Source organism: Nelumbo nucifera, chromosome 1 (assembly GCF_055504915.1).
Source record: "Nelumbo nucifera cultivar China Antique chromosome 1, China Antique-T2T, whole genome shotgun sequence".
In the NCBI taxonomy this organism is placed as follows: domain Eukaryota; kingdom Viridiplantae; phylum Streptophyta; class Magnoliopsida; order Proteales; family Nelumbonaceae; genus Nelumbo; species Nelumbo nucifera.
Window position 1 is genome coordinate 38,470,985 of NC_142649.1, and position 144,179 is coordinate 38,615,163.

Below are 144,179 nucleotides of genomic sequence, written 5' to 3' on the forward strand. Positions count from 1 at the left end.
TAATTAACCCAATTCGAAATGGGTTTTTAGGCCCATTAAGCTTTCAGGATCACTTCCTTTTTAATGCTAGCTAGCTTAGCTCTCTTTGTATGGTGTGGGACCTTATCATTGATCTACACATTAGCCCCATGGGTTCAGCCTAACCTCTATTACAAGGCCTAGCCGAATTCATTGTGACGAGCTATCGAAGCCCTCAAAATTAGTACTAGTCCCACAATAAGATATTTGCAATAAAAGTGGTACTAGGTCGAATCCCACAGGGAGCTAATAGTAATTTCTCAGCCGAATGAATAATATAACTGAGTGGGAAAATAAAATAACTAAAATTAAAAGAACAAGAAAGCAATAGCAAACTCAACAATAAAAAAAGAAATCAGTCTTACAAAATTCTGGTTCAGGGGTTCGGTTTAGCCGATTGGCCATCGATCATAGGTATCCCTGGAAATCTTGCAATTCAAGCATTTAACCTTAGATTTATTAGGATAGCCATAATAAACCTTGTGTTTTCCTAATTCAGTTGACCAAACCCAGCATTCGATCAACACTTATCACCACTCAACTGTGTACGATAGCATTCCATATTAACCGGTGATAGCATTAAGATTTGTGAAAACAGTTAAACCAAAACAACAATAATCGAGATAGCTGCAATTATTGAATCTTGTTCCATCGATTCCTTTTAGGTTAAACCATGTCAATACATTGGTCAAAGGCTGTCACAAGCAATTGACCCAAAAAGATATTAACCTAATTGCTACTTGTACCACTATTCGTGACAATTACGGATCACCGAAATCATGGATAGCAGTAGGAAAATCAACATTAATTCAGTTTGTCAGACTAATTAACATTAACATCCAATAAAAATGTGCACAAGAACCAATGAATACTTGAATTAAAAAGCAAGAAAATAAATTAACTACAGAACCTCACAATGGCACAATCGAACCTCCCCCCTTGAACCAAAAAAAGAAGCTTAGCTACTCATGATCTGCGAAACCTCCATGCTCTACTTCTCCATGGCCGAACTGCTCCCTTGAGTTTCTTGAGTTGCTTGGTGATCTCTTGGATCTTGGAGTGAGTGATGCTAGAGCTGGTTCGCCCCCCTCTTTATATAGCCAAAGGAGAGGGCTGTTTTCCAACTCCTTCTAGGAGATCATCTTATCTTTAGGGAGTCTTGATCTTCTTTAAACTAATCCTATCCTATCTCTTATCTAATGATCTAATCTCAATCTTCTTATCTCTCTAGGATTACATTCAAGACTTTAGATCTGATAAGACTCTCTCTTTGGGGATTACATTCGAGATTTGGACTCTTGACTCTTGAATTCGAGTTGGGCTGCTTTAAAACTTGGGCTGCTTCAAGGTACTTCTGCGAGTTGGGCTTAAGTTGTGAAATGGGCCTGGCTCCAAACTTGCTCTGACTTCAGGATCATTTTCGTACTCGATGCAGGCCGAATCTGTCAAAACCAAAAACATAAAAGTTGTGGGCCTTCCTTTCATCTTTCTAATGCTTCTTGAATTGTCCAATTCAGAGTACGGAATTGAGAGTTAGGCCCAGATTACTGACTGTCGCCGAAATTATGCAAAATCACCCGATTTGCCCTATTTTCTTCCAATTGCCTTCTTTATTGCCCTGAGTCGAAATACAAGAGTAATGAGTTCATTTAAGTGCTAAAGTAATGAAAAAAGATGAAAATTAGGGGACAAAAATAGGGTTCTTTTCAGTCTCATCACATTGCTAAATACAATGGACCCCTGAGTCCATCACTATGAGCTCTTAATGGGCCCAACATTTACACTGAATGGTCATTGGGTCCAACCATCTTATGAAGGCCCAAGGACTGTGGGCAGATGATAGATTAGCCCATCAGGTATAATCCCCAATGGTTTTACACTTAACCTCTCAGCTTATAATGATCTAATACTGCCCGACAAGAGAGGACCTCTCCCTCGGTTGCAAGGTACAGTGTTGCACTCTCTACTCAAATGGATCCTGGGAATTAAAACCTTTTGCAAACATTTTGAGACCATAATATATATGTATATCTCTATATAAATATATTTTGCAAAACCAAATTTCAACGGTTGAAATCAATTGCCAGCAGTTTAGGTTTCCATCAAAGAGAGTGTATCCCCGGTCATTCACTTTATCCAACAAAGGGGCTGATTTTGTCACTATGATCACCCACTCAAATGAATTTCCGGACTGTCCCAACATACACAGGTTTTGACCCCCTCTAAGGATCTCACTGATTGGCACATTAAAGACAGCCCAATCCGACACCTAGTGCAGTATCATAATCGAGTCTAGGGGTCAGGTGTAACATTCCAGTTTTGCCCATCTATCTCTAAGGTCCAAGGCAATACTGGAATTTTGGTCTGGTTCAGAGTTTCAAGAAAACCCACACTGAATGTACCTCAGGTCTCACCCTGGCAGTTAAGACAAGCTACCCCAACCAACTTGGTGGTACATCAGTGTTAGCCTTGGCAGGATAAATCTCCCCAAATCTATCCAACGGCTGTGAAGATTCTAAACTAACACGAGTCTCATATGTGTCCAGTTTAAGGGTATTACACAGAAACACACTATAATAACATGAATCAAATATGTACTTATTTGTTTGTAATAAATGTCATAATGTACATCATTCTGATTGGAGCTAAGGGCATACACTGTCTAATATTTCTAACATTTAGCAACAAAGCCTTATAGTTATTGCATGCAAATATCTTTTGTAAAATCTTTGTTTAGGAGTGTAGAGAAGAGAAAGGGTAGTTTTGTACTTTTACTTTCTTTGTTTGTATATTATACGGATGTATATAAGTGTACAACCTTGTACCACTTTATCTTATTTTTTTTATTTTGTAGACAATCTTGTCCATTTACCTATATCATTTTTCGGTTGGATCAGCATTAGATGAACCCTAACATCCTTAGAGTTGTCTTGCTACTCTCTTACTGGTTTCTCTTTCTTAGGTTAACAAGGTATCAAAGCAGATTATTCTTTGATTTATCTTAAATATATTTTGATTGTTAGGGATTTCTTTACCCCTACAGTTGGTTTTGGACTATTTTTTATCAACTCGAGAACCAGTTTTCTTTGTTCAATGCGACCAACAAGATAAATCTAAGTAAATCTTTCTTGAAAAACTTTAATTCATGATAAAACTTCAAAGGAAGTGTTTCTTGGTCCTATACTTCATATTCTGAAAGTTCTATAAGCTTCGATAGTAGACTTACTTTGTTTTGGACTATGATTTTAGATCTTAGTCTTTTTGTGTTTTGGATATCTTTCTTTGACTGTAAAAAGCTTTATCTCTTCTCTTTCAACCCTTTCAGATTAGTTCCTATGATTATACTACTTGTTTCAGTTGTTTCTTCTGTGTTATGTTCACTATGGGATGTAAGAAGAGTGAAGTCATTTCAGTAAAATTAAATGGAAGCAACTATGCACTTTGGAAGTTTCACTTCCAATATTTTGTTGAAGGGAAAGGAATGCGGGGCTATATTGGTGGATTTAAAGCCATGTTCGATGCTGGTGATGTCAAAGGGTTGTAACAATGGAAAACATAGAATGCATAGGCTGTATCTTGTATCCTTGGGTCTATCACCATGGATGTTGGTATCCCAATGAAGGGACACAAAACTGCACATGAGATGTTTGAATATCTTCAGAAGGTGTATCGACGATCAAACATATATCTAGGAAATATCAAACTGAGGTAGATATACTTTTTTATGCTCAATGAGAGAAATGGATTCAAGAGTTCTATGTTGGTTTTGTGAACTTTGGACTGAATATGATTTGGTTTGGTTCACCTTGGAGATCTATTTACAAATTATTGTGTAAAATCTATGAAGAAACACTTTGATAAGAGGAAATTATGCATTTTTATGCACCTCAGATCTAATTATGAGACATTGCGGTCAAACATACTTAGTAGAGAGTCTATACCTGATCTAGAAATGATCCTCAAAGAGTTATTAAGAGTGGAAACTCTTCTTACTCAGTCCTGTCTTGATCAAAAGAAAAAACATGGAATAGATGTTTTTTTGGCTACCAAACAAAAAAAAAGGAAAAAGTACTTTTTGAAGATGTAGTGCTATGAATTCAAGGAATTTAGGCATGCAACATCTCCTTGCAAGAAGAAATATTTTGTACCTACTATAAACAACAGGGACATATTATTGTGGAATGACAACTGACAACATAAGGCTTATCAGGCTTTAGCCGAACCAACTGATACGTCTTCCTCCTCATTAGCTCACAAAACTGATTCACAAGGCACTTTAATTGAAGATAAGATTCGTGAGCTTATATCTTTGGCTATTTCCTCTACTTTTTTGCTATTGGTCTAATTGATATGTCTGCTCACTTGTGTTCTTCTCCTCATATGTGGATTATTGACTCTAGAGCCTCAAATCACATGATTGTGGCTCCTTTGGCCAATCTCCTAAACCTTACACTTTTGCTTATTACTTTATTATTGTTAAAGGTGAATCTCTTCCTATATGTGGTTGTGATGATTTATTTATACGCACTTCTTAGTCTATTCCTTTACATCTCCCCAAAACCTTTTTTTTGTGCCTAAGCTGACTACTAATATGATTTATGTTGGACAACTTGTTAATGATGGCAATAATGTCCTATTTTCTTGTGATGTTTGTTTTATCTAGGACCAATACATTGGGGAGCTGAAGGGGAAGGGGTGTAGGATTGGGAGGCTATTTTCTCTGGAATTTGAATATTTGTTCTCTTCTAGTTGTTTGCCTATGACTAATTCTTCATTTAAAAATGTTGATAAATCTTGCTTAACCTGTTGCTATAGTAAAAGTCAAGTTTACAATGTTTAGTATCTCATGTTATTTAATGCTTGGGTTACAAATATATTGTGTTATTTAGTGATGATTGCACTAGATATACATGGATTTATTTTCTTCACAAGAAATCATAAGTTTTTCCACATTTAAGAATTTGCATGCCATGGTTACGACCCAACTTAAAAGTGCTACAGGCATCTTAAGGTTTGATTCAGGGGGGAGGGGGGAATGTTATGATGATAAGGATGGTGAGTTTCAAACTTATCTCAAGCAACATGGCATTCAGTCCTAGAGGTCTTGTCTAGGTACACCTCAACAAAATGGGGTATTTGAGCGCAAGAATCGCCATATTGCTAGTATGGTGAGATCTTTGTTATAGGACTCTCATGTTTCCATTACCTTCTGGTGGAGGCGACCTACACTGTTGTATAACTTATTAATATCCTTCCTACCTTTGTTCTTGGAAACTCCTCTCCCTTTCTGTCTTTGTTTCATTGTCCACCTAATATGTCCATGCTTCATGTCTTTGGTTGTGTTTACTTTGTTCATATCCTCCTCATGAACATACAAAGCGATGTGTTGAATCAGTTATGTGTGCATTCAAGTGATATAGTATGGAATACAAGGGATTCCTTTGTTATGATCCCAAGGTCCGTCAATTGTGCATATCTCGTAATGTCATTTTTCTTGAGACTCTTTCCTTCTTTGAGCACATTAGTAAATTACCTACACCATCCTTTTCTATTTTGCATCATTTTGGTTCTACAAATGATCCTCCTCCTCTTAGCCCTCAGCAACTACAAGTCTATTCTAGGAAGCATCCCAATTCACTTAATGCCTAGGCCTCCATCTCCAGCACTAGTGACTGATCATTCCTCTCTACTCATCACTAATGTAAGTCTCTATTCTCATCCTATTACCTTACCTTCATTTGTTCCTTTATGCCGATCTTTGCATATTTCTTGCCCACCAAACCACTATGCTTTCTTCTCTAGCCACAACTCATTTTCTGCTATCTTGTCCTCTATTGACATTCCCAAGTCCTACCACCAAGTTGTAGCAGTTAAGCATTAGAAAGATGCCATGGACTCATAGGTTCAATCCCTATTAGAGAATAATATCCAGGAACTTGTTTGTCCTCCACTAAATGCCTCCATCATTGGTAGTCGTTGGGTCTATTCAATGAAACTAAAATCACATGGTACTCTAGACTGGTATAAAGCCCTCTTGGTTGTTCAAGGTTACAAGCAAGAATATAGGATTGACTGATGAAACTTTTGTTCCATTTGCTAAAATGACAATTGTCTACTTACTTATGAGTTATGACTATTATTGCTCTTAGACAATGGACTATTCATCAAATGGATGTCAAGAATGGCTTCCTCCAAGGGCATTTACAAGAGATAGTTTACATGAAACCACCTCCTAGATATTGTGATAACCCTCACTTGGTGTGTAAGCTAAAGAAATCTCTATATGGTCTTAAACTAGCTCCATGAGCTTGGTTCGACCACTTTCATACAATTGTGTTGGATGTTGGTTTTCAGCAAAGTATATCATATTACTCTTCTTTCTACTTCAAGTGAGCACAAGGATTGACTCTCCTACTGGTATATACTGATGATATCCTTATCACAGGAGATGATGTGGAGGGTATTAATAACTTGAAACTCCTTCTCAGTAATTCTTTCAAGATGAAATATCTTGGGCCAATTACCTATTTTCTAAGCCTTGAAATTCAGCGATGTCCTTAGGGATACTTTGTCAACCAACAAAAATATGCCTTTGATTTAGTTGCAATGGCTTGCCTAATTGATTCTAAACAAGTTGATACGCCTTTAAAGCATGATCTTAAGCTGAGTAAGGATAAGGGTGAGCTCCTTTCAAATGCTACTTTATATCGACAACTTGTGGGTAGTCTTATCTACCTCACAATGACCCAATCGGATATTTCTTATGCAGTTCAACTGGTTAGCAAATTTGTTTCTTCTCCCCACCAACCCATCTTTTTAGAAGTCTTTCGAATCATTCGTTATGTCAGGGGAAGTTGCCCTGACACTCATCATTCTACTACTGGTTGGGGTATCTTCCTTGGGGATTTTCTAATTTATTAGAAATGCAAGAAACAACAAACGTTTTCCAAGTCATCTACTGAAGTGGAGTATCGAGTGATGTCTTTTGTATGTAGTGAAATAGTTTGGTTCAAGGATCTATTCTGTGATATGGATATTGATCTTTCATCCTCCATCCCTCTATTTGCTGATAACATGAGTGCCATCAATATTGCATCCAACCAAGTTTTCCATGAGCGTACTAAAACACATTGAGGTGGATTGTCATTTCATTCGATATCTCCTTGCTAGCCACATCTTTCTTCCACATATCTCATTTGGCTTGCAACTTGTAGATCTCTTCACCAAAACTATAACTAAGTCATGATATAATTTTCTTATGGACAAACTAATGCTTATTTGCTAGCATCAATTCGAGGGGAAGTGTAGAAAAGAGAAAGGGTAGTTTTGTACTTTTCTTTCTTTATTTGTATATTATTAGGCATGTATACAAGTGTACAACCTTGTCTTATTATTTCTTTTGTAAGGACAATCTTATCCATTTACCTTTTAATATAAATATATCTTTTCTAGGTTGGATCGACATTAGATCAACCCTAACAGCCTTAGAGTTGTCTTGTTACACTCTTACTAGTCTCTCTCTCTCTCTCTCATAGGTTAATAAGGAGAGCAGTCTTGACATGTATTTGTCAGATCTTGTAGTCATAGTGTGTAGTTATCGCCAACACTTTCTAATGGACTCAGCATAACCATAGGTAAGAATGTTTTCTCATAATTGATTCCTTCTTCCTATTGAAGATCCATTTGCAATCTATTATTTTTACCCTAGGGGTGGTTCTATAAGAGTCCATACTTCTATAAAGTTTGATTCCTTCTTTCTGATACACTATTCAATTATTGTATAGTAGGGGTGACATTTGTGAGATAATTCTGTTATTCCTCAAGTAGACCCTAAATTCATTACAAGGATATTCATCATCTTGATCTGATTGAAGTTCTTTGATTTATCTCCTTAAATGTTTCTTAATTTTTTGTCTAAATTATTTGATTTTTTTTAAATGTTTCAAATTTGCGTCTCATTAAGCACACATATCCATACTATGAATAATTGTCGATAAAAATTATGAAATAATTGTGTCAATTACATATCCTAATATTCAAGCGACGACATACATCTTTAAGTATCAAGTTAAGTGTGTCTGTACTTTTTTCAGTTTTACCGGTTAAATGTTGTTTTATCATCTTACCTTATAGTTATTGTTAGAGAGTCCTAAAAACCATCCTAATCCAATCTTGTGATTCTTTCTATGTTGAATGGCCAAGCCAGTAATTTCAATTGAATGGTAATTTCATTGATAAATAGAATTAAATAACCATTCATGCACAACTTAAAAACCAAAATTAAATTTCTTCTAAATTGGGATGCATAAAGAAAATATTTAAATACTATAACTCCTTTCCTAAATTCTAAAACTATTGTTCTTATAAAAGCAACTGTAACATTTGTCTTAATCCCCATATAAAGCACCTCATATCACCCAAACTTCTACTTTTTTTAAACCCTTGTAAGGTATTACAAGCATGAATAGAAACCACAGTAAATACATTAAAATGCAGAAATGACTAATATATTGGTGTCTCAATATGGCCTAAGTTCTCAAGAACCTCAATGCCATTGTAATAGTTGTGACCATGAAAATGGAAACTAACCAGAGTATATTTGTTGAATAAAATATACAATAAAAGCTGAAAACCGTAGCTTGTATTGGAAAAATTCCTATTTATTGACGTTGAAAGCTCTTAGAATAACTCTCAAATTCCTGTTGCGATACTGGCATACTGCTAATTCTTTATCTTCATTGTAACTTGTTAATTAAAAGGGTAGCCTAGTGCACAAGGCTTCCTCCAATGCGGGGTCGAGGGAGGGACAGATTACACAGCCTTACCCCTGCACATAGTTGTTGTTTTCAAATATAACTTGTTAATTAGAACTAAAAGCAAATTAAATTGATAAATCCTCTTAACTACAAAGTACAAACTACGTGTATTCTAGCTATGTTCTTTTTCACTCAACATGTATTAATTTCTGTAATGTCATTCACATACTTAATCTATGAGATTGCTTTCTTTAGAAATAAAGTGGTTGAAAACTTGTACATGAAAGTACAGAAGAGATTCATGAGAAGCTTGAAATCATGAGAACCCTGAAAATTTTTATAGAGCATCCCTCATCTATGTTGATGACAATGCTCTTGAAGTCTCTGCAAATGTTGTTATTGTGGCAGCATATTCCAGGAGATCATATCAAGAGGTTAATCAGACCTTCTCTTAGTCCTCCTTATCCTCAGGTCGATATTCTCTACTTTGCTTCTTGGTCAAAGAGCTACTTGAGTCATCAACTTGAGCAACAGTGTGTCTCTGAGGTACATCATCTTCATCCGGTTTCTGAAGTGTTTGGATAAGCATGAGGACAGCAATCACAAAGACAATCAGGTATATGGTTCTAATGCTGATTAGTGAATTGATGTAGCCAACAAGCGAGGGACCTCTGATTCTTTTCTGCACTGTTCTTCCTTCTCTATATCCTTCAAGGAATCGTGTTATTTGGGACCCCTGATCCTCCTCATCCATACTTTCTGAACCTATAACCTTTGCACATAAAATTGAAAGAACATAAAGATACAACTTATTATATCCTCACTCAAAAAGAAACAAATACTGATAACAAGTTGAACACTTGTAAAAAAACAATGTGAAAGAAGAACAACATATTTAAGCAGTAAATATTGAAGATGTTTCTTATCAATGTGTTGCTTTTATTCTTTTTAGTAGTGATCCACATACTGCTTTGAAAAATTGTGTTGTCCAGCCTTTACATTCTTACGTTCTGAGTGCTAATCATGTACAATCACAAGTGACAAGTTCAGATAGGAATGCTTCCAGAAGATGCACAATGTATAATATTACATATCTATAAATGTACAGCCTAACAAATACATGATAATCATATAAATAAATCATTTTTACTTTTAGATATTTAGTTGAAGAGCTTAGCATGCTATCATCTTATGCACGGTATTTGCATTCTGATTGCACAAAATACTAATTGTAGCTTACAAGATTCTGCCAGAAGAAAATTCAAAGCATCAGAATATGGTTTAAAACATGACTCGTTTTAAAATATCAGCCCCATTACAGTAACATTTTTTATTGGTAACCCTCTTAGAGTAAAATTTCAATGCTGAGTGAATGGGTTTGGAATGACTTGTTTTGCATCAGCTAGGAAATTAAATAATAATAAAGATAAGAGTTGAGATTTAAGAGTGTAAAAGATACGAGTATTACTTTTTGAGATACAAGTTATTACTTTACCTCTCTCTCTCTCTCTCTATATATATATATATAGAGAGAGAGAGAGAGAGAGAGAGAATAATGCAGGGAATATATATATATATATATATAGATAGATAGATAGATAGATAGAGAGAGAGAGAATAATGCAGGGAATATATATATATATATATATAGATAGATAGATAGATAGAGAGAGAGAGAATAATGCAGGTAATATATATATATATATAGATAGATAGAGAGAGAGAGAGAATAATGCAGGGAGTAATCCCATTTTTGTTTGTGTAAACATAATAATGATGAAAATGACATATATACCCCTGGTTGGCAGCAATATAAGAAATCAGTATAAGAAGCAGTTTAAAGGGATCACATTACTCTCCATTCTAAAGATATAAACATCTCAATGCTCCCCATCAAGCTGAGCAAAGATATTAAAAGGAAAGAGTGAAAAGAAAAAAAAAAAGAGAAAATGGATGGGAAGGGAAAGGAAGGGAAGGAAAGATAAGGGGAAAGATTTTTATTAAAAGATCCCCCCCCCCTTTCAGCTAGTGAGTGCCATGCATCTTCATTCTTCTTAATATAAAATATTTTATTAAAAATAAAGAAAAATGAGATTCTCCTTCCTCTTCTTCCTCCTCCCCTCATCCCCCTCCTCTTAAGGAGGCATACACCTCTTACATTCTGAACTATGCCCCACACCCTTAGGTAGTGATATGCCTTGCATCATGCCTCTGTGTTTTAAAACATCGATTTGGACTTGACTATACCTTTAGTGAATACATTAGCCAATTGTCCTTTTAAAGCCACAAGTGGAATACACACTTCTCCCAACAATCCTAGTAAAAAGCCACCGTGAAACCATCAAGACCAGGAGCTTTAGATTTATTCATAGAGAATACAACATCCTTTATCTCCTCCAAGTCAAACCTCCTTTCCAACCAAGCTTTATGCTCCTCAAAAAGAGTATGCCACTCCAATCCCATCTAATGGTTTTCTAAATATTGATATGAAATGATCCACAAAGGCTTTGGCTATATCAGCTTGCTGAGTGACTTTGTTACCATTCACTTCCAACTTTGAGATAAAATTTTTCTTTCTCCCACTTGCCATTGCATGAAAGAATTTTATTTTCCTATCCCCCTCCTGAAGCCATTTGTTCCTATATTTATGTCTCCAACTAATCTCTTCTTTGAGCAAAATGTCCTCCAACTGCTTCCTCAATGGCCACCTCTCTACCTCAATTTTGTAGATTTTCTCTTGCTTCTTCTCTTCCAGCCTTCCAAAATATTGGATGCTCCACTCTTTAATCTTTCCTTTTAATTCCTTCAACTTCCAATGGAATTTCATACCAATGGGAGAAGCTTCAAATTTTACAGTTATAATGGATCTTCATCAAGGTTCGGCACTTAGCCCTTATCTATTTGCACCGACTAAACATATTCAGGAAGTTCCATAGTGAATGTTGTTAGGAATTCAGAACTGAATAGTACCTTGTTTCTCCTGGACATTCCTAAGGGGGTTTTCCTAGATCCTACCAAATCTGATATTAGGGTTTGGACTCTGTCAGCTTATGGGGTCTTTTCTTGTGCATCCTACTTCAAAGGTTTAACCCAGTCTTCTATTCCTCTAGGGCAGCCTTTTTTGGTTAAGTTTGATACAAACCTATTCCACCTAGGGTTGGGTGTTTCTGTTGGGAAGCAATCCTAGAAAGAGTCAACACTTGTGATTTACTTTAGAAAAAGAGACCAAATTGTTATTTATCTCCTCACTGGTGTGTTCTCTGCAAGGCTATGGATGAGACTCGCTACCACTTTACTAATTGTATTTGGGACTGGTGTTTCTCTTTGTTTGGGTGCAGGTGGTCTCCCCCTGTTGGATGTATAAAGTTGGCCAAAAAAAAAACAGGAAGGGTAACATGGAGATGTTTAAGGAAGGCTATCTGTTGGACTATATGGGAAGAAACGAACGGGAGAATTTTTTCAGATAGAAAGAAAAGTCTACAAGATCTTTTGGAGGTGACCCTATGTAGAGAGTGGTGCAGTGGCGGAAGTCATTGAAACTGTTTAAAGACTTCACAGCGGCAGATCTGGTCAGAAATTGGAAGGACACCCCCTACCTATTTGGATGACTCCTCCCAGGGGTTTCTTCAAATTAAACTTCGATGGTAGTACTGGAATTCCGGGCCCCACAGGTATTAGGGGTGTTATAAGAAATGAGGAAGGTATGGTAACAGCTCTGTTTTTGGGGCCAATTGGAGTGGGGGATGAAGGGATGGAAAGATCCATCGTATAGACACCCGGATAAAGCGGAATAGAATGGGCGAATTTCAAAAATTTCTTTCCTTCCTACAACTGGGAATCGCATTCCCTATTTTAGAAAACTAATTTTCAAGGATCAATCTTGAAACAAGAACCGAATCAGATCTGAACAAAATAGTAGGAGAAGGAAATACCTGATACGGAGAATTAGTATCCCCCAACGAAGGTGTTCACGCCCAGAAAAGTCACCAAAGACTGCTCCCACTGAAGATGGTGCAGTGTAGGACGGAGCAGAATCAGCAACGTTCTTCACAAGAACTGGATCCTTCGCAAGAACCCACTGGACGGCAGGTGTGTTAGACAGTTGTATGCCCTTAGCTTCAATCAGAAATATGTACATTATGAATTTATGGTAAATGAATAAAGTACACATTTGATTCATGTTCCTGTGGTGTGTTTCTGTGTAATACCCTTAAACTGGACACTTAATGAGACTTGTGTTAGTTCAGAATGTTCACAGCCATTGGGTAAGTCTGGGGAGATTTATCCTGCCAAGGCTGACACAGGTGTGCTACCAACTGTTGGGGTGGCTTGTCTCAGCTACCAGGGTGAGACCCAAAGCACATGCAGTGTAGGATTAATAGAACCTTTGAACCGGACCAAATTTCCAGTATTGCCCCGGACCTTGGAGATAGATGGGCAAAACTGGAAAGTTACACCTAACCCCTAGACTCGATTATGATTCTACACTAGGTGTCGGATTGGGCTATCTTTGATGTACCAATCAGTGAGATCCTTAGCGGGGGTCAAAACCTGGGTATGTTGGGACAGTCTGAGAATTCACCTGAGTGGGTGATCATAATGACAGGATCAGCCCCTTTGTTGGACAAAGGTAATGATCGGGGATGCACTCTCTATGATGAAAACCAAGACTGTCGGTAGCCGATTTCAATTGTTGAGATTTTGTTTTGCAAGATATATTTATATAAAGATATACATATATATGTTATGGTTTCGAAATGATTTGCAAAAGGTTTTAATTCCCGGGATCCATGTAAACAGAGAGTGCAATACTGTTCCTTGCAGTCGAGGGAGAGGTCCTCCCTTGTCGGGCAGTGTTTGATCATTATGGGCTAAGAGGTTAAGTGTAAGATCATTGAAGATAATACCTGATGGGCTAATCTTGCATCTGCCCACAGTCCCTGGGTGTTACAAGGTGGCTTGGTCCAGGGACCACTTAGGGTAAGTGTTGGGCCCATAGAGCCCATAAGATGGGTTTCAGGGGGTGCACTGTCCATAACAGTGTATTCGGCCAGGCCTTGTAACAAAGATTGGGCTGAACCCATGTGGCTGATGTGTAGATCAATGTTTGGGTCCCACGCCATACAAGGAAGCCCAACTGAGCAGCAGTTTGGAAGGCTAAGTGAGTACATAACCTTAAATGGGCCTTAAGCCCATTTCAAACTGTGCTGATTTGATCAGTCAATTAAAAAGGGCCGAATTCTGAGATGGATCAGCTGATAGGATTGGGCCTAGACCCTATCCACTTGGAGAGTCCAAGATCTAAATGAGATTTAGATCTGGAAGCCTCCTAATTGGAGTAGGAGATGGCTGATCTAATCTGTAGATAAGATAAGGGTTATCGCTTATCACTTAAAGGGACTTCTAATCCAGATATGATTTGGATCAGCAACTCCTAATAGGATTAGGAGCTGATCCCTTTAAGATTATGAAAGGAGAAAGAGGCGGCAACTTTTATGGATTGATGTTCAATTCTCTTCAGAGCTGAAATCACAAGAAGAGAGAATTCTGCACCCTGCGAATACTCGCTTGCCGCCTCCTTACTGCCGCCGCCATTACCTTCAGTTCGATCTCCAGTTCTTGGGAGAAATCAAGATCTGATCTTGATACCAATCTTTTGGGAAAAGATTGATTGGAGCTGTACTCACAAGCCATCCGGTTGATTCTTGCGAAGGGTCAAGTTCTTTTGGAAGAACATTGCTGATTCTGCTCCATCCTGCACTGCGCCATCTTCAATGGGAGCAGATTTTGGATCCTTTCTTGGGCGTGAACACTTCCATTGGGAGATACTGTTTCTCCGTATCAGGTACATCCTCCCTCCTACTCCTTTTGGTTCAGATCTGGTTTGGTTCATGGTTCAAGATTGATCCTTGAAAAATATGTTTTCCTAAAATAGGGAATTCGATTCCCTGCAAAGATGGGAGAAATTTTTGAAATTCGCCCAGTCCATTCCGCAAGACTTGGGCGTCCATGCGATGTATATCCCATCCCTTCAGTGGTATTAGAGTCGGGTTCAAATCTTGAATCAATTTAATTCAGATCTGAACCTGCGCAAATGGGCAGAAGGTGTTCTACCCGATTTGCGCAGTTATGGGTTTTGGGAAATTTGTTCCCAAAATTAATGGGCGAATAATTTGAAATTAAATTTATATAAATCTGATTATTATTTAGAACTGTTCTTTATGATTTTCTTAATTTATGGGCTGTTCGTACAAGAGGAGATCGAATTCTTGGTTTGCGCAGGGAACCTGCAAGATCTGCAGTTTCTTGATTTATTCATTACATTTGGTCTGTAAATAATTTTTTTTTATTTTTTAGACTCAATGTATTAGGTATTCGATCTGATGTAATTATAATAGAAATTAGGTTTTCTATTTATTTTATTTTTGGATCGAAGATGGCGGCGCAAGGAAGGAGATTTCGCAGATGGGACATTCGCTACCTGCGATTTGCAGTTTGTGAAACTGCATTCTGTGATCTAACCTCTGTTTTGCGGGATGGATTGTACGAACAGCCCTGGATTAACTGATTCTTGTTTTGTTTTATCAGTTCTTTAATTTCAGATTATTTTCTTGAATTAAATATTCAATTAAAAATCAAACCCTAGACCCAAATTGTTTGGACCGAATCTGGGGTTCGATCAAGGCTGAATATTAGTCCTAATTTTTTTTTGTTTAATGGGGCTAAGGATTGATAATTAATTGGACATTTAATTCAGCCCAACCTGTAAAGCCCAGTTTTAAATTGTTAAAACTGCCAAAAGCCCACTTCAAAGGATAAAGCTATATGGGCCGAACTGGGTAACCCTAAGTCAGCCCATATACCTAGATGATATTAATTGTTAATATTATGGATTAAAATGGGCTTCAAATGGGTTTTCACAGATAATTAATTGATTGGATCAATTCCTCCCTGCATGTGATGTATGGATATGTGATGTGCTACGTTCATGGGCCACAAGCACTTGGGCCATGCAGATTCGATAGTGGCTCTTGCGCACACCATGGCTGAATGCACATCATTTCCATGGTGTCCCTCCTAGTCATTGGATGGCCCCCTCAATGGTGGGCCCCACACCTCCTAAAGAGGTTACATGCAGAACCCTAGCCGATTTAGGCCCACCGAAATCTGGCTTTATGAAAGTCAGTGGGAGCCACTTTGGTTTGACCTAAAATAAACTAGGGCGTAATTCTTGTTCACTCCAGTAAATATGAGTGCACGTGATAGGGAGATTCATATGATGAACTCTCTAAAGGCCTTCCATCATTAGCATGAGGATGGGTCCTTCAGTAATGAGAAAACGCACCAGAAAATGGGCTATCCATTTGCTGATGGGCTTGTCCAAGTGTTTCATAAGATGATAGCGGCGTCATAGACTGATGTGGGAGGGGCTTCACCAGAAAATGGGAACTCTCTCACGGTACCTTGGCGTTCACGAATATGATGGGTGAGCAATCACTAGACAGAAAGGTTTACCTGAAAACGGCTCTGAACCTTGTCTGACAGAGGCCAAAGGGAAAACTCATATGATGAGTGGATATGATCCTTCACAGAAAGGTGGTGGGGTTTTGCAGCTGAAACAGTTGGCTCCATGCACCCTATGTGGTTTCCCACATTTCCAGAGACAAGTCGCTGTCTCCGTCCTTGAGAAAGAGGGAAAACTCAGAGATGAACAAATGGGAATGAAACATAGATTAAAATCCATGTCTGTGATTTGAACATGAATCAAATATGGTTGTGGACTGATATTTGTTGTTTTATCAGAAAATGACAAACGGACAATTTGCAAAGCTTCTTGACGACAACAAGCTTAAGGGCCCAAACTATGCCAACTAGTACCGTAACCTAATGCTGGTTTTAACATCTGAAAAATTGGACAAGGTAGTCAAGTCTCCTGCCCCGGAACGTCCGGGTGAAAGGGCTTCTGAAAACCGTAGGAGAATTCCAAGATTGGGAGGATAAAAACTCCCTAGCCCGCTGCTATGTCGTTGCTTCTTTGGACAGTCTGAAAACAATGTACGAAGAGCAGAACCGTTCTACTCGGCAGAAGGTCTTGAAAATGTTCATGACCGCTCAGATGTCCAAGGGGCAGAAAGTTCACGACCATTGTCTTCGGAAGATGGGATACGTTAACGAGCTGGAAGCCCGTGGATCCGGGCTAGATCTTGGCACTCAAGTGGATGCCATTTTGAACTCCTTGCCCTCTTCCTTCAATGGGTTCATATTAAACTGCAATATGAACAAGCTAAATGTCAGCGTCCAAGAGCTCAGCAATATGTTGCAAAGGGCCGAGGACTTACTTAAGAAGGATGAGCTTGTGGTGATGCTTGTTGAAGCTAACAAAACGGGCAAGAAAAAGAGGAAGGCAAAGAAGCCTCAGAAGAAGACTACCAAGCCCAAGAAGCAGAAGAAGGACAAGACAGCAGATGCATGCCACTTCTGCAAACAAACCGGCCACTGGAAGAGGAACTGTCCTCAGTACCTGGAATCCAAAACAGGTAATTTCGAATCTTGTGTCATAGAAACCAACTTATTGGTGGCTTCTGCATCCTGGTGTATTGACACCGGGGCTTCAACTCATGCGTGTAACTCACTGCAGGGGTTCAAGGTAAGCAGAAGGCTGAATGATGGAGAAGTGATACTCTACTTGGGGACTTCTGCAAGCGTTGCAGCTACGGCAATAGGCACCATAGAATTAAAATTTAGAGAAGGAAATATTGTACTTAAAGATTGTCTTTTTGTGCAAAATCTAAGAAGAAATTTGATTTTTGTCTCAAAATTGTGTGCGGATAGATATTCTGTCTTTTTCAGTAATACGATTACTATTAAAAGAAACAATAAATTCATCGCATATGGGGAACTAGAGAACGGTCTCTATGTTCTACATCCTTCTCTAAAAACTAACATAGCCAAAACTACGTCGGCCGAAATCCCCAAGAAAAGAGCACGTGATAGAGTTAATCCCACGTGCCTGTGGCATTACCGACTTGGCCATATCGGTATTGACCGAATCACAAGACTAGTAAAGGATGGTCCTTTGGATTTTCTAACTGTAGAAGATCTTCCCACTTGTGAGCCTTGCCTTCAGGGTAAGATGACAAAGAGGCCATTTAACGGTAAGCCTGAAAGATGTACAGGCACGCTTGACCTTATACAACACGTGTATTTCATTACATTCACCGATGACTATTCTCAGTATGGTTACGTGTACCTAATGAGACATAAGTCTGAATCCTTTGAAAAGTTCAAAGAGTTCAGACAAGAGATCGAGAAACAGTTAGGGAGAGAAATTAAGTCCCTTCGATTAGATCGAGGCGGCGAATATCTCTCTGACGAATTCAGGGACTACTTAAACGTAAACGGGATAGTATCACAGTTAGCTCCTCCTACTACACCACAACTTAACGGTGTTTCAGAAAGGAGGAATAGGACCCTATTAGATATGGTCCGGTCACTTCTCATCCATTCAGAATTACCCACATCCTTTTGGGGATACACATTAGAGACTACGATATACGTGCTGAACCGGGTTCAACCAAATCAGTTCCTAAGACTCCCTATGAGCTTTGGACCGGAAAGAAACCAAGTGTGCAACACTTGAAGATTTGGGGTTGTCCGGCTCACGTTAAAAGAACGAATCCGGACAAATTGGAATCCAAGACCAACCGTTGCCTATTCGTAGGCTACCCAAAGGGCTCAGTGGGCTACCTATTCTATGATCCAAGTGAGCAGAAGGTGTTCTGCAGTCGGAATGCACAATTCTTGGAAAATGACTACATCCTGGACAATCTTCGTCAGGAAATTGTTCTTGATGAGGAGAGCTCAGATGCAGTGGGAGGTGTCCCACAAGTTCCAGGTAGTGACCAACCTAGAAGATCTACCCGGGTGTCCAGGCCACCGGTCCGTTTTGGTTACGATCAGGATAGTTACCTGGTCGAAACCTTGACTAGTAAAGAGGACCCCGTGACTTATACGGAAGCTATGTTGGACATAGACTCCCTTAAATGGGTAGATGCCATGAGAGCTGAGATGGACTCAATGGAGACAAATGGAGTCTGGACTCTAGTGGATCCGCCCTCCGGGGTAAAAGCAATTAGTTGCAAATGGATCTACAAGAGGAAGAAGGGCCCCGATGGTAGGGTTGAGACCTACAAAGCTCGTCTAGTGGCGAAAGGATACACTCAGAAAGAAGGCATCGATTATGAGGAAACCTTTTCGCCCGTGGCCAAGCTTAAATCCATTAGGATCCTGCTAGCTGTAGCAGCTTACTATGACTATGAGATTTGGCAGATGGATGTCAAAACTGCGTTCCTGAATGGAAATTTTACTGAAGATATCTATATGCAGCAACCGCAAGATTTTATAGCTGCGGGTCAGGAACACATGGTCTGTAAGTTGAATAGATCCATATATGGACTCAAGCAAGCTTCTAGAAGTTGGAACATCCGATTTGACTCTACGGCCAAAAAGTTTGATTTTGAGCAGAATCTGGATGAACCCTGTGTTTACAGGAAGACCAGTGGTGACAAGGTTACGTTTCTGCTTCTGTATGTAGATGACATTCTACTCATTGGGAATGATGTAGGAATGTTAACTACGATAAAAGTATGGCTATCACAGTAATTCTCCATGAAAGACCTTGGAGAAGCCTCCTATATACTGGGTCTTCGACTCTATAGAGATAGATCGAAGCGGATAATAGGATTATCCAAATCTGCTTATATTGACAAAATAGTCCAGAGATACAGCATGGAAAACTCCAAGAAAGGAAATGTTCCTTTCAGGCATGGAGTCAATCTCTCCAAGAAGATGTCTCCAAAGACCTCTGAGGAGATCGAGAGCATGAATGACGTTCCCTATGCCTCAGCCGTAGGGAGCATCATGTATGCCATGCTGTGCACTCGTCTTGACATCGCCCAGGCAGTGAGTGTAGTAAGCAGATTCCAGGCCAACCCAGGGTAGGAGCATTGGACTGGTGTGAAATGCATACTTAAGTACCTTCGAAGGACAAAAGAGTTTTGTCTGGTATTCGATGGTAGTTCACTACAGATCCAAGGGTATACAGATGCGGATTTCCAGTCGGATCCGGATGATAGAAAGTCTACATCTGGATATGTTCTCACGATAGGATCGTGTGCTGTTTGCTAGAAAAGCAACAAACAAGGGTTCACAGCAGACTCCACAACCGAGGCCGAATACATTGCTGCAAGTGAAGCTACCAAGGAAGCCGTGTGGATGAAGAAGTTCGTTCACGAATTGGGAGTAGTTCCGTCCAGCACATCACCCATCCCATTGTTGTCACACAACAATGGAGAGATTGCTCAGGCTAAGGAGCCACGAGCCCACTCGAAGTCGAAGCACATCGAGAGGAAGTACCACATACTCCGGGAGATTGTTGGTAGAGGGGACATCTTGATTCAGAAGGTAGCATCGGCGGAAAATGTAGCAGACCCATTGACTAAGCCACTGACACAGAAAGTGTTCGAGAAACACGTGGAATGTATGGGACTCCGGCTTATACCAGATTGGACCTAAGTGCAAGTGGGAGCTGTTAGACAGTTGTATGCCCTTAGCTTCAATCAGAAATATGTACATTATGAATTTATTGTAAATGAATAAAGTACACATTTGATTCATGTTCCTGTGGTGTGTTTCTGTGTAATACCCTTAAACTGGACACTTAATGAGACTTGTGTTAGTTTAGAATGTTCACAGCCATTGGGTAAGTCTGGGGAGATTTATCCTGCCAAGGCTGACACTGGTGTGCTACCAACTGTTCGGGTGGCTTGTCTCAGCTACCAGGGTGGGACCCGAAGCACATGCAGTGTAGGATTAAAAGAACCTTTGAACCGGACCAGATTTCCAGTATTACCCCGGACCTTGGAGATAGATGGGCAAAACTGGAAAGTTACACCTAACCCCTAGACTCGATTATGATTCTACACTACGTGTCGGATTGGGCTGTCTTTGATGTACCAATCAGTGAGATTCTTAGCGGGGGTCAAAACCTAGGTATGTTGGGACAGTCCAAGAATTCACCTGAGTGGGTGATCATAGTGACAGGATCAGCCCCTTTGTCGAACAAAGGTAATGATCGGGGATGCACTCTCTCTGATGGAAACCAAGACTGCCGGCAACCGATTTCAATTGTTGAGATTTTGTTTTGCAAGATATATTTATATAAAGATATACATATATATGTTATGGTTTTGAAATGATTTGCAAAAGGTTTTAATTCCCGGGATCCATGTAAGCAGAGAGTGCAACACTGTTCCTTGCAGTCGAGGGAGAGGTCCTCCCTTGTCGGGCAGTGTTTGATCATTATGGGCTGAGAGGTTAAGTGTAAGATCATTGAGGATAATACCTGATGGGCTAATCTTGCATCTGCCCACAGTCCCTGAGTGTTACAAGGTGGCTTGGCCCAGGGACCACTTAGGGTAAGTGTTGGGCCCATAAAGCCCATAAGATGGGTTTCAGGGGGTGCACTGTCCATAACAGTGTATTCGGCCAGGCCTTGTAACAAAGATTGGGCTGAACCCATGTGGCTGATGTGTAGATCAATGTTTGGGTCCCACGCCATACAAGGAAGCCCAACTGGGCAGCAGTTTGGAAGGCTAAGTGAGTACATAACCTTAAATGGGCCTTAAGCCCATTTCGAACTGGGTTGATTTGATCAGTCAATTAAAAAGGGGCGAATTCTGAGATGGATCAGCTGATAGGATTGGGCCTAGACCCTATCCACTTAGAGAGTCCAAGATCTAAATGAGATTTCGATCTGGAAGCCTCCTAATTAGATTAGAAGATGGCTGATCTGATCTGCAGATAAGATAAGGGTTATCCCTTATCACTTAAAGGGACTTCTAATCCAGATATGATTTGGATCAACAACTCCTAATAGGATTAGGAGCTGATCCCTTTGAGATTATGAAAGGAGAAAGGGGCGGCAACTTTTATGGATTGATGTTCAATTCTCTTCAGAGCTGAAATCACAAGAAGAGAGAATTCTGCACCCTGCGAATACTCTCTTGCTGCCTCCTTACTGCCGCCGCCATTACCTTCAGTTCGATCTCCAGTTCTTGGGAGAAATCAAGATCTGATCTTGATACCAATCTTTTGGGAAAAGATTGATTGGAGCTGTACTCACAAGCCATCCAGTTGATTCTTGCGAAGGGTCAAGTTCTTTTGGAAGAACATTGTTGATTCTGCTCCATCCTGCACTGCGCCATCTTCAGTGGGAGCAGATTTTGGATCCTTTCTTGGGCATGAACACCTCCATTGGAAGATACTGTTTCTCCGTATCAGGTACATCCTCCCTCCTACTCCTTTTGGTTTAGATCTGGTTTGGTTCATGGTTCAAGATTGATCCTTGAAAAATATGTTTTTCTAAAATAGGGAATTCGATTCCCTACAAAGATGGGAGAAATTTTTGAAATTCCCCCAGTCCATTCCGCAAGACTTAGGCGTCCATGCGATGGATATCCCATCCCTTCAAGGTGAGCACAACTTCTTTTCAATTCTTTCACAAAGAACTGAAATCATGAACCCTTCTTGATGACCCCCACGTGAGTGGAGAAGAACTGCTAAAGGCGGCGGCGGCAGGGAGAAATTGGCACAGTCTCACTGTATGCTGATTTCTCTCTTCTGTGTTGTATCTGTATCTCAGATGGGTGTCTTTTGAGGCTGCCGCCAACCTCCTACTTTTATAATCCTAAAGGGATCAGCTCCTGATCCTATTAGGAGATGTTGATCCCTTTAAGTGATAAGGTAGAGTCCTTATCTAATCTGTAGATCATGATTAGCCCTCCTAAATTGATTAGGAGTTTCCAGATTTGAATCATATTCAAATATGGACTCTTACTGAGTGGATAGGGACTTTCCCTTATCCTTTAAGGCTGGTCCATATCTCAGATTCGCCCCATTCAAGCCAATCTAATTGACTCAGCTTGTATTGGGCTTTTGGCCCATTAAGTGTATGTGCTCACTTAAGCCTTCCAAATTGCTGCCTAGTTGGGCTTTCTCTGTATGGCATGGGACCCAAACGTTGATCTACACATCAGCCACAATTGTTTTGCAAACAATTTTGCAAAACAAAATTTCAACGATTGAAATCAACTGCCGGCAATTTTGGTTTCCATCAAAGAGAGTGCATTTCCCCGATCATTACCTTTGTCCGACAAAGGGGCTGATCCTGTCACTATGATCACTCACTCAGATGGGTTCATGAACCGTCTCAACATACCCAGGTTTAGACCCCCTCTAAGGGTCTCACTGATTGGCATATCAAAGATGACCCAATCCGCCACCTAGTGCGGTACCATAATCGAATCTAGGGGTCAGGTGTAACATTCCAGTTTTGCCCACTAATCACCAAGCTCCAGGGCAATACTGGAATTCTGGTCTGATTCAAGGTCTCAAGCTGATCCCACACTGCATGTACCTTGGGTCTCACCCTGGTGGCAGAGACAGGCCACTCCAACCAACTTGGCGGCACATCAGTGTCAATCTTATCAGGGTAGGTCTCCCCAGACCGACCCACTGGCTGTGAACATTCTAAACCAACACAAGTCTCATAAGTGTCCGGTTTTAAGGGTATTACACAGAAACACACCACATAACATGAATCAAATATGCACTTTATTCATTTACAATAAATGTCATAAGTACATCAAACTGATTGGAGCTAAGGGCATACAAAACTGTCTAACAGGGGATGCTCTCCGGGCTGAGATCTCAGCTGTCCTAGAAGGAGTTCGAAGGGATAAAGAGCTGAATATCACTCAATGATTATAGAGGGAGATTCTAAATTGGTAGTGGCTGACTAAGGATATTGAGGTGAAATTGATCTGGGGAAAAATAAGTGCCAACTCTTTTGTTGATGGGCTAGCCAAACACGGGGTGACTAGGGACTCTATGTTTTGGGCTTACTTGTAATCATGGTTTCTTTTGTTCTTCTGTTTGACTATGGGTGGGGAGTTGAGAGATTTTATCTGGCTCTTTCCATATTTAATTTTTTCTTAATGAAAGTTACGAGTTTTTGATAAAAATAAAGTTGTTTGCAGATGACACTATTTTAATTGATGAAACTAATGAAGGATAAATGCAAAATTAAGCTTATGGACAAATGTCATAGAAACAAGGAGTTTTAATATAAGACTAAAACAGAGTATATGACATGTAAATTTAGTAATAATAGGAGTGTAAATCAGCATACATATAGGATTAGAGACCAAGAGATAACTTAATGTATCCAATTCTGGTACCTTGGTTCAATGATTCATAACAAGGGAGAGATTGGGGATGTTACCTAGAGAATTAGAGCAGGTTGGGAAAAATGGACGGGTGCATCTAAACTTTTGTGTGATAAGAGAATACCAGTTAGATTAAAAGGAAAATTCTCTAAAACAGTTGTAAGGCCAGCTATGTTGTATGGAGTAGAGTGTTGGGCGGCCAAGAAAGGACATGTCCAAAAAGAGTGTGGCAGAAATGCAAATGCTAAGATGGATGAATGGAAAAACCAGAAAGGATAGGATCAGGAATGAAGTTATCCATAGAAACCCAGGAGTAGCTTCAATAAGTGATAAAACGAGAGAGAGTAAGCTAAGATAATTTGGTCACATGCATAAAGACCGCCAACAGTTCCAATTAGAAGTGATTTGTTACAAATGGAAGGGGCTGAAGAGCTAAGGGTAGACCAAAAAGGACATGGGTGGAAGTTGTAAGAAATAATTTAAGCATTAATAATTTAACAGTGGATATAGTTTTAAACAGAACAGAGTGGTGAAACAGGATTCATGAAGCCGACCCCATATAGTTGGGATAAGGGTATTTGTTAAAAGGAGTGAATCAACCTGAATGGATACAAGATTCAGCCTCTTCATCAGTCATTGGATCTCAGTCCAGGATGTCAAACTAGATGGATAATATGTTAGTTTCCATTCTGATTTCCCCTTTAGATGAACTTAACTATCTCAAGTGGGCTAAGGGAGTCAAATTGTTTGTCAGTAGTAGAGGGAAGACTGGTAATTTGAGAGGTGGTGACATAGTGTTGCTGAACCAAGGGAGAAGAGTCCCATCCATAATAAATGGGACCAAGAGAGTTGTATGGTATGACTTGGCTCCATTCAACCACCCAGCCTTTAATCAGGAATAATTTTATGTGGGCTAAAATTGCAAAGGAGGTGCAGGATCAAGCAAAAGCTATGTACTCTAAACAAAGGCATCATACTAGAGTTCATCAGTTACAGGTGGAATTAGCCGCTTGTAAGCAAGGGGACAAAAATTTATCTATTTAGAATTGGATTACTATCAAACTATTGCTTGGAGAGATGTAGAGCATGCAAAAGATTATAGGAAGTTACTATCTCAACAAAGGGTGTAGTTAGTCTCAACCCTATCTATGAACCAATCAGAGTTTAAATACTGTGAAGAAATATTTACCTAATCTAAAGGAAGTATATGCTCTCGTTCACTCAGAGGAATCTAGGAAGAAAGCTATGAGCATTAGTGAGGGGGAGCCAATCGCCTTTATTGCTAAGAGTAATGTTAAGAAAGGTGATCATTCCAAGAAATCGGAGAATTCTGAAGAGATCAATAAGGATAAACTGCAATGTTACTCACTGTGGTAGGGTAGGAGAAGACACACCAAGGAGCACTGTTGGGAATTGGTTGTGAAGCATAACTTACAGCAGAAAAAACAGGGGAACAACAAAGGAGTAGTAGTTCGTCCAATGTTGTGACTAGCATACCAAGTCATGAGTAGCAGATTTCTCAGCTCACTACTATACCCATTTAGAGATCTGGCCCGAAGGATGGCCAAAGGATGAGTAGCAGATCTCTCTTTTTAAACAATTTGGTAGGGCACTCCACCAATTTGAGGGAAACTCTTCTAATCCCTCCACTTCATTTGCAGCTAACTCAGGTAACCAAGCTACTACATTCCTTTCTACCTCTACTATTGGAAACTCCTGGACCGTTGACTCCGGGGCCTCCAACCACAAGACCGGTAAACACAATCTGTTTTCCTCTTAGTTTTTGTCAGGAATGGATAAGGTGAGAATGGAAAATGGGTCCTTCTCTTCCATTACTAGTCAAGGAACTATTTCTCTTCCTTCTAGGCTTGTGTTGATCCACGTTCTACATGTTCCTAAATTACTCATTTATCTCCTCTCCATTAGTAATTTAACCCAATCTTTGAATTGTAAAGTGACCTCTCCTACTTCTTGTCTCTTTCAAGATTTGACTTCAAAGAGGACGATTGGTGAGGGTTGTGTGGTTGATGATCTCTACATCCTAGACAGTGTTACTGAATCAAGGGCTTCTTCCTAAATTACTCATTTATTTCCTCTCTATTAGTAGTTTAACCTAGTCTTCCAATTGTGAAGTGACCTTCTCTCCTACTTTTTGTCTCTTTCAAGATTTGACTTTAGAGAGGACGATTGGTGAGGGTTGTGTTGTTGATAGTTTCTACATCATAGACAATGTAAGATCAAGAGCTTCTTCACCTATTGCCTTTATAAGTCTTGATGATAGTTTTATTAAAATTCAAATTTACTTTGGCATTTTCATTTTGATCATATATTGCTTGAAGCTTTAAAGTGTCTTTTTCCATCTTTGTTTAAGTGTATGCCAATGTCATGATTGCAGTGTCAAACGTGTTAACTAACATTGTAGAACTTTTCTAGTAAGAACTAAGAAATCAAAATTTCCTTTTCAAATTATGCATTCAAATGTGTGGGCTTTGCTAGTGTGTTATCTAATGGTGGTTTTCATTATTTTATAAGATTTACCAATAACTATTCTTGCTACACCTCGATCTATTTGTTACATTCTCGTAAAGGACTGCCTCAGGTGGCTAAAGATTTTGATCATATGGTATATTCATAGCTAAAGTCAACATTTAGATTCTTCAGACAGATAATGCAAAGGAATACTTTGAAAAAGGGATAAACATGGCTAACAACAGCAAGTTACATCATAGTTCATGTTCCCAGACACCACAATAGAATGGTGTAGTAGAATGGAAAAACAAGCACTTTCTTGAAGTTGCACGTGGTCTGATGTTATGCACATGCACATACAAAAGAAGTTATGGAGTTATGCACTTCATCTCCTATTCCCTCAGTCTCCTCTGTTCACCATTCCTCTCCAGATTTTTGGATGCAAATGCTCTATCCATGACTATCTCCTTCCAGAGATAAACTTGATCCAAAATCCATTCTGTGTGTTCCTTAGGGTACCCAACTTCTCAAAAGGGTTACAAGTGTTATGATCTCATTTCCTGTATTATATGTCCTTGAATGTTACCTTCTTTGTGTCTCGCTCCCTTTTTCCATGGAAAGATATGTGGTAGAGAAGAGAGGTAGCTTGTTCAACATAATTTACCATTTCCAACATACCTATGCAAACCTTGTTTGTGATCAGCAGTGCCAAAAGGTCTAGTATGCTCCTACAAGTGTCAAGCCACTCCATCTGAACCAGCAAGATCTCTAGAGGGAAATCACTTGCTACCCAGTTTTCAACTAGGTATTGTTTTTGCTTCTAAACCAATGATATTGATATTCCTATTACTCATCATAAAGGTGTTAGATCTTATACTACTGAACACCCAATCTTACTTTTTACTTCTCTTAATTCTTTGTCTCCCTCTTATCATTCTTTAATCTCATTTGTTTCTGGTGAGACTATTCCTAAAATCCTTGCAGAACCCTTAGCATCCCCTAAGTGGTCTAATGCTATGCAGGAGGAGATAAGTGCCCTATACAAGAATAAGACTTGGGATTCAAGGAATGAAAGAAATGAAAGGGGAGGATGGGTCAGATAGGGGTCAGAAATTTGTGGGAGAATTGGAAGAAGTCATGAGAAATTTAAATACAGCTAAAAGATAAGGGAGTTGGTTGGGGCTTGAAAGGGAGTTGGTTTTGTTTGTTTTGACGATCGGGGTTTCATTGGTTGTTTTATATCGCTTTTGTTTCCTTTTGTAAGGGGTTTAGTTTTTTTAGGGGTTGGTCCGTTTGGGGCATTTTGTCCTGGTCAGGTTTTGTTTTATTTTACTTGGGTTTTCATTGGTCCATTTGGGGCATTTTGGCCTGGTCACTTCAATAAGGTTGTTAAGCAGATGGGGTTCAAACAGTGTCAATCAGACCATACCATGACTATAAAGAGGCAAGATAAGAAGCTTGTCGTCCTCATTGTATATGTTGATGGTGTTGTTACTACAGGTGATTAGGTAGAAGAAATAAGGAGGTTAAAAGAATTTTTGGCAACTCAGCTTGAGGTGAAAGATCGAGGCCCCCAGAAATACTTCCTTGGGTTGAGGTTGCTGGGTCCAGAAGAGTATCTTCATCTCCCAAAGGTAGTATATCTTAGATCTTCTCTAGGATACTAGCAAGCTGGGGTGTAAACCAGCTGATACCCCCATTGATCCAAACCACAAGCTTGGTGGTGGTGAAAGCGAGACAATTCCAGAGATTTGTTGGTTGATTATTGTACCTATCTGTGACTTATCTAGACATTGCTTATGCAGTTGGAGTCCTTAGCCAACATATGCATGCCCCTCGTACATCCCATGCTTCTGTTGCAAAGAGGGTTCTAAGGTACCTAAAGAAGCACCCAGGAAGGGGTATTCTCTTTGCTAATAATGGGCATTTAAGAGTTGAAACATATATTGATGCTGATTGGGCTGGGTCAGTGGAAGATAGGTGGTCAACACCTGGTTATTGAATGGAGGTTGGTTTTAACAGCTGAAACAGAAGTAAAGGATTGGGGAAAATCTTAGACTCAGTGGTGCAGAAGTTCGGTTTGGACGCTGATGTAGTTTTATTGCCATTTACAGAGAGAAAGGTGATACTGGACATTGATGAGCAAGAAATTTCACGACCTTTGAGACCACCGAGGGATTGATCCAAGTTCAGAATTGGCCGCCGCTGTGCAACATGGTGGAGGGCACTCATGGAAGCTTCCTAAACTGGTAGGACTTCCATTCCATCTTTGGAGTGTTTTGAACATTGCCACTCTAGTGAATCTGTTGGCAGGTGTCTCAGAGGAGGTCAACTTTCAAGACCTACATGCTGCAGAGGTTAGAATCTCTGGGGTAAAGCCAGAACTCCTACCCTGTTCAATTGAAATTCTCTCTGACGGTGCCAGGTTTCGTGTCTGGGTGATATCAGAGGTGGAAGTGTGTTGCTGGGAATGACGAACCAAGGTAGACGACGATGTAGACGTGGTGGGCTTGTGTCCACGTGGGGCACAAGTGTTGGATAGACCGGTTGGACAGCTGGGCCAGCCCAAATGGGAAGCTGGAAAGTCGATGGGAGAAAACCAATCGACAAGTAATCTATTTAAAGAAAGAAATTCAAATAATTTTGATTTAAAAGGAGTTGTTAGAGGCGGATTATCTTTTGCTGACGTCTAAGGGAGGCTGTGGTCCATCTTTAAAGGTCACTAGAACTGTTGGTTCTGCCCCAACTGGTCTTAATTTTGAGTCGGGAAAAAGGATTACGTGATAGCTTAAGTCATCACGTGCCTCGGAGTAAGCAGCCTCTGATCATAGACGATAGCTCGTCTATCTTCTTCTTCAAAGAGGGGTACTGACCCTGAGTTGATGCAACTTGTTAGGCCCGTCAATAAGAAAGGAGACTCCCTGGTTTGGAGATTTCATTCAGACTCAGTTTCTGCTAGCACTTTTCGCTCTACGTCAGACCGTCCAAATCCAAGATATTCAAGAGTCCATCTTGAGGAAAGGGAGGAAGAGGATGAGGGCTGGGTGGCCTGTAGCTTGGAGGAAGCTGAAGTGGAGGGTTCAGATGATTCGACCAGTTTAGGAAGTGTAGGGGATGCAAATCCTTCAGATGAGGAAATCGCAGGAACCTTAAACTTGGAGCTGTTATTTCCAAGAGATTTGGGAGGAGAAAAACAAGAAGTTGCGTTGACTCAAATTGACAGAGGAGGGAAGGTTAATACAGTGGAGCACTGCCAGGCATGCGGGACGGAAATGCTTCACCCTTAAAACTACCATAACCGAGAACATCTTCCAAGCAAGATCTTGATATGGAAGTTTCTAAAGCTCATCAGAAGCAGGAAAGGAATACACCTTTGAAAGACAAGCAACCGGGTATGGGAAGGGATCCCTGTGCTCAAGTGATGGGAAAGCTCCCCCACCAAAACCTAGCTAAGAAGGTAGATGACTCCCAAATTCCAAAACAGGATTTGACAACTTCTTGGTCCGTTCTTTCTACTCCCCTTCCCCCTCAGCAAAACCCAGGTAATTGTGTTCATTTATTTTGTGCTACTAATGGTTGATCTGTGTCTTCAGTTCCAGATACAGTTCCCAGCTCAGAGACCGCAACCCATGTGAGAGAAGTTGGAGTAAAAGAGAGTAGTGATGCTAAGGGGGTTCAGAAGTTAGTAGAGGAGACCAATGAGGAGTCAATAAGAAATAAAAGAATTTGGGAAACTTGGGTGTAAACTGAAGGATCCAAATGATATTAAAGTTTTCCTACAAAAAACTAGAGAGGAAGTTAAGGCAAGGAAGAGGAAATTGAGTGAGGTTGAAAGATTAAAAAGGGATATTTAAGGAGATAACGGCTTTGGTGTTCCGGGGGATAGGAGGAAAAATAATAAATAGCCGGAAGCTGGAGTAAGGGGCTAAGTTAATAGGTTTCAATGAGAATAATCGGTTGGAATGATGTTTGGGGAGCGCTAGAAAGAGGGCAGTAATAAAAGAGGCAATTAGAAAATTCAATCCAGATGTGGTAATGATTCAGGAGTCAAAAAGAGCAGACTTTGATATAAGGTGGGCCAGAAGTGTTTGGAAAGATCATAAATAGCCGGAAGCTGGAGTAAGGGGCTAAGTTAATAGGTTTCAATGAGAATAATCGGTTGGAATGATGTTTGGGGAGCGCTAGAAAGAGGGCAGTAATAAAAGAGGCAATTAGAAAATTCAATCCAGATGTGGTAATGATTCAGGAGTCAAAAAGAGCAGACTTTGATATAAGGTGGGCCAGAAGTGTTTGGAAAGACATGGGAATTAGTTGGGCAGTGCACCGTCTTGGGGGTCTGCTGGAGGTCTAGTGACTTTGTGGAAAAGCAATGTGCTAGAAGGAATGGAAGAGCTAATAGGCCAGTTCTCAGTGTCTTTGAAGTTTACGGTCCCTAGGGAGAGGAGGAAGTTGTGGGAAGAGCTGGGTGACGTTGGGGGTTTGTAGGAAGGACCTTGGTGCCTAGGAGGCGGTTTCAATGTAATAAGATTCTCGGAAGAAACAAACAATCCTAGACAGAGGGTGACCACAAGCATGAGGAATTTCAATCGGTTTGTGGATGTTTTTGAACTGAAAGAGATTCCTTGGGCACATAGTAACTTTACTTGGTCCAATCTCCAACCGAATCCCATTTGCTCTAAGCTGGATAGATTCCTATTCTCAGCTGACTGGGAAGAACACTGGGGGAGCTTGACTTTGAGGGCACTCCCAAGGGTGACTTCAGATCACTGGCCTATATTGATTAGTAAAGAACCAAGGGTGTTAAGGATGGTGGTAAAGTGGAAACAGTGGAAGAAGAACAAGGCCAAACCGTTGAAACTTGGATCCCATACCCTTTCGAAAAAGAGAATATCTCTCTGGTAGTCACGAGCTCAGTCTGCAACCAAACTTGCGATGGAGTGGAGGTAGAGAAAGGAATCTGGGCCAATAGATATGTTATTTCTCTTCAGAAAAAGGTGAACGACTGGCAGGGGGTTCAAGAGACAGTGAAGAAAGAGCTTCACATTAAAGCAATGGCTGCGTTACTTCCGTTCTGCGAAAACAGGGCTATACTAGACGTCGAAGATGAGAAGATGTAACTGGCAGCAATTAAAACAGGGGAAGGTTTGGCACTGCTCGAGCAGTGGAATATATCGTGTAACGAAATAGAAATCGACGACCAAAGAGCAAATGTGAAGGTGGCAGGCCTACCATTTAATCTCTGTAAGGGGGAAGTGTTGGAAAAAATCGCAACAGCTCTAGGAGGCAAACTTGAAGGATATAGCTTTGATAACTTGTTCGCCGTGAAGATGAGGATCGCCAGGGTGAAGCCATATTTAATTCCTCGGTAATGCGAGCTTCTGGTGGAAGGTAGAAGGTGGCGCTTGTGGTTTGCAACGGCAGTTGAAGTGGTTGAAGATTAATTAGTTTTATGATGTTTTTCTGAGTAGATGTTTTATGTTAGTTGTTAGGTAGGAGGTGGGGACCACAGTAGTTATGTGAGTCCAAATTTTATTATGTTTTTGAGTGTTATATATGCTGTTTTATGTTTTGCCGCCCTATAAGGGCATAGTTGTCTTTGTACTGTTCTATTATTTTAGTATAAATAATAAGTGAAGGGGGCGGCCAGATCATTGCTCTCTTTTCTTTTCAACTTCTCTTCTTTTCTTCTCCTTCTCTCTTCCAGAAACTACTTTTCTTTTATATTTTTTTAATTCAGTAGATTTCTACTTAGAATCAGAGCATCAGCTAGGGTTTCTTGAAGCATTCTCATGCAGCCCTAGATCAATCGACTGCATGTAGTAAAGGGCTGATCGATCTGCTATAGATTGCCCAGTTCTTGGAGTTTTTGGTGGGATCTAGTCATCAGGAAGGTGATCTACTGTTCGGCATCAAAATAAGGAAGAACTGGAGTATGGGGAATAGTCCCAAAAAAGTAGGACTCTTTGTTTTTTACCTGATCTTGGGCGCCCAGGTATTGTTAGTTTTCTTTTGATTTTCTGAAGAGGGCGATTAGGTTTCTGGAATTTTCTAGGCCTCCAAAAGTGATTGATTCACTTTTCTCTCTGTTGGGAGGCGTGGGGAGGAGAGAGATTTCCCTCCAGCTAGGGTTTTCTTCTTCTGGAAGGGTTGGTTTCTGTGTGTGTGATATTAAATTATTTTTTGAAGGTCTCCAATCTATTTTTTTCTTACTGTTGAACTGTTTGAAGTAAGATGGAGAGGTGGAATACCGAGATTATCTATTGGTACTGTGGGACTGGGTGTTGGAGGTAGTAGTGATATTTTTGGGTTTGGGATCATTATTACAGTAAAACTTGATGGTACAAATTATTTGGAGTGGGCACAATCAGCGAAGATGGCTATTGGTGCCATCTTAGCTATGTAATTCTATGTTACCTCATATTGTAAAAAAATTCCTATGGGCTAATATTGCTAAGGAGATTTGGGATGAAGTGACTGAAACCTACTTTCAGAAGGAAAATGAAGCCAGAGCCTATCAGTTAAGAAATCAGGTGATAAGTATGAAACAGGGAGAACAACCTCTTGCTGTGTCTTTCTCCATGTTGAAAAACCTATGGCAGGAAATAGATCACTTAGAAATTGTGGTATGAAAAAGTGTAAATGATGCAACAACTTATCACAGACTGGTAGAGAGGAATAGGGATTTTGAGTTCTTGGCAGGGCTGAACCCTGAATTTGACATTGCTAGGCAGCAAATTCTTTCTAGGGAGGGTGTGACACTCTCTCAGGCCTATGCCTTTGTCTCTGGAGAGGAGAGTAGGAGGAATGTAATGCTGAGACAACCTGGGATTGACTAGTCGGCTATGGTTGGTACAACAAAACCTAAGCCGAATGGAGACAGGGGGAGTAGTGAGACTAGAAGGGAAGATAAGGACTTGGGGTGTGATTATTGCAAGCCTAAGCATACCAGGGACACTTGTTGGAAGATTCATCCAAATCTTATGCCTACTCGGAAATGAAACAAGAAGGGAAATGCAAATGTAGCCACTACAGGAGACTCTTCAGCCCCTCTCTCCCAAACTGATTGGGAATCCATTGCAATAGCAGCAGTGAGAACAGAATTGGAGAGGTTTGGACAGCTTATGAGTAAGAAAGATTCACCTAGCTCTAGCCTTCCAGATGGACAGCAGAATGCAAGAGCCAACTACACCACTTCCTTTGCACATACAAGTAGTTCATATGCAACTGCAAATCTTGCATCCACTTCAGGTAAGGAGAGAGTCGAGGGACCTCCTTGGATTATAGACTCAGGAGCATCTGTGCATATGACTAATACCCCTACCATTTTCAGTTCCTATCAGTTGTGCTCTGGTAGAGATAGAGTCTCTACAGCAGATGGTTCACATATGCCCATTGTTGGGAAGGGGACAGTTAGAGTGACCAATGATATAACTCTGTCTTCTATTTTACATGTCCCTAGACTTCATACCAACCTATTGTCTGTTAGTTCTTTGACAAAAAATTTGAATTGTTCTGTGACCTTTCTTCCTAGTAATTGTGTTTTGTAGGATCTGGAGTCAAAGAAGATGATTGGGAGTGGTCATGAGGTGAATGGAGTCTACCTTATGGATGAGATTCTGAGACATCAGGGCCATCATGTTGGCAACAACAGTAGTAGTGGGTCAGAGTCAGTGAACCAGATTATGCTTTGGCACAATCACTTCGAACATCTTTCTTTTAGTTCTTCGAAATGTCTTTTCCCAAAGTTGTTTGAGTCTATTCAGTTATCTACTTTGGAGTGTGAGAGTTGTCAGTTAGGAAAGCATTGTAGACAGTCTTTTAAACCAAGTAATAAAAGAAGTACTGCTTTTAATATTGTTCACATTGATGTATGGGGGCCATATCAAATCCCTTCCATGGGAGGATTCCGTTACTTTCTCTTGTTTTTGGATGATTATACACGATATTCTTAGATATATTTGATGAGATCACGTGATGAGGTTCCTAACTTGGTACGACAGTTCCACCAGATGGTTCTCACACAATTTGGAGTGAGAACTAAGGCTTTTAGATCAGATAATGCCAGAGAGTACTTTGAGAAAGACCCGACCATGTATCTCTTAGAACATGGTGTAGTTCATCAGAGCAGTTGTGCATATACACCACAGCAGAGTAGAGTTGCTGAGAGGAAAAACAGACACATTGTGGAAGTGGCAAGGAGTCTTATGGTGTGTGCTTCAGTTCCTGTGTAGTTCTAGGAAGATGCAATTCTTATAGCCGTGCATTTGAATAACCGTGCTCCTTCATGGACTTTGGAGCTTAAGGTGCCATTTAGCCTTCTTTTTCCAGATGGAGAGATATTTCATATACCTCTGAGGGTTTTTGGTTGTGTTTCTTTTGTTCACATTGTTGGACCTCATCGCAAGAAATTGGATCCTAAGGCCAAGAAATGTGTTTTTCTTGGGTATGCTCAGAACCAAAAGGGGTATTGCTGTTATGACCTAGTGTCAAGGAGCAGATTTGTCACTATGGATGTTACCTTCTTTGAATCCACATTCTTCTTCTCGAGTGGTTCTCCTCAGGGGGAGAGTTTTGGGGAGGAGAACTCACAATTTGTTCCTCTTCATGTTTTTGTGGTGCCTCCATCAGTTCAACCAGCATCTACATCAGTTCAGCCAGCACCTACACCTCCAGTTTCACTACCTGAGCCACTACAAGCAGCCTCACAGAAATATCAACGCCGGTAGATGATGGTTGACTCCACACATCCTCAACCCACACCAATCTCTGTCAGTCCTTCTGGAACTCCAGATTCGGCAAATATAGTTCCAGGTATTCCTCTTGAGCCTGAGCTTGTTATGTTTTCTGATAATAATGTTTCTGTCCCTAACACCATTGTTGCAGCTGATCCCACTGACCTTGATCTCCCCATTGCACTTCGCAAGGGGAAGAGAAAGTGTACAACCCACTGCATTTCACACCATCTTTCCTACAATGACTTATCACCCTCCTACCGTGCTTTTCTTTCTTCCCTAGAATCTGTGTCTATACCCAGGAATGTTACTGAGGCTCTCTCCGAACCTGAGTGGAAAACAGCCATGCAAGATGAGATGGATGCTTTGGTCAAAAACCAAACTTGGGAAATAGTTGATCTCCCCCCAGACAAGGAGACAGTCGGATGTCGATGGGTATTCATAGTGAAGTATAAGGCCGATGGCAAGATAAGAGAGGTACAAGGCAAGGTTGGTAGCAAAAGGGTATACTCAGACCTATGGTGTTGATTATCTGAAAACCTTTGCACCAATAGCTAAGATGAGTTCAGTTCGTATTCTTTTATCTCTAGCAGCCACCTATTCATGGCCCTTGTTCTAGCTTGATGTCAAAAATGCTTTTCTCAATGGTAACTTACAGGAGGAGGTATATATGGACATTCCAGCAGGCTTTTATGAAAATGTTGGTAAAGGAAAGGTGTGCAGACTCAGAAAATCTCTGTATGGACTAAAACAGTCACCTAGGGCTTGGTTTGACAGGTTCAGAGGGGCACTCATCCGTTTTGGATACATACAGACACAGTTTGATCACACCCTCTTTGTGAAGAGGAGAGATGCTTTGGTGTCAATTCTGATTGTGTATGTGGATGATATAATGGTGACAAGAAATGATCTGGAGGAGATTGTTGAACTCAAAAAATCATTGTAGAAAGAATTTGAGATCAAAGATCTTGGTGAGCTCAAATACTTCTTAGGGATTGAAGTTGCAAGATCGAAGCATGAGATCTTCATTTCACAGAGAAAGTATGTACTTGACCTACTGCGAGAGACTGGAAAGCTGGGGACCAGACCAGCAGACATTAATTCTATTGATCCAAATCATAGAATTAATGGTGTGGATGGTGTGTGTTGATAGATGTTGTTGTACATAGGTTTAGTACCGCAGGGGTATTTCTGTAATTTTTCCATTCTTTTTGTTGTACGACCAGTATAGTATAAATAACAACTGCTTCACTCGCCTGAAGCATTCTTTTGAGGCATTCAGTCCTCTTGCCTCTCCTCTCTTCTCTTCTTCTCTTTCTCTCTTCCTCCTCTCTTCTCTTGTTCAACATGGTATCAGAGCGGGTTCGTCCAGGCCTGAAAACAAATTAGTTGAGGTCATTCTCCAATGTCGAGTAGGTTGCCTCTTCATCTCCTAGAAGCTGTATCCCTGATGTTCGACTTCAAGAAGAAAGAAGGTGCCGGCCTGACTGTTCAGCTTCCTAGTGCAGAAAAGAGTTTTGGTACAGAGTCTTTTCATCTTCCAGCCCAGATGCTGTTTTCCTTGATTACTCGGCTGTAGAGAGGCTGTCACCTGATGTACGAAGAGGATGTTCTGGTTTGCAGAGAGGCTGGCGTTTAAGAAGGTATTGTCCATCTACTGTTCGGGTGCCCTGGTATTCAATTGAGGTTATTTTTCTGTTGTTTGTCTTCTTGCACCCTTCGATGGACTGATGGTGCCCTAAAAATCCGAATGTGGTGTTCTCCTCTTGTGTGTTACTACTATTTGGCTACATTGTTGATGGACTGAAGTTTTTTTTCTCCCATTGATTGTTCTTGCTATTCGGCTACATTGTTGATCTCAGTGATTATTCGGCTACCCTGAAGTTGGTGTCAGCCGATTAGGTGTGTGGTGAACTATCACCTTGTATCTTTCTTTCTACTAAGGAGTTGTATGAAAACTGTAAAACCATAGGTCATACAAACCTGGTTATGTACTGCAACTGCAGTGTTTGTATGTTTGTTCTTTGGATTCCTACAAAATTGTAGGTCATACAGACTAGTCCAAGTGCTGCAGCAACAGTATTTGTTCTTGGCTCTCTGTGAAACCGTGGGTCAGAAGTACCTAGTTGTATGCTGAAATAGCAAGTGTTTCTTCTTTTGTGGACTGAAAGACATAAGATCCCTTTTCTGTAGCAGCTCTGTGAAGCAGTGTGCCTTGGGTGTTGTGTTCTTAAACCTGAAATCATGAATAGTGAAGATTCAGCCACATTTGGAATCTCCACAATGCTGAATGGAATGAGTGGGGGTGGCGACCTATCCTTCCCTATGGCTGTTGTTCCTCTTGATGGATTAAATTACCTAGAATGGTCAAGAGGGATCAAGTTATACATCACTGCAAGGGGGAAAATAGGCTATATTAATGGAAGAATCAAAGAACCACCCTCTGGGAATGCTGAATATGATAGATGCGATCAGGAGAACAGTATGGTAATGTCTTGGCTCTTGGTTTCCATACAACCACAAATAAGAAAGAACTTCATGTGGGCTGAAACTACAAATGAGATCTGGGAACAAGCAAAATCCACATATTCAGAACTACGACACTATGCCAAGATCTATCAACTGCAGGCAGCATCATCTACTTATCGACAGGGGGAGAGAAGTTTATCAGTATATTACTCTGACTTGACCTCTGTCTGGAAGGAATTGGACCATTACCAGAATGTTGATTGGAAGTGTGATGAGGATGCCAAACTGTACAAGAAACTTGTCTCACAGCAAAGAGTGTTTGCCTTCTTGCATGGTCTAAATCCTATGTATGAGTCCATTAGAGTATAAATTCTCAGTTCTAAGGATCTTCCATCAATTCAGGAAGTCTATGCTCTTGTTCAATTTGAAGAGAGTAGAAGGAACTTGATGAACAACACTGGTGGGGATGCAATTGTGTTGGCAGCAAAAGGGGGTGTCTCTACTTGTGTGGGATCTTCTTCCAGGAGAGGGGATCTCCAGAAAAAAACAGAAGATAAGGAAAAATTGTGGTGCACTAATTGCCAGAAACCCCGACACACTAAAAATACCTATTGGGATCTCCATGGGAAACCAAAATGGGCTCAAGATCTGACTAAGAAGCAAGGCTCAGATGTGAATAAAAGGTCCGGGCAGCAAGATACAAAGAAACACCACATGGCCAACATGGTTACTCGGGAGAATCAGCCCCCCATTCCTACTGTGACTCAAACACATCTCTCTGGATCTGACCCAAGGGAGGATATTATAAACTCCTTCCGTGACCATCTAGAGCTCTATGGTAGAGCAATTCGTCAGATGGATGCTCCTCCCACAACCTCATTTGCATCCACATCAGGTAACCCTGCCACAGCTTTCCATGTTGCTTCTTACAACCTTGACTCTCCATGGATCATTGATTATGGAGCATCAAAACACATGACCGGTATGTCCTCTTACTTTCAAACCTATCACCCTCTTTCTGGAAGAGACAAGGTGAGACTAGCTGATGGATCATACACTTCCATAGCTGGTCAAGGAACTCTCTCTCTTCCTCTTGGTCTTACACTTCTTGATGTTCTTCATGTTCCAAAATTTCCCATGAATTTGTTCTCAGTTAGTAGTGTTATAATTCCTTAAACTATTTCGTAACATTTTTCCCTTCTTATTGTGTGATTCAGGATCTAGCCTCGGGGAGGATGATTGGTAGGGGACGTATGGTTGATGGAATCTACATGCTGGAGAATACGATAGGTCTTCATGTTACAAAGTCTATGAGTCAGTTCAAAAAGAGTAAAGTGTACTTATGGCATTATCGTCTTGGTCATTTGTCTTTTGAGTCCTTGAAAGTTGTATTCCCAGAACTGTGTAAGTCAATGTCTATTTCTGATTTCTCTTGTCAAACGTGTCAGTTAAGCAAGCATTGTAGCTCATTTTCTTCAGAAAAATAGTAAATTTGAGTTTCCTTTTCACATTGTTCATTCTGATGTATGGGGCCCTGTTACTTTACCTTCTGAGAGTGGCTACAAGTACTTCATTACCTTCATTGATGATTATTCTAGATATACTTGGGTATATCCAATGCGAACCCGGGAGGAAGTACCAAAAATTATCCAAGACTTTCAGCGGATGGTCTTCACTCAATTTCAGACTGAGATACAAATTTTTCAGTCAGACAATGCAAAAGAGTTTTTTCATAGTGATCTCACGGAGTTCTTTGCTTCACATGGCTCACTTCATTGTAACTCTTGTGCCCGCACACCACAACAAAATGGTGTGGCTGAACGGAAGAACCGGCACCTCCTTGAAGTGGCTCGGGGTTTACTACTTCATATGAATGTCCCCAAACGATTTTGGTTTGAGGTTGTCCTTTGTTTTGCATACCTCATTAACCGAATGCCCTCTCGTTGGTTAGAGTACAAAGCCCCGCATCAGCTTCTCTTCCCTAAGGTCCCTCTTCTTTCTATCCCTCCTCATGTATTTGGTTGTCGGTGCTTTGTCCAAAATCTGTCTCCCACCCGTGGGAAATTGGATTCTCGTGCTATCCCATGCATATTTCTTGGTTACTCTTTCACTCAAAAGGGATATCGTTGCTTTGATCCTGTTTCTCGAAAATTTTGTCTCCATGGATGTTACATTCTTTGAAGATGAGCCTTTTTTTCCTGTTTCTCCTCAGGGGGAGTGTAGGCATGAGGAGAAACTGGTTCAGCTTCCTTCTCTTCCTAATCCTTCGCCATTGGCTCAGCTTCCTTCTCTTCCCGATCCTCCATCTTTCTGTGTCTTTTCTCGTCGTCGCAAAGGCCAACCAAATTCAAGAGTTGTGGAGAATCCAGAAGTTGTACCTCAAGTGCCATCAAACTCCTCGGGGGAAGATCATACTCACTCAGGTAACTTGACTTCCAATGATGTTCCTGACTCCTCTGTTGCTAATGATCTTGACCTTCCTATTGCTCACAAGAAAGGTGTTAGGTTGTGCACCACTAAACATCCCATTTCCAACTTTGTTTCCTATGAGAACATTTCACCCTCATTTCGTGCCTTCCTTACCTCCATTGACAGTGTCCCTATTCCCAAGAATGTGACAGAAGCTCTTTCAGTACCAGAATGGACAAATGCCATGAAGGATGAAATTAATGCCCTTCATAAAAATGGCATGTGGGAACTTGTTGATCTTCCTAAGGGAAAGGATCCAGTTGGATGTAAATGGGTGTTCACGGTCAAGCATGGGGCTGATGGAACCGTGGAGAGGTATAAAGCTCATTTAGTGGCAAAGGGGTTTACTCAAGTATATGGACTTGATTATGCAAAAACTTTTGCCCCTATTGCCAAGATGAACTCTATTAGAGTTCTTTTCTCTCTTGCTGCTAATCTGAATTGGGATCTACATCAGCTTGACATCAAGAATGCTTTCTTGAATGGTGACCTTGAAGAGGAAGTTTATATGGTTCAACACCTCGGTTTTCTGGCTCAAGGCAATGAACAGAAAGTGTGCAAGTTAAAGAAGTCTTTATATGGGCTGAAGCAATCACCAAGAGCTCGGTTCAGCAGATTCCATGCTGCTGTTCAGCAAAAGGGATACAAGCAATGTCAATCAGATCACACATTGTTTGTGAAAAGGGGAGAAGGTAAAATGGCTGCCTTAATAGTATATGTGGATGACATAATTGTTACTGGTGATTGGAATGATGAAATTCAAAGGTTGAAGGGTTTCCTTGCCACTCAGTTTGAAGTGAAGGATCTAAGACCTGTCAAATACTTCCTTGGAGTTGAAGTTGCTCGATCAAAAAAGGGTATCTTTATCTCCCAAAGGAAATATGTCCTAGATTTGCTTCAGGACACTGGAAAGATGGGGGTTAAGCCAGCTGACTCTCCCATTGACCCCAACCATAAGTTAAGTGACAGCCAGGGTGAACCTCTTAAAGATGTGAAACAATTTCAGAGGCTTGTAGGGAGATTGTTATATCCCTCTATGACCCGTCCAGACATTGCATATGTTGTTGGTGTCCTCAGTCAGTTCATGCATGCACCTAGGTCCACTCATCTTGAAGCAGCAGAGAGGATACTACGATATCTTAAGAAGTTTCCTGGTGCTGGCTTGTTATTAAAAAGGCACGGGCATTTGAGAGTTGAAGTTTATACAGATGCGGATTGGGTTGGATCTCAAAGTGACAGAAAGTCTACTAGTGGTTACTGCACCTTTGTAGGAGGGAACCTCGTTACTTGGAGGAGTAAAAAGCAAACCGTGGTGGCTAGATCCAGTGCTGAAGCTGAATACCGTGCAATGGCCCACGGAGTAGCTGAAGGTATGTTGATAAAGAATCTATTGAGTGAGTTGGGTTTCCCAATGGACAAACCCATAACTCTATTCTGTGATAACAAAGCAGCTATAAGTATTGCTGCTAACCCGGTGCTACATGATAGAACAAAGCACATCGAATTTAACAAGCATTTTATTAGAGAGAAAGTCATCACAGGCAAAGTATGTACTCCCTATGTCAGCTATGAAGACCAACTGGCAGACATCTTTACAAAAGGGCTAAACTATTCTAGACATCATGATCTCTGTGACAAGTTGGGCATGATTGATATCTATGCCCCAACTTGAGGGGGAGTGTTGACAGATGTTGTTGTACACAGGTTTAGTACCGCAGGGGTATTTCTGTAATTTTTCCATTCTTTATGTTGTACGACCAGTATAATATAAATAACAACTGCTTCACTCGCCCGAAGCATTCTTTTGAGGCATTCAGTCCTCTCGTCTCTCCTCTCTTCTCTTCTCTTTCTCTCTTCCTCCTCTCTTCTCTTGTTCAACAGTGTGTTGGTAAAGGATGTGGGGAGATATCAAAGAATGGTGGGTCAACTGTTGTATTTGTGTGACACGACCAGATATTTCTTATGTTGTCAGTGTTGAGTCAGTACATGCATGCACCTTGGGTTCAGCACTGGGAAGCTATTGAGAGAATACTTGCATATCTGAAAAAGCACCCTGGAAGAGGCATCCTTTTCTCAAATCATGAGAATTTGAAGCTAGAATCCTACACAGATGCAGACTAGGCAGGATGCTTAGATGACAGGAGGTCTACATCAGGAGTGTGTACCTTTGTAGGTGAAAACTAGATCTTCTGGAAGAGTAAGAAGCAAGCGATTGTGGCAAGGTCAAGTGTAGAGGTTGAGTATAGATCCATGGCTCATGGTGTCTCAGAACTTCTTTGGGTTAGATCTCTTTTGAGTGAGATTGGGGTGAAAGCAAAGGAACCTATGATGTTATACTATGACAATCAGACTGCAATCAATATTGCCCACAATCCAATTCAGCATGATAGGACAAAACACATTGAAGTTGATACACTTTATAAGAGAAAGGGTATCAACCGGAGAAGTTTGTTTGCCTTATGTCTCTTTAGAGTTGCAGCTGGCTGATGTTCTCAGTAAAGGGGTGGCAAAGAACAAGCTTGAACATGATCTACGCAAGTTGGGAATGTGTGACATTTACTCCCAACTTGAGGGGGAGTGTTGAAGATTAATTAGTTTTATGATGTTTTTCTGAGTAGATGTTTTGTGTTAGTTGTTAGATAGGAGGTGGGGACCACAGTAGTTATGTGAGTCCAAATTTTATTATGTTTTTGAGTGTTATATATGCTATTTTATGTTTTGTCGCCCTATAAGGGCATAGTTGTCTTTGTACTGTTCTATTATTTTAGTATAAATAATAAGTGAAGGGGGCGGCCAGATCATTTCTCTCTTTTCTTTTCAACTTCTCTTCTTCTCTTATTCTCTTCTTCTCCTTCTCTCTTCCTTCTCTCTTCAAGAAACTACTTTTCTTTTACATTTTTTTAATTCAGTAGATTGATATTGAAGTGACACTATGGCAGGGAGGTCGAGAGCTGGAAGAAGATGATGAGCTGGAAAGGTGGTTCCCAGGTGGCATTAGGAGAGTGGAGGAAAGAGAAGAAATGACAAAAGGGGTAGGGGAATAGTCTCTTTCGGCTGACCAAGAAAAGGGGGCAACAAGATTTAGTAATTCTTCAAATAAAATTGAATTAGCCCCAGGAGGAGTGAAGAAAAAAAGTTTCGCAAAAGTGGTTCGGTTTGGACATAGGTCAGATCCGGGTTGTGGACCAATAAGAGTTTTGGTTACACAAGAGGTGGCTAGATCCGACCCGTTGAAGAGGTCAGAGTGGGTTTCTGGCTCATGTGACTCATTAAATAGTCACGTGGGAGGAGGTAAAATGAATGCTACATGGGACAAAAGTTTGGGTCTATCATTACCTTCAACAAAGCAAAACAGGGCTTCTGGTGCGGCTAAGTTTGGTTCATGTTCCTTTATGCAGTGGGTTCCTATACAAAGAGAGGAAGGAATCGACAAGATGAAAGTCCCTTCTGATCGGCCTAACCCAAGGTACACCAGAGCCAGGTCAGAGGAAAAGGAACTAGTGGAAGGAGGTTGGATTGACATTGACGTGTCAGAGGAAGACGATTCTGAAGACGAGGAAGAGTCTATTCCTAGTAGCATTGAGTCACAGGCAGATACAGAGGAAATAGAAGATCTCAACTTTGGTATTCTGTTTGATGGTAAGACAATGGAGCCGGTTTTTTCCACTTCCCATGTTTCGGCATCAACTAGTGATAGTTCGTTTGAGGTCCAAGTTTGCTTGAATGGGTGGCTAGAAAACACTGCTACAAATTTAGAAGATCTATTATCAATTAGAATTTCAAAGCAGGGTAGCGGTAATGAGACTATCAATGATCACCAAAGGTTTAATAAAGGTTTGCCAGGAAGGGATAAGACATAGAGCTCAGGAAGATTTTTGCAGGAGAATTCCTTCCCGGAATTTGGTTCCCAGCAAATCCATCCTATTAAAGCCCATGATCCTCCTCTTCTTGTGATGGGAAAGGAAACATATTTTTTGTTCTCTTCCCCCCCCCAGGTATGGCAGTAAATTTGTTTTTGGGTACTAATGTGGATTCACTATCTCATGCCAATTCTCCAGGTTCCCTGCCTCTCTATTTGCCACCGGCCGTGGATGCAAAAAAGATTAACACTAAAATTGGGGGTGAAACTGTAGTTGTTGAAGAGATGGGAGAAAGAATTTGGGATTTAATTGAACAACATTTGGAAGAAATGACAAGAAAAGAGCTAGAGGAAAATAAACACAAAGAATAAGGAAGATATGAACAGAGGGGAAGTTTTGGTGGATGACAAAAAGGAAGTTGGCAGGATAGAAATTATTGTGGAGAAGTTGGGTTGTAAGGCGAAGAATTCCAATGACCTAAAGACCTACTTAAGAACCAAGAAAACTGAGGTGAAGGTGAGAAAAAGGAAGATGAGTGAGGTGGAGAGGTTAAAGCTTGATGTGGAGGAAGATAGAGAGTTTGGTGAGAGGAAAGGTAGGAGAAGAGGGGAAAAGTAATTCAAGGGGCTGAGGTAAGGGATATAAAATCAAAGTGACTTGATGAAAATGACCAATTGGAATGTTCGAGGTTTAGGGAGCGCGAGGAAGAGAGCCATAATAAAGGAATTGCTGAAGGAGAAGCCCAATGTTGTTTTGTTGCAATAGACTAAGCTTTTGACATTTGATGACAAATAGGCCAAAAGTATATGGAGGTCTAGGGGCATAGGTTGGCCAATGTCACCGTCATGGGGTTCCTCAGGTGGTATGGTGGTACTATGGAAGAAGAACATGTTGCTAGGAAAAGAGGAATTGATGGGGAAGTTTACAGTGTCTCTTAAATTTCAAAATGAAGATGATGGTTTTGAATGGGTGTTAACATGCATTTACGGACCTAATGGGTATAGGGACAGGAATGAAATGTGGGAAGAGCTTGAAGATATACGAGGATTGTGGGATGGACCATAGCGTGTTGGAGTGGACTTCAATGTGATAAGATTTGTTGAGGAGTCTAATAAGATGAGATAAAGGGAAACCACAAGTATGAGGAAGTTTAATGAATTCATAAACAATTGTGAATTGAAGGTGTTGCCCCTTGTGAGTAGTAACTTGGTCTAATATGCAATCAAACCCAATTTGCTCTAAGCTCGATAGGTTCTTATTTACAGTGGATTGGGAAGCCCACTAGGGAGGGTTGGTCTCTATGGCTTTACCTAGGTTAACCTCTGATCACTGACCTATCTCTTTATCCAAGGTTGAGCTAAGAGGAAATGGCCCAACCCCGTTTCGGTTTGAGAACATGTGGCTTAGTCACCAAGGTTTTAAGGAAAAGGTAAAAGACTGGTGGATGGAGATTAATACTAGTGATAAGTGGGAGGGTATGAAATTTCAGCATAAGCTTAAAGAGTTGAAAGCAAGGATCAAGATTTGGAATGCTCAACAATTTGGCAGATTAGAAAAGAAAAAACAAGAGGTAATTGACAATAATGAGACATTGGATAATAAAGAAAATGATGGAATTTTTGGAGAAAGAGAAAAACAAGAGAGAGGGAGGCTAAGAAAGGAATTGGAGGATATTCTTTTTAAAGAAGAGATCTCATGGAGGCAAAAATCTAGGCAAAGTTGGTTAAAGGAAGGGGATAGAATTGAGGATGGTCAAAAAAGATGGTTAGAAAGAAGGTTTGACTTGGAGGAAATAAAGGAAGCAGTTATTTCAATGGATAGATCTAAAGCACCAAGTCCAGATAGCTTTACTATGGCTTTTTACCAAGATTGTTGGGACATTTTGAAGGAGGATATCCAAAAGGTATTTGATGAATTTTTTAATAGAGGAGTAATTAATCCAGGTTTAAATTCTACCTACATCGCTTTGATCCCAAAGAAAGTAGTAGTAATACAACCTAAGGACTTTAGGCCCATTAGTCTTGTTCATAGTCTTTATAAAATCATTGCCAAGATGCTATCAAGAAGAATTAGATCAGTGCTTCCTTCTATTATTTCCTTAAATCAAGGGGCCTTTGTACAGGATAGGCAGATCTTGGACCAAATCCTTATTGCCAATGAGAATGTGGAGGAGCTAAAGAGATTTGGAAAGAAAGGCTTGATTTGCAAGCTCGATTTAGAGAAAGCTTAGGATTTGGTGGATTGGGATTTCTTAGTGGAAGTAATGAGGAATTTTGGCTTTGGAGATAGGTGGTGTAAGTGGATTAAGGGTTGCATTAGTACCTGTCATTACTCACTCTTGGTTAATGGCATAGTGGTTGATCACTTTCCAGCCATCAGAGGCATTCGATAAGGGGACCCTCTTTCTCCATTCTTGTTCACTCTAGTAGCAGAAGTGCTAGGAATTCTTTTTCAGAGAGCAGATTTGAGGGGTTTGGTGAGAGGTTGGAGAGTGGGAAGAGAAAGAATACCTATCACTCATTTGCAATTTGCGGATGATACTATTATAATCTGTGAGGGAGGTGATCTAAGTTGGGTGAGGAATATGAAGGAGGTGATACAAGTATTTGAGAAAATGACAAATCTAAAAGTCAACTTCAATAAGACTTGTGTAGCAGGTATCAACATGGAAGACAAAGTAATTGAATGTGCAACAAAATTGGGGTGTGAGGTATGTCAATGGCCTATGACTTATTTGGGTTTACCTTTGGGAGGCAACCCTAGAGCCTAGAAGCATGAATTTTTTGAACCCGATGGTGGATAGATTCTCAAAAAGGCTTGCCTCCTGGAAAAGGAATTATCTGTCGATGGGTGGAAGAATTACTTTGATCCAATCAACATTAGCAAATATGCCAGTTTATTTCCTTTCGGTCTTTAGGATGCCTGTGGGGATTTGTAGAAGACTAGAAAAGGTAATGAGGGATTTTTTATGGGAACCAGGTGAGGAGTGGAGGGATCATAGGGTCAGATGGGAAATGGTGATTAGAAGTAAGAAGTTAGGGGGTCTAGGAATTGGGAACATTCAGAAGAGGAATACAGCCTTGCTGGGTAAGTGGTTGGTGGACCAAGACAAACTGTGGACAAAAGTGATCAAGAGCATTCACAGGCTTACGACAGATGGTTGGGATGCTGAAATTTTGGCTAGAGCTTCAGAAACAGCACCTTGGAAAGCCATCAATGCCACTCTTCCTTGTTTTCTACCCTTTGTCAGGTACAATTTGTGTTCTAGAAATATGGTAAGGTTCTGGGAGCATGTGTGGGTGGAGGAGACACCACTCAAGGATCAATTCCCTTCCCTATTCTCCCTTTCTAGGTACAAAAACTTAAATACCTCATCTTTAGTTTCTTTCGTTGGCCTAGGACTTCAAATAAATTGGGATTTGGGTTTCAGACGAGGTCTCAGAGATTCAGAGATGGAATTGGTGTGGTCCCTAATTCAGGTACTTCAAAAGGTTTTTCTAGATCCGTCAAAGGGGGATTCCCGAATTTAGACCCTTTCTTCTTCTGGCTCTTTCAGTTGTGCCTCTTTTTTCAATGCCCTGGCCCATTCTTCTGTTACTCCTGCCTATCCCTTCCCTTCAAAAGAAGTGTGGGGAAGACTGGTCCCACCTAGGGTCGGAGCACTTTGTTGGGAAATAGCTTTGGAAAGAATTAATACATGCGATCACCTTCAAAAAAAGAAGCCTCTTTGGTGCTTGTCCCCGCACTAGTGTACCCTTTGTAAAGCTGATGGTGAGTCTGCTCTCATTTACTTATATCCTGCCATTTTATTTTTTCTATTTGGGAGTGGTTTCTCTCTTTATTTGGTTGCAGGTGGACTCCTACATCAAGCATTTGTAGCCTCTTCACCTATGCAGTTGGTAGCCGGATCAAAAAGAGGGGAAAAATCTTGTGGAGATGCACTAAGGCAGCAGTTTGTTGGACAATTTGTGAGGAAAGGAACCAAAGGATATTTGCTGAAAAGGAAAGAAGCAGGGATACAATTATAAAAGTAATCTCTTTGAGGGTAGCACAATGGGTAAAAACAATGAATCTTTTTGAAGATGCTTCAATAGAGACCATCATGAATAATTGGCAGGAAATAGCAATCTCAGCTCCTAGCAAAATTAATGTCCATCCGATGTGGCTCCCCCCGATGGAAGGCTTTATCAAACTCAACTTTGATGAGCAGTGAAGGAAACCCAGGGCCATCAGGGGTTGGTGGTGTATTCAGAACAGAGGCAGGTTCAGTTATAGCTCTTTTTTCAGGACCAACTGGAGTTGGAGATTCTTTGAGAACAGAAATTCAGGCCCTCCTGGAGGGGGTAAAAAGGGCTAAGAAGCTGAATATAAATAATTGAAGGAGATTCACAAGTGGTAATTGGCTGGATAGAGAAGGCAAACGATGGGTTTTAGGCATACATTAATAAAAAAAGGCATTTCAAGTGGCTAACCCAAGGAATGGATGTGTGTATCCGGTGGGTTAAAAGATGTGCTAATTCATTTGTAGATGCTTTGGCCAAACAGGGGGTGGGAAGAAGCCAATTGTTTTGGGCTACTATGTAATTTTATTGTTGTGGGGGGGTGGTAAGAGGGTTTACCTCCCCCCACCTTTGTATTTTAATCTTCTTTATAATTTAGTGAAAGTTTTCTTTTACTAATAAAAAAAATTGGAAAATGTCGGGCCTGCTCCATTCAGATTTGAAAACATGTGGTTGCACCATCCTGGATTTATCAAGAAAGTTAGAGATTGGTAGGTGGAGAGCAATCATGCAATAAATTGGGAGGTATGAGATTCCATAAGAAACTTCAATACTTAAAGAACAAAATTAAGGACTGGAACATTTTGGAGTTTGGCAGGTTAGAAGAAAGAAAGCAAAATGTGATTCATCACTTGGAGGATGTAGACTTGAAGGAATTAAGGGGGTCTTGAAGAGGAGGATAAGGAGCAAAGTTGGAGATTGAGAAAACAGTTAGAGGATTGCTTACACAAGGAGGAAATTAGTTGGAGGCAAAAGTCTAGATGTAAATGGTTGAAGGAGGGAGACAGGAACACTAAGTTCTTTTATGTTGTAGCAAATGGTAGAAGGACGAAAAACTTCATCTCCAAATTAGAAGTTGAGGGATTAACCATATCCCATCAAAATGAGATTGTTGGGGCCTTTGTGGACCACTTTAAATCTATTTTTAGAAGACCCTTGAGTGATAGGGTGTGGATTGAGGGATTGGATTGGCCATGGTTAAGATTAGAGGATATGGAGTGGTTGGAGAGAAGTTATAACTTGGAAGAAGTAAAGGAAGCAGTGTTTCCCATGGATAGATCAAAAGCACCAAGTCTAGATGGTTTCACGATGGCTTTTTATCAAAACTGTTGGGAGATCTTGAAGGAGGACTTGATGTCTGTGTTTGAAGAGTTTCACAGAAGAGGAGTGGTTAACCCGGGCTAAACTCTTCGCTTTGGTTCCCAAGAAGAGAAAAGCTATTCACCCAAGAGACTACAGACCAATTATTGCGAAGGTGTTGTCTCTAAGGATTAGACAAGTGCTCCCTCTTTAATAACTCACAACCAAGGAGCTTTTGTGAGGGGAAGGCAAATAACTGATCAAATTCTTATAGCTAATGAGAGTGTAGAGGATTTTAAGAGATCTGGAAAAAAGGGGTTGGTTTGCAAATTAGATCTTAAAAAAGCCTATGACTTGGTAGACTGGTCCTTTTTGTTGGAGGTGATGGAAAGTTTTGGATTTGGAGATAGATAGTGCAATTGGATGTTAGGATGTGTTAGGATTTGCAACTACTCTATTCTAGTTAATGGGACAATGGTGGATTTTTTTCCAGCTTTGAGAGGTATAAGACAAGGAGACCCCCTCTCTCCTTTCCTGTTTACTTTGATTGTGGAGGTCCTAGGGATTTTGATCTCTAGAGTAGATGCTAGGAACTTAATAAGAGGGTGGAGGGTAGGTAAGGAGGACATACCTCTAACTCACTTGCAATTTGCAGATGATACAATTTTATTCTGTCAAGGAGGGGATCGGAATTGGATTAGGAACTTGAAACTTGTTATACAATTGTTTGGGCAATTGTCAAATCTAAAAGTTAACTTTGAGAAAAGTTGTATAGTGGGAGTCAATATGGAGGAAAGGGAGATACTTGAATATGTAGTCATTATGGAGTGTGCAATGTCTAATTGGCCTCTGAATTACCTTGGTTTGGCTCTTGGGGACAATCCCCAAAAAGGAAGTTTTTGGGATCCGATAGTGGAGAGAGTTGAGAAGAGGCTCACCTCTTGGAAGAAGAATTACCTATCTCTTGGAGGTAGAATCACCCTAATTAGGTCTACGCTTGCTAACTTGCTTGTTTATTACCTGTCAGTTTTTAAGATTCCTTCAGTAGTGGCTAGCAAGTTGGAAAAGCTAATGAGAGATTTCCTGTGGGAATCGGGGGAGGAGAAAAAGGACCATAGGGTTGTGTGGGAGGTAGTGAGTAGAGGTAAGAATTTTGGTGGGTCTTAGCATTGAGAATATTAGGAAGAGGTACTTGGCTCTCTTAAGGAAGTGGTTGTGGAGGTTTCCCATCGAAAAAGAGAAGTTGTGGGCTATGATTGTAATTATTATCCATGGGCTTGCAAATAATGGTTAGGACTCTAAGATTCTGGCTAGAAGTACAAGAGCTCCACCTTGGAAAGCAATTCAAGCTATCATGCCTTTGTTCTATCCTTGGATCGGGTATGATTTACATTCAGGTAACATCATCAAATTTTGAGAGCAGGTTTGGGTTGGAGATTCCCCTTTGAAAAACCAATTTCCAACTTTATTTGCTATTTTTTATTTTAAAAATGAACCTATCTCCACTTTCTTTGACCTCTGGGTTTGGGTGGAACTTGGATTTGAGAAGAACTATTAGGGATACAGAATTTGATAGTATCTTAACTCTCTTGGACATCCTTGATGGGATTTTTCTGGATCCCACACAGCTAGATAGTAGAATTTGGACCCCATCTCCTTCCGGTTCCTTCACCTGTGCCTCCTTTTTTAAGATTCTCACTCAACAAATTGACCTTTCTAGATCGTCTTTCCCTGTTAAGGAAGTCTGGTATCAACCTATCCCTCCTAAGATTGGGAGTTTTTGTTGAGAAGCGTTTCTAGAAAGAATCAACACAGGTGATTTGCTTCAAAGAAAGAGACCCAATGGATGTTTATCTCCTCATTGGTGTGTTCTCTGTAAGGCTGATGATGAGTCCGATTACCACTTATTAATTTCCTGCCAATTTGCAAAAAGTATTTGAGAATGGTTTACTTCTTTGTTTGGGTGCAGGTGGAATCCCCCTCTGAATGTGCAAAGCCTATTTACTTCTTCCTTCAGCTGCTCAACAAAAAGAGGAAAGGTTGTGTGGAGATGTGTTAGGGCTGCTGTATGCTGATCTATTTGGGAGGAGAGAAACTCAAGAATATTTTCTGACAAGGAGAGAAGCCTAGGTAGTGTCATGGAAGTGATCCACATAAGAGCAATACACTGGCTGAAATACTTGGAGCTGTTCACAGACATCTCAGTGGATGATCTTCTACGGAACTAGAAGGAAATTGCAAAGTCAGTCCCATCAAAGATGACTTCAAGTCCATCATGGAATCCTCCCCCTCATGGCTTCATCAAACTGAATTTCGACGGTAGCAGTTTGGGAAACCCAAGGCCTTCTGGCATTGGGGGAGTTCTAAGGAATGAACAAGGGATTGCAATAGCCTTGTTTTCTGGTCCAATTGGTGTGGGCAACTCCCTTAGGGCTGAGGTAATGGCAGTCATGGAAGGGGTAAAAAGAGCAAGGGACCTGAATATCAATAAGCTGGTCATAGAAAGTGATTCTGAGATTGTAGTGGGCTGGTTAAAGGAAGACAAGATTGGGCTTTAGAACTACAACAATGAGAAGAGGAAGTTTAAGTGGTTGACTAAGGACATCGATGTAAAATGTATTTGGGTAAAGAGAAGTGCCAACTCCTTTGCTGACAGTTTAGCTAGGCAAGGGGTGCATAGGGATTCTATTTTCTGGGCTCAATTGTAACTGTTTTTTCTCTTCTAATCCCTAAGGGAGCTAAGATATTTTATCTCCCCTCCATTGTATTTTAATTGCTTATTAATGAAATGCTTCCTGTTATCGATCAGAAAAAAAAAAAAAACACCTGGTTATTGTACCTTTGTGGGAGGCAACTTGGTTATATGGAGTAAAAAACAGTCTATGGTGGCTAGGTCCAGTGCAAAAGCTGAAAACTGTGCTATGGCAAATGGTGTTGCTGAGATGTTGTGGGCTTCCTAGTGACTATTCCAATGACATTGTGCTATGACAACAAGGCAGCCATCAACATTGCTCATAATCCTTTTCTCCATGATAGAAACAAGCATATTGAAGTTGACAAACACTTCATTAGGGAAATGGTTGAGATGGGCAACATTTGTATTCCCTAAATTACTTCTTCAAATCAGCTAGTCAATGTTCTTACAAATAGTGTTGGTGTCCCAATACAAGTTTTCCCTTTGTAACAAATTGGGAATGATTGATATTCATGACCCAACTTGAGGGGGAGTGTTGGTTATGTTGGCTTACTTGTTGCTACTTAGCTTATGCGTTTTATTTGTTTCTTAGGGGCAATAATGTCCTTTCACCTTCTTTTATGTTCACCTTATTTATATCAATGAAAGGGGATGCCGCCCAGTGTTCTACCAGTGTCTTATTCTCATCTTCATCTCTTCTCCCTTTCTTCCTCTCCTCTCAAGCATCCCACACAGAAAACAGTTCTCTTAGATCTAATGTGCATGTTGTGGATCTGAGCTCTCTTGCACTGCTACAATCCCTGTGATAAAAGCATGGCTATCATTCCAGCCAATGTATGTGTGCACAGTCTATGACTACTCCAAATAATTTGTTCTATCTAGTTTTACAATAGCAATTATACCATTCTAGTTCTTCCTAGTATTGCTTCTAGGATCAAGATTCTATTTCAACTCACATCCAAAGGGATCCATCAAACTCAGAGATGTGCAAATACTCTTCTCCAATTATACCATTCTAGTTCTCATCCAAGTCTTTCTTCGAAGCTCTGGTTGCAGGAAACCAAGACAGTGACTTCCCTTTCAAGAAGATCTGGTGCAAGTTTGTTCCCTCAAGAGTGAGTTTCTTTGTTTGGGAGGCTTGTCTGCAGCAAGTAAACACTTGTGAGCTATTGCAGAAGAAAAACCTTGGAAGGCTTTTTATCTCCCCTCACGTCTGTACCCTCTGCCTCCGTGAGGGAGAGACAACTAACCACCTCTTCATACATTGCCAGGTGGCCAGCAACAACTGGAACTTCTTCCTACAGTTAGTTGGCTTTAGTTGGGTGGTTCCTAAGAACCTTCAGGAACTGATTTCACAGTGGCAAGGAAGAGGTCTGAGCAAGAGAGGTAAGACTTACTGGCTGATAGTACTTCATGCTGTTCTTTGGGGAATTTGGGAGGAAAGGAACAATCAGCTGTTCGAAAATAGGACAAAATCTAAGGGTGAGTTGATCAACCATATCACTTATTACTGCAATTTGTGGGCTTCCAGCTCAAAGGAGTTCACAGGAATCAATGTTAATGACCTTAACAGAAATGAGTATAACTTCCTGGTCTCCTCCCCCCCTATCCCACCAACTCCCAGAGTTCCCTCAGTAAGAAGGGAAGGAACTTGGACTCTTAGCTTTTAACGGAAGTGCTTCTGGTAACCCTGGAGCTGCTGGTATAGGGGGAATCCTAAGAGATGAGAACAGACTCACCTGCTGGGTATACAGTGGACCAATTGGGATAGCTGACTCCACAAAGGCAGAAGTGTTAGCAGCTCTCACAGGGATTCTCCTAGTCAGTAAACTGGGTATTCAGAACTTCTCCATTGAAGGTGACTCAGCAAATACTATAAGATGGCTGGAACAGGAGGCTGGACCTTGGAGACTTAGTCACTTCTTAACAGAGGCAAGGGACCTATTGGCTCATACGAATGTTTCTCTATACTGGATCCCAAGGGAGCTAAATGCCATTGCAGATGGTCTATCAAAATTAGGAGTCATTCTGGAGACCTTGTACTGTGGTATCTTTCCTCCTGTATAATTCTCAGGGGTCTGGACCCTGTTTTGTATTTGTACACCCTCTTGTGTACCTCTCTTTCCTTTAATGAAATCAGTTAACTTATTTCAAAAAAAAAAACTATCAACTTGCCTCAAATACGAGATATTTTGGCCATGAACCATTTATACAAACCTCCATAGCTTCATAAATACTATTCACCCTCGATCACTATTCTAAGCTCATAAACTTCACCCACAAAGAAAAGATTTATATGATGTGGTATAGACCGAATATCTCCTCACCACAAGGATTCATGTGGAACTGCAAATGCCACCATGTTCTGTTTCTACCTACCGCAAGCATTTCCAATTGCACAAAACATTTGGGTAAACCAGGCATGAAGGTTTTCTGTAAACAATAATCCATATATAATTATTTCTCTATAATCCTCCAGTCTACCCGGCCATTGGCGCCCATTTCCCTAATCACAGTTCCGGGCATCTCGACAAACAATCTTCTTCCAGCAAAAGGACCTCTTCAGTGAATTCCTTTTTCTTGAATAAACAGGAACAGACCTGGTTAAGCTTTCTTACATCAATGAAGCCAAATCTGCACCACTCGATCTTTGCCCACCTGTATATGTCCAACTCATCTAGTACCAAATTGATAAGCCTGCCCACTAAACATGAATCCAACAACTGTAGCCTCTCTCTCAATTTCCCACAATCCCTCACCACATCCCCAACTGACGCCATGGCTGAATTGCTTCTATTCCTTCCTATCGATGGAGCATAGGAACAATGTTCGACATAGAGCTATGCTTCTCCTTTTAAATATGATTGACCTCCAGTCCTCTCCTTCCATGGGAACAAACATAGAACAAATGGCAATAGTTTCCAGAAAATTCTACCCTTAGCACTGAAACCTTCTAAAGCCCTCAAAATAGGCTTCTACATTTTTGCTTAAAACATTTCCTACATCATGGTTGATCTATTCAGACCAAAACTGTTGAACCAAGAACCACAAAAATAGAAAAGAAAAGAAAAAGAAAGAATCACTCAACATCTTCTACATTTTCTTTTTACATTGGTTGAATTTTTGTCAATACTGGCTTCTAAAGTTCTAGGTACTTTTTTTATGGATAAAAGCTTAAGTATGAAAACAATTCTATGTACATTTTTTCCTAATAACATAACAATAAAATTATCCATCACTATATTCCTAGATTTAAGATGAAAATCACTTTAGCAGCTTCAACTTTATTTATTTATGTTTTGGGGGGTGAGGGGAAGGTAAACTAACACCAGCAAGCATAACAAGTATCAATTAAACAGTGACAAACAGACTAAAACCTGAATAAAGAAACAAAATTAAATCAACTTTCGTTTCTACAGGTTTTTGATATAAATAAATTGATGCATTCATGTCAATTTGCTAACTGAAGTGTAACAGATGCAACTCCCTCAAACCTACAATAAGTAATTTCGAAGTGCCCATGACAACTGAAGAAACACTAAGCTATGAATAAAAACAATAACTTACTGAAGCATATTCTTCATCTCTGTCCCAAACAATCATCTTTGGCAGTTTTGTCTTCTTAGTGACATCAAATGTATCAGTAAAATCTTCCCATTGCTTGAATCCAACATAACCAAATACTAAGTCACGATTCGCAGATGCAGCAGCTTTCAACAACTTAATTAATTTTAATGATTTTTCATCTGTCTCATCCTCTACTATTGTAAGAACAATTTTCCTCTCTTCATCTTTCAAAAGCCTAAGTGTTTCATAGTTTATGGGCATAGACAGAGGCAAGAATTTTTGCTTGATAAAATCCTCCAAAAATTTATCTGCATGTGAAGTAGGCAGCCAAGATTACAACAATATAAGAGGAAGTAACGGATTAAGCAATTACACAAGGACATATAAATGGGGTCAACAGACTCAGCACACAACGAATAGCATGTATAAGTTGAAAAAATATCCACAACAGAATGTGGTGTACATGGTGCAATACCATATGTAAGGACCAAAAGCAAGAGATAATGGCTGGTTGTGCACTACATTTCAGGGTTTTTGTGCACAACTAAAAAATTCCACATGTTGATGGAACATGCTGGATTTGTCTTAACCTTGGATGAGCCACATGCTAGTCAGTTGTTTAGTGAGCTTTCTTAAACAACATAGGGATCTTCTATGAGGCAACACATTTTGTGACTGAAAAGGGGTACCTATATTCATCTCCCCACCCTTTCTGTGGGGAAAAAAATTAGTCTAAAAGACCTGCCATGCGTTCAATATAAACTATAAAGGCTCTTTTATGGAGAACTTTTAAATTTAATAGCTAGAAATACGAATGACCATTATTATTTGGCATGAACTCCAATACAAGATTTGATTTGATACAGGCTGATATGTACAGTCTGATTAACATATGGCTACTCTAATGATGAAATCTAACTAGAGGTACCCCTACTGTTGGATCTGTAGATGAAATCTCGGGTTGGTCAAGCTGTCAGATTTGAAAGATACAATTTCTCTTTCAGCTCAGTGCAAAACAATGAAGGAAGTGATAGTGAATCCGGATGGAGAGATTAGAGATCAACTCAGGCTCCTGGGTTGTAACATGGTTGGTCGTTTCATAATTTCAGATCCAGACATGGAGAAGATTGAAGAGTGGGCCGCTGCTGAATGGCAACCTAGGAAACCTTTTCAGGTCAGAAGACCAAATGCTGGTTTCATTTTGTTCACTTTCAAAAGCAAGGAGGAGGTGAACAATGTCTTAAGGAGAGAACAGAATAAGTTTTGATTCCCTGACCTTAGAATTGGAAGGTGGAATCCTTTAGTTAGAGCAATCAGGAATTTGCATCCTTTAAACACGGTATGGATTACTGTGTTTGCAATCCCTTTGCACCAGTGATTTAAAAGGTGCACCTAGGCATACAGGCAAGGCACAGTTTAGGATATGCACCTCACCTAGGTCCCAGGCGTGCACTTTTTTTTTTTGTGTGCGTGTGTTTAGAAGCTGGGCCCAGGTCTCCGCCCCTGGATCCCCGACCAAGCCCCTTGAGGCAAGCCCAAACAAGTCCATATTGGGGTCTTAATCCCTATAATAAAGAAAGGTTTTATAATTTTAAGTGTCTTATAAAGTTATAAAACCCCATATTTGCTAATGTTGCTCATTCATTTATCCTAATAAATAATATTTTAAAAAAACACTTAAAGTTATAAAACCTTTCTTTTTTATAGGGATTAAGAATTTAAGACCTTAATATGGACTTGTTTGCACTTGCCTTGAGTCAAGAATGCATAATGTTTAACATCACATTAGCTATTTGAAGTAATGCAATTGGGAAAAAATAAAGAGAAAGAGTTTACACGCTTGAGAATATGTTTTATATGTCATACTTGAATTTATTTTAAATATGTTTTACATGTTATGTTTATGTATTTGAGATATTAGGTTTTTTAAAGAATTTATTTTAAAATTTATGTTAACATTTTAATTAATAATGTGTTTAATATTTTACTAATTTGAATTTTTTGATTCTTTTTAGAATTTGTTTGCATTTTTACACCTTGCTTCAAAAAGGTGCATTCATTGCCTTGTTCTTTGTGCCTCAAGCGCAAAATGTTCATTGAGCTTTTTTTGCGCCTTTTACTTCTAAAACACTGCTTTGCACGCGTGGAGTTTTCAAGCCTTTAAGGCTGCGGGAGATGCTTACAGAAGATTCAGATTTGTTGATCCTAGAACAAATTCTTAGAGAATTCTGATTGTTGCTCGTATTTTAGTCGAAGTTGAAGAGATTCACCTTGTTCCTACTTTCCTGTCCCATCGATTTGCTGGCGAAGTCTTCAACTTAAGGCTGGTTGTAGAAGGTTCATACCCAGCAAGATGGATTGAAAATATGAAGATGTGGAGTGAGGAGGCTAAGAAGGTCTATCTACTTTCTGGTGGTTTTGGAGGGAAGACAAACAGTCAGGTCAAAGATGAAGGGTGTGAGGTTGAAGATGAGATATTTTCAGCAGAAAAAATTTTAATAGCTCAGTTGGACTTTTCCTTGGGTCATATCAAGGATAATGATAGTAGAGTCCCAAAAAGAATTAAAAGTGGTGGGCCCCATGGAAATTTACATGGTGAGGCACATACGAAGTTAAGTGGGGATGTTATAAAGAAGGGTCTTCCCTTATTAGAAGGTGGTGGCGAAATGGAAGAGACTATTCTGCTGGGACACATGGAAAAAGAAGAAAAAGGAGAGGGTTGGGGTGTTTAAAGAAAAGGAGGATTCTAGAAATTTAGAAGATGAAGAGGTGTCTCAGGCTGGAAGAAGTGTCGGAGGTTCGAATGTGAATCGTGTTTCGAAAGTCAAGGTCATTAATAGAGTTGGAGTGAACTCTAAGATGCATTGTTTCGAGCTAAGGGTCTTGAACAAGAGAAAGTTCAAGCAGAGTCAAATATTTGGGTGTACGGTTCAATTAAAGAATCCTGGTAAGTAGCTCTCGAATCTAAGAGTTAAGACTATTCATGTGGATCTCAACGAGGGGGATCAATGTGGTAACTACAAGGATAAATTTTATCTAGGGGAACAATGCAGTGGAAGGAAGGAGTATGGCTACAATCAAATCGAGCTCTAATCAAATAGTTTGGGCATGAATTCGACTAGGCTTGATTCGAGTTTGATTCTAGTCGAGCTCAACCAATAAAAAGTTTGGCTCGAAAGCTTGCAAATACATACATACGTACATCTATATAATAGAATATAAAAATAATATTTATATTCTATATAATATAAGAATATACTATATATTATAAAAATATCATATATATATATAATATACATACATATTTATTTTCAAGCTGAACTCAAGCTCATTGAAAATTTAATTAGTTGCAGAAACTAGGGTTTCAAGAGAAAAAGAAAGAAGAGAAGAGAAGAAGAAGAAGAAGAGGAAGAAGAGAGCAATGTGTCAAGAGGTGTGTTTTGTTCACTATTCACACCCTCAAGTTTACTTTATAATTTGAAAAAATAATAATTACAAGAAGGCCCCTATCTGGGCAATATTGAGAGGATAGAAGAACGAAGAAAAAGACCAAAAACACCCCTATCTAACCATTCTCAACACTCCACCTCAAGCTGAGCCTATATGTCAATCATGCCCAACTTGGCAAGGTTCTTAGCAAACTTTGGATGGTGAACACCTTTAGTGAGGCAATCAACTAGTTGGTCTTTTGACCTTACAAAAGGAAGGCAAATCTCTCCACTAGCAATTCTTTCTTTAATAAAGTGGCTATCCACTTCAATATGCTTTGTATGATCATGTTGGACAAGATTGTGAGAAATATTTATAGCTGCTTGATTGTCACAATATAGTCTCATTGGAACATCTGCTTGGATGCCCATCTCAATCAACATGGTCTTCAACCAGAATAGTTCAGACACCATGAGCCATTGCCCTGTACTTTGCCTCAACACTAGAACGAGCAACCACAGATTGTTTCTTACTTTTCCAAGAAACCACATTGCCTCCAACTGGGGCACAATAACCAGATGTAGATCTTCTATCTGTTAGACAGTGTATGCCCTTAGCTCCAATCAGATTGATGTACTGGTACATTTATTATAAATGAATAAAAGTACATAATTGTTTCATGTTATCATTGGCGTGTTTCTGTGTAATTACCTTTTAAACTGGACACTTAAGAGACTCCTGTTAGTTTAGAATATTCTCAATCGTTGTATAAACTTGGGGAGTTTATCCTACCAAGGCTGACACTAATGTGCTACCAAAGAAGTTGGAGCAACTTGTCTCAACTGCCAAGGTGAGACCCAAAGCACATGTAGTGTGTGTTTGTTTGAAGCACTGAACCCGAACCAATTTCCAATTATGCCTTGGACCCTGGAGACTGATGGGCAAAGCTGAAGGTTACACCTAACCCCTAAACTTGATTATGGTACTGTACTGGGTGTCGGATTGGGCTGTCTTTGATATGCCAATCACTGAGATCCTTTGGGGGTCAAAACCTGGGTATGTTGGGGCAGTCTAAGAATTCACTCGAGTGGGTGATCATAGTGATAGGATCAGCCCCTTTGTCGGACAAAGTGAATGATCGGGACTACACTCTCTCTAATGAAAACCAAAATTGTTGACAGTCGATTTCAACCGTGTTTGAGATTTGTTTTGCAAAATATATATATATATATATATATATATATATATATATATTATGTTTCAAGAAAAATGTTTGCAAAAAGATTTTTAATTCCTGAGATCATCTGAGTAAAGAGTGCAACACTACACCTTGCAGTCAAGGGAGACTTTGACAAAGGGAGGTTTGGAAGTTAGGCTAGAGTCAAGGAATAAGGACAGAGGTCGAGTTGGTGAAAGTTGTTTTGCTTTGTCTCAACAAGTTAGAATTGGAACGAGTTTATGATTTTTTGGGGGAGGAGAGGAGTTCACTAGAAGAGCTTTTGAAGTATTTGAAAAGAGCAAAAGAGAAGAAAGAATGAAGAAGAATTTGTTAGGGGAAGGAGTAAAGGTTTGGAACGAGGACGATAACGTGTATGAGGAGACGTTTGAAGTTGAATACTAGCTGTTTTTGCAGTGCCGCAGGGGGGTCTTTGTTTTCAGTTTGTTTTGTTTGTGTCTTTGTTGTCCTCATGTAGTTGGATTGGGTGTTATCTTAGCACCCTTGCTTGGTTGTAATCAGTTTTTCTATTTTCTCAATATAAATCTTTATTGTTTTACTTTTCAAAAAAAAAAAACTTTAGTGAGTGCCTTGAAGGAAAGTTTGGATTATCAATAGGACAATTTATTTATAATTAAAAAAGTTTTTTTCTTTATTTATCTTCAAAAAAAATGTTAGGTCCCATGTATATATACAAAACGTGCCAATTTTGAATGAAGATCATGATAATAATAACAATGTGTCCAAATTTTTCAACTATTTTTTATAATTTTGCGTAAAAAAAAAGAGGGTGGGCCTTGGCACAACGGTTGGGTTGCTCCATTGCATCTTGGGTGACCAAGGTTCACGTCTTGGAAATTGGTTCTCTTTATATGCAGGGTAAGGCTACGTACCCTACATTGACGGGTGCCTCATGCACAGGGCTGCCCCTTCTATGTAGATTGAATCAATCCAAAAGAATGTGGATATTTTAATCGGAAAATAGAAGAAAAGAGAGGATAGCAGAAAATAGAAGAGGAAAGAAGGGAGAAGGAGAAGAGAGTTCGACCAGTCCTCTCTCCTTTCCCCTAATCACTTTTATTAATCTAAAATTTTAACAATCTAATAATTACAAAGATGCCCTTAATAGGGCATCCAACTCATAACATAGCATAAAAGAATGAAAAAAAAAAAAAAGATTCACAAGCCCATATGGATAAGGACCATTGACATAAATATAGCAAATAAAATAAGGTATGAAATAAAAAATGTACTAGGGCCCATTCAGTCTAGTCTCTCTACACTCCCCCTCAAGCTGAGAATAAATATCAATCATGCCCAAACTTGTTTATAAAGTGCAGTACCTTCCCTTTTTTGGAACTCCCTTAGTCAAGACATCAGCTAATTATTCTTCAAAAGCAATAAATGGCAAGCAAGCTTCCCCTGAAGAAACTCTCCCTTATGAAATGTCCATTTACTTTCTGTCATGTTGAACAAGGTTATGAGCAATGTTGATAGTTGTTTGCTTATCACAATATAACATCATCGGCTTCTCATAATCAATGCCCAAGTCTTCCATAAAAGATCTAAGCCACAGTAACTCAAATACTCCATAGACCATTGCCCCATACTCTGCCTCAGCAGAAAATGTTTTACATTTTCAAGCATGTAAGCCAATGAGGAAAAAAGAGATTGTGGGTTTTACATGCTTGAAAATGTTTTTATGTTTGATTTTATTTTGAAATTTTCATTTGAATACACTTTACATGGTATGTTTATGTATTTTGATTTTAGATAATAGGTTTATTAAAACATTTATTTTAAAATTTAAATTTATATCTTTTTATTAATATTAAGTTTAATGTTTTTTATTTTTTTGTATTTTTGTGTCTTGTTCAAAAATGTGTACACCTTGCCTTACACCTTGAGCCTCGGGTGCAAATTGCCCCTTGGTCTTTTTTTGCGCCTTGTGCTTTTAAAACACTACTATCAGCCAATAATTCACCATCAATAGCCAAGAGTTTGTGAATCAAATCTACAAGTGTAGAGGCAAGTTGGGTCCAAGTTTTCCAATCTCAATAAGAAGGTCAATGACATACTTTCACTAGGAAATGAACATACCTTCCTTAAACCAAGCGACTTCTATCCCCAAAAAATACTATAGCTCCCCCAATCTTTAATTTCAAACTCAATGTTGATAAGCTTTTTGAGGTTGTGAATTTCCTGGACATCATTACCAGTAACCACAATATCATCAACATAAACAATAAGGTCACCAAAGAGTCTCACCTCCTGACAAAGAGAGTATGACCAACCTGAATTTGTGTGTATCCAAAAGTGACAAGTGCAACTCGAAACCTTTCAAACCAAGCCCTTGGGGACTATTTGGGTCCATAAAGGGATTTCTTTAATTTGCACACCTTCCCTTGCATCTCTTTCCCATACAAGTTTGGAGGTAAAGACATAAACTTCCTCGTGCAGATCACCATTCAAGAAAGCATTCTTGACATAAAACTGATATAGGTCTCAATCAAAACTAGCTGCCAAGGATAAAAGAACCCGAACTGAGGTCATTTTTGTCACAAGAGCAAAGGTCTCCAAATATCCATACATTTTGAGTGTACCCTTTGGCTACCAAACGAGCCTTATACCTCTCAATAGTACTACTAGAATGGTACTTGATAGTGTATGCCCACTTATAACTAATTGGTTCCTTCCTCTTAAGCAAATCCACAATGTCCAAGGTATTGTTCTTATGCAAAGTATTTATCTCAATCCTCATAGAATCCCTCTATTCTAGTGTAAACAAGGCTTTTGGCACAAATTCAGGGATGGCTTGTGAAGAAAAAAAAAAGCTAAGAAAGAGTAGTAGGAAGGAGAAAGTAGATTGTAAGAAAGGTGTCTGGAAATACAGTGAATTGTACATTTTCATTTACCCTTTCTAATAGCAATAGGTAGGTCCAAGTCTGAAGTAGTGGGGGTATTTATCACTTCAGTGATGAGAGGTGTAAGAGACTCAACTAGAGGTGTGGGAACAACTTGCTCGTAACTGAGTCTGTCGTTGATACCACCTCTGAACAATGGGATGAGAGACAAATGTGGGAAAATGAGTTGGGGAGGAAGGGGAACAAAGATTTATGAAGAAGACTCAACATGAGGAGCAGGAGAGTCAATAGGAAACTCAATGGGGATGGGAAGAGGAATAGCAGGAGATTCATGAACAAGAAGGAATAGGGGTAGGATCAAACAACTCAATGGAATGCTCCCCTTTGGAAGGAAGGTTGTAGAAAGGAATGAATTCTGCAAAAGTGACATCCATAGAGACAAGGTGGGTGCCACTAACTAGGTCATAATAGCAATATCCCTTCTGTGTGGAGGCATATCCCAGAAAAATACATTTACGGGCCTTAGGTTCAAATTTGTACCTTTGCTGGCAAGGAATGTGAACAATCATATACCTAAAGAGGAAGAGGGAAAAGATCCTCATTAGAAAAGAGACTAAAAGGTGACTAAGAATCCAAAAACCCGAGAAGACATATGGTTTATCAAATTGGTAGAAGTAAGAACATCCTCCCAAAATTTTACTAAAATATGGGATGCAAAAAAGAAGACTTCTAGAAACTTCAACCACATGATGATTCTTTCTTTCCACCACTCCATTTCATTAAGGAATGTAAGTATAGGAGATCCAATGAATAACCCTAAAGGTATCAAAGTATGATGAAATGTTCTTTTCAAAATATTCCTAAGCATTGTTAGAGTGGAATATTTTGATACAAATATTCAACTGAGTAAGAATAAATTCACGGAAGTGCTACACAATGATTGAAACTTCATCGCGAGAACACATGAGGTAAATCCAAGTAAATCTAGAGAATAAAGTATTTGTAACCACTCATAACAAATAAATGGTAAGGCCCCCACAGATCAATATGAAAAGGAGAAGTTGATATGTTATTACTTAATAGATGAGAGTTTCTACAATGCTAGCAAGTTCACATGACTCACAATGAAGATTAGACAAAGTTATTCCTTTAAACAAGTCTAGAAACAAATAAATCAAAGCAAAAAAGAAAGATGACCAAAACATAAATGACATAACATGACTCGATGAACAAACTTTGATGAAATGGACTCCAAAGAAACTCCTTGAGGTGGTATTAGACTCTTGTCAGAAATATCTAGCAAGTATATGCCATACACCTTATGACCACTTCGGATTGTCTTCTGAGATTTCAAGTCTTGAAGAACACAATGAGTAGGAAAAAAGGTTATACTGCAATTCATAGACTTTATTAAGATACCAACATACAAAAGATTAGTGTTAAATTTAGGAACATGAAGAACAGAAGACAAAACAAGGGAGTCCAAGGTTCTAATGTCCCCCTTGCCTGAAATTGGAGCAAGGGACCCATCAATAAGGGATATCTTCTCACGACCAAAAAGGAGTTGGTATGAGCAAAATGGGTTAGACATGCTCGTCATATGATCAAAAGTATTAGAATCTATAGTCCAATGGATTCTATAACTACTTGACATAGTGGCATGATTTGCAGAAGCACAAATACTGGAGTGAGAAAAAGCAAATGATGAAATGTTGCTTGAAGGGTTGGAAGCTACAACTGTGGTCTCCAAGTGATTTATAAGTCTTCCATATTTTTCATATTTTGCATTTGCAACTACCACTTACTCCATAGATAATTTCTCATCACTACACCCTTTCTTACCCTTTGGGACAATAGTCATATTTGCATGTCCAATCTTCCCAATCTTATTATTATTGTTATTCCGGAACCTTTCTAGTAGAAGATGTGGATGTAGTTTCCAACTAACACAGCGCTTTTTTCTTCTCACTAATCCCCTTAAACTTCATCCTTGCATGTGCAAAATGTTCTGAAACTGGAGGTGAAGCCTATAGTTGTACTTGTCACCTGTTCTCTTAACTACTGACCATGGTAAATGCCTAAGTAAGAGTCACTTCATCCTTTGCCAAAATATTTTGTCTAGTTATATCACACTCAAGGTTGATGTCAAAATGCAGTGTTCTTCATAGGGTTATTTTAGTTCGCAAAAGAATTTTGGGAACATGTCAAACAGCTATATTTTAGACATGATAATGTAACTAGAATATATCAATTATACCAAGAATATTTTTAGCTACAACAAGGTGATAGGAGTGTGGAGGAGTACTATGCTAGTTTAAAGAGTTTGCCCAATGAGTTGGATTTGTACCAACCCCTTTCGATTGATCTCAAAGTACAACAACAACAGAGAGATCAGTTGGATGTGGCGAGCATTCTTTCTGGGTTGAGGTCTAAAATTGAATTGGTGCTTGCCTAGATTTTAGGTAGCAGTGATATATCCAAGGTATTAGAAGTTTTCTCCAGAATCAAAAGGGTTATGAGTCCACATACAAATAATTCTCCAATATTAGAGAAGTCAGCCCTAGTCGTAACTAGAGGTGGTAGGTGACTCACGTGGTAGAAGCAGCTATCCCAGAGGGGGTAACCGTGACATGAGAGGAGGTTGTGGTGGAAGTAGAAATGGGCATGTTGGAGGTCATGGTGTCGGCATTGGTGATTGAGGAATGGTAAAAAAATGCAGCTATTGTGGATGGCAAGGACATAACATGAACTTCCGTTATGATTTGCATGGCCTCCCATCTACTTAGGCCAATCATGCTACTATAGAAGGAGATAGTAGTGCTACAGGTGATGAGTCTACTGCTTTAGGCACTAGGAGGAGAAGGAAATGGTCTCTATAACCCAAGAAAAAACTTCATTTGTCTTCTTCCCCCGGTAAATACTACAACTCTTGCAAAGTCGAGTACAACATGTCTCGTTTCCTCTTCTAAACCATGGAATATTAATTCTAGGGCTCAGATCACATGATTGGGTCCTCATACCTATTTACATCTCTATCCCCATTCGATTACTTTAGCTGATGGTACTACCTCTCTTGTTTCTAGCATCGATGATGTGACTTTACATTCTAATTTAGCTTTGCCTTCGGTGCTCTATGTTTCTAAATTTCCCTTTACTCTTATGTTTGTTAGTAGGTTAACAAAATCTTTGAATTGCTCCATCTCATTCTTTCCATCCTATTGTATTTTTCAGGATCTCCAGACGAGGAAGACGATTGGTGGAAGGCATGAAGCTGGAGGATTATATTATCTAGGTGGTGGTGGATCACAGACAGTTCTTCATTCTTCCATTACACCGTTGCAGTGGCACTATCGAATGGGTCATCCCTCTCTTCCAATTCTCAAGAATCTTGTTCTAAATGTCATGTATGTTCATGAGTTACAGTGTGAAGTTTGTCAGTTTAGTAAACATCATCATATCTCTTTTGTTCCAAAGGAATTTACTAGTCTCAAGTCTTTCTAAACTTGTTCATTCAAATGTTTGGGGTCCTTGTCCGGTTGAGTCTTACAATAGTTTTAAGTATTTTGTTTCCTTTGTTGATGCTTTTTCAAGGATGACTTGGATTTATTTAATGAAATCTTGTACAGAAATGTTTGATATCTTTCTCTCCTTTTATGCTGAAATCAAGAATCAATTTGGTATCTCCGTTAAATATTTTCATTCCAACATGCAAAAGAATATTTCCAACACCCGTTTCATATGTTCTTTGAATCTCATGGCATTATACATCAATCATCTTGCTCCTCGCTGAGCGGAAGAATAGACATTTACTTGATACTACTTGGGCACTTTTGATTCAAATGTCACTGAGCGGAAGAATATACATCAATCATCTTGCTTCCTCATTAATCGTATGCCATCTTCAATGTTATGTGGTTCTTCTCCTTTCTCTATTGTCTTTCCTTCTCAATCTTCGTTCCCTTTGCCTCCGTGTGTCTTTGGTTGTGTCTGTTTTGTTCATTGCCTGGGTCTAGGTTTGGATAAGTTAGACATTCGTGCTCTTAAATGTTTTTTGGCGAACTTTCGGACCCAAAAAGGGTATAAGTGCTACAGACCTTCTCTTCATCGCTCCTTTGTTCTTCCTAATGTGACCTTCTTTGAGAATGTTCCTTTCTTTTCATCAACAGAGCCTACTTCTCTTGATAACTTATCCCCACCTCCTCTCCCTTACTAGTGGATGAAGTGTTTGAGACTACTCTTGTTGTTCAAGAGTCAACGCGACCACCAATCCATGAAGTGTATGTTCATGGCCCTCACGGTATCGTGTTTCAGCCTACTCTAGCTCCTTCTTCAGCCATCACTAGCTCCTTCATTGACGGATCGGTCTCATTTAGATCTTCCCCTATTGCACTTCGCAAAGGTAAGCATGCTTCTATTGAGCACCCTATATCTCATTATGTTTCATTTGCCATTTATCTCCATCCTATCAAAATTTTGTCTCTTCTATCATCTATGTTTGTTCCTAGATCTCTTCATGATGCTCTCCTCTATCCAGAATGAAAGAGAGCGATCGATGAGGAATTTCATGCTCTTCAATCTAATCATACTTGGAACCTCACTTCTCTTCCTACAAGGAAGAAAGCAATTGGTTGTCGATGGGTTTACATTATTAAGCATTGTGCAGATGGTAGTGTGGAAAGATAAAAAGCACACTTAGTAGCCAAAGGAATACACAAACCTATGGAGTTGATTATATTGATACCTTGTCACTTGTAGCTAAAATGGGTTCAATTTGTATGCTTATTTCTCTGGCTGCAAACTTTGATTGGTTGTTGTTTCAATTGGATATTAAAAATGCATCTCCACAGTGACCTAGAAGAGGTGTATATAGAGAAGCCTCTAGGGTATGTTGCTCAGGGGGAGGAAGTAAAGGTGTGTTGGTTGAAGAAAGCAATTTATGGGTTGAAGATATCTCCAAGGGCCTTGTTTGAGAGATTCAATAGTGTGGTACAGCAGTTTGGGATGACATAATGTAGGGTTAATCCTTCAGTGTTCAATAGAGATGCTACCTCTAGGAAGATTGTGTTGGCAATCTATGTTGATGATATTATTACCACAGGAAGTGATGAGCATGGCATTGAAGAGATCAAACAATTCCTACAAAGCCAATTCCAGACTAAAGACTTGGGTCACTTAAAGTATTTTCTGGGCATAGAAGTAGCAAGGTCAAAGTGGGGAATCTCTCTCACAAAGAAAGTATGTGCTTGACTTGTTGGAAGAGACTGGTCTATTAGGGGGCAAAGCCAGTGGATACTCCTATAGATCTGAATGTGAAGATGCCTGATAGTGAGGGGGAGCCCCTAGCTGACCCTAGACGATATAGGAGAGTAGTTGGGAAACTGATTTATTTAACCATCACAAGACCAGACATTTCCCTCAGTGTTGGACTATTGAGTAATTCATGCAAAACCCAAGGACAATCCATTGTGAAGGTATTGTTAGAGTTCTAGCTATTTGAAGGGTGCTCTAGGTCAAGGGTTGTTGTATAAGAAAGGGAGGGAATTCTTCTTAGAGAAATATACAAATGATGATTGGACATGATCAGTTACTAACAGGAAATCAACAATTAGTTATTGCATGTTTTTGTCAAGAAATTTGATTACTTGGAAAAGCAAGAAGCAGAATGTGGTGGCTAGGAATAGTGTTGAGGCCGTGTACAAAGCCATGGCCCACACTATATGCGAGCTGGTGTGGTTACAATAGTTGCTACAGGAAATGGGAATATCAATCACAACTCCCATTAAGTTATTTTGTTACAACCAGGCAGCCATTCATATCTCCTCCAAGTGTATCATGACTTCATGAGAGGACTAAATACATAGAGGTGGATTGTCACTTTGTAAGAGAGAAGGTGGTTAGTGGAGAAATCATTACCCATATGTGAAGTCTAAAGATCAACTAGCTAGCCTATTCACCAAAGGTATGAGTGGTGCTTGGATGAAATATATTTGTAACAAGTTGGAGTTGTATGACATATACACTCCAACTTGAGGGGAAGTATTCAAATACAGTGCTCTTCGTATGGTTATTTGTCTTTTTCCCTCTTTTTTAGTTTTATTTTTCTCTATTCTCAAATCATAGTATCAGGGGATGGATATTCACTGATCAAAAAAAATCATAGTATCAGGGGTAATTCTGTAATTTTAATTTCATTATGAATATAAGCATATAGGGGCGGCAGTTGAGTCTCTCTCGACTAATACTATTTGCCCTATTTTCTTCATATTCTTCTTCTTCTCTATTGCTTCTCTTCCTGGGTCTATACCAGGTGTTTTTATTTATTTATTTGATTAAATACAGGTCTGATAACAGTTGAATCCAATGAAAAACTCAAATACCCTATTCCTTGCAATTGTACCTATCACTTGCTCTCTTCACTACTGACCATGGTATATGCTTGAGCAAGAGTCACTTCACCCTTTGCCAAAATATTCTATCTAGTTATATCAAACTCAGGGTTAAGTCCAGTGAGAAACTCAAATACCCTTTTCTTTTCTACTGGCTTTCTATAAGTCTCAACATCCTTAGTACTTTCCTGTGTAACTACTTCCATTACATCAATCTCCTACCATAGGGACTTCAACACAGAATAATATCCAACCATAGATTTCTCCCCCTAACTTAAATTATTCACATCGTTCTTTAATTTATAGGCCCTGGCAACATTTAACTTTTGGGAATAAGTTTCTATGACACTATCCTAAATCTCCTTAGTTGAATCAGACAAAAGGTAATGTTGGCTTATGTGGGGTTGCCTGGAATTTACTAGCCACCCAATAACTATATAATTCTCCTGCATCCATTTTTCATATATAGGATCAATTTCTTCTGGCTTCTTCTTACTAGTTAACTTGCCTCTGCTACAAACATGAACCCTTATAGATCTCATTGTCCACTGCATCTTTCTAATGAGTATGAGTAACAACCTGCTGATATGACCTAGGAATATCAGTAGAGGATAACACAGTAGAAAAAGAGCTATGGTCGGAAGAAAAACCATAGCATTAGGTGGTCTAGAAACTATATTAAAATGACATAAGGGTAGAACATCTGTAGATGGAGAAATTGTATCAACAAGAGGAGGTCTAGAAATTGTCTGTCTCACAACAAATTCGGAATCGCCTCAACTTGAATTATTTTCCCATTTCTCTTTCGGCACCAGGGAGGAAGAAGACTGAGACTGCCCCGGTATCCCCCTATGATCAATACCAAGCGTCCCATTGTCTCTCAATCTTTTTCTCCTGTACACCCATTTGAAATGTTTTGTAGGTCCTGCTCCTGTCAGGCCCAGTTTTAAGTCCAGAGAATATCTTTGTCACATGAACGATATTATGATTTCTCGAATTGTGTGGTCTCTTTTTGAATATTTCACTGGTTTGTTCCCCCTCCTCTGCAGGGTTGCACCTACCCAAATCGACACCCAACTTTCTGATCTTCACCTCCACAAAGCGAGAGACATTGCTTTCAACCTGTTCTTCAGTGGTCTCCTCATCACCTGAATCATTTTTTCCTTCTTCCTTACCTTTGATTTCCGACTAAAGACTAAACATCAGCATAAAGATTCCTAACCAAGCCCGTCTCCTCTTCCCCTTTCGGCCTCTCAGTTCCAGCAGGTACTAGAACCTCCAAAGGCTGAGACAAAGAAGATTCGTTGAGAACCTTCCTTGAACCATCAAAGATTCTTTTCCTACTATTTTTATCAAACTTTGCAATCCACCCAGATCCACTTCTCTTTCTTCCTTTTTCTAGCCTCAGTCAAAAACCTCCTTACCCCTTCACTTCTTTTCAGCTTTGATTTCATCAGTCCAAGCAACTTTCTCTTGTCACCTTCCCTTTTTCTGGAACAACCTCCCTTCCTCACGATATGCAGACTGACCTTAAATTCCTGTTCACTGCACTCCTTTCCTAATGCATGAGGTGAGGACTTAATGTGAGAGCCCTTCTCTTCAGAAGTCATTAGAGCATTTGCACCACACAGCTTAATACTGACCTCCAGAAAACAAAGAAAATCTTCTGCGATTGCGAGCTTAACGCCATCAGTTCTCTTACCTAAAGAAGAATGAGGGGGGTTAATTTCTCCTGTCAAGCTAGGCAAAGGCTCCCATGTTAGACAGTTTTGTATGCCCTTAGCTTCAATCAGAATGAAGTACTTTATGAGTTTATTGTAAATGAATAAAAGTGCATATTTGATTCATGTTCCCTTGGTATATTTGTGTATTACCCTTAAACTGGACACTTAATGAGACTCGTGTTAGTTTAGAATGTTCACAGCCAGTGGGTCGGTCTGGGGAGACCTATCTTGACAAGGCTGACACTGTGGTGCCACCAAGTCGGTTGGGGTGGCCTGTCTCAGCTGCCAGGGTGAGACCCTAGGCACATACAGTATAGGATTAATTGAATATTTGAACTGGACCAGATTTTCAGTATTGCCCTAGACCTTGGAGATTGATGGGCAAAACTGGAAAATTACACCCGACCCCTAGACTCGATTATGATACTACACTAGGTGTCGGATTGGGCTGTCTTTGATGTGCCAATCAGTGAGATCCTTAGCGGGGGTCAAAACCTGGGTATGTTGGGACAGTTCGGGAATTCATCTGAGTGGGTGATCATAGTGACAGGATCAGCCCCTTTGTCGGACAAAGGTAATGATCGGGGATGCACTCTCACTGATGGAAACCAACACTGCCGGCAGCCGATTTCAACCGTTGAGATTTGTTTTGCAAAGTATATTTTATATGAGATATAAAAGTATATATATATTATGGTTTCTCAAATGTTTGCAAAAAGGTTTTAATTCCCGGGATCCATATAAGTGGAGAGTGCAACACTGTTCCTTGCAGCCGAGGGAAAGGTCCTCTCTTGTCGGGCAATGTGTGATCATTATGGGCTGAGAGGTTGAGTGTAAGACCATTAAGGATAATACCTGATGGGCTAATCTTGCATCTGCCCACAGTCCCTGGGTGTTATAAGGTGGCTTGGCCCAAGGACCACTTAGGATAAGTGTTGGGCCCATAGAGCCCATTCGATGGGTTTCAGGGGGCAGTGTATTCGGCCAGGCCTTGTAACAAAGGCTGGGCCGAACCCATGTGGCTGATGTGTAGATCAATGCTTGGGTCACACGCCATACAAGGAAGCCCAACTGGGCAGCAATTAGGAAGGTTAAGTGAGCACATAAGCTTAATGGGCCTAAAGCCCATTTCGAATTGGGCTATTCATTTAGTTAATTAAAGGGGCGAATTCTGAGATGGATTAGCAGATAGGATAGGGTCTTCACCCTATCCACTCAGAGAGTCCAAATCTGAATGTGATTCAGATTTAGAAACCTCCTAATGAGATTAGGAGAAAGCTAATCTAATCTACAGATAAGATAAGGGTTTATCCCTATCACCTAAAGAGAAGTCTTATCCAAATATGATTTGGATAAGCTGCTCCTAATTGGATTAGGAGCTGATCTTTTAGGTTAACAAAAGAAGGGGGCGGCAGCCTAAGAGACAAGACATCAGATTTTCTTTAGTGCTGAAATCAAGAAGAGAGAATTCTGCACCCTGCGAATACTCTCTTGCCGCCTCCCTGTTCTTGCCGCCCTGTTTGCCAGTTCGATCTCCAGTTGTGGGAGAAGTCAAGATTGGATCTTGACATCAGTTCTTTGAGAAAGGAATGAAAGGAAGCTGTGCTCACGTACCATTCTACTGATTCTTGCGAAGGACAGAGTTCTTGGGGAAGAACACTGCTAATATGGCTCCATCCTGCACTGCGCCATCTTCAGTGGGAGCAGTCTTTGGATCCTTCCTTGGGCGTGAACACCTTCGTTGGGAGATATTACTTCTTCGTATCAGGTATAATTCTCTCCTACTCCCTTTTGTTCAGATCTGGTTCAGTTTAAGGTTCAAGAATGATCCTTGAAAATATGATTTTCTAAATAGGGAATGTGATTCCCAGTTGAAGGGAGAGAAAAATTTTTGAAATTCGCCCCTTATTCCGCAATCTTTGGGCGTCCACGGGATGGATCTCTCATCCCCTTCATCCCACGCACAGATTGCTTGATAATATCCTAGGCCGACTCAACCAGCTCGACCAAGACCAAAAACCGGTTCATCTTCCAAGGCCTTAGCAGAATCGGGCCTCCTTTGATTAAATATGAAATTTGGGCCCATTGTAATAGATGACATGACTTTGTCCCTAAAGGCCTCTGCATAAGTCTTATTGCCCCTCACACGAACTCCAATTACCGACGCTATTGAGCTGTTAACCTTTGTAATCAGGGGCCTTCTAGCTAGCCTTCTTGGAGACTCTTGAAAAACCACTAACGTCTGGTCTCTAGTAAATGGCAATTGGCTATCTCTCTCCTCTCCACGTGTAACCCATCAATCGAGGAATCCATCGCCTTCTTCCTTGGAGCAACTTCTCCATTGTGATGATTCAACTCCCAGAAGAACCCACACCTTAAGCCAGACATGATCGACAAGAATTTTTATGCACCTGGGATCTTCTTCACGTTCAAGCCCTTCAATTCTAACTCTCACAGCATGAAGGTCACAAAGACTGAAAGCAACCAAAGCTCCACCCAGGGATTGGATTAATTTTTCCAAGACTTCAACCTTCCAGTAATTGAATGGAAGCCCAACTAACTGAAGCTCCAGAAAACTTTCAGAAATAATTTTTTGATTGCACGACACATGCCACCTCTCCACCCTAAAACTGCCGACTGGAGAATCTACAAACTCAGTACTTGGAGTCATGATCTCTTCACCAATGCCAAATAGCACAGCCTTTGAATCGTCAAAAGGTTTAAACATCACAGTTTCTTTTAAGTTGAATTTCTCCATGACCCACTCCCATGAAACTTCCCCAATCTGTAACTTCTTTGGCTGATATCAGAATCACAATCTTCTTCCGATCTCCTTTCTCAACATCTAAGAACAATTTTTTACTTCACAGGGTGTGTCATTTCCCGCTTGCCCACAAAGGCAGGGAATGTCCTAGCACAGTCTTAACCATGCATGATTGTATGGCGAGCTTCCTCTATAAATAGAGGATTTAAACTCTTGCTTAGGACTTTCTAACACTCCATATCTCTTGATGCCCTGTTCAATCCTTGGCTCTACACTCAAAGCTTCATCTCTTTCTCCAGGACTGGTATCCCTCAATTCCTTCCAACCCCAACCTTCAGAGCTCCTACACTAACCTTATCCTGTCAGCTTACACAGGAAACGGTTACTTATGGGCATTTCAAACCTAACAAACTTGCCCAAGCTTGACCAAGCCCACCCAAGCTCAAACCAGCCCAAGTTTGTTAAATTTAGCTAGAGTTAGGTTTGGGTTGGCTAACTCAGGATTTGACTTCAGGTTGGGCTAAGTCCAAGCTCAAGGTCCAGGTCTTAGGATTCAACCTATGTTAGCACTAAACCTGGCCAACCTGTCCAAGGTTTTTTGATATCTTCTGAAGGGCTACACAACAGGGGGTAGCCCATCCCCCAACCCATAGGCCCCCAAACCTAGGTGCAGGCGAGATTTGACCCCAAGTCTCTGCTATGACCAGCAGGAGACCTTACCAACCAGCTGGTTGGCACCTTGCGCCAACCTGCCCAAGTTTTTCTTTTATGAAGAATCAAGAAAAAATTTCATTAAAAGGAAAAAGAGGCTCGTTTTGTGGGGTGCACTTCAACTGCACTTGTTTCTCTCACCCAACTTGTTGCTATATCTTGGTGAATTAACTTTGAATTTGATGTTGAATAGGTTATTTACCATATTGTAGGTTATACTTAAGACATTTAGTGCTTAAACAGTTTAGCCTATGTAGGACTTAAATGTATAAGGTTATAACCTTGAAAACGTGATACTCTAACCAATTGAGCTAGTAGGCTTTTTGAAGTATTTTCTTTACTCAAGAATTTAAGTTTGCATATTCTTGTACATTAAAGGTTTGCTTTTCAAAAGTGGCCACTCACTTTGTTCAATTGTGTGCCCCACCTTGAATACAAAGCATTACTAGTGCTACTATAAAATTTTAAACACAAAAAGCTCCATAGAAATTCAATTTTAAAAGAGCCATAGCGAATTGCTTCACCTCTTATGACATCAGTGATGCTAGAGCATTGTTAAAGTTGGGCAACATGAATTCTTTTACTAAAATGAATATAGATGAAACAATAGTTGATAGTAATCTGCACATAAAATTTACCTTCAAAAGGGCCATAGAAAATGCTTCGCTCATTATAGCTTGGATGAAAAGAGACTAATGCAGGAACCTTGTCAAAATCATAAGTTACCATAGCTTCTTCTGAGAAACCTTTTGCCACAGAAAACCAAGCTTTCTTCTTATACTTGATGGCAAATTCAGATATTATGGATTCATTCAAGCCAAAGCCAATATATATAGGAAAATGTGTTCCAGCTGTTTCAACAAAGTTACGAATGGCAACATCTGACTCAAGAAGAGAGACATCAGGAGCAACAAACTTCTTTAGGAATCGAACAAGCAAATCGGCTTTTCTTGGGCCAGTGTATTCTAGAGGGGTACCATGCATAAAGAGCTTCAATGTAGGAAATCCACTGCAGCACAGAAGTTCCTTGGTATTGAGTGTAATGTTAGACTACTTGGAAGTATTATAGGTACTGATTTGAAAATGCAATAACAAATATCATAGGTGAGCATATTTACTGCTAAGACATCAAAAACATTAAATATATACTCTAAAAGCAACAACCTACCACTCTAGACAGTGAAAATCTAGGGCCTAAATATCTGGTAATGAACAGTTTTTTATCAATAACCATAAATAATAATTTATCTTCAAAAATGCACAGAAAAAGATAAAGTAAAAGAAGTATACTCAATTTCATATTTTGAAGCAAGGCGTCTAAACTTGTCAGCATTTATTTTTGCTATCACAATGGGCTGGTCCAATCCAGCAAGTACAGGTGCAGCTGCATCCAACTGCAATGCCACAGTTAAACTTGTCATACCTATAGCATCAGAATTCATAATATGGTTACAAGGAAAAAGAACTGCACATGCCAATTAAGAAAAGGAAATGGATGGAAGAGATTCTACAAATATCTGAACAGGAAGGAGCAAAGTAGCATTCAACAATACCATTTACAGAGGAACACAAAGAGAGCTTTACCTGGGCTAGAACTTAAAATGCCCCAGTGGGCAGAAAAAAGACAATCTCACAATTAAGAAATTTTCCCTCAGGAAACCAATTAAAAAAAAAATCTCCCAATAGGTTATGTCCTAGTAAGAAACCATGCCCGCTGAAAACTGCATACAGTAGGCATAAATATGTTTTATATTCTCTAAAATGATGAATTTGATCTCTATTTGGAGTTAACAGGAAGGTATTATTGTAGAGAAAGAGGAACTTCATAAATGGGAGAACCATATGTGTGTATTCTGTTTTACTATAGCATACTTTGATTTCTTTATATCCGTATTTCTGTTTCCTTTGTACATGTTATTCAGTCCCTATGAGGGACTTACATGTAATTGTAAATATGGCTGATACTAAGAATAATTGATTCCTTGGGGTGGGGGTCAACAGTGGGAGGCATCTCATATGTACTGCTTGAATACCTCTTCTGTCTATCAACTTTAAGTTAATCAATTGAACCTAGGGTAGATCTATCTGCCTAGGTTTACAATTATACCCTATCAACCCACACACTGAACCCAAACCCCTTTCCCATGAAAAAGAGCACCATTTGTTTTTATTATTTGAATAATAAAATGTCAGTGCAGAGCACAAGCTCCTTCATGGGTTCAAGAAAAGTTGGAGGAAATTTGTTGGAGAATTATTCAAGAAGCATCAAACTAAAGAAATTCGCAAAGGAACAAATATGATAATTTCATCATCATCCAAGATCCCAACAATTCAGGGTCAACTCTAAGAATCCTAATCTACAATTTCATTAAGCCAAACCACAAAAATGGTGAACTTCCATTTCAGTGAGATATTAGCCAAATCAAAGCACTTTTGCGAGTTTTTGCAGAAAGCAACTAAGCACAGAAACTGATAATGTAAAGTAAGATTCAGTTAGGAAACAGGCAAATGAAATCATCTAACCAGGGTCTCAGAGAAGAATACCAAAGGTCCAATTGTCTACAAAACATCTATTTATGAATGTTTCAGAAAAATAGAAACGACCCAATAAACAACATACTGAGAGCATGTAGGTGCTTCCTTTTGTAGATGACTAACAATCTTATAAAAAGGTAAGGAAATAAAAAGATAAGTGAAGTGCAATCATCTCAACTGCCATGTGGGATGGAAAGATTCAAAAATCTTGAAGGAGGCTAGGCATAAGTAATAAAACAATAATCCAAAACAAACCAACAAGCTCCTACCCTTACGCCACTAAAATACAATCCTTCTAACCTACCTCTGGCAAGACTATATGATAGAGGATTGGCAAATATGGGGACTCATGTGAACAAGATTGACATTTTGGTGGACAAATTTCCAGCAGATCCAGGGCACCATGAAAGAAAAGCTAACTATGCTTGTCTTTTCCTTTGGCTTACTGCCCTGTAAGTTTAATAAGGGAATATGTATAATTCCCATTAACTAAGATGATTTCTACCGCCCCTAAGATCCCAATCATTTTTATCTATTACTATTTTGGATAGGTAACTACTCATATATTATATTTCATTAATTTAACATTAAGAACACAAAACTTGTTCCTGGTGAAATCAAATCCTTAGTTCCTTACCCCTGCCTTCATACTTAGATATCTTTTATTCCATTATATTTAAAATGTCTATGGAGCCTTACTTAATCAAAAAAAAAAGGAGAAGAAAATAAAAATAGAAAAGAAAAAATGTTGATGGAGCCTTGTATTCTCCAAAAGAACCCCAATGTTGATGCCAAATTACGGTCTCTGCTTTCAGCTACTCCCCTTATGCTGAACCTAATTGGAAAGATTGTGGAATCTTTTAGACAGAAGGCATGTCACCTTTTCGTTCCCTTGCCCAAATTCTTCTTACATGTACCTACTCTGCCGCTTGACCATCTCCAACTTAACTTGGTTTACTTCATTCTTGAACAAAATTGAGTACTAAACCAGAAAAGGCTCCATCTTTTTTCCATGGGTTCTTCATGGAGGCGAGGCATCTACTTCCTCCCGCTTGATGTAATATAATAAAAACATGGTGCACCTATCCCTAAAGACTAAAAGTAAATCATGGCTTTTTCAAGATCTACCAAAACAGTTACCATTACATGTCACACTTAATGGTCTAAAGCACAAATTTTCATGTGCCTAAACCCTCTTGCATATTACGTGTGCATGGTTTGATTACTCAAATGTAATTACTATTTTTCATCAAAAGCAGAAAATATTCACATGTTTCAGCAACGCAAGAATCAATTTTCATGTGGAATGGATTCCAGGAGTACGTAATTTTATTATCGCATATCCAATGCAACCATCAAGCAAGGAATAGAATAAAAAGAACCTAAAGGTTTCCATGTTAGGTAATGGTAGAAACTAGCCAAGTCTCGTTACAACCCAGATCATTATGAGATCTAAACTACTAAATATTTAGTTAGAAATGAAATATTTTGAGATGGGTATGAGAAAAAATTAAATTTTGAAGTCGAAAAACCAAAAACACCTCGGGAGAGAGCCTCTTGCAGTGTCCACACCAAGGAGCATAGAAATCGACAAGGATAAAATCGAAAGCTGAGATAGCTGAGTCGAAATTTGACTCGTTCAATTCCAACACGGACCCATCTGCTTTGAACTGCTGACAAGAGACGAAAGGGTTGATCAATTGGAAAGAGAAGACCAAAGCAAGCAGAAAAACGGAGAGAAACGAAATATTCATTCTCGATCAGATCGATTCACCAATAGAAACCAGTATAACTAAAGCAGCAAGCTGTGCTTCGTTTTAGTTCGTACGAGAAAACTCATCATCTAATTTAATTTTGAGTAAATCTATTCCACCACCCGTAAGTTCTAGAAAATGAAAACTTACCCCTACCGTCACGACAATTGACTAATTCTATCCCCCTATCGTTACGACGCTATCACATTTCGTTTGACTGTTATAACTTCTTAATCACAATTTTGACCTGACTGTGAATTCAGATGACCCAAGTCCTTTGGTGGAGTTCGTTTGTGCTGAAAAAATCGTTAAACTCGCCGAAGTAAAAAAGTAGGGAGGTATTCAATTACACTTTTCAAACATCTAAAATTCTTGATTTTCATAGGAGGCATTCAATAATACTTTTTAGACGTCTAAAATATTTGATTTCCATACATAATACGCATTTTGGGTTTAAGTATATCTGATTAGAAGATCTGAACCACTAATTTAAATCTAAAATGGTAAGAACTCACCCAGAAGCTTAAGGCATTAAAACACTGATTTATGTTTTAAATGCCCCTAAATATTCCAAAAATGACCAATGTTACCCCTTAATATATCCATTTTCGAACCCTAACGTTGACGCCCCTCTCAAACAAAAAATGGCTCTTCTTGTTTTGGTTGATTGGTTTCTATCGATGCTCAGAATAGGCCAAGGACAATACTATCAATTCGCTCCTAAGTTGAGGGGTTGCTAAGTGGTCTAAGGTCTGAGGTGGCCGAGGACTACTAGGCTGGTCCTGCAAGGAGTGAAGGGAGGAGGACGTTAGAGGCCCCGAATCGGTACTTGAGGTGGATGCTTTGACGCTCAAGTTAGTACTAGAAGGTGGTATGGGGTGGACGAGATCTGAGGTGTGAGCATTCAGACAAGGTGACAATGAAGAATAGGAGATCTTGAGTGCTTGTTCTTGAGTTTAGGTTCCAATCCTTTATCTTGAGGGGGATTACCTCCTATTTATACTTGAGGCTGCTTGGAGGTAGATAGGCTTCAACAGTCCGAATGCAGTCCGTACGTGGAGAGGGCAGCCATCCAAGGCTGCCAAGTGACTCCACACCATTGGTCCCGGAAAGCCCGCAAAGCACTGCTCTGCGTGTGCGCTGATTGGAAACGCCCTGTGCGCCGCCGCCCAATGCGTGTCAACCTCCTATTGGACTAGACCACGAGCGCCTACATCAGTTTCTTATGCCAATAAAACTCCAATGCTGTACAGGTATTCATCCTACACCATTCATCCTTTGTTTCGTCTACTTCCTTGCACCATTCATCCTATGTTATTATTCTTCTTTGTCTTTGAAAAGAGAAAAGAGAAAAGAGAAGATAAAGCCTGCACCAACTTATTCTTCATGGACTTGGACGATCACAGCTTCATGATGACAATGGAACTCAACAATGCCAAGCCACTCAATATGTTGGCCAATGATCAAGAGTATTGTCAACATCATCAACAAAAGTGTGAATGTCGAATGCTTCAACTCTTTTGAGGATGATTTGGATAACACCAACATCAATTGAACAAAAGAATCATCTCTTCTAAAGAATCTGGCACTGTTAGGTTATATACATATGTATATAATGTCACCGCTCTTTGGTCAAAGAGAATAGTAATCTATGCCGTAGATGTTTTTATACATCCATTGAACAAGTGAAGCAATTCCTAAGCAAATAATGTTCTTTCCCTAGTTTTGAATGTAGTATGTTGGACAGTTGCTTATTTTCCTTGTGATTGTAGGTTTTTGAAACAATTGATCCCAAGATTCTTCTTAAAATTTTGTGGTGTTGTATTAAGTTGATTATTCCAAAAAGCTCTGCCTTTCATTTGTTAAGTCCACTTTTGTGCTTTGATTGCATTTTACTTGTTTGTTCTATTGTTTAGATGAATACAAGGGTTAATTTGAATTCAAATATAGCAAAAATGTTTTGTTTTTATGAGTAAAATAGTAAAATTCAATCATTTTAAGATGTTGTTGAAGAATTGTTCCAACACAAACAATATTATCTTTTTCGATCTCTAAAAAGCAAAACAGCATCCATGCTGATTTTCTGACTTCATACCTAAATAATAGCTTTCTCACTTTTTTGATTTCAGGGTTATCAAACACCACTTAGATTGTTCTGCATGTTTTGTTATTATCTTTTTTTCAATGCCTTGAAAATCAAACCCCCTATCTTCATCCATTAATCGAATGATTAAATTCATCATATTACCCCTTTGCTTATTTCCCAAAATGACAGAATATACTAACACAACAACCCATAATTGTATATAGAAATTACAATAAAATTCCACCATTTAACCACTTATCTATACCACTTATAAAAGAGTGAATGTCCCTTCATTTTGGAATTTTCATGGGATGTTTTCTATCCCTTTTGTCTAAACATACAATGGGCATAAAGAGGGCATATATGTCCTTTATTCTCATTTTAGAAACTGCATGCCCACTTATAACTGTCTAGAAACTGTCCAGAAACTACCCACTTATAATTGTTCAAAAACAGTCCATGAATTATAAATAGTTTTGTCTTAGAGATATTGCCACATGCAAATGCAAGTAAATATTTACTAGTGTTATAAAAGGAATTTATGAAATCTGCCATTGTCAATTTCTCTCTCCTTTTACCTCTCTGACCGTATGATTGGTACCTCCATCAAATGCCATTGATGTCAAATCATTTTGGTCTTACCATTTAAACCCAAATTTGAATATTTAATCAATAAATTAGGTTGTTTGAGCCATATATTACGAGTATCAAATACTAATTAATGGTGTTAATGATTTTCCCTATCACTTCTCAAAATAAAATTTTAATTAAAAAATGTGTATATTTATTTTTGAATAGTGACGCATGTGGGCTATACTATGGATATAGAAGGAAACACACCAAAAAAAAAGCACAAAGAAAACCAAGCCTACAATACAACCTAAGGATCAAACTGCATATCTAACAAACCCAACACACAACTAAATAAACCAAACACAATAAAACAATAGAAAACAAGGAAGACTAAAAGGTCCCGCTTAAGAAGCCAGTCTAGAGCCTAAAACCAACATATAACAAAGCTCAATATGCTCTTTCTTGCAAACTCATGCACAACTCGATTTCCATCCCTACCAATATAGCTAAAAGAAATATCGCCATGCAAAATAGTATAGATTGAAGGGATGAGAGATCCATCCTATGGACGTCCAAAGATTGCGGAATAAGGGGCGAATTTCAAAAAAATTTATCTCTCCCTTCAACTGGGAATCGTATTCCCTATTTAGAAAATCATATTTTCAAGGATCAATCTTGAACCATAAACTGAACCAGATCTGAACCAAAAGGAGTGGGAGAGGATTATACCTGATATGGAGAAATACTATCTCCCAATGGAGGTGTTCACGCCCAAGGAAGGATCCAAAATCTGCTCCCACTAAAGATGGCGCAGTGAAGGATGGAGCAGAATCAACAACATTCTTCAAAAGAACTTGACCCTTCGCAAGAATCAACTGGACGGCTTGTGAGTACAGCTCCAACCAATCTTTTCCCAAAAGATTGAGATCAAGATCAAATCTTGATTGCTCCCAAAAACTGGAGATCGAACTGAAGGAATGGCAATGGCAGGAAGGTGGCGGCAGGAGAGAATTCGCAGTATGCAGGAAATCTCTCAATCTCTCTTTCTTTAAGAGAAGAATGTTGTTGATTATATAGAAGGCTGCCGCCCCATTCCCCTTTTATAATCTCAAAGGGATCAGCTCCTAATCAGATTAGGAGTTGCTAATCCAAATCATATTTGGGTTAGAAGTCCCTTAGTGATAAGGGATAATCCTTATCTCATCTGCAGATCAGATCAGGTTGTTGATTATATAGAAGGCTGCCGCCCCATTCCCCTTTTATAATCTCAAAGGGATCAGCTCCTAATCAGATTAGGAGTTGCTAATCCAAATCATATTTGGGTTAGAAGTCCCTTAGTGATAAGGGATAATCCTTATCTCATCTACAGATCAGATCAGCTATCTCCTAATATAATTAGGAGGTTTCTAGATCTAAATCTCATTTAGATTTTGGACTCTCTGAGTAGATAGGGTCTAAGCCCAATCCTTTTAGCTGACCCACTTCAGAATTCGCCCCCTTTAAATGACTGATCAAATCAGCCCAGTTCGAAATGGGCTTAAGGCCCATTTAAGGTTATGTACTCAAAAAGCCTTCCAAACTGCTGCCCAGTTGGGTTTCCTTGTATGGCGTGGGACCCAAGCATTGATCTACACATCAGCCACATGGGTTCAGCCCAGCCTTTGTTACAAGGCCTGGCCGAATGCACTGCTGAAGACAGTGTACCCCCTGAAACCCATCAAATGGGCTCTATGGGCCCAACACTTACACTAAGTGGTCCCTGGGCCAAGCCACCTTGTAACACCCAGGGACTGTGGGCAGATGCAAGATTAGCCCATCAGGTGTTATCCTCAATGGTATTACACTTAACCTCTCAGCCCATAATGATCATACACTGCCCGACAAGAGATGACCTCTCCCTCGGCTGCAAGGAACAGTGTTGCACTCTCCACTCATATGGATCCTGGGAATTAAAACCTTCTTGCAAACATTTTAGAAACCATAATATATATACTTTTATATCTTATATAAAATATATTTTGTAAAACAAATCTCAACGGTTGAAATCAGCTACCGGCAGTCTTGGTTTCCATCAGTGAGAGTGCATCCCCGATCATTACCTTTGTCCGACAAAGGGGTTGATCCTGTCACTATGATCACCCACTCAGATGAATTCTCGGACTGTCCCAACATACCCAGGTTTTGACCCCCGCTAAGGATCTCACTGATTGATACATCAAAGATAGCCCAATCCGACACCTAGTGCAGTATTAATCGAGTCTAGGGGTCGGGTGTAACTTTCCAGTTTTGCCCATCAATCTCCAAGGTCCAGGGCAATACTGGAAATCTGGTCCAATTCAAAGATTCAATTAATCCTACACTGTATGTGCCTAGGGTCTCACCCTAGCAGCTGAGACAGGCCACCCCAACCGACTTGGTGGCACCACAGTGTCAGCTTTGTCAGGATAGGTCTCCCCAGACCGACCCACTGGCTGTGAACATTCTAAACTAACACGAGTCTCATTAAGTGTCCAGTTTAAGGGTATTACACAGAAACATACCAAGGGAACATGAATCAAATATGCACCTGTATTCATTTACAATAAACTCATAAAGTACATCGTTCTGATTGAAGCTAAGGGCATACAAAACTGTCTAACATAGATATCATTTAGCAACGGCCAAACTAAAGGACTTGCATCGAAAGATTTAGGGTCTATTTGTTTGCTATGAAGTTTGACATCTAGAAGTGCAATAATTACATTAAGAGGTATATTGGTATTGGTGAACTTTTCTTTCCTCTGAACTTTGAATGCAAAAAATGTTGTTCTGAATTCTGAGTTCTAAATTCTGAAAATTATCAAATATCTATTTTGACCCCATATATGAGAGTTTTTGTTTGTCTTTTTGGAGTATCATTGGAAAGCAAAAAGTTGTATGATTGCACTTTAAGAGATAAAAGATAAGAGGAAACGAACACCATTTTTCTCTTAAAGTTAAAAGATTCTTCTTAAGAGATAAGAGTTAAGAGGAAACGAACAAGCCCTTAGTCTAGATGGCACTAATAGTCTAATAGCATTTTTTTTGTATCATTTCTGTCATGTTTGTGCCTTGAATTCTTTGTGGAAACCCACTTCATGAATCCGCTCCAAATTAATTTGAGAAAAACTCGAAGGCAAAATTTCATAGTGGTTTTGTGGTGAATGTGTTGGATGCCCCCGCGACAGCATGGGCCCAATCCATATTCATCTTATAGGTCCGAACCGAATACAAAGAGTTATGTATTTCGGGGGTTTTCTCTCTTGTAAATAGAAACTTTGTCTTGTGAGAGAGGAGTGAGACATTGGGTGTATTTGGGGCTTAGGGTTTTTTTGTGAGGGCACAACTTTTTATTTCTTCTCCATTGACAACTTCATAGTGGATTTATGTTCCTTCTTCACCCGTAGACATAGGCTATAAGACGAACCACATAAATATGTGTGTTTTTGTGCTTCTTTCTCTTTATCTCTAATTTTACATTTAGTTTGGGTGCCATAAGAATCTATTTTCTTGGGTTTTTCCACAATTAACTTTTAAAATCCCAACTCCTTTGCCAAAACACAACAATCCCTAATTGCAAAAATTCAGCATATCAGTTGATGGGGCATTGCAATGACCATTTTTACTACCAAAAAAAAAAAAATCATTACAATCCCTGAACGCTATACCAAAACCACCCACCCATTCGAAATAAATTTGCCATCAACATTTGCTTTAGCAACACTAGCTTTAGGTTGATCCCAAAAAGATACAATGGAGCTACCATTGGTCCCCCAAATAGATTTTTCCAGTTCTGGTTGGGAATCTATCTTGATCACTTCATCATCCTATCATCCATAATGATAGAGAACCACGGATTAGGACTAACATGGTGGAAAATATATTAATTTCTTGCTTTCCATATACACTACAACAAACTTGCCATATAATCTAATACAAAAGATTCATGCACAGAAGTAGGAGTTGAACTAATTTCGAACTAAGCCCTCCACTAGTCCTTAAAATTCACATTTTGATTAGACATGTTCATAGGTCAAACTGAGCTCTATCTCTTTATAAACAAAAAATCACTAGTCTCGAGCCCAAGCCCGACCCAACCATCGGGCCTAGATCTTGAGCCCAAGCCCTACCCTATACAAAGCCTGAGCCTCAAGCCTGATTTTGATAGGTATTTTATAATATATTAATTATATATTATTAATAATATATTACATATTATATAATATTCTATATATTTATATAATACTTTTTTCTATTAATTTTACTATTATATAATATATTTTATATTATTAACATATATTATATTTCTATTATATATAATATTATTGAATCGGGCTCAGGCTCAAGCCAGGCTTATTTGGGAAAGACTTGAGCCTAGATTGAAAAAGTAGTCAGGCCTGATTTTTAGAGCTTGAGCCTGCAAGCTTAAAACTTTGTTCAAGCCCACTTTAAGAGCCAGCCTATTGGGCTACCCGACCCATGAATAGGTATAATTTTTATCTAATGAATTAGAATTCAAACCCAGAGACTACCAAACCAGGATGCATGAGCATGGTCACAAAATAATAAGGCATGGGTAATAGATTCAGAATCCTTTTCACAAATTGAGCAAATATTATTCACATCCATACCTATCTTTGCTAAATTTTCTTTTATTGCAATATGATTTAAACAACATTTCCAAGTAAAATTTCTAATTTTTAGGGGAACTTTTAGAGACAGGATTTTCTTCAATGCATTTTTCCATATTTAATTGGGGAGAATCCAAATATAATTGAAAAGATAGCTTTAAGCTATAGTGTAGGCATATTTAACCAAGAATCTACCTTTGGAATCTGACAAACAAATTAATCTATCCATTCCTCCTACATGGTGAAGCTCAATATTACAAATGCCATGCATAATCTCTTGGCTAGAAGGCTTAACTTTCCTCTATCCCATGCCCTAAACTCTAGATCTATCAAATCCTTCCCCCACTTGACTACATTGGGATTGATACGACTGTTAGATAGTGTATGTCGTTAGCTTCAATTAGATTGATGTATATAGACATTTCAGTATGATTAGTGTAAGTACATTATTATTTTATGTTTAATTGGTGTGTTTCTGTGAATTACTCCTTAAACGGAACACTTAAGAGGAGACTTGTGCTAGTTTAGAATTTTCTTAGCCATTAGATAGACTTAGGAAGTTTATCCTAATAAGGCTGACACTAATGTACTATCAAATTGTTGGAGCAGCTTATCTTAGTTGCTAGGGTTTGACCCCAAGAATAGTCAATGGGTGTTCAGAATAAACATTAAATCTGGACCAATTTCCAGCTATGCCCTATACCTTGGAGAGAGATGGGAAAAATTGGTAAGTTATACTTAACCCCATAATTTATTATAATATTATATTAAGTTTTAGACAAAACTGCTTTTGATATGCCAATTAGTGTGATTCATTAAGGGTCAAATAATTGGGCATGTTGGAGTAGTTTGGAAAATTACCTGAGTGGGTGATCATAGTGATAGGATCAACCCCTTTGTCAATCAAAGTAAATATTAGGGTTTACACTATCTCTGATGAAAACCTAAACTATCAGCATTGGATTTCAACTATATATGAAATCTAATTTACAAAATGTATCTATATGTTATATTATTATTTTATGAAAAAGTTTGCAAAAGGTTTTTCTAGATACATAGTGTCCGCTCAGACCCTCAGAGAACATCAAACACTAAAATAACACCATTTGGTTTAATGCGAATAGCCTATAGTCAACTTTCCTATTGCGATGAACCCGCAATGCACTACAGGTTTTGCGATGAACTCATAGAGTGCATCGTAGAACCGCAATAAACCCACGGTTCACTGTACGCCTATGATCCCATTCGTGACCCGAGCCAAGAGAAACCCAGGCTGAGCCCATGGCGAGGCCCGTGCGTGCCCAAATCCGTGATGAACCCATAGCCCATCAAAAGACGTAGAGGAACACCACGTAGGGTTAAAAAGATATCGCCCGCTAAGATAGGTAGTAGAACACATGAGCAATGAGGGATCTTGAGGGGAAGGAAAGCCGATCCTCAAAAGGATACTCATGAGACATGTGGTAAAACCCTAGTGGTGCACTTAATGATTGGCAACAAATTCAATATTCCCTTTCCCAATAAGAGACATGCACCTTTATCTCCTACCTTTTAGGATCTTAGGATCTCCCCCATAAATAGATATCCTCTCCGTATTGAAATTCACTCAGCACTTGTTATTCAGCATCGAGCACTCAAGCACCCTTAACCTAAGAACTAATCTCCCTACTTTTTGGCCTATCTCTGTCTTTCAAAGAGACCATCCCTCATCCAAGCTTGACCCTACCTATAGTAGAACTGAGACTGAGATGCTCACACAAATACATCCAAAGAAAGGGGGCGCATATGTAACTAATACGGTGCTTGCAACTGGGATCCATCATCTAGTGAATAGTGTCATCCATCTGCTCATATAAGTACCCCAGAAACATAGAAGCCAGAGGTAGCTAATGACCACTGGCAGCCAACATGACAAGAGGGACCAGCACCTCCATAATCCGCAGACCAGGGAAAAGAAACTGCGAAGCCACATATAGAATGTAGGCGGCAAGGTGGCATTGGCTATCTGCCCCACGCACCATAATCCAGCCAGTGTTCCATAAGAAACTGTTCATAAAGTCCCATAAGATCATGTGGGATAGACTCGATATGCTGGAAGTGTTGAGCGGACATAGAGCCCCCAACGGGCAATGCCAACAACGACGCCACATCCTCCACTATAACCATAAACTCCTCGAATGCGCCAATGAACATATGAGTTCGGCAGCACTAGTGCTCTAAGAGGGGTTTCACATACTTCACACCTCCCCGACCACTCAGCCCAATATAGCAATCCACGAAGTGAAAAAGACTGGCATCTTGTAGCATCCTACTGTACATAGGGCTTTCCAGAATGAACTGTGTCCAGGCACTGTAGTTGTTTGGGGACTTTGAGGTGTCAGTCCTAGGCTCTTGGCACTTGTAGGACACCGATCAATCTGATTGGCCTAGAGACACATTAACTCGGTGCCCTTGATGACATCGAATGAACCACCTTTGCCTCTATAAATTGGCATTGGGGGCTAGAAACCCTTTCCCCCATCAACCACCGCAGCCACCTCCCTCTCCAATAAAAGTTTCGTTGTATCGACTTCACTAACAAAGTCAGGGAAGGGACATTTAACCTTCTTCTCTACCTTCTTCCTAGTCTTTTTCTCTGCCCTTTGTTGATGGGGAGCCATTACAGGAACATAAAAGAATAAAGAAAGCGCTGAGATGAAATTGAAAATACACCTAGAGCAACAAAGACACGAATGCAAGGGTAACCAGAATATAGACCCAATGCTTTGCGCCCTACACAACCTTTATAGGCAGCCGTCACAAATTCGAAATGCCAAACGATGTTGAAGAAGATGAACAGATGCCAATACAGGACCCAAAATTATACTTAGCAAAAAGTAGCCCATGGTAATTTACATAAACACCCTCATAAGGGTGGGATTGAATGACACATTAATTCAAAAGAGGTGCCACATCAGCAACCGCCACCACATAAATATCGGATATCAAAATAATCCCACACGAGCAAACAATCTACATTTATTATAGAATGACTAGTAAAGAGCCCCTCATAATGGCCGACACGTGGCCCCCTCTAAAAGGCTCCCCTGATCCCCATCAACCACAAAATACCGATACACCGCCAAATCACCCATCATTGACAAGCAACAAGCACCGAAGAGTCCATCACACCATCACACAGGGGGGCTCTGCCCCTACCAAGCCATTAATGACGTCACCCCCTGCCAACCCCCTTTTTCTCGACAATAGTAATCAAAGAGGGGCTGATGGTGACACCGATATTCCTCCTCCAACAGCCAGGGGGGCTAAAACTCACAAATTGAACGCAAGTTTGTTCCATGGCGGAAAGGAAACAGACGACAAAGATGACTCCCAGTGTCTTTCGCCAATTCCCTTCCCGTCAATGGTCAGGGGGGTTGAAACACACAAATAGAGCACATCATTGACCATTGATAGGAAGAAAATTACCAAAAGACAAGGGGCTAAGCCCGGGAATGTAAGAAACTACCACCATGAACACAAGGTATACAAGATCTATACAAAGCTATAAAATAGGGAAAATCCCCAGACCCAACGCACACAAGCGAACCCACTATAAAACCCGAAAATGAGAAGGCAAAGTGCTTATCGATAAGCTCCCACTTACCGATAACCAGGGGGCTAATGTAGATACGTAGTGTCCACTCAGACCCTCAGTTAACATCAAACACTAGATTAACACCACGAGATTGCATGCGAATAGCCTACAATAAACTTTCCTGTTGTGATGAACCCACAACACACCATAGGTTTTGTGATGAACTCCTAGAGTGCATTGCAGAACTGCGATAAACCCGCAATTCACCGCACTCCTACGAGCCCTTTCGCAACCCGAGCCAAGAGAAAGCCGGGCTGAGCCCATGGCAAGGCCCGCGCATGCCCAAATCCATGATAAACCCACAGCCCATCAAAAGACATGGCGGAATACCATGTAGGGTTAACAAGATACTACCCGCTGGGCAGTGATGTCAGTAAATGCCACATCAATTAAATAAAGAGCATGATAGGTAGAAGCACACATGAGCAATGAGGGATCTTGAGGGAAAGGAAAGCCGATCCTTAGAAGGATCCTCATGAGACACGTGGCGAAACCCCAGTGGTGCACTTAATGATTGACAATAAATTCAATATTCCCTTTCCCAATAAAAGACAAGCACCTTTATCTCCTACCTTTTAGGATCTCGAGATCTCCCTCATAAATAGAGATCCTCTCCGTAATGAAATTCACTCAGCATTTGTTATTCAGCATCGAACACTCGAGCACCCATTGGCTTCTACTCCTAGCACCCTTAACCCGAGAGCCAATCTCCCTATTTTCCGGCCTTTCTCTGTCTTTCAAGGAAACCATCTCCCATCCAAGCCTTAACCTACCTATAGTTTTAATCTCGGGATCCATTTTCATTTTGCAATTAGAAGAGAGGTCATTCCCTATGAGTAGTGTTTTGATGATTATGGGCTAAAGGGTTAGGTGCAAGAGACCATTACAAGGTTGATTGCCTTATGGGATTCATCTTATATAAGTCCAGTATCCCTGGGTCTTCATAAGGTGGTTGAATACATGGATAATTTATGTTTAAATGTTGGGCCCAAACTGAGCCCAAACCAATTGGGTTAGGGGTTCACTATTTTTAGCCTACCCCTTTCTAGGAATATGGTCAATGCCATATGGACTTTATGTGAGACCTTTGTCGGTCCCATGCCACAAAATATTCAGACCTAAAGTGGCCATGCAATGCCTTGGGACATAATCCATTAAAGGAAATTGGCATTATGCCCATTATTAATAAGATTAATTAAGTGGTCATATGACAAGTTAAGTTGTCATGTGTCATGGGTTGAATATGGATATGAATGTGAGTATGGGGCACCTATTTCTTTTAAAGAAAATAAGGTTTATCTAAACATGGATGAGTCCTGATCCAAATCTGATTTGGATCAACTCCTAATAGAATTAGGAGAGTACTTTATATAAGAGATGAGAAGGATGGGGTAAATCCATCCAATTCTCCACACTATCTTGCACCTTTTCTCTCTCCCCTTGCACCCCAAAACCCTAGTTCGAACAAGACACTATAGGAGCTAATTCTCTTTAGTTATTAGCTGAGTTTTTGGAAAAAAACATTAGTCACATCAAGGTTCACATAGCTTCATCGATCCAAGAATGTTGGAGTTTGGTTTTGTTGAAACTGCATTATTGAATCGACTTCACACACATTGTTATGCCATCTTTAGCAGGAAGCTGATCTAGGTCTAATGTTGGGTGTGAACTATTGCTCTAAGAGTTTCTTTTGAAGGCTTTGTACAAATTTTCAAATTACTAGGAAATTGTTTCCCGAGTTGGGTTGTAAATTTTTTATAATTTGGCTAGCCACTAGATCTGGTTCATCCATGTTAAATTTGATCTCCAACCTAACCAACAACAAGGACTAAAAGGCTTGCAATTTATAATTCCTATTAGCTACAGGCCATCCATATGCTAATGTTCTCACAGTTTGCAATTTCCCAACAAGCTCCCTCCCTTAGCACATCCCTACTAGCTAAAAGGCTTTTAAAACCCCATGAGCACCACTTGGGAACACCCATAGACCATAAGTTTTTCTTTAACAAGTATCATCCTTTAAATATTTGAGTCCACAAGCAACTTTTATTCATACAAAATATTCAAGCTAGCAAGGCTTTATTGAAAGCTTGAGGATCCCTTAATTCGATCTTAAGCCCTTGTTGAGTTTGTTTTTGGCATGTTTTTGACATAGCTTTCCACTTCCTCTAAACCAACCTTGAGCAAAAAATTCTTATTTTTTGTAATCCTCACACTCGGACAGGTTTTATCTCCAGACTTATCTTCCTTCCAAATCACCTTGTTTAATTAAATCTCCAATGTAGACTCACAGGTCATGAATACTGCTAGCCCAGCTTTGCCATTTTTCCAAAAAATTATCCCTTTTTTCTTATTGTGTTCCCCATACATAAAAGAACACACCTAAGGATCTTTTTCTTCCTTCGATATAACTGTTTGGATTACTCTCTCATTTGTTGGCGTGATTCTTAACTTTGTTTCAGGCAACCAAAAAACAACTAGACCTCCAAATAACCCAACAGAATCTGCACTCCAACAGTCCCACCTCCTCAAGCACTTAAGCTTCTGTTTACAGACCAGCATGGAGCATTTTGTTTCAATAAAAAATATGATATCAAGCTTTAGATCTTTGACTTTGATGGCTCTTTTTAAAGCTCAAACTATCAAGGGAGAGCCTAACCTTTGACAATTCCAAAAAAATGAAGATTATCGTTGTGACTGTGGGGGCTGATTTTGGGCCAACATCCATTTTAGCATATCACAATCATATAAAATTCTAACAGCCATGCAGGGTCTTGAATTAATAATAAATTCACCATAATAGTCCTCCCTAATCCAGTATATAGAAAATTTTTCTTTAACTTTTGTAACTTTTATGCCATCTTTTCTTTTCATTTTTCTTGATTTGCTTCTAACTTCTTTTAGGACCAGACAGTTCTTTCCTTTTCCTAATCCAAAAAATAGTTCTTTATTCTTGTTTTTTTAAATAATTTTGTGTACTTTTTGTCCCACCATAATTGTTCTTTAAAACCTCTTTCATCTTTTCCTTTTTTAAGGTATTTTCTACACTGCAATTTGAATCACAATTGATAGACTTAGAAGAGCAATAACATAAGAGATCATTGCAACTATATATAGGAAAATGTAAAACAATTGGAACCTTGCTTACCTTTGTAACGCTCAAATCAATGTCCTCCTTACTGAAAATTTGTTGACCTTCTCTACAACCAACATCAATCTCCATTGGATATTGCATCCGTTGGAAGGTTCACACTCTTGGGTTGCCATATCCATTCTTCCATCCCGATATGTTGTGTCTGCCACTCTTTTTTCCTTTTGATCCCCATTAGAGTTAAAACATACCTCTTGTAGTTCGACTGGTGTATTTTGAACACAAACCAGATCCATGAACCCAATTGGCTCATCTATATTGGTCTACCTGCTAAGCTTCAACTTTTTTCTCACTCTTCAACTTGCTATTTCCCTTTTGGTCTCACTAGTATATCTCCCACTCCTTTTCTTTTAGTCACTTCCCATACTCATAACCCTATAAATTATTTCCTCCTTTTTCCTTTACTACCTCTTTTTCCACCTTATCTAGAAGAGTAATCATATTTTCCCTTTCTTGGTACCACACTTCCCTAGCGATTAACCCGCCTTCAAGGTTTTTCAATGTTGGGTCAAAAAAATTTATTAGAGCATTTAACTTTCCATCCCTTGAACTACCCCCAACACTCAATGGAACCTTTCCACTATTTCTTGGTGTATCAAAGGCACCTTCTCTCATTAATCAACAGTTTTTGAGTTGGATAGATGCATTTACCGAATCCCTTACCTTGATTACTTAAGATGCACCCATAGAGGTAAAGAGATTTGTATTTTAAGTAAATCTTTCTATAAAATCACTTCATAGTACGTTGTAGGTTACTAGCGATAATATTTATCACTTTTCTCTAAAATTACAATTGTACCTAAAAATGCCAAGAAGGTCCCTTGACTATTTTCTATACTTACACCTTTTACCACCCTTTCTAAGTTGTAGTGGGGTCTCTCACCAACCCCACCTAAAGGTTTTAATCGAGCAACTAGTTGCAACGTCTACCTACTCTTAAGCTCACCCATCCAATTGTCTTCTACCTCATGCCCAAGAGCATCTCACCTTTCTCTTCCTCCCTATCTCCCTTTCTACCTCTCTCCCTCTATCTCACTCGTCTTGCATGCTTCACTCTCTCTTTCTCTCTCTCTCTCTCTTGCTCCCTTCCTTTGTTTAAAACTGTATTTATCTATTTTCTAACCATATCCTAGAAGATTTTGTAAGAAAGTATGTTGGTGTTTGTGTACTGGTTTTTACCATTTTTAGAATGGGTGGTGTAATAACTTGATTGTAGTTCATACCTTTTTCTTTATATTTAGAATGGGTAGTATACACACACACTGAAGGGATGAGAGATCCATCATATGGATGGCCGAACCCTGCAGGATAAGGTAGGGCAAAATTTCAAAAATTTCTCTCTCCCATATGGGAATCACATTCCCAGTATTTAGAAAAACTGCATTTTTCAAAGATCAATCTTGAACCAAGAACCGAACCAGATCTAAACCAAAATAGTAGGAGAGGGATATACCTGATACGAAGAAATAATATCTTCCAATGGAGGTGTTCACGCCCAAGGAAGGATCCAAAGACTGCTCTCATTGAAAATGACACAGTGCAGGATGGAGCAGAATTAGCAGTGTTCTTCCAAATAACCAAATCCTTCACCTGGAATTCGTTGGAGGGTAGGTGAGCACGACTCCCAATCAGTTTTTCTCCAAAACTGATATCAAGAGCGCTTCTTGATCACTCCTACAACAATGGAGATCGAACTGGCTGTGGCGGCAACTGGAGGAAAATGCAGGGAGAAGATGGCGTAGTCACACTATTGCTGTCTTCTTTCTAGGTGCTCTGAGATATGATCTCTGAGATTTTTGGGATGGGCTGAATGGTTCGCCCCCTCCTCCTTTTATAGGCTTAAAGAGAGCTCCTAATCTCATTAGGAGTTTCCTAATCCAAATCTTATTTGGATAAGGAGTCCTCTTTAAGAGATAAGGATAAGTCCTTATCTTATCTGCAGATTAGATAAACTCTCTCCTAATCTCGTTAGGAGGTTTCCAGATCCAAATTCAGATCTGCACTCTCTAAGTGGATAGGGTAAGACCCTATCCTATCTGCTGATCCAATCCCAGATCCACCCCTTTTAATTAGTCCAACTAAACTAGTTCGAAATGGGCTTTAGGCCCAATAAGCTTAAGTGCTCATTAACCTTCCAAACTGTTGCCTAGTTGGGCTTCTTTGTATGGTGTGGGACCCAAACATTGATCTACACATCAGCCACATAGGTTCAGCCCAGCCTCTATTACAAGGCCTGGCTGTATTCACTGAAAAGACAGTGAACCCCCTAAAGCCCATCACATGGGCTCCTAATGGGCCCAACACTTACACTAAGTGGTCCCTGGGCCAAGCCACCTTATAAAAACCCAGAGACTGTGGGCAGATGCAAGATTAGCCCATCAGGTATTACCCTCAATGGTCTTACACTTAACCTCTCAGCCCATAATGACCAAACACTGCCCGACAAGAGAGGACCTCTCCCTCGGCTGCAAGGAATAGTTTTGCACTCTCTACTCACATGGATCCCGGGAATTAAAACTATTTGCAAACATTTTGAAACCATAATATATATGTATATCCGTATATAAATATATTTTGCAAAACAAATTTCAACGATTGAAATCGGTTGCCGGCAGTCTTGGTTTCCATCAGAGAGAGTGCATCCCCGATCATTACCTTTGTCCGACAAAGGGGCTAATCCTGTCACTATGATTACCCACTTAGATGAATTCTCAGATTGTCCCAACATACCCATGTTTTGACCCCCGCTAAGGATCTCACTGATTGGCATATCAAAGATAGCCCAATCTGACACCTAGTGTAGTATCATAATCGAGTCTAGGGGTCAGGTGTAACTTTCCAGTTCTGCCCACTAATCACCAAGGTCCAGGGCAATATCGGAAATCTGGTCCAGTTCAGGGTTTCAAGTAAACCTACTCTGCATGTACCTTGGGCCTCACTCTAGCAGCTGAGACAAGCCACCCCAACACTTGAATCAAATATGTACTTTATTCATTTACAATAAATGTCATAATGTACATCAATCTGATTGGAGTTAAGGGCATACACTATCTAACAGCTTCCACTTGCACTTTGGTCCAATCTGGTATAAGCCGGAGTCCCATGCTTTCCACGTGTTTCTTAAACACTTTATGTGTGAATGGCTTAGTCAATGGGTCTGCTACATTCTCCGCTGATGCTACCTTCTGAATTAGGACGTCCCCTCTACCAACAATCTCCCGCAGTACAAGGTACTTTCTCTCGATGTGTTTCGATTTCGAGTGGGCTCGTGGCTCCTTAGCCTGAGCGATAATTCCATTGTTGTCACACAACAACGGGATGGGTGATGTGCAGGACGGAACTACTTCCAATTCGTGAACGAACTTTTTCATCCACATGACTTCTTTGGCACCTTCACTTGTGGCAATGTATTCGACTTTGGTTGTGGAATCTGCCGTGGACCCCTGTTTGCTGTTTTTCCAGCAAACAACACACGATCCTTTTGTGAAAACTTACCCAGATGTAGATTTTCTATCATCAGGATCCGATTGGAAATCGACATCAGTATACCCTTGGATCTGTAGTGAGCTACCATCGAATACCAGACAAAACTCTTTTGTCCTTTGAAGGTACTTAAGTATATTCTTCACAGCAGTCCAGTGCTTATGCCCTGGGTTGGCCTGGAATCTGCTTACCACACTCACTGCCTGAGAAGTCTTGGGAGGCATAGGGAACGTCCTTCATGCCCTCAATCTCCTCAGAAGTCTTGGGAGACATCTTCTTGGAGAGAGTGACTCCGTACCTGAAAAGAACATTTCCTTTCTTGGAGTTCTCCATGCTGTATCTCTTAACTATTTTGTCAATGTAAGCAGATTGGGATAATCCAATTATCCTCTTCGATCTATCTCTATAGAGTCGAAGACCCAATATAGGAGGCTTCTCCAAGATCTTTCATGGAGAATTGCTGTGAAAGCCATACTTTCACTGTAGTCAACATTCCTACATCATTCCCAATGAGTAGAATGTCATCTACGTACAGAACCAAGAAGGTAACCTTATCTCCACTGTACTTCCTGTAGACACAGGGTTCATCCGGATTCTGCTCGAAGTCAAACAATTTGACAGTAGTCAAAACGGATGTTCCAACTTCTAGAAGCTTGCTTAAGTCCATAAATGGATCTGTTAAGTTTACATACTATGTTTTCCTGACCTACAACAATGAATTCTTGCGACTGCTGCATATAGTTATCTTCAGTAAGATCTCCATTCAGGAATGTAATTTTGACATCGATCTGCCAAATCTCATAATCATGGTATGCTGCTACAGCTAGCAGGATCCTAATGGATTTAAGCATGGCCACAGGCGATAAGGTTTCCTCATAATCGATGCCTTCTTTCTGAGTGCACCCTTTCGCCACCAGACGAGCTTTGAAGGTCTCAACCCTACCTTTGGGGCCCTTCTTCCTCTTGTAAATCCATTTGCAACCGATTGCTTTTACCCCGGCGGGTGGATCTACTAGAGTCCAGACTCCATTGGTCTCCATTGAGTCCATCTCTGCCCTCATGGCCTCCACCCACTTCTGGGAATCCATGTCCAACAAAGCTTCCGCGTAAGTCACAGGATCCTCCTCACTGGTCGTAGATTCCACCAGATAACCATCTTGGTCATAGCCGAAATGAACTAGAGGCTTGGATACCTAGGTAGATCTTCTAGGTTGGTCAATACCTGGTACTTGTGGGACACCTCCCATTGCTCTTGAGCTCTCCTCATCAAGAAATATTTCCTGACGATGGCTGTTCAGGATGTATTCATCCTCCAAGAAATGGGCATTCCGACTGTAGAACACCTTTAGCTCACTTGGATCATAGAATAGGTAACCTACAGAGCCCTTGGGGTAGCCTACAAATAGGCATCGACTGGTCTTGGATTCCAATTTGTCCGCACTTGTCCTTTTAACGTGCGCTGGACAACCCCAAATCTTCAAATGTCTGACACTTGGTTTCTTTCCGGTCCAAAGTTCATATGGAGTATTCGGAACCGATTTGGTTGGAATCCGATTCAACACGTATATCGCAGTCTCTAATGCGAAAACCCAAAAGGATGTGGGCAACTCTGAGTGCACGAGAAGTGACCGGACCATATCCAATAAGGTCCTATTCCTCCTCTCTGAAACACTGTTAAGTTGTGGTGTAGTAGGAGGAGCCAACTGTGATACTATCCCGTTGACCTTCAAGTAGTCCTTGAATTTGTCAGAGAGATATTCGTCACCTCAATCTGATCGATGGGTCTTAATTTCTCTCCCTAACTGTTTCTCGACCTCTTGTCTGAACTCCTTGAACTTTTCAAAGGATTCAAATTTGTGTCTCATTAGCTACACGTAACCGTACCAAGAATAATCATCGGTAAATGTAATGAAATACACCTACTGGTTACGAGTCTTTACACTCAGGGGACCACATACATCACTATGTATAAGGTCAAGCGTACCCGTACATCTTTCAGGCTTACCGTTAAATGGACATTTCATCATCTTACCCTGAAGGCAAGGCTCACAAGTGGGAAAATCCTCTATTGTTAGAAAATCCAAAGGACCATCCTTTACCAACCTTGTGATATGATCAATACTGATATGGCAAAGTCGGTAATGCCACAGGCACGTGGGACTAACTGTATCATGTATTCTTTTCTTGGGGATATCAGCCGACGTTGTTTCGGCTATGTTAGTTTCTAGAGAAGGATGCAGAACATGGAGACCATTCTCAAGTTCTCCGTATGCGATGAATTTATTGTTTCTCTTAATAGTAATCGTATTACTAAAGAAAACAGAATATCCATCCGCACACAATTTTGAAACAGAAATCAAATTTCTTCTCAAATTGTGTACATAAAGACAATCTTTCAGTACAATTGATCATTCTCTAAAAATTAACTCTACGGTTCCTATAGCCGCAGCTGCAACACTTGTAGAAGTCCCGAAGTAAAGAGTTACTTCTCCTTCACTCAGCCTTCTGCTTACTTTGAATCCCTGCACTGAGTTACATGCATGAGTTGAAGCCTCAGAGTCAATACACCAGGATGCAGAAGTTACCAACAAATTGGTTTCTATGACACAGGATTCGAAATTACCTTTCCTGGATTCTAGGTATTGAGGACAGTTCCTCTTCTAGTGGTCGGTCTGATGGCAAAAGTGGCAAGCATCTGATGCTCTGTCCTTCTTCAGCTTCTTGGACTTGGTGGCCTTCTTCTGAGGCTTTCTCTTTGCCCTCCTTTACTTGCCCTTCTTGCCAGCTTCAATAAGCATGGCTAGGGGTTCATCCTTCTTGATCAGTTCTTTGGCCCTCTGCAACATATTGCTGAGTTCCTGAACGCTGACATTCAGCTTATTCATGTTATAGTTCATGATGAACGGATTGAAGGACAGAGGCAAAGAGTTGAGAATGACGTCTATCTGGGTCACATGATCCAACACGGATCCAAGAGCCTCAAGTTCATTGATGTAGCCCATCATCCGAAGATAATGGTCATGAACTTGCTGCCCCTTAGACATTTGTGCGGTCATGAACTGCTTCAAGACCTTATGTCGAGTAGAACGATTCTACTCTTCATACATTGTCTTTAAACTATCCAATATGTCCTTGGCAAGTTCGATTTGATCAAACTACCTCTGTATCGGATTGTCCAGTGTGGCAATGATGTAACACCGGGCGAGGGAGTTTTTCTCCTCCCATTCCTGATAGTCCCTTCTCCGGGCCTTAGAAGCCCTATCTCCCGGATGTTCCGGGGCAGGATTCCTAGCCACCTTATCCAGTTTTTTAGAAGTCAAGACCAGCATTAGGTTACGATACCGATCGACATAGTTTGGGCCTTTAAGCTTATTGTTGTCCAAAAGCTTTGCAAATTGTCCGTTTTCCATTTTCTGATAAAAGAGCAAACATTAAGCCACAACCTAATTTGATTCATGTTATCTACATAGATATGGCTTTTAATCTATGTTCCATTCCCATTTATTCATCTCTGAGATTTTCCTCCTTTCTCAGTAATGGAGATTGCGAATTGTCTCTGGAAATGTGGGAAATCACATAGGGGGCATGGAGCCAACTGTTTCAGCTGCATAACCCCACCACCTTTCTGTGAAGGATCATATCCACTCATCGTATGAGCTTTCCCTTTGGCCTCTGTCAGACAAGGTTCATTGCCATTTTAGGTTAAACCTTTCTGTCCAGTGAGTTGTTACCCATCATATTCGTGAACGCCAAGGTACCGTGAGAAAGTCTTCCATTTTCTGGTAAGGCCCCTCCCACATCGGTCTATGACGCCCCTATCATCTTATGAAACATTCCAACAGATCCAACAGCAAATGGATAGCCCAATTTTATGGTGAGTTTCCTCATTACTAAAGGACCCATCTTCATGCTAATGATGGAAGGCCTTTAGAGCGTTCATCATATGAATCTCCCTATCACATGCACTCATATTTCAGGAGGGAAGAAAGTTATTACGCCCTATTTTAATTTAGGTCAAACCAAAGTGGCTCCCACTGACTTTCATAAAGCCAGATTTCTGTGGGTCCTAAACGGCAAGGGTTCCGCACGAATCCTCTTCAGGGAGGTGTGGGGCCCACCAAAAAGGGAGATAATCCAGTGATCTGTAAGGACACCATGACAATGATGTGCCTTCATCCATGGTGTGTGCAAGAGCCACTATCGTATCAACATGGGCCAAGTACTTATGGCCCATGAACGTTGCACATCACACATCCATACATCACATGCAGGGATAGGATTGATCCAATCAATTAATATCTGTAAAGCCCATTATCAAAGCCCATTTCAATCCATAATATTATTAATTAATATTATCTAGGTATATGGGCTGAATAGCAGTTAGCAGTTCGACCCATATAGCTTTCCTGTAATTAGTGGGCTTTAGAAGTTTTAACTCCTTAAAACTGGGCATTACAAGTGTGGGCTGAATTAAATCTCATAATTAACCATCAATCCCCTGATCCAAAAGTGGGAAATTAGTGCTGACATCAGCCTCCATCAAACCACAGATTCAGTCCAACCAGTTTGGACCAATCTGGTTCGAATGGTTTAGGGTTTGATTTTTAATTAAAGATTTAATTCAAGAAACGATCTGAATTAAATTTACTGATTAAAAAACAAACAAGAATTAGTAACAGGGCTATTCGCACGTCCCAAACCTGCAAAATGAAGGTTAGATCACAGTTTGCAGTTTCATAAACTGCAAATCGCATATAGCGATTTCTCCTTCTGTGATTTCTTCTTCTCCAGTGCATGCAACTTTGATATTGAATTAAATAAAATAGAAAAACCCAAATTTTCTATTAATATTACATCAGATCGAATACCTATACAGTCTATCTAAAAATAAAAAAAAAAATAATTACAGACCAGAATGAATAGAACTGCAAAATCGCAGATTTCCTGCGCCATTAAAGATTTTGATCTCCTTGTACGAACAACCCATAAATCAAGAAAATAATAAACAACAATTTCAAATATATTCCAGATTTATAAAAATTAATTTTAGATCATTTTCCCTTTAACTGGGAACCGATTTCCGAGAAAAACCCTAATCTGCGCAAATCGGGTAGAACACCTTCTGCCCATTTGCGCAGGTTCAGATCTGATTTAATTTGGTTCAAGATTTGAACCATGGCTCTGATACCACTGAAGGGATGAGATATCCATCATATGGATGGCCGAACCCTGCAGGATAAGGTAGGGCAAATTTTCAAAAATTTCTCCCTCTCCCATGTGGGAATCACATTCCCTGTATTTAGAAAAACTGCTTTTTTCAAGGATCAATCTCGAACCAAGAACCGAACCAGATCTGAACCAAAATAGTAGGAGAGCGATATACCTGATACGGAGAAATAATATCTTCCAATGGAGGTGTTCACGCCCAAGGAAGGATCCAAAGACTGCTCCCACTGAAGATGACATAGTGCAGGATGGAGTAGAATCAGCAGTGTTCTTCCAAAGAACCAAATCCTTCACCAAGAATTCGCTGGAGGGTAGGTGAGCACGACTCCTAATCAATTTTTCACCAAAACTGATATCAAGAATGCTTCTTGATCGCACCTACAACAATGGAGATCAAACTGGCTATGGCGGCAACTGGAGGAAAATGCAGGGAGAAGATGTTGTAGTCACACTGTTGTTGTCTTCACTCTAGGTGCTTTGAGATCTGATCTCTGAGATTTTTGGGATGGGCTGAATGGTTCGCCCCCTCCTCCTTTTATAGGCTTAAAGAGAGCTCCTAATCTCATTAGGAGTTTCCTAATCCAAATCTTATTTGGATAAGGAGTCCTCTTTAAGAGATAAGGATAAGTCCTGATCTTATCTGTAGATTAGATAAGCTCTCTCCTAATCTCATTATGAGGTTTCCAAACCCAAATTCAGATCTGGACTCTCTGAGTGGATATGGTAATACCTTATCCTATCTGCTAATCCAATCCCAGATTCGCCTTTCTTTTAATTAGTCCAACTAAACCAGTTCAAAATGGGCTTCAGTCCCAATAAGTCTAAGTGCTCATTAACCTTCCAAACTATTGCCTAGTTGGGCTTCTTTGTATGGCGTGGGACCCAAATATTGATCTACACATCATCCACATGGGTTCAGCCCAGCCTCTGTTACAAGGCCTGGCCGAGTTCACTGAAAAGATAGTGAACCCCCTGAAGCCCATCAGATGGGCTCCTAATGGGCCCAACACTTACACTAAGTGGTCTCTAGGCCAAGCCACCTTATAAAAACCCAGGGACTGCGGGCAGATGCAAAATTAGCCCATCAGGTATTACCCTCAATGGTCTTACACTTAACCTCTCAGCCCATAATGATCAAACACTGTCTGATAAGGGAGGACCTCTCCCTCGGCTGCAAGGAACAGTGTTGCACTCTCTACTCACATGGATCCCGGGAATTAAAACCATTTGCAAACATTTTGAAACCATAATATATATATATATCCGTATATAAATATATTTTGCAAAACAAATTTCAACGATTGAAATCGGTTGCCGGCAGTCTTGGTATCCATCAGTGAGAGTGTATCCCCGATCATTACCTTTGTCCGACAAATGGGCTGATCCTATTGTTAGACGGTTTTGTATGCCCTTAGCTTCAATCAGAATGATGTACTTTATGAGCTTATTGTAAATGAATAAAGGTGCATATTTGATTCATGTTCCCTTGGTATGTTTCTGTGTAATACCCTTAAACTGGACACTTAATGAGACTCATGTTAGTTTAGAATGTTCACAGCCAGTGGGTCGGTCTGGGGAGACCTATCCTGACAAGGCTGACACTGTGCTGCCACCAAGTCGGTTGGGGTGGCCTGTCTCAGCTGCCAGGGTGAGACCCTAGGCACATACAGTGTAGGATTAATTGAATCTTTGAACTGGACCAAATTTCTAGTATTGCCCTGGACCTTGGAGATTGATGGGCAAAACTGGAAAATTACACCCGACCCCTAGACTCGATTATGATACTACACCATGTGTCAGATTGGGCTGTCTTTGATGTACCAATCAGTGAGATCCTTAGCGGGGGTCAAAACCTGGGTATGTTGGAACAGTCCGAGAATTCATCTGAGTGGGTGATCATAGTGACAGGATCAGCCCCTTTGTTGGACAAAGGTAATGATCGGGGATGCACTCTCACTGATGGAAACCAAGACTGCCGGCAGCCGATTTCAACTGTTGAGATTTGTTTTGCAAAATATATTTTATATAAGATATAAAAGTATGTATATTATGGTTTCTAAAATGTTTGCAAGAAGGTTTTAATTCCCGGGATCCATATGAGTGGAGAGTGCAACACTGTTCTTTGCAGCCGAGGGAGAGGTCCTCTCTTGTCGGGCAGTGTATGATCATTATGGGCTGAGAGGTTAAGTGTAAGACCATTGAGGATAATACCTGATGGGCTAATCTTGCATCTGCCCACAGTCCCTAGGTGTTACAAGGTGGCTTGGCCCAGGGACCTCTTAGGGTAAGTGTTGGGCCCGTAGAGCCCATTTGATGGGTTTCAGGGGGTGCACTGTCTTTAACAGTGTATTTGGCCAGGCCTTGTGACAAAGGCTGGGCCGAACCCATGTGGCTGATGTGTAGATCAATGCTTGGGTCCCATGCCATACAAGGAAGCCCAACTGGGCAGCAGTTAAGAGGGTTAAGTGAGCACATAAGCTTAATGGGCCTTAAGCCCAATTCGAACTGGGCTGTTTGTTTAGTTAATAAAGGGACAAATTCTGAAGTGGATCAGCTAATAGGATTGGGCTTAGACCCTATCCACTTAGAGAGTCCAAGATCTGAATAAGATTTAGATCTGGAAATCTCCTAATTAGATTAGGAGATGACTGATATGATCTCCAGATAAGATAAGGATTATCCCTTATCACTTAAAGGGACTTCTAACCCAAATGTGATTTGGATTAGCAACTCCTAATCTGATTAGGAGCTGATCCCTTTAAGATTATAAAAGAAGAAGGGGGCGGCAGCCTTTAGACACAGATTATCAGGTTTTATTTAGTGCTGAAAAGAAGAGAGAATTCTGCTGCCTGCAAATACTCTCTTGCTGCCTCCCTGTTCTTGCTGCCCTGTTTGCCAGTTCGATCTCCAGTTGTGGGAGAAGTCAAGATTGGATCTTGACATCAGTTCTTTGAGAAAGGATTGAAAGGAAGCTGTGCTCACGTATCATCTTGCTGATTCTTGCGAAGGACAAAGTTCTTGGAGAAGAACACTGCTGATTCTGCTCCACCTGCACTGCGCCATCTTCAGTGGGAGCAGTCTTTGGATCCTTCCTTGGGCATGAACACCTTCGTTGGGAGATTCTACTTCTCCGTATCAGGTGTAATTCTCTCCTACTCCTTTTGGTTCAGATCTGGTTCAGTTTAAGGTTCAAGAATGATCATTGAAAATATGATTTTCTAAATAGGGAATATGATTCCCAGTTGAAGGGAGAGAAAAATTTTTGAAATTCACCCCTTATTCCGCAATCTTTGGGCGTCCATGGGATGGATCTCTCATCCTTTCACCTGTCACTATGATTACCCACTCAGATGAATTCTCGAACTGTCCCAACATACCTAGGTTTTGATCCCCGCTAAGGATCTCACTGATTGACATATCATAGACAGCCCAATCCGACACATAGTGCAGTATCATAATCGAGTCTAGGGGTCAGGTGTAACTTTCCAGTTCAGCCCACTAATCACTAAGGTCCAGGGCAATACTAGAAATCTAGTCTGGTTCAGGGTTTCAAGTAAATGTACACTGCATGTACCTTGGGTCTCACCCTGGCAGTTGAGACAAGCCACCCCAACACTTGGCGGCACATCAGTGTCAGCCTTTGTAGGATAAATCTCCCCTAACTTATCCAACGGTTGTGAACATTCTAAACTAACACGAGTCTCATAAGTGTCCTGTTTAAGGGTATTACACAGAATCACACCACTATAACATGAATCAAATATGTACTTTATTCATTTACAATAAATGTCATAATGTACATCAATCTGATTGGAGCTAAGGGCATACACTGTCTAACACACACATGTATGTATGTATGTAAATACATACGATAGATTGTCTCACATAGGCTAAAGGAACCTGAATTAATAAAGAATGACCTTCACTCAGGACATTATGGACAAGCTCCCTTGACCAGACTCAAGCTGCCACACTTTGAACAATATGGTGGTACCAGTGACCCAGTGGATCATCTAGAGGGGTTCAAAGAAACCTTGCTTTAACATTAGGCCTCAAATGCACTGATGTGAAAAGCGTTCATCTTTACCCTCAAGGGAGCAACTTAGTAGTGGTACTCTACACTGACACCTTGTTCTACTACCTCCTGAAACAAGTTCTAGGACCTTTTCTCATATCAATTCATCAACAATCAACAACATTGGAAAATGGTTGCCAACTTCTTGTAGTTGAGAAAAAAGGATGAAGAATCCCTCAATGAATTCTTTGCAAGATTTAACGCCAAGTCCATGTAGGTCCAAAACCCGGGTCTGTCTATAGTAGTGGATGCCCTAATGCATGGCCTTTGAGCATCTAAGTTTAGTTCCTCTTCAGAGAAGAAGGCCTCGCAAGATATGCTTAAGCTCCTTAGTCGAGCTAAAATATACATCAGTGTTGAGGAGGTAGAAGCCAACAAAATAGAGGTTGAAGGAGAAAGACATGATCAAAAGCACAATGAGCACAATGATCACCACTCTATCCAAGACTAGTATAGGTCAGATCGACACTTGGATTACAAGATGAGGAGTCTCCCACTGATCTTCCTGAATTTCACACCTCTAAACACACCTAAAGCTAAGATCCACATGCAAGTTAAGGATTGGATCTTCATCAAATGCCCCAAGAAGATGAATCCCTAAGGGTGCAAGTCAGTTGGCCTAACCTAATAGTTTACATTATTTTGAGGTTGATCTTCAGGTTGGGTCCATTAAAATTTTTGACAAAATCGCAACCCTAACCCAGAAAAGTTGCACTACTATGAAGCCTTAGTGAAATAAAAAGAACCGGGACAAGTACTATGAGTTTCATACTGACCATGACCTTGACATGAAGGCTTACAAGGGCCTCTAAATCCACATTAAGGATCTCATTAGAAGATGTTAGTAGGCACATCATCGATCGTCATGATCGTTGTAGGAATAATCCAAGCCAAACTAATGTACCTAATGAATGAGTCCCCCTACTATGACGGGTTGTCGAAGCCCTCAAAATTATTACTAGTCCCACAATAAAATATTTGCAGTAAAAGTGGTTCTAGGTCGAATCCCTCAGGGAGCAAATCAATAATCTCTTAGCCGAATGGGTAAAGTAATTGTGTGGGAAAATTAAATAATTAAAATTAAAAGAATAACAAACTAAACAAACAAGAGAAAATCAGTCTTACCGAATTCTGGATCAACGGTTCGGGTTGAATCGATTGACCATCAACCCTAGGTACACTTCAGCATTCTCACAATTCAAGCATTTAACCTTAGATTTATTAGGATAGCCATAATAAACCTTGTATTTTCCAAATTCAGTTGACCAAACCCAGCATTCGATCAACACTTCTCACCACTCAACTGGGTACGATAGCGTTCCATGTTAAACAGTGATAGCATTAAGATTTGTGAAAACAATTAAACCAAAATAACAATAATTGAGATAGCTGCAATTACTGAATCTTGTTCCATCGATTCCTTTAGATTGAATCGTTAAAACATTGGTCAAAGGCTGTCACGAACAATTGACCCCAAAAGATATCAACCTAATTGCTACTTGCACCATTATTCGTGACAATTACGGATCACCGAAATCATGGATAGCAGTAGGAAAATCAACATTAATTCAGTTTGTCAAACTAATTAACATCAACATCCAATAAAAATATGCACAAGAATCAATGAATACTTGAATTAAAAAGCAAGAAAATAAAATAACTACAGAACCTCACAATGACACAATCGAACCTCCCCCCTTGAACTAGAAAAAGAAGCTTAGCTGCTCATGATTTGCGCAATCTCCATGCTTTTCTTCTCCATAGCCGAACTACCTTCTTGAGCTTCTTGGTCTTCTTGATGATCTCTTGGACTTGAGAGTGAGTGATGCTAGAGCTGGTTTGCCCCCCTCTTTATATAGCCAAAGGAGAGGGCTGTTTTCCAACTCCTTCTAGGAGATCATCTTATCTTTAGGGAGTCTTGATTTTCTTTGAACTAATCCTATCCTATCTCTTGTCTAATCCCCAACCTTCTTATCCTTATAGGATTACATTCAAAGTTTAGATCTAATAAGACTCTCTCCCTCTTGGGAGATTACATTCGAATTAGGACTCTAGACTCTTGCATCCGAGTTGGGCTTCTCTGCTACTTGGGCTGCTTCCAGGTTCTTCTGCGAGTTGGGCTTCAGCTGTTAAATGGGCCTGGCTGCGAATTTTCTCTGACTTCGGGCCCAGTTTAGTAGTTGATGCGAGCCGAATCAGTCAAAACCCAAAACAGTAAAGTTGTGGGCCTTTCTTTCTTCTTTCTAATGCTTCTTGAATTGCCCAATTTGGAGTTTAGAACTGTGAGTTAGTCCCAGATCACTGACTGTCGCCGAAACTGTGCAAAATCACCCGAATTGGCCTGTTTCCTTCCAATTGCCTTCTTTATTGCCCTGAATCGAAATACAAGAGTAATGAGTGCATTTAAGTGCTAAAGTAGTGTAAAAGAATGAAATTAAGGGGACAAAATAAGGTTCTTCTAAGTCTCATCAAATCCCCCCACACTTAAACTTTGCCCGTCCTCGAGCAAGGCAAAATTCTAGCAAAACAGGAGAACCGAACTAATGAATCTCTCTTCTTTTTCTCTCCACGAGGTCTGGTCCAATGCATGTCTCAGTCCAGTCTTGGTAACCTTTCCCTTTTCATCTCTTTCTCCTTTTTCTTGTCCAAGAGTGATCGCAAATCATCATTCCTCATGGTCCCAAGTTAAATCGGTAGTCAAGGAGACAAGCCTTCAGGGTTGAAACTCCTTGGACTGCATGCACGGGTGCTCATTGCTTTTAACAAACCAATTCAGCCAGATGCAATTACTTTTCTTTGAATCAAAACAAGGTGTGCTTATTGCCATAAGCTTGCTATGTATCACATCTCCACCACTTAGTGTGAATTCCTAGGATCTGAAGGTGAGAATGGGGTTGGGGTTCTAGGGTGAATGCATTTTATGCTCCATCTCACCCTTGCCTTCTTTTCAAGATGTGAGTGCATTTTATGCTCCATCTCACACTTGCTTTCATTTGTAGATGTGAGTGCATTTTATGCTCCATCTCACACTTGTTTTCATTTTTAGATGTGAGTGTATTTTATTCTCCATCTCACATTAGTCACGATTTTATTTTCAAACTCCTTTTTTCTCTTTCTTTTTTTTTTCACAAGAATCATAGGGTTTCACTGCTTGATCCATGAATTCATTGATCGTGGTCTCTATATGCCTAACACAGCAAGTTCTAGAATAATCAACCCATGTTTGACAGATAATTATGTGAAAATCAATCAAACCCTTATGCATCTTGCCTATTGATCAATTAAAATCATGAGGTACCATATGCGGCCAAGAAAGATTCAGTTAGTCATGCTTGCATCCTATCTTATCTATTCAGCCTAAGCACATGATTTCTGATAAGTTGAAATCGTTCAAGGATAAGTTTCCGGGAGCAGAAATTTCAAGATGGTAAGGTATCCCAAATTTCAATCAGATTTCCCTAATCCCCCACACTTAAGTTATACATTGTCCCCAATGTATGTGATTATGCATAAAGTAGAAGGATTTGAGGGTACTTCTCTGTTCACTTTTTGAGGTTCCTGCTAAACACAAATATCAAAACCAAATAACAAAATTAACTAAACATAATGGGTTGCCTCCCAGGAGCGCAATTGTTTAACGTCGTTATGCTCGACGTCCTCTTTTTGCTCCTTTAATCCAATGAATACCGTGGAATGTCCAACGAGATGTCTACCGTAGAGGGGACATTTGCATCCTCATGGAACAACTTCAATCGATGTCCATTCACCTTGAAGATCTTACCTGTGTCGAGACTTTTGATCTCTACTGCACCATAGGGAAAAACATTAGTCACAGTAAACGGACCCATCCACCTGGAACGCAGCTTACCTGGCATGAGTTGAAGTCGAGAATTATACAATAAGACCTTTTGTCCGATTTTAAATTGTTTTCTTAAGAGTGCATTGTCATGGAACGATTTGGTCTTTTCTTTTGTAGATTCTTGAATTCTCGTTTGCCTCTAACCTCAACTCTTCCAGCTCTTGCAACTGGAGCTTCCTTTCCTTCCTTGCTTCTTCCATATTCATGTTGCATTGCTTGATTGCCCAATAGGCCCTATATTCAATTTCCACCGGCAAGTGGCAAGATTTGCCAAAAATTAACCTGTAAGGGGACATACCTATTGGGGTCTTGTAAGCTGTCCGATATGCCCAGAGAGCATCATCTAGACATAGGTTCCAATCCTTCCTTCCTGGATTCACCGTCTTTTCCAAGATGGACTTTACCTCTCTTTTGGAAATTTTAGCTTGCCCGTTAGTCTGGGGATGATAAGCAGTGGCAATTCGGTGATGCACCCCATATCTTCTCAACAAGGCTTCAACTGTTCTATTGCAAAAATGGGTCCCTTGATCGCTTATGATGGCTCGAGGAATGCCAAACCTACTGAAGATGTTAGACTTTATAAACCCTACAACACATTTAGAATCATCAGTTTTGGTGGCTTTGGCTTCCACCCATTTTGAGACATAATCGACTGCCAAAAGTATCTAAGAAAAACCACAAGAGGGGGGAAAGGGTCCCATGAAATCAATGCCCCAAACATCAAATATTTCACATATAAGAATGGGGGTTTGGGGCATCTCATTCCTGCGAGATAGTGTACCTGTTTGTTGACATCTTTCACAGTTTTTACAAAACAAGTAGGCATCTCTAAATAGGGTGGCCCAATACAGCCCACTATCCAAGACTTTTCGAGCAGTCTTCTTTGGCCCAAAATGGCCCCCACAAGCATAATTATGACAAAACCTTAGAATCGACATCTGCTCCTCCTCAGGGACACATCTCCTAATCATTTGGTCAGAACAAAATTTCCATAGGTAGGGTTCGTCCCATACATAATATTTCGCCTCATACCTGATTTTATTCTTTATGGATTTGCTAAGGTCATTAGGCAAAATTCCCGTGACCAAGTAATTCACAATGTCAGCATACCATGGAGTCATACCTCTTATGTGGAACAATTGCTCATCAGGAAACAACTCACAAATGGGAGAGGAGTCCTAGTCTTTCACCAACCTACTTAGGTGATCAGCCACCGAATTTTTAGCTCCCCTTTGATCCTTGATTTCTAGGTCGAACTCTTAGAGCAAGAGTATCCACCTTATCAGCCTCGGTTTCGACTCCTTCTTTGCTAGTAGGTATCTCAAAGCTGCATGGTCAGAAAAAACAATCACTTTAGAGCCAAGCAAATATGACCTAAATTTGTCTAAGGCAAACACAATAGTTAATAGCTCTTTTTCAGTGGTTGTGTAATTGCTCTGTGCAGCATTCAACGTTTTGGAAGCATAGTGAATGACATGGCTCTTCCCATTTATTCGCTGCCCTAGAACAACCCCTACTACATAATTACTTGCATCTGTCATGATCTCAAAGGGCAAGTTCCAATTGGGTGGTTGAATGATGGGTGCAATGGTTAATAAATTTTTAAGCTTGTTAAAAGCTTCCTTGCACTCATCATCAAAATCGAAAGGCACATCTTTTTGCAGCAAACTGGACAATGGCAGGGCAATTTTTGAAAAATCTTTGATGAACCTGCGATAAAAGCCTGCATGTCCAAGAAAAGAACGAACCTCCCTAACATTTGTAGGGTAAGGTAAACTCACAACCAAATCAATTTTTGCCTTGTCGACTTCTATTCCTCTGGCTGAAACTACATGTCCCAACACAATACCCTCCTTCCCCATAAAATGACATTTTTCATAGTTTAAGACAAGATTTGTTTCCACACACCTATTCAGAATTTTACTTAAACTATTCAAACAATCATCAAATGAATCACCATAAACAGTAAAATCATCTATGAACACTTCAATGCATTTTTCAATAAAATCAGAAAATATGCTCATCATGCATCTTTGAAAAGTGCCCGGAGCGTTACACAAACCAAAGGGCATTCGTCTGTAGGCGAAGGTGCCGAATGGACAAGTGAATGTCGTTTTCTCTTGGTCCTCCTGCGCAATAACAATCTGATAATACCCGGAGAATCCATCGAGAAAACAGAAGAAAGCCTTACCTGCGAGCCTCTCTAGCATCTGATCAATGAAGGGTAGGGGAAAATGGTCCTTTCGAGTGGCCAAGTTGAGTTTTTGAAAATCTATTACCATTCGCCAGCCACCTTGTACCCTCATGGGAATTAGGTCATTATTTTTATTTTTTACTACAGTCATCCCAGTTTTCTTAGGCATAACATGAATACGACTTACCCATTTGCTGTCTGAAATTGGATAAATTATCCCTTCATCTAACAGTTTAAGCACCTCTTTCATTACTACCTCTTTCATTACTGGGTTGAGTTTCCTTTGTGGTTCTCTAACCGGTTTGGCATCATCTTCCAAAAGGATCCTATGCATGCAAATTGAGGGGCTGACCCCCTTTATGTCGGCTAGGGTCCAGCCAATCGCCTCCTTATGGTCCTTTAGGACTTTGATGAGCCTCTCCTCTTGCTCCTCAGTCAACCCTTTTGCAATGATCACAGGCAGTGTCTCTTTTTCGCCCAAGTAGGCATATTTTAGGTGATTAGGTAGGGTCTTTAGTTCCAGCTCTAGAGCCTGCAAAACAGAGGGCAGCAGCCTTGTGTGAGAAACCTTCGATTGAACATCAGAAGTACTTACCTCCTGTTCAGGTTCCGGAGTATCTTAGGATGCATCGATCTCCTCCTCCCTGTCCGATTGTGCCTTATATTCTAGCTCATCATCCATGTCCTCCTCTCCAAAGACTTCCTGCACAATCGAATCGATAGTATCAATAGGGCAGATCGAATGACACTCACTAGGATATTTCATTGCATCAAAAATATTAAATTTTACAATCTCTCCATCAAACTCGACGGAGAGGGTACCCTCGTCCACATCTATTTTGGTCTTGGACGTTTTCATGAATGGATGACCTAATAGAAGTGGGGCTGAACTCGTGGCTGTGTCTTCTTCCATCTTCAGGATGTAAAAATCACCTGGAAAGATCAAATCGTTAACCTGCACTAATACATCCTCAACAATCCCTTCTAGGTATGCATTAGAATGATCAACCAATTGAATAACAATTCTAGTCTCTTTTAAAGGACCAAGTCTCAATGCACAATAAATCGAGTATGGCATGACATTAATAGATGCACCTAAGTCCAGCATGGCACGCTCGATTCATTTATTACCAATCACACAGGGTAGGGTAAACATACCTGGATCAGCACGCTTTTCTGGTAGGGTCCTCTTGATTACGGCTGAAACGTTCTCTCCCACTCTTACCTTTTCATCAATTCGCAGCCTCCTCTTGTTAGTGCATAACTCTTTCAAAAATTTTGCATATTTAGGGATTTGTTTTATTGCATCTAGCAAGGGAATGTTGATCTCCACCTTCCTGAAGGTTTCTAACACTTCTTGTTCATATTCCTCTTTCTTTGAATTTGCCAACCTGCTAGGAAAAGGTGGTACAACATTAGTAACCTTAGGGAGAGGGGGGTCTGATTTTACCTCAATGGGGTTGTCATTTGACCCTTGTCCTTCCTCTTCCTTGGCTGCCTTCGTTGGTGAACTTGGTTGGGACTGCAACTCTCTTCCGCTTCTCAACACCACCGCACTTGCATTCTCTTTCGGATTAACTACCGTTTGTGAGGGTAGTTTCCCGGAGTTCTGTGCCTCCAACTTGCTGATGGAAGTGGCAAGTTGGCTAATTTGGTTCCTCAAATTCTGAATGCTAGCTCTCGTTTCCTGCTGAAATTGCTGAGTATTAGTAGCTAGAGCCTTAACTATTTCATCCAAAGACATACCTGAATTCACGGGTTGGCCTTGCGCTGTGATGGGTGTTGAAAACTGGGGCTGTCGACTGAAAAATTGAGGCTGATATTTCTGCTGTCCTCCTTGGGTCCCGTAGCTAAAGTTTGGATGATCTCTCCACCCCGGATTGTAATGATTGGAGTAAGGATCATACTTTCGTTGAGGCTGGCCCGGGAATCCTCCCACGGCATTGACTTGCTGCATTGGGCCATCTTGTAGTGATGGACACATGTCCGTAGGATGTCCAGGGATCGAACAGATACCACACACCCTGGCAGTTTGTAACTGTCTTGCTGCGAGCTGCTTAACCAAGGCAGTTAAATCAGAAATCTGGTTTTCTAAATTTGCATGGCTTACCTCGTTAACCCTTTTAATGGTACCTTCTGTCCTTGTACCAAATTGCTGAGAATTTTCGGCCATATTGGAGATTAATTCCCTGGCCGCTTCAGGTGTCTTGTTCACTAGAGCTCCTCCACTGGCTGCATCGACCATACTTCTATCCATGGGTTGAAGCCCTTCATAGAAGTATTGGATTAACAATTGTTCAGGAATTTGGTGGTGGGGACAACTAGCAACAAGTTGCATAAACCTTTCCCAATATTCATATAATGTCTCACCACCAAACTGCCGAACTCCACATATTTCTTTTCTTATATTTGCAGCCCGGGACGCAAGAAAATATTTATCTAAAAATATCCTATTCATTTCATCCCATGTGCGTACTGAACCGGGAGGGAGAATATACAACCAATCGTTTGCTTTATCTCTTAAAGTAAATGGAAAGGCTATGAGTTTTACCTGGTCCTCGGTCATACAATGGGGTTTCATGCTTGAACAGACGACATGAAATTCCTTTAGATGTTTGTGAGGGTCCTCACCTGGGAAACCATGAAATAGAGGCAATAATTGAATCAAACCAGATTTGAGTTCAAAGGCTACCTCAAGAGTGGGGTACGTGATGCATACGGGCTGTTGGTTCATAATTGGTGCAGCCAACTCCCTCAATGTCCTCTCTCTGTCAGCCATTCTTTCTACTTCTTTGAAGATGGAAAAATCACAAGTGGGTAGATCGAGATCTGAGTTCACCCTTTTAGGTGAACGATCCTTCCTTTGCTTAGCCTTCTTCCTTAACCGACGGGTGGTCCTCTCAATTTTGGGGTTGTAATCGAGTTCACCTCGTTGAGAAGCACGAGTCATAAAACAAGAAGGTTAACAAAAAGAAGGTAATAGCTAAGAAATTAACATTGCTCCCCGGCAACGACGCCAAAATTTTGACAGGTTGTCGATGTTAGACAGTTTTGTATGCCCTTAGCTTCAATCAGAATGATGTACTTTATGAGTTTATTGTAAATGAATAAAGATACATATTTGATTCATGTTCCCTTGGTATGTTTCTGTGTAATACCCTTAAACTGGACACTTAATGAGACTCGTGTTAGTTTAGAATGTTCATAGCCAGTGGGTCGGTCTGGGGAGACCTATCCTGACAAGGCTGACACTGTAGTGCCACCAAGTCGGTTGGGATGGCTTGTCTCAGCTTCCAGGGTGAGACCCTAGGCACATACAGTGTAGGATTAATTGAATCTTTGAACTGGACCAGATTTCCAGTATTGCCCTGGACCTTGGAGATTGATGGGCAAAACTGGAAAGTTACACCCGACCCCTAGACTCGATTATGATACTGCACTAGGTGTCGGATTGGGCTATCTTTGATGTACCAATCAGTGAGATCCTTAGCGGGGGTCAAAACCTGGGTATGTTGGGACAGTCCGAGAATTCATCTGAGTGGGTGATCATAGTGACAGGATCAGCCCCTTTGTCGGACAAAGGTAATGATCGGGGATGCACTCTCACTGATGGAAACCAAGACTGCCGGCAGCCAATTTCAACCGTTGAGATTTGTTTTGCAAAATATATTTTATATAAGATATAAAAGTATATATATATGGTTTCAAAATTGTTTGCAAGAAGGTTTTAATTCCCGGGATCCATATGAGTGGAGAGTGCAACACTATTCCTTGCAGCCGAGGGAGAGGTCCTCTCTTGTCGGGCAGTGTATGATCATTATGGGTTGAGAGGTTAAGTGTAAGACCATTGAGAATAATGCCTGATGGGCTAATCTTGCATCTGCCCACAGTCCCTGGGTGTTACAAGGTGGCTTGGCCCAGGGACCACTTAGTGTAAGTGTTGGGCCCATAGAGCTCATTTGATGGGTTTCAGGGGGTACACTGTCTTCAGCAGTGCATTCGGCCAGGCCTTGTAACAAAGGCTGGGCTGAACCCATGTGGCTGATGTGTAGATCAATGCTTGGGTCCCACGCCATACAAGGAAGCCCAACTGGGCAGCAATTTGGAAGGTTTTTTTTGAGTGCATAACCTTAATGGGCCTTAAACCTATTTCGAACTGGGTTGATTTGATCAGTCATCTAAAGGGGGCGAATTCTGAAGTGGGTCAGCTAAAAGGATTGGGCTTAGACCCTATCCACTCAGAGAGTCCAAGATCTAAATAAGATTTAGATATGAAACCTCCTAATTAGATTAGGAGACAACTGATCTGATCTACAGATAAGATAAGGATTATCCCTTATCACTAAGGGACTTCTAACCCAAATATGATTTGGATTAGCAACTCCTAATCTGATTAGGAGCTGATCCCTTTAAGATTATAAAAGGGGAAGGGGGCGGCAGCCTACAACACATCAACATAGATCAACAACATTCTTCTCTTTAAAGAAAGAGAGATTGAGAGATTTCCTACATACTGCGAATTCTCTTCTGCCACCACCTTCCTGCCATTGCCATTCCTTCAGTTCGATCTCCAGTTCTTGGGAGCAATCAAGATTGGATCTTGATTTCAATCTTTTGGGAAAAGATTGGTTGGAGCTGTACTCACATTCCGTCCAGTTGATTCTTGCGAAGGGTCAAGTTCTTTTGAAGAACGTTGCTGATTCTGCTCCATCCTGCACTGCGCCATCTTCAGTGGGAGCAGTCTTTGGATCCTTCCTTGGGCGTGAACACCTCCATTGGGAGATAGTATTTCTCCGTATCAGGTATAATCCTCTCCCACTCCTTTTGGTTCAGATCTGGTTCAGTTTATGGTTCAAGATTGATCCTTGAAAATATGATTTTCTAAATTGGGAATACGATTCCCAGTTGAAGGGAGAGATAAAAATTTTTGAAATTCGCCCCTTATTCTGCAATCTTTGGGCGTCCATAGGATGGATCTCTCATCCCCTCAGTGGTATCAGAGCCATGGTTCAAATCTTGAACCAGTTTGTTTCAGATCTGAACCTGCGCAATTGGGCAGAAGGTGTTCTACCCAATTTGCGCAGATATGGGTTTTGGGAAATTTGTTCCCAAAATTAATGGACGAATAATCTGAAATTAATTTTACATAAATCTGATTATTATTTAGAATTGTTCTTTATGATTTTCTTGATTTATGGGCTGTTCGTACAAGAGGAGATCGAAATCTTGGTTTGCGCAGGGAACCTGCAAGATTTGCAGTTTCTTGATTTATTTATTACATTTGGTCTGTAAATAATTTTTTTTATTTTCTAGACTCAATGTATAGGTATTCGATCTGATGTAATTATTAATAGAAATAGGATTTCTATTTATTTTAATATTGGATCGAAGATGGCGGCGCAGAAAGGGAGATTTCGCAGAGAAGAAGATTTCGCAGATGGGAGAATCGCCATCTGCAATTTGCAGTTTGTGAAACTGCATTCTATGATCTATCCTCTGTTTTGCAGGATGGATTGTGCGAACAGCCCTGATTTACTGATTGTTGTTTTTCTTTTATCTGTAATTAATTTCAGATTATTTTCTTGAATTAAAGATTTGATTAAAAATCAAACCCTAGACCCATTCGAACCAAGATTGGTTCAAACTGTTTGGACCAAATCTAGGGCTTAATCAAGGCTGAAAGTCAGCCCTAATTTTCCCACTGATGGGCCTAAGGATTGATATTTAATTAAATGGTTAATTCATCCCAACCTGTAAAAGCCTAGTTTTAAATAGTTAAAACTGCTAAAAGCCCACTTAACACATAAAGCTATATGGGTTGAACCGTTCGGCCCATATACCTAGATAATATTAATGGTTAATATTATGGATTTAAAATGGGCTTAAAATGGGCTTTACAGATAATTAATTGATTGGATCAATTTATCCCTGCATGTGATGTATGGATGTGTGATGTGCTACGTACATGGGCCATAAGTGCTTGGCCCATGCTCAATCGACAGTGGCTCTTGCGCACACCATGGCTGAATGCACATCATTGCCATGGTGTCCCTTTTGGTCATTGGATGACCTCCCTCAGTGGTGAGCCCCACACCTCATCATGAGGTCTCGTGCGGAACCCTAGCCGTTTCAGGCCCACCAAAATCTGGCTTTATGAAAGTCAGTGGGAGCCACTTTGGTTTGACCTAAAGTTAGAACTAGGGCGTAATTATCTGTTCCCTCCAGACAATATGAGTGCATGTGATAGGGAGATTCATATGATGAACTCTCTAAAGGCCTTCCATCATTAGCACAAGGATGGGTCCTTCAGTAAAGAGGAAACACACCAGAAAATGGGCTATCCATTTGCTGTTGGGCTCGTCTAAGTGTTTCATAAGATGATAGGGGCGTCATAGACCGATGTGGGATGGGCTTCACCAGAAAATGGGAACTCTCTCACGGTACCTTGGTGTTCACGAATATGATGGGTAAGCACTCACTGGACAGAAAGGTTTACCTGAAAACGGCTCTGAACTTTGTTTGACAGAGGCCAAAGGGAAAACTCATATGATGAGTGGATATGATCCTTCACAGAAAGGTGATGGGGTTATGCAGCTGAAACAGTTGGCCTCATGCACCCTATGTGATTTCCCACATTTCCAGAGACAACCCGTAGTCTCCGTCACTGAGAAAGGAGGGAAATCTCAGAGACGAATAAATGGAAATGGATCGTAGATTAAAATCCATATCTATGAAATGAACATGAATCAAATTAGGTCGTGGACTGATGTTTGCTCTTTTATCAGAAAATGGCAAATGGATCATTTGCAAAGCTACTTGATGACAACAAGTTGAAGGGCCCAAACTATGCTGACTGGTATAGGAACCTTATGTTGGTCTTAACCTCTGAGAAATTGGACATGGTAGCAAAGAATCCTACCCCGGATCATCCGGGAGATAGGGCTTCAGAGGCCCGAAGAAGAGAATACCAAGAATGGGAGGAGAAAAACTCCCTTGCCCGCTGCTATATCATTGCCTCCTTGGACAATCCAATTCAGAGGCAGTTCGATCAGATCGAACTTGCTAAAGACGTATTGGACAGTCTTAGGACAATTTACGAAGAGCAGAATCGTTCTACTTGGTAGAAGGTCTTGAAACAGTTCATGACCGCGTAGATGTCCAAGGGCCAACAAGTTCACGACCATTGTCTTCGGATGATGGGCTACATCAACGAACTAGAGGCTCTTGGATCTGGGCTGGATCTGGTAACTCAGATTGATGCTATTCTCAACTCTCTGCCTCCATCCTTTAATCCATTCATCATGAACTACAACATGAACAAGCTGAACGTCAGCTTGCAGGAACTCAGCAATATGTTGTAGAGGGCCGAAGAATTGATTAAAAAGGATGAGCCCATTTCCATGCTTGTTGAAACTGGCAAATCGGGCAAGAAAAGGAAGGCGAAGAGAAAGCCCCAGAAAAAGGCTGCCAAACCCAAGAAACAGAGGAAGGACAAGGCATCAGATGCCTGTCATTTTTGCAAGAAGACCGGCCACTGGAAAAGGAATTGTCCTGCCTACCTGGAATCCAAGAAAGGTAATTTTGAAACTTGTGTTATAGAAACCAATTTGTTGGTAGCTTCTGCGTCCTGGTGTATTGACTCCGGGGCTTCAACTCATGCATGTAACTCACTGCAGGGGTTCAAGGTGAGCAGAAGGCTGAGTGAAGGAGAAGTCACACTCTACTTGGGGACTACTGCAACTGTTGCAGCCGCGGCCATAGGAACCGTGGAACTATATTTTAGAGAAGGAATAATTGTACTGAAAGATTGTCTTTATGTACAAAATTTAAGAAGAAATTTGATTTCTGTCTCAAAACTGTGTGCAGATGGTTATTCTGTCTTCGTTAGTAATACGATTACTGTTAAAAGAAACAACAGATTCATCGCATACGGGGAACTGGAGAACGGTCTCTATGTTCTACATCCTTCTCTAGAAACTAACATAACCGAAACTACGTCGGTTGAAAACCCCAAGAAGAGAGCCCGTGATACAGTTAATCCCACGTGTCTGTGGCATTACCGACTTGGCCACATCGGTGTTGACCGAATCACAAGGTTGGTAAAGGATGGTCCTTTGGATTTTCCAGCTGTAGAAGATCTTCCCACCTGTGAGCCTTGCCTACAAGGCAAGATGACAAGACAGCCATTTAGTGGTAAGCCTGAAAGATGTACAGGCACACTTGACCTAATACTTACTGATGTATGTGGTCCCCTGAGTGTTAGGACACGAAATCAACACGTGTATTTCATCACCTTCACAGATGATTTTTCACGATATGGTTACGTGTACCTAATGAGACACAAGTCTGAATCCTTTGAAAAGTTCAAAGAGTTTAAACAAGAGGTCGAGAAACAGATAGAGAGAGAAATTAAGGCCCTTCGATTAGATAGAGGTGGCGAATATCTCTCTGACGAATTCAGGGACTACTTAAAGGACAATGGGATAGTATCACAATTAGCTCCTCCTGCTACACCACAACTTAACGGTGTTTCAGAGAGGAGGAATAAGACCTTATTAGATATGGTCCGGTCGCTTCTCATACACTCAGAGTTACCCACATCCTTTTGGGGTTACGCATTAGAGACTGCGATTTACGTGCTGAATCGGGTTCCAACCAAATCGGTTCCGAATACTCCATATGAACTTTGGACCGGAAAGAAACCAAGTGTCAGACACTTGAAGATTTGGGGTTGTCCAGCACACGTTAAAAGAACGAGTGCAGACAAGTGGGAATCTAAGACCAGCCGCTGCCTATTTGTAGGCTACCCAAAAGGCTCTATTGGTTACCTTTTCTATGACCCAAGTGAGCAGAAAGTGTTCTGCAGTCGAAATGCGCAATTCTTGGAAACCGACTATATCCTGGACACCCATCGTCAGGAAGTTGTTCTTGATGAGGAGAGCTCAGGAGCAGTGGGAGATGTCCCACAAGTTCCAGGTAGTGACCAACTTAGAAGATCCACTCGGGCATCCAGGCCACCAGTCCGTTATGGTTATGACCAGGATAGTTACCTGGTGGAAACTTTGACTAGTGAGGAGGATCCCGTGACTTACGCGGAAGCTATGTTGGACATAGATTCCCAGAAGTGGGTGGAGGCCATGAGAGAAGAGATGGACTCAATGGAGGCCAATGGAGTCTGGACTCTAGTAGATCCACCCTCCGGGGTAAAAGCAATCGGTTGCAAATGGATTTACAAGAGGAAGAAGGGCCCCGATGGCAGGATTGAGACCTTCAAGGCTCGTCTAGTGGCGAAAGGGTACACTTAGAAAGAAGGCATCGATTATGAGGAAACCTTTTCGCCTGTGGCCATGCTTAAGTCCATTAGGATCCTGCTAGCTGTAGCAGCATACCATGATTATGAGATTTGGCAGATGGATGTCAAAACTGCATTCCTGAATGGAGATCTTACTGAAGATATCTATATGCAGCAGCCGCAAGGCTTCATTGCTGCAGGTCAGGAAAACATGGTATGTAAACTTAATAGGTCCATTTAGGGACTTAAGCAAGCTTCTAGAAGTTGGAACATCCGTTTTGACACTGCTGTCAAATCGTTTGACTTCGAGCAGAATCCGGATGAACCCTGTGTCTACAGGAAGTTCAGTGGAGATAAGGTTACCTTCTTGGTTCTATATGTAGATGACATTCTACTCATTGGGAATGATGTAGGAATGTTAATTACAGTGAAAGTATGGCTTTCGCAGCAATTCTCCATGAAAGATCTTGGAGAAGCCTCCTATATACTGGGTCTTTGACTCTATAGAGATAGATCGAAGCGGATAATTGGATTATCCCAATCTGCTTATATTGACAAAATAGTCAAAAGATACAACATGGAAAACTCCAAGAAAGGAAATGTTCCTTTCAGACACGGAGTCACTCTCTCCAAGAAGATGTCTCCCAAGACTTCTGAGGAGATTGATGGCATGAAAGACGTTCCCTATGCCTCTGCCGTAGGGAGCATCATGTATGCCATGCTGTGCACTCGTCCTGACATTGCTCAGGCAGTGAGTGTAGTAAGCAGATTTCAGGCCAACCTAGGGCAGGAGCATTGGACTGCTGTGAAAAACATACTTAAGTACCTTCGAAGGACAAAAGAGTTTTGTCTGGTGTTCGACGGTAGCTCACTACAGATCTAGGGGTTTACAGATGCCGATTTCCAGTCAGACCCAGATGATAGAAAGTCTACATCTGGATATGTTTTCATGATAGGATCGTGTGTTGTTTCCTGAATGTCAGCAAACAGGGGTCCTAAGTAGCAAATTAACAGTCCACAACCCAAGCCGAACACATTGTCGTAGATGAGGCTGCCTTATGAATGAAAGTGTTCATTCCTGAATTTGGAATTCTGCACATCACCCATTCCACTGTTGTGTGACAACAGGAGGTTGATGTTGAGAGGTAGCAGCAGCGGAGAATGTGGCAGACCCATTGACTAAGCCACTGACACAGAAAGTGTTTATGAAACACATGGAAAGTTTGGGACTCCGGCTAGTACCTGATTGGACATAAGTGCAAGTGGGAGCTGTTAGACAGTTTTGTATGCCCTTAGCTTCAATCAGAATGATGTACTTTATGAGTTTATTGTAAATGAATAAAGATACATATTTGATTCATGTTCCCTTGGTATGTTTCTGTGTAATACCCTTAAACTGGACACTTAATGAGACTCGTGTTAGTTTAGAATGTTCACAGCCAGTGGGTCGGTCTGGGGAGACCTATCTTGACAAGGCTGACACTGTAGTGCCACCAAGTCGGTTGGGGTGGCTTGTCTCAGCTTCCAGGGTGAGACCCTAGGCACATACAGTGTAGGATTAATTGAATCTTTGAACTGGACCAGATTTCCAGTATTGCCCTGGACCTTGGAGATTGATGGGCAAAACTGGAAAGTTACACCCGACCCCTAGACTCGATTATGATACTGCACTAGGTGGAGCTGTACTCACATTGCCATTCCTTCCATTGCCATTGCCACCACCTTCCTGCCATTGCCATTCCTTCAGTTCGATCTCCAGTTCTTGGGAGCAATCAAGATTGGATCTTGATTTCAATCTTTTGGGAAAAGATTGGTTGGAGCTGTACTCACATTCCGTCCAGTTGATTCTTGCGAAGGGTCAAGTTCTTTTGAAGAACGTTGCTGATTCTGCTCTATCCTGCACTGCGCCATCTTCAATGGGAGCAGTCTTTGGATCCTTCCTTGGGCGTGAACACCTCCATTGGGAGATAGTATTTCTCCGTATCAGGTATAATCCTCTCCCACTCCTTTTGGTTCAGATCTGGTTCAGTTTATGGTTCAAGATTGATCCTTGAAAATATGATTTTCTAAATAGGGAATACGATTCCCAGTTGAAGGGAGAGATAAAAATTTTTGAAATTCGCCCCTTATTCCGCAATCTTTGGGCGTCCATAGGATGGATCTCTCATCCCTTCAGTCGAAGCACTCAAAATTATTACTAGTCACACAATAAAATATTTGCAGTAAAAGTGGTTCTAGGTCGAATCCCTTAGGGAGCAAATCAATAATCTCTTAGCCGAATGGGTAAAGTAATTGTGTGGGAAAATTAAATAATTAAAATTAAAAAAATTACAAACTAAACAAACAAGAGAAAATCAGTCTTACCGAATTCTGGTTCAAGGGTTCGGGTTGAATCGATTGACCATCGATCCTAGGTACACTTCAGCATTCTCACAATTCAAGCATTTAACCTTAGATTTATTAGGATAGCCATAATAAACCTTGTATTTTCCAAATTCAGTTGACCAAACCCAGTATTCGATCAACACTTATCACCACTCAACTGGGTACGATAGCGTTCCATGTTAAACAGTGATAGCATTAAGATTTGTGAAAACAGTTAAACCAAAATAACAATAATTGAGATAGTTGCAATTACTGAATCTTGTTCCATTGATTCCTTTAGATTGAATCATGTTAAAACATTGGTCAAAGGCTGTCACGAACAATTGACCCCAAAAGATATCAACCTAATTGCTACTTACACCATTATTCGTAACAATTACGGATTACCGAAATCATGGATAGTAGTAGGAAAATCAACATTAATTTAGTTTGTCAAACTAATTAACATCAACATCCAATAAAAATATGCACAAGAATCAATGAATACTTGAATTAAAAAGCAAGAAAATAAATTAACTACAGAACCTCACAATGACACAACCGAATCTCCCCCCTTGAACCAGAAAAAGAAACTTAGCTGCTCATGATCTGCGCAATCTCCATGCTTTTCTTCTCCATAGCCGAACTACCTTCTTGAGCTTCTTGGTCTTCTTGATGATCTCTTGGACCTGAGAGTGAGTGATGCTAGAGCTGGTTCACCCCCCTCTTTATATAGCCAAAGGAGAGGGCTGTTTTCCAACTCCTTCTAGGAGATCATCTTATCTTTAGGGAGTCTTGATTTTCTTTGAACTAATCCTATCCTATCTCTTATCTAATCCCCAACCTTCTTATCCTTATAGGATTACATTCAAAGTTTAGATCTAATAAGACTCTCTCCCTCTTGGGAGATTACATTCGAATTAGGACTCTAGACTCTTGCATCCGAGTTGGGCTTCTCTGCTACTTGGGCTGCTTCTAGGTTCTTCTGCGAGTTGGGCTTCAGCTGTTAAATGGGCCTGGCTGCGAATTTGCTCCGACTTCGGGCCCGGTTTAGTACTCGATGCGAGCCGAATCAGTCAAAACCCAAAACAGTAAAGTTGTGGGCCTTTCTTTCTTCTTTCTAATGCTTCTTGAATTGACCAATTTGGAGTCCGGAACTGTGAGTTAGGCCTAGATCAATGACTGTTGCTGAAATTGTGCAAAATCACCCGAATTGGCCTGTTTCCTTCCAATTTCCTTCTTTATTGCCCTGAATCGAAATACAAGAGTAATGAGTGCATTTAAGTGCTAAAGTAGTGTAAAAGGATGAAATTAAGGGGACAAAATAAGGTTCTTCTAAGTCTCATCACAAGGGTTATCATTGCCACCTCCAAGCAGACAACAACTGGGGAGAGATCCTTGGCTTGAAAGGCCTATGCTAAGCTGAACAAGGTTAAAGTCCAAACTTAGAACAAGTCCAAGGTGGACACCCTGATCATGTACATCGATGATGACCAAAAAGGAATCCGAACACCCCATGGCAACGTGCTTGTAATCTCAATTAACAACACTCACTTTAAAGTGTGTTATGTACCCATTAACATGGGCAGTTTGACTAATATCATGTTGAAAAAGGCCTTTAGAGAATGAAGATTGGACGAGAGTATTTGTAATCATCCAATTGTTAGATAGTGTATGCCCTTATCTCCAATCAGATTGATGTACATAAGCATTTACTTGTAAATGAGTAAAGTACATTGTTGTTTAATGTTAATATTGGTATGTTTCTATATATTACCCCTTAAAATAGACACTTGAAAGACTCGCATTAGTTTAGAATATTCTCAACCATTGGATAGACTTGGGGAGTTTTTCTTGACAAGGCTGACACTAGTGTGCTACCAAGGAGTTGGAGTAGCTTGTCTCAACTGCTAGGGTTAGATCCCAAGCATAGCCAGTGGGTGTTTATTAGATGCATTGAACCCAAACCAATATCTAGGTATGCTCTGGATCTTGGAGATAGATGGGAAAAATAGGAAAGTTATACATAACCCTGGACTTGATTATGGTACTGCACTAGGTGTTAGACTAGGTTGTTTTCGACATGCCAACCAGTAAGATCCATTAAGGGCCAAATACTTGGGTATGCTAGGGCAATCTAAGAGTTCATCTGAGTGGGTGATCATAGTGATAGGGTCTGCCCCTTTGTTGGACAAAGTGAATATTAGAGTTTACACTCTCTCTAATGAAAACCTAAACTACCGGTGGTGGATTTCATGTATTTGAAATCTAACTTTGCAAAATGTATTTATAAGTTATATACTATTATTTTGTGAAAAATGTTCGCAAAAGGTTTTAATCCCAGGATCCATCCGAGCAGAGAGTGTTGCACTACACCTTGTTGCCAGGGGATAGGTCCTTCCCTGTCGGGCAATGTTTTGATCATTATGGACCGAGAGGTTAAGTGTAAGAGATCATTATAAGGATGATTACCTGATGGGATTTATCCCACTTAAGCCCATTATCCTTGGGTCTTCATAGGGTGGCTGAATCCAAGGATCATTTAGGTGTAAATGTTGGGCCCAAACTAAGCCCATGCTGATTGGCTCAAGGGTTCACTACTATGAAGAGTGAATTCGGCCTAGCCTCTTATAGAGGTGGGGGCGGACCCTAATGGACTTGAGATATCATTGTGGGGTCCCATGCCTAAAGTGATCATGCCACACCTTGGGTCGTGAGCTTTTAAAGTAAACGGGCCTAAGGCCCAAAATTAATAAGATTAATTAAGTTGTCACATGACAAACTTAAGTTGTCATGTGCTTTGGGTCGAATTTGGGTTTGGTATTGGGTATGGAGCACTTATCCTCTTAAGAGGATAAGGCTTATCTCTTAATAGAGTTCAGATCTAAATCATATTTAGATAATCTCCTAATGAGATTAGGAGAATGCTCCATAAGAAGATAAAAGAGAAGAGGGCGAACTAGGCTAGGACACTTCACACTCTTGATCTCTCTTCTTCTCTCTTGTCTTCCAAGAAAAAACATTAAGGGAGATCAAGCTCACTCACCCCATTCGATCCAAGCAAGTTGGATAGCAGTTTTGGAGAAAATAGTGTTGTTGAACTGGCTTCACCTATACACTGCACCATCTTCAATGGAGACTGGTTTTAGGACTGATTTGGGCATGAATTTCCACCTTGGGATCTGTGCTTGTGGTATCCATATCAGGTATAATTCCTCTTTTGGTTTGGTTTCAAATCTGGTCCAGTTCAGTGCAAGATCGACTAAAAAAAATGCAGCTTTTGAAAACACTGGAAAATCGGTTCCCAAAAGGGTTAGAAAATTTTTGAACCTTTGCCCATCCATCTAGCATGGTTCAGCCATCCACAAGATGGATTCTAATCCTTCCAACACCAATACCCCTTTGGTCTGCTTCTCTAGTGACACCAGGAGGTTGAAGGGAAAGATCACTCTATTGTTCACAATAGGGGAAGGAAATCAAAAGACCATGCTACTTAAGGACTTCCTTGGTGTGGTACCATCACCATACAATGTTATCCTCGGTCACCTAACATTGAATGTTTTAAAGGCATCAATGTCTACATATCACCTTGCATTGGATTTCCTAATCAAGCATGACACAAAAAGTGTCCAAGGACACTAACACACTCATCAACAATCCTATGTTTCAATTTGAAGGGGAAAATGACCTCCTGAAAAGACATTATTATTGACAACCTAGACCTTTTGGATGAGCTCCAAACATAGTGTAGCAAGCTTGTCAAGGGATTGATTTAGAGTTCTAAATTGGTTAAAGAAGGTCGTGATAGAGAAGAAGGCCAAAGGAAAGTAGAGAATTTGCATTGATTTTACCAATCTCCACAAGGCCTACCCAAAAAATAGCTTCCCCATATCAAGGATAGATCAACTCATCAAAATTTGAATGCACGTATCAAACCAAGAGAAGATCGCCTTCATCACCAATTGAGAGCTCTACTGGTACGAAGTGATGTCATTCGGTCTAAACGAGCCAACATCACCTATTAGCAATTGTATGTTCAAGGATTGGATTGGCAAGAATGCCAAAGCCCGTGTAGACAACATGCTAGTAAAAAGCCTAAGCTAACCAACACCTAGCTGACCTAGAAGAAGTCTTTGACATTCTCCAATTGCTACCATATGAAGTTAAAACCAACCAAATGTGCCTTTGAGGTGAACATGGGTAAATTCCTTAGATTTATGGTGACTCAATGTGGGATTGTGGCTAACTTGAAAAAAAAAATCTTAGCCATCTTGGGCATGCCATATTTTTAGACCATCATGGATGTATACCATGTTACAAGTCGCAAAGCTAGACTCAACAAATTCATGTCAAAGTCTATAGACTAATGCTTGACTTTCTTCTAAGCTCTCAAGAAGGCAAGGGGTTTTTTATGGATCGAAAGAGTTTGAATAGGCATTCCAATAGTTGATGCAATATGTATGCACACCACCTTTGTTGACCAAAAAGAGCACTTGCAACAAGTTGCTCCTATACCTCTTAGCTAAAGATAAGGTGGTTAGAAAACCCTTTTCAAAAAACAAGACAACATGCAAAAGCCCATCTACTACACTTGTAAGGTGATACAAGACATTGCGACTAGATACTTGAACATAGAAATGTAGTTCTAGCCCTTGTGAGTTCAACATTGAGTAGAAACTTCAACCCACCATCAAAGCTCAAGCATTGGTCAACTTTAATACAGAGTGCATCTTTACCTCAGAGTGTATCAAAGAACCTTCATTGACCTAGACCCTCCATGTGGATGTTTCGTTAAACTAGTAAGGGAGCGGTGCTTGGCTACTCCTTGTTGGGTTGAACAACACCACCCTAGAATACACGCTCAAGCTTGCTTTCTAGGCTTCCAACAATGAGGTGAAGTCTAAAGCCCTTGTCCTAAATATCTGGATAACATAGGAATTCACTATAGAGCACATGAAAGCTTTTAGTGATTCTCAACTTGTTGTGAACCAAATCAATGACAAGTTCGAAGCTTGGGAGACAACCATGGTGTACTACCAACAAAAAGTCAAAGAGCTCATTTCTAGACTAAAGCAATTCATCATTCAATAGATTCCCTGATCAAAGAATGTTTAAGCTGAAGCCTTATCTCAACCAAGGTTTAAAATGTCAATGTTGGTGGAAATGTTGGTCATCTAAATATAAGAAACATATCAGAAAGGTCGAAAATATCGTATGGAAATATTGTAAAAATTATAGACATGGTGGAAACATTGTGCAATATGCAAAATATAGAATGATATTTTATGAAATGATAAAAGAAGTATAGGCACACCTTTTTAAATTATTATCTTGTTCCAAATCATTAAACAAAGCTAAGAAACTAAGGTTGTAGACAAAAGAATATGTTTTGAAGTTGCCTTGTGATAGCTATGAATATATGACCCTAGCAAGTGCACTAGTTATCAAGTAGTATAATAATATCGTTCCCACAGGGATTTAACAAAATAAGTATTAGAATCATAGTCTTCCCTAATTATTTGGACAATCGAAATTCAGATTTTAAGAAGTAAGAACTACTGAAAATAAAACTGGAAAAAGAAAATAAAAGTAAGGGTGATCACTAATCGAATATGCAAATGAATAAATCGCTAGGACTTTAGGACCACCTAACCAATGTAATGAATATTGATGGGTTCGATTATCCAAGACTAATTGTCATTCCCATAAGCTGAGATTTTTCCAAATTTATTTAATATTCTCTCTCGAGATATACTAAACCTACGCCCATCAGGTAACCCTTCGATCTCTCGAGTAGAGCTCTCAAGATGGAAGTGCATTAAGTCCAAGAAAACCATTAAATTCAGATGAATCATGTATATATATCTCTATATACCATTCAATTCACACTATGAATTATTCTGTCAATTATGTGAATTTCTCTCTCAATTCATTCACATAACCCAAATCAATTAAGAGGTGGCCAAGCTCTTAATTGTAATAAGCACAATAATTCATAGACTATATGAAAATCACAATCTTGGATAAATCAATAAGATAAAGATATATTCATTAACATGGTTAGGCTTTCCATAGCCTAGCAAGAAAACAAATCAGTTCATGATGGAAGAATTAAAGCAAACAAAGGGGAAGAAAGAACTCTTGAATTCGCCCATGGTGCTGAGATCTCCTCTTCTTGTCGCCACCTTCTTCTTGAAGTTTCTTGAATTCTTGAACCTTTCTTGAACCCTTCTTGACTGATTGCTCCTTGTTTCTTGATTCAAATCAGGAAGTGAGTGATTGAATGATTGAGTGATCAAGTGATACCCTTAGCTGGTCTGCCCCCTCCTTTATATAGATTGAAGGGGAGGGGGTGGTCTCCTACTTCCTCTTGAAGTTAATCTTACAAGAATGGAAAGTCCTATCCTAATTCTAATCTTATCTCTTTATCGAATGAACTTAATCCCTTTATCTCTCTAAGATTACATCAAGAATTTAGATCTAAAAGGATTCTTCTTAGTTTCTTGTTCTTGGATTCGTAATAGACCTCCTCTGCGAATTGGGCTGCTGTCAGGCTTTTCTGCAAGTTGGGCTTCAGCTACGGATTGGGCCTTCCTACAAATTTTCTGCGACTTCGGACCCGGATTTGACTTCAATGCAAGCCGAATCTGCGAACGCCCAAAACATGAAAGTTGTGGCTTTTTCTCTTATCTTTCCAGTGGGTCTTGAATCAGCCCATTCGGAGTTCGGAGCCGCGAGTTATGCCAAGATCACTGAACGATGTTGAAACTGTGAAAAATCATCCGATCTGTCTTTCTTTGCTCCTGATGCCTTCTTTCATGCCCTGAACCGAAATACAAGAAATATGAGTCCAATTAGATGCTAATTTAGTATAAAAAACAGAATAATTGGGGATAAAAATATGATAAATTCTACTCTCATCACCTTGTAAACCTTAAGATTCAAAGCTTCATGATAGAATGAGTTAAATCTGAATTTTAACTCATAGAAAATGTAAGTGGTTGTAATAGATCAACTTAATAATATACTACTCAAACAAAAAACTAATATTTTTCTTCACGTTTGAAATGAATACTGAGCTAGCTCCAAGTGGTAATCATGTAAGTTAGGCAAACAATAGCATTGTTACTTCACATATATACAATATTGTCACCAACTTATGTCATAATATTATCACTTGGACTAGACATAATAATGGTAGTGTTCACTGGGGAATATGCCAATTCTACTAAAGTTTCATGTTGCTACCCATGGAAATGGAAATTGAAACATGTCTTGGAAACTATCTCTTGTACTCTACATAGTGCTGGTAGTGTTCATTGGGGAAATGTCAATCCCAGTAAAATTTTGTGTCGCTACCCATGGAATGGAAATATGTTGTGGAAATATTAGGTAAATTAGTGACACTTTAAACCAAGATCTCAACAAGCCTACTTGATCAACTATGACCTCGAAAGCATGGTTTGTATTGATACTCTCCCCTAGCCTAGCATCATCGAGGTACCTCAGCACACCTTGCTTGTTGACTCTTACTCAACCTAGAAAGATCCCAACTTCAACTATCTACAAGATGGCATAGTCCCAAAAGGACCAAGCATAGGCCATGAAGATTACATATCATTGCATCATTCGAGAAGATTTGTACAAGAGTCAATAGACTACATACGTTACGTGATTTGAGATGCCTCGATCTCAATGAAGCAGACTATGTAGTTTGTCAGGTCCGTGAAAGAATCTGCGGTGATCACCTTAGAGGCCAAACACAAGGTTGCAAAGATCTCTGGCAAGGGTATTTCTGGCTGACCATGAAGCACAATACAACACAATTGGTGAAGACGTGTGAACGTTGTCAGGAGCACTCAAGCATACCTCATCAACCCATGGTCCCTTTAACACCAATTATTAGTCCATGGCCCTTTACCTAATAAGGGATGAACATCTTCAGTACGTTTCCACTTGGACTTTGCCAGCTTACCACCAATGACTACTTCATGAAGTGGGGCTATTAACAGTTCCCAAAGAACCCTAGGTTCAACCCATGTAAGGTGGACCAAAACTAGGTTAAATCAAACTAGGATTCGGTCCTCAAAACATGAATCAATTCATAGATATATCTAAAAAATTCTTAGGTATGTTTCACAATAAAATCAACAAATAATCAACAATATAATAGAATGAAATAACAATGGCTGATAGTGCGGTGGTTTGAATCTAATCCAGATAATCTGCAAAAATCCATCAATCTGCTATTTCCACATCAATATCATTCTTCGCGATCTCCGACATGTTCTCTAATGTAAATAAACTTAGAAAACCTTAATTTCAAATGCTTACATAAAAAACCCTAATTCATCTTCTCTAGAAAATAAAACAAAAAAGTAATTACAAACCAATAATATCAATATTGCATGGTGGGCATTAAACTTGCCCCCAATAAAGAATTCAATCTCCCTCACACTTTCAGCCCAAGAATTCACCATAGAATCATTACAAATAATATAAAAATATAAAGATTAAATTTCATATCATTGGCCCTAAACTGAGAACTGAATTCTCAAATGATGTGTTGACTAGGTCAGATTGACTATACAAGTTCATGCCAATTTGATGTTTCTTTCATATCTGATTTTGTTCAGTTTAATAACTAAACCTAGTGCTTTGATACCACTATTGGAAAGGTTTAGAAATCATATTAAATATGGAAAAACCAAGTTTAGTGGCTGGCCGATTTTTTAAAATTTTTCTAACACCACTCGGGAATCGATTTCTTGATAATTTGAAATCTGAAATTTCAGGATCGATCGTGTACTGAACTGAACTAGATTTAAAACCAAATTAAAAACTGATTATACATTATACAATGTTTATAGTATGAAGCTCCCATAGTGGTATTTCACATACAATATCAGTCCCAAAACCAGCTCCAACTAAAAATGATGCAGTGTGTGCGTAAAACCGATTCAACAATACTACTTTAGCAAAACCGATCTCCAACTTGCTTGGATCAAAGTGGGTATTTGAACCTAATATCCTCTAATGTTTTTCTAGCAAAAACATAGTAGACTGATGGAAATCAGCCCCGATCACAGCTGAGTTGAATTAGGGTTTTGGGGAGGCAAGGGTAAAGAGGAGAGAGCAAAAGAGTAGAGAGATTTGGTGTCTATTGTCTCTCCCCTCTTAGCCCCTTTATATAGAGCACTCTCCAAATCCTATTAGGATTTAATCCAAATATGATTTGGATTAGGGTTTATGTTTAATTATATAAGCATTATCTTCTTAAGAAGATTAGTGCTCCATAAGCAAATCCATACCCATTTTTGACCCAAATGACATGACAACTTATGTTGTCATGTGATTACTTAACTAATCATTTTAGTAATGGGCCTTAGACCCATTTTCTCTAATGGTTCATGTTCCAATTTGTTACATGGCCACTTTAGGCCTGAATATTGTATGGCATGGAACCTATAAAGGTCTTACACAAGTCCTTAAGGTGGTTAGATAGACCCATAATCATCAAAACGCTATACATAGGGAAGGACCTCTTCCCTAACTGTGAAATGAAGTGCCACAATCTCTGGTCAAATGGATCATGGGATTAAAACATTTTGCAAACATTTTTCATAAAAAAGTAATATAACATATAAATATATTTTGCAAATCAGATTTCAAATATAGTTGAAATCCACTAGAAAGAGTGTAAACCCTGATACTCACTTTGTCTGACAAAGGGGCCGATCCTATCACTATGATCAACCTCTCAAGTGATTTCCCAAACTAACCTAACATGCCCAGGTATTTGATCCTTGATGGATCTCATTGGTTGGCATATCAAAGACAACTCAGTCTAATAATTGCAACTTTCTAGTTTTTCCCATCTATCACCAAGGTCTAGGGCATAACTAGAAATTGGTCCGGGTTTAGTGTTTTTTATGAATACCCACTAGTTTGTTTGTGGTCTAACCCTAACAACTAAGACAAGTTGTTTGACAGTTTGGCAACAGACCAGTGTTAGCCTTGTTAGGATAAACACCCTAAGTCTATCGAATGGCTATGAACATTCTAAACTAACACGAGTCTCATAAGTGTCCAATTTAAGGAGTAATTCATTGAGACACATCGATAAGAACCTGAAACAATAATGTACTTTATTCATTTACTAATAAATGTTTATGTACATCAATCTGATTGGAGCTAAGAGCATACACTGTCTAACACTTGAATCCCTCCTTAGTATATGAATAGGGAGGAATAAGAGAGGATTGAACCATGTAAGTTCTCCCCTCATTGTTGAAATTGATCCAACCTTGTAAGACCTTTTCCACTAGGGTTTTGAACCCCATTCAATCAAACCTATTAGCCAATCTTTCTAGCATTGTTTTAGACTTATTTTAGGTAAAATAATATCGCCCAAAACTTCTATAAAAGGTTGGACCATTGCTGGTACAAAATTTGGAAGACAAATCCAAGACTACAAACACATAGTTGCACAATCTTGAACTAGTTGCTTTATTTCAGGAAGATTCAAATTTGGGTGTGAACATCACTTCAACTTTTGCACTTTTGGACATCATAATTAGGTACTACACTCAATCTGGATCCAAAAAATTTGATATTTCTTGGTCCAAGAACCCAAAAGATCCAAAGAGAAAACCAAATTTCTCTCTAATGTGATTTCAGCATTAGGATTGCTATAAAAATTTAAAAATTCTACCTCTCTAATTGCCAGAGTTTTGCACAACATGATCATTAAATGATCATCTTTTAGGCACCTAATTCATAAATAGGATGTTCAAAGATTTTGTAAAGATCTCAACAAAAATCAATGGTTCACGGTTGTCCACTATCCATAGAGCATTGACCAGGCCAAAGTCACAAACTGCACCCTCTTACATGGGCTTAAAGTGTGGTTAAACTGGGTCAAATATATTTTGTTCAAGACTTCAAGGAACTTCCAAGCATCATCTAGGCATACAATAAAACCACCATGACGGCCATGGGAGAAACACCCTTTAACCTGATGTTTAGCATAAAGGCAATCATACCAATTGAAATTGGTACTCCCACACTTCCAACTAGCTAATAGTGTGATGGTCCGAATCTAATCTGGATAATCTATAGGAATCCATCGATCTTCTATCACCACATCAATCTTACACTCCATCGTCCTCTGTGATATTCAACTTGTTCCCTAATGTAAACAAACTTAGAGAACCTAATTTCTAGTGCTTACATTAGAAAAAACCCTAATACATTTTGTCTGAAATGAATAAATAAAAAAATAATTAAACATGCCACCAGTAAATAATTCGATCTCCATCAAAGTAATTCAAGAATTCACCATAGAGTTATTCCAAATAATATAAAATTAAATGTCAAATCATTAGCCCCAAACTGAGATCCAAATTCTCGGTTCATATGTTAACTAGGTTAAATTGGCTTGACTAGTTCATGCTAATTTGACATTTGATTGAAATCTGATTTGGTTCTATACTAGAATTGAACCCAGTACTCTGGTACCACTGTTGGAAGGGTTAGATATCATGTTAAACTTGATCAAACCAGGTTTAGTGGCTGGCCAAATTTTTAAAATTTTTCTAACCTGTATCGAGAACCGATTTCTCGGTGATTTTGAAATTTAAAATTCCAGTATTGATCTTGCATTGAATTGGACCAGGTTTGAAATCCAAATTCAAATTGATTTTACTTGATACAATGAATATAAGTAATTGTAGTTCACTACCATGGGATTTATAATAGAAACTATAAATAAGTAGACAGAGAAACCCAAAATGTGACAACATAGTTAAAATGAGCAAGATGACAAACAATGTTTAGGGTGTCAGAATGTCTAATCAACCTCTATAATAGAATGGCAACATTCAAAGAGGTCATAGAGGGCTCATGAACTTGCGATGAGCATAATGCATCATCTAGGGCTTGCGATGAAAATAATGCATCACCCCGGGTCTTGCAATGATCATAAATCATCATCCAGGGTTTGCAATGAACATAAGGCATCTTCAAAGCCCAAATGAGCATAAAACACTATCATGCATCCCTCAGTGGCCTTAAAAAATGTCGAAAAATTGCATGTGTGAGTGTGCTGGCAAGGCTACATACGGGGGTCTCCTTGAAGGATGAAGGAAGGCTGAGGGCAAAGGGTAGGCTAAAGGATATGATTGATAGAATGTTGTTCCCATTATGAGTCAAGCCTTCTTTTATAGGGAGAGATCCCGAGGTCCCGAAAGGAAGAAGCCAAAAGTGTTTGATTCCCACTAGAGAAGGGAATCTTTGATTCAATGTCAGTTGTCAAGGAACAACGATAGGGTTTCACTATGTGTCTTATGAGATATCTTAAGGACGAGGTTTCCTTCCTTCTGAGGATTCTCATAATGCATGTATGCTACTTCCTTTTGCGAATCCCCTAGACTGATGTGGCATGAATGACATCGATACTAATCTCACATGTCTTTTCTAATCTTACTGGGCATACTGTCACGTGTGGTGTTGATGAATCATGTGTTTCTTTTCTTGTCTCTAACCTGTGATGGACTCGAGATTATTGCAGAGTCATGATGACTCTACACTCATTGTAGGTTCACGACGGCCTTATGCTCATTGCAGATTTGTGATGAACTTGAGCTCATCGCAGCCTCGTGATGGCTTTATGCTCATCGCAGGCTCACGGTGGCTTTGAGTTTGTCTTTGGTATTGTGGCTTTGAGTCTATTATAGGCCTGTAGTGGCCTTGAGTTCATCACAAGCTCATTTTTGGTTCAAAGTTTATTGCAAGTCTATGCAGGCTCAGAGCTCATCGCAGGTTTGTGTCGATTCCTAAACTCGTCCTGGGTACCTTTGTGGCATTGGTTTAGCACCTTCTGTGCTATTACGATTATGGTGATCAACATGTTCCTATAATTAGCCCCTACTTATTGGTAAGTGGGATCTAACTGATAAACATTTGTGTCATCAAGGTTCACTTTGGTGGTTTGTTATAGAGTGAGAGCTACGGAGAAATGTGGATGCTGTGACACCTTGTTTCTGGGATTCCTCAGGGCATACAATAAATGGGTCTCCTGGCTTGGGTTGTGTGGTTGTTGTGTTAGGTTTGGTAATCATTCCTATTCTTGGTGAGGATGCAAGATGGAGTAAAATGAAAAAAAATTAATTTGGGTAGACTATTAACCCCCCTGCTTATAGGTAAGTGTGAGCTTATCAATAAGCATTTCTGTTTTGATAAATCTTGGTGTTATTTAGGTGACAGGCGGGGGCGGTTGCTTTGAGTTCATCTTCCACTTTTCTTAGAAATTTGGCATTTATTACTATGGCTGGTTGTGTTGGTGTACTCATCCCCCTTGTCTTTTGACAGGATGCTTTCTATCGAGAGGCATTTCGATATTGGACCGTTTAGCGAAGTTCTCAACCCCTTGGCTGGTGTACTCAACCCCCTGGCTGGTGATTTGTTTTCTTGCCCCCCTGTTGTTGGTAGGAGATTCTTTGTCAGGGTAGTATGTAGTGGCAATTTGAATTTTAGCCCCCCTATTTCTCGATAGAATATTCTTTGCCAAAGACAATTGAGATCATGGTTTTGATTTCCAGCCCCTATCTTTGGCAGAGTATTTTTATCGTGAAATACATTGAAGAGTTTGGTTATCTGCACAGGGCTTTCAGCCCCATTATGTTAGTGGGTATGCCTAATTTGCTGCTCTCTAATTCCTATGCAAAGTCGTTGGGGGATGTAATGACTCTTCGCATTCTTGTGTTATGTGATGGTGGTGAGGCTGGCCATTATGTGTGGCATGATCTTCATCATGCCTCACGTATAATTGTCAAATCGCATTTATGTGCTATCAGTCGCGTGTGGCTCAGGATTGGGTGTCATTTGGTTGAACTGGTGGCTTGATGATGTGGCAGTGCTTTTAAATTGGACTTTTGAGTGTCTCGTTCTTTTTAAGGGTATTATTGTAATTATCACATTCCAAATTTTTTGGCTGATAGATGGAAGGTGACTAATAGTCATTTTGTTCGGTCTTCCATGATGTCGTTTGGGCAGCCAGGCTCGTGCAAAGTTTCTATAAGAGGGCATTGCTTGGAAGGTTCTTGTGCTTTCTTTCACATTCCTGCTCTGAGTCCATTGGCGCCTTCTGTATTTATTTATTCTCCCTTTCTGATTTCTCTTCTTCTTCCTTTTCTTCAACACCTACTCTTCTCACTAATGGCTCCTCGTGCATAGAAGAAGTCTGTGAAATCCGAGTGTCCATTTGCCAGTTTCTTGAGAGTTGTCGACACTACGGATCTCCTTTCTGAGCATGAATCTACGAAAATGACTAACAGTGGGAAAGGTTTTTGGCTCCCCATGCTAGTGTTGAGGGGCAAAGATGGTGAATTTGATGTTGTAGAGGGGATGGAGCTGATGTGCCTGTATGGTCACTTGGATTGTTCTGTATCTTTTCGGTGTTACGAGCCAAGGATGGATGATTCGAAGTTGCCGGTGAACTATTCAGACTAGGTGTGGTATATTCTGGATAACCCTATGTTCTGTCAATTGCTTCGCAGTGCCAAGCTTCTTCACTTGTCGACTGTTTCTGAAGGGATGAGAGATCCATCATATGGATAGCCGAACCTTGCAGGTAGGTAGGGCGAAATTTCAAGAATTTCTCTCTCTTCCATATGAGAATCACATTCCCTGTTTTAGGAAACTGCATTTTCAAGGATCAATCTTGAACCCTAAACCAGACCAGATCTGAAACCAAAAGGTAGGAGAGGGATATACCTAATATGGAGTAGTAGTAACTCCCAACGAAGGTGTTCATGCCCAAGAAAAATGCCAAAGACTGCTCCCACTGAAGATGACACAGCGTAGGGTGGAGCAGAATCAATAGGTTGTTCTTCAGCAAGAACCAAACTCTTCAGCAAGAATCTGATGGAGGGCGAATGAGCACGGACTTTAGATCAGTTTTTCTCCCAAAACTGATATCAAGAAAACTTCTTGATCACTCCTACTGCGGGAGAACGAACTGGCAATGGTGGCAACAATTAAGGGAGGCAAGAGCAGAAGATGGCGTCAGTCTCACTAGAGCTGTCTTCTCTCTTGGATCTATAATCTTGTTGGGGTGAACTGGGGTTCACCCAGTTCACCCTCCTCCTCTATTTATAGCCTTAAAGAAAGCTTCTCCTAATCCCATTAGGAGTTTCTTAATCCAAATCTTATTTCGATCTAGACTCTCTTTAAGAGATAAGGATAATCCCTTATCTTATCTGCAGATAAAGATCAGCCCTCCTAATCTAATTAGGAGTTTCCAAATCCAAATCTTATTTGGATTTGGACTCTCTGAGTGGATAGGGATAACTTCCTATTCTATTTGCTGATCTAAATCCCAGAACCACCCCTCTTTAATTAATCAAATTAAACCAGTTCGATTAGGGCTTTAGGCCCATTAAGTCCATGTCCTCATTTAGCCTGCAAACTATTGCCCAATTGGGTATCCTTGTATGGCGTGGGACCCAAACATTGATCTACACATCAACCACATGGGTTCAGCCTAGCCTCTGTTACAAGGCCTGGCCGACTTCACTGTAAAAGATAGTGAACCCCTGAGCCCATCACCATGGGCTCTTAATGGGCCCAACACTTACACTAAGTGGTCCTTGGGTCAAGCCACCTTATAAAAATCCAAGGACTGTGGGCATATGCAAGATTAGCCCATCGGGTATTACCCTCAATGGTCTTACACTTAACCTCTCAGCCCATAATGATCAAACACTGCTTGACAAGGGTGGACTTCTCCCTCGGCTACAAGGAACAGTGTTGCACTCTCTACTTACATGGATCCCGGGAATTAAAACCTTTTGCAAACATTTTGAAACCATAATATATATTTGTATATCTTTATATAAATATATTTTGCAAAACCAAATTTCAACGATTGAAATCGACTGCCGACAACTTTGGTTTCCATCAGAGAGAGTGCATCCCCGATCATTCACTTTGTCCGACAAAGGGGCTGATCTAGTCACTATGATCACCAACTCAGATGAATTCTCGAACTGTCCCAACATACCCAGGTTTTGACCCCCTCTAAGGATCTCACTGATTGGCATATCAAAGAAGGCCCAATCCGACACCTTGTGCAGTATCATAATTGAGTATAGGGGTCAGGTGTAACATTCCAGTTTTGCCCATCTATCTCCAAGGTCCAGGGCAATATTGGAATTCTGGTCCGATTCAAGGTTTCAAGAACACTCACACTGCATGTACCTCAGGTCTCACCCTGACAGCTGAGACAAGCCACCCCAACCAACTTGGCGGCACATCAGTGTCAGCCTTGGCAGGATAAATCTCCCCAGATCTATCCAACGACTGTGAAGATTCTAAACTAATACGAGTCTCATATGTGTCCAGTTTAAGGGTATTACACAGAAACACACCATAATAACATGAATCAAATATGTACTTTATTCATTTACATTAAATGTCATAATGCACATCATTCTGATTGGAGCTAAGGGCATACACTGTCTAACAGCTCCCACTTGCACTTAGGTCCAATCTGGTATAAGCCCGAGTCCCATACTTTCCACGTGTTTCTCAAACACTTTCTGTGTCAGTGGCTTAGTCAATGGGTCTGCTACATTCTCCACTGATGCTACCTTCTGAATCAGGACGTCCCCTCTTCCAACTATCTTTCGCAGTACATGGTACTTCCTCTTGATGTGCTTCGACTTCGAAAGGGCTTGTGGCTCCTTAGCCTGAGCGATAGTTCTAGTGTTGCCACACAACAGTGGAATGGGTGATGTGCTGGATGGAAGTACTCCCAAGTCATGAATGAACTTCATCCATACGGCTTTTTTGGCAGCTTCACTTGCGGCAATGTATTCAGCTTTGGTTGTGGAATCTGCCGTAGGCCCCTGTTTGCTGCTTTTACAGCAAATAACACACGATACTATCATGAAAACATACCCAGAGTAGATTTTCTATCATCTGTATCTGATTGGAAGTTGGCATCAGTATACCCCTAGATCTGTAGTGAGCTAACATCGAATACCAGACAAAACTCTTTTGTCCTTTGAAGGTACTTAAGTATGTTTTTCACAGCAGTCCAATGCTCCTGCCCTGGGTTAGCCTGGAATCTGCTTACCACACTCACTGCCTAAGCGATGTCAGGACGAGTGGACAGCATGGCATACATGATGCTCCCTACGGCTGAGGCATAGCGAACGTCCTTCATGCCCCTCAATCTCCTCGGGTGTCTTGGGAGACATGGCCTTGGAGAGAGTGAGTCCATGCCTGAAAGGAACATTTTCTTTCTTGGAGTTCTCCATGCTGTATCTTTTGACTATCTTGTCAATATAAGCAGATTGGGATAATCCTATTATCCTCTTCGATTTATCTCTATAGAGTCGAAGACCCAGTATATAGGAGGCTTCTCCAAGATCTTTCATGGAGAATTGTTGTGAAAGCCACATTTTCACCGTTGTCAACATTCCTACATCATTTCCAATGAGTAGAATGTCATCTACATACAAAACCAGAAATGTAATCTTATCACCACTGGACCTATAAACACAGGGCTCATCCGGGTTCTGCTCAAAGTTAAACCTTTTGATGGTAGAGTCAAACCAGATGTTCCAACTCCTAGAAGCTTGCTTAAGTCCATATATGGATCTATTTAATTTACATACCATGTGATCCTGACCTGCAACTATGAAACCTTGCGGTTGCTGCATGTAGATATCTTCACTAAGATCTCCATTCAGGAATGCAGTTTTGACATCCATTTGCCAAATCTCATAATCATGGTATGCTGCTACAGCTAGCAGGATCTTAATGGATTTAAGCATGGCCACCGGCGAAAAGGTTTCCTCATAATCGATGCCCTCTTTTTAAGTGTTCCCTTTCGCCACAAGACGAGCCTTTTAGGTCTCAACCTTACCATCGGGGCCCTTCTTCCTCTTATAAATCCATTTGCAACCAATTGCTTTTACCCCAGGGGGCGGATCTACCAGAGTCCAGACTCCATTAGTCTCCATTGTGTCTATCTCAGCTCTCATGGCATCTAACCACACCAAGGAATCTATGTTCAACATAGCTTCCGTATAAGTCACGAGATCCTCCTCATTGGTCATTGCTTCCACCAGGTAACTATCTTGGTCATAGCCAAAATGAACTGGAGTCCTGGAAACCCGGGTAGATCTTCTAGCTTGGTCATTACCTGGAACTTGTAGGACATCTCCCACTGACCCTGAGCTCTCTTCATCAAGAACAACTTCCTGACGATGATTGTTTAAGATGTAATCATCCTCTAAGAAATGGGCATTTCGGCTACATAATACCTTCTGTTCTCCTGGGTCATAAAATAGGTAAGCCATAGAGCCTTTGGGGTAGCCTATGAATAGGCAACGACTGGTCTTGGATTCCAATTTGTCCACACTCGTTCTTTTAACATGTGCCAGACAACCCCAAATCATCAAGTGTCTCACACTTGGTTCCTTTCCAGTCCCAAGCTCATAGGGAGTCTTCGGAACTGATTTGGTTGGAACCTGGTTCAACATGTATATCGCAGTCTCCAATGCAAAACCCCAAAAGGATGTGGGCAACTCTGAGTGTATGATAAGTGACCGGACCATATCCAATGAAGTCCTGTTCGTCCTCTCTAAGACACTGTTTAGTTGTGGTGTAGCAGGAGGAGCTAGCTGTGATACTATCCCGTTGACCTTTAAGTAGTATCTGAATTCGTCAGAGAGATACTCGCCACGTCGATCCGATCGAAGGGTCTTAATTTCTCTCCCTAACTATTTCTCAACATCTTGTCTGAACTCTTTGAACTTTTCAAATGATTCAGACTTGTGTCTCATTAGGTACACGTAACCATACCGAGAATAATCATCGGTAAATTTTTTAAAATACACGTACTGGTTACGTGTCCTAACACTCATGGAACCACATACATCAATATGCATAAGGTCAAGCGTGCATGTACATCTTTCAGGCTTACCGTTAAATGGCCATTTCGTAATCTTACCCTGAAGGCAAGGTTCACAAGTCGGAAGATCTTCTACAGTTAGAAAATCCAAAGGACCATCCTTTACCAACCTTGTGATACGATGTATGTTAATATGGCCATGTCGGTAATGCCACAGACACGTGGGATTAACTGTATCACGGGTTCTTTTCTTGGGGATGTCATTCGACGTAGTTTCGGCTATGTTAGTTTCTAGAGAAGGATGAAGAACATAGAGACCATTCTCAAGTTCTCCGTATGTGAGGAATTTGTTATTTCTTTTGATAGTAATCATATTATTAAAAAGAACAGAATATCCATCCGCACACAATTTTGAAACAGAAATCAAATTTCTTCTCAAATTCTGTACATAAACATAATCTTTTAGTACAATAATTCCTTCTCTAAAAATTAACTCTACAGTTCCTATAGCTGTAGCTGTAACACTTACAGAAATCCCCAAGTAAAGAGTTACTTCTACGTCACTCAGTCTTCTGCTTATCCTGAACCCCTGCAGTTAGTTACATGCATGAGTCGAAGCCCTGGAGTCATTACACCATGAAGCAGAAGTTACCAACAAATTGGTTTCTATGACACAGGATTCGAAATTACCATGTTTCTTGGATTCCAGGTACTGAGGACAGTTCTTCTTCTAGTGGTTGGTCTGCTTGCAAAAGTGACAAGCATCTGATTCCCTGTCTTTCTTCTGCTTCTTAGACTTGGCATCTTTTTTCAAAGGCTTTCTCTTTGCCTTTCTCATCTTCTTGCCCAATTTGCCTGCTTCAACAAGCATGGCAATAGGTTCATCCTTCTTAATCAATTCTTCGGCCCTTTGCAACATATTGTTGAGTTCTTGGATGCTGACATTCATCTTGTTCATGTTATAGTTCATGATGAACTGATTGAAGGAAGGAAGCAAAGAATTTAGGATGGCGTCCTTCGTGACATGGTCAAGCCCGGATCCAAGAGCCTCAAGTTCATTGCTGTAACCAATCATCCGAAGACAATGGTCATGAACCTGCTGGTTCTTGGACATCTGTGCGGTCATGAACTGTTTCAAGACCTTCTGCCGAGTAGAACGATTATTCTCTTCGTACATTGTTTTCAGACTATTTAAGATATCATTGGACAATTCAATCTGATCGAATAGTCATTGTATCAGATTATCCAAGGAGGTAATGATGTAGCAGCGGGATAGGGAATTTTTCTCTTCCCATTCTTGGTAGTCCCTCCTACTGGTCTCAGAAGCCTTATCACCTGGACGCTCTGGGGCAGGATTCTTAGCTACTTTGTCTAGTTTTTCAGAGGTCAGGACCAGCATAAGATTACAGTACTAGTCAGCATAGTTTGGGCCTTTAAGTTTGTTGTCATCCAACAGCTTAGCGAAATGTCCGTTTGCCATTTCTGATAAAAAGCAAACATTAGTCCATAACCTAATTTGATTCATGTTATCTACATTGATATGGATTTTAATCTATGTTCCATTCTCATTTGTTCATCTCTGAGATTTCCCTCCTATCTC

The 144,179-nt window shown here is 40.2% G+C and overlaps 1 protein-coding gene across 1 annotated transcript; it reads right to left on the reverse strand.

The window, feature by feature from the left end:
• Positions 1-8,882: 8,882 nt before the first annotated feature.
• On the reverse strand, positions 8,883-79,150 carry PDIL5-2 (PDI-like 5-2). Its single transcript, XM_010248004.3, has 5 exons — positions 78,853-79,150; positions 76,067-76,170; positions 75,415-75,785; positions 55,683-55,990; positions 8,883-9,546 (listed from the first exon to the last, which is right to left on the reverse strand). Exons 1-5 carry the CDS (start codon positions 79,063-79,065, stop codon positions 9,226-9,228), a joined length of 1,317 nt encoding a protein of 438 aa, XP_010246306.1. The 5' UTR covers positions 79,066-79,150; the 3' UTR covers positions 8,883-9,225.
• Between the last annotated feature and the right edge of the window lie 65,029 nt (positions 79,151-144,179).

Excerpts from the sequence above, each read along its gene's own strand:
- PDIL5-2 (XM_010248004.3), bottom strand. The coding sequence starts at position 79,065 with ATGAATATTTCGTTTCTCTCCGTTTTTCTGCTTGCTTTGGTCTTCTCT. Across the intron at positions 76,171-78,852 it reads GCAAGAGGCTCTCTCCCGAG|TTGGATGCAGCTGCACCTGT; the intron begins GTGTTTTTGGTT and ends GTGGCATTGCAG. Across the intron at positions 55,991-75,414 it reads TTTCTATGGCCCTTTTGAAG|ATAAATTTTTGGAGGATTTT; the intron begins GTAAATTTTATG and ends CTTCACATGCAG.